This window comes from Lithobates pipiens, unplaced genomic scaffold, assembly GCF_037356315.1.
Source record: "Lithobates pipiens isolate NorthernLeopardFrog02 unplaced genomic scaffold, aLitPip1_a1.2 Scaffold_22, whole genome shotgun sequence".
In the NCBI taxonomy this organism is placed as follows: Eukaryota; Metazoa; Chordata; class Amphibia; order Anura; family Ranidae; genus Lithobates; species Lithobates pipiens.
The window spans coordinates 66,708,621-66,852,799 of record NW_027507784.1 but is presented as its reverse complement, the minus strand read 5'-3'; the positions used below and the strand labels follow the sequence as shown (position 1 = coordinate 66,852,799).

At 43.7% G+C, this 144,179-nt stretch overlaps 1 protein-coding gene across 1 annotated transcript; it reads left to right on the top strand.

Moving 5' to 3' along the window:
- Nucleotides 1-36,880: 36,880 nt before the first annotated feature.
- LYPD6 (LY6/PLAUR domain containing 6) lies at nt 36,881-142,895 on the top strand. The gene is made up of 6 exons (XM_077447728.1): nt 36,881-37,007; nt 88,576-88,671; nt 98,483-98,650; nt 102,454-102,552; nt 128,394-128,524; nt 135,987-142,895. The coding sequence occupies exons 3-6, from the start codon at nt 98,533-98,535 to the stop codon at nt 136,155-136,157; spliced, it is 519 nt and encodes a 172-aa protein (XP_077303854.1). The 5' UTR covers nt 36,881-37,007; nt 88,576-88,671; nt 98,483-98,532; the 3' UTR covers nt 136,158-142,895.
- Nucleotides 142,896-144,179: the final 1,284 nt, after the last annotated feature.

Here is a 144,179-nt window from a genome sequence, read left to right as displayed (position 1 = left end):
CATTATGCTTGTTAAATCAATTTTGGGGGGATTTTGTTTTGTCACTAAGTAAAGCTGGGCATGTGCATGTTTTCTGTAAAAATAAAATAATAATAATAATAATAATAATAATGGGGATAATGAGGAGACATTTTAGTTGAAAGGAGCTTCTATAACTTTTAGGACCTACTTAAAGCCCCTTACACCCTTAAAACCCATCTTAACCACTTTTCCATTGGCTCCAATGCATTTCACCAAAATGGCAAAATTTTGCAGAAATCTCTGTATTTTTTACAAAAATAACAAAAATCTCAGTATTTTTGCCAAAATTTCCAAATAATGGAAAATCACAACATGTATTTGTGACCAACTGCCCATTACATTATATAGTAAGCAATCATGTGTGTCAAATCCATTTTTTTGGGGAGGGGGAGATTTTATTTTATTATTAATTATCTTATTATTTTATTATTAATTATAATAATCTGTGAATAAATTAATAAATACAATAATGAAGATAATGAGGGTAGATTTTTTTCATACCAGAACAGATCCAGGATGGTTGAGAAAAGCTTCCATAACCTGTAGGAACTATTTACCGTAAAGCCCCTTATGCCCTTAAAACTCACAAAAACCATCTTAACCACTTTCTCGGCTCCAAATCATTTCTTTAAAGTGGCGAAATGTTGCTGAAAAGTTCAAATTTTCACCAGAATTTTAGGAAATTAAAATCTCTTAATTTTTACTCATCAATATAATGTTTGTTAAAGGGGTTGAAAAGGCAGAAGGTTTTTTTATCTTAATGCATTCTATGCATTAAGATAAAAAGCCTTCTGTGTGCAGCAGCCCCCCTAATATTTACCTGAGGTCCCTCTCCGTCCAGCGATATCCACAAGTCCCTTGGCCATCCGGGGGTTCTCCCTCCTGATTGGCTGAGACACAGCAGTGGTTCCATTTGTCAATCAAAGTTAGCTAGCCAATCAGAGGAAAGAGGGGGTGGGGCTAGGTTGGGGCTCAATGTCTGAATAGACACAGGGAGCTCAGGTGTCCCCATAGCAAGCTGCTTGCTATGGGGGCACTGAACAGGAGGGAGGGGCCAGAAGCACAGAAGAGGGACCCGAGAAGAGGAGGATCCGTGCTGCTCTGTGCAAATCCACTGCAACAGAGCAGGTAAGTATAACATGTTTGGTATTTTTATGGAAATAAAGAAACAAACGTTTACAATCACTTTATAATGGTTGTAAAGCTTTTTCTTTTTTGATTACATTAAAATAATAAATATGTTATACTTACCTGATCTGTAAAATGGTGTTGCACAGAGCGGTCCCTTACCTCCTCTTCTGAGGTCCCCCACTGGAGATGTCCCCTCTTCCTCTTTTCCGAAAGCCCCTCAATAAGCTGGCTGCCGAGGGGACACTCGTGCGGGTGCACTCCCAAGCCATGCTGTGTCTGTCCAAAGACACACACAGCAAAGCTCAGCCACCCCCCCCCCCACTTCTCACAGTACTTGACTTACAACAACAGAAGCCAATGGCACCTGATACTGACCCTAACGCTAACACTGACACTAACCTAGATCAAGTACTTTTCCACATTTTTTTCATCTTTTATCATTATTTTTTGACAACTTTTTTTTTTTACTGGAGCACCTTCACAAAGATACAATGTATATTTTTCTCCTTAATGATATCTTTGTTGATTGACCACTCCTGGGATAGGTAAACATAGTGCTGAGTTGCATCCATTTGGTGGAGTCCAACTTTTTTTTTGGGGGGGGGGGGCCCTAAGAAATTTGCGTTGGTTAATCCAGAACCCATATTTCTGCTCAATACATGAGGGAAACATTCTGTGCGTTGGAAAAACATACAGGTTACATTTTGAAAGGCACCCCACACTGTTGAATGCCTGCAATGCAAAGCACCACAATGCATGGTAACTCACTACTGTACATTGCTGAATGTTGCATTCCCCAAAAAAGTTAGGTGCAGTTTCCTGTGTGCTGGGTTGAGTGTTTTAATGCACCACATGGTTATGATGCCATCCCAACAGTCATCTTATTGACTGAAAACTTGACTTTATTTTCTGTCCAACTGAATTTACAGCGGGTAAAATAAGTATTGAACATTTTTCTAGGTAAATGTATTTCTAAAGGTGCTATTGTCATGCAATTTTCACCACATGTTGGTAACAGCCCATGCAAACCATACATACAAAGAAACCAAAACAAATAAGTTCAGAAATGAAATTATGTGTAATAATATGGAATGACACAGGGGAAAAAAATATTGAACACATAAAGAAAGGGCGGTGCAAAAAGTAATGGAAAGCCAGGACACCAGCTGAAATCTATCAGTAATTAGAAAGCAATCCTGCCCCTTGTCAATGCAAATTAATATCAGCTGTTTTACCCAATGTATATCCCTATGCTAATTTCTCGATTAAATACTTTTTGACTCTTTTGTTTAATTGGGTTATCCAATGAGAAGAGCTCACAGCTGTAAATGAATCAATTATGGAGACATGATAATTAAGGATCCTGATTCACAGATATGTCATCACTTTTAAATGTCACATTTCCCTCCATAATTAGGGCTATTGTCATTGACTAGAAAGTGACAATAGCTGCACAGGCATAAAGGAGACAGGTGCGGCCACGGGTCACCGTCCCCAAGTGTGCACACCTGCGCGATGTGCAAGTTCGGACTCTCAACAAAGAACATTCATGATAAACATAGGTAATGATGCAGGACCAAAATGTTTCACTTTTAACGCTTTGTATTTCATACCAAAATACTCTATAACACTGTTACTTAAAATGGTAAGTCAATCGGATCCTGTCTAAATTGGCCCTAGTATGTATGAATTTGTTAGGGACCTTAGGTTGTAAGCTCCTTGAAGGTAGGGATTGATGTGAATGTTCAATGTATATTTAAAGCGCTGCGTAAATTGATGGCGCTATATAAGTACCTAAAATAAATACATAAATAAATATATACAACTTTAAGAAGGCAAATTTCCATGGAGTAGGTAAAGTATCTTATGTGAAGCCCCGCCCCTGGAAGTAGGAGCATTTAGTACTGGCACCCCAAATTATAAATATTTTTTTATGCATCCTGTTATGTCTTTAAATAAATGAAACTCTTACTAATATCTCCTTTAGGCTGGGTTCACGCTTAAAACGGATGCAACTGACAGCAAGGGTCCGGTGCATCCCTGCTCTCCGTTTCAGGGATGAATCAGGCCCAAATTTTTGCCTGAATTTAGACCTAAAACTGAGCCAAAGATGCACAGGACCCTTGTGAAATTTGCTCCGCAGACACCCCCCGAGATGTGTGAACCAGCTCCATTGAGAGATGGTCACAATCTCCTGTCATGCAAATTGGATTTGGTGAAAGCCACATCCAATTCGTAGTAGTGTGAACCCAGCGTCACATCTTTACCATTTGCTACAACTGATTTCCTAAACCCAGACCAGTTATGATACATTTCTTATTGAGTCAGAAGTACCCCCAGAGCCCCCGGGGGGCATAAGCCCCACTAGTCTAGAACAGCTTTTCTCAACCTTTATAATGTAGAGGAACCCTGAAAATAGCTTTCCAGGTTCAGGAAACCCCTGCTATTAAATCGATATCTTAAGCTCACAGTACATTTTAATGTGATGGTTACTGGGATAAATTCTCCTTACATTTGTTATCATTGGGAGGAATACACCCGGCACAGATAGATAAAAAAACAATTGGTGTCAATGGTTATTTATCTTAGAAGCAGAAGCTGCTCATTGCTCAAGAAACCTCTAGCAACCTCTGGAGGAACCCTGGTTGAGAAAGGCTGGTCTAGAATGTTTCACAAGGATCTACAGGAAATTCCTACCATACATGAATTGACCATGGCATTTCTCTATTCTATTCTTTATTCTATATGACATCCAAACTTTTTTCGACTGTGTTATGTAAATTTACTTCCAAACTTCCTTTATTTAAAATTCCGATCATCTACTGAAATTTAGAAGTAGTTATAACGCAGACCTTAGATTTTAAGTGCTTGAGGGCAGGGACTGATGTGAATGTACAATATATATATACTGTATATACGTTGTGTAAATTGACAACTCTATATACAATGCATCCAGAAAATATTCACAGTGTTTCCCTTTTTCCACATTTTGTTATGTTACAGTCTTATTCCAAAATGTATTAAATTCATTATTTTCCTCAAAATTCTAACAAACAATACCTCATACTGACAACGTGAAAGAAGTCTGTTTGAAATGTTTGCAGATTTATTAAAAATTTAAAAAATTATAAATTCACATGTAGATTCACAGCCTTTGCCATGACAATCCAAATTGAGCTCAGGTGCATCCTGTTTCCATTGATCATCCTTGAGATGTTTCTACAACTTGATTGAAGTCCACATGTGGTAAATTGAGTTGATTAGACATGATTTGGAAAGGCACACACCTGTCTATATAATGTCCCACAGGTACCAATTCATGTCAGAACACAAACCAAGCCATGAAGTCCAAAGAATTGTCTGTAGACCTCCGAGACAGGATTGTATAGAGGCACAGATCTGGGGAAGGGTACAGAAATATTCCTGCATCATTGAAGCTCCCAATGAGCACAGTGGACTCTATGATCCGTAAACAGAAGAAGTTTGGAACCACCTGGACTCTTCCTAGAGTGGGCCTCCCACCCTGGGAGGTGACCAAGAACCCGATAGTCACTCTGACAGAGCTCCAGTGTTTCTTTGTGGACAGAGGAGAACCTTCCAGTGAACGATTATCTCTGCAGCACTCCACCAATATGGACTGTATGGTAGAGTGGCCGGACCAAAGCCACCCCTCAGTAAAAGGCACATGACAGCCCACCTGGAGTTTGCCAAAAGGCATGTGAAGGACTCTCAGACCCTGAGAAACAAAATTCTCTGATCTGATGAAACAAAGATTGAACACTTTGGCCTGAATGGCAAGGGTCATGTTTAGAGGAAACCAGGCACTGCTCATCACGTGGCCAATACCATCCCTACAGTGAAGCATGGTGGTGGCAGCATCATGCTGTGGGGATGTTTTTCAGTGGCAGGAGCTGGGAGACTAGTCAGGATTGAGGGAAAGATGAATGCAGTAATTTACAGAGACATTCTTGATGAAAACCTGCTCCAGAGCGCTCTGGATCTCAGATTTGGGGCGAAGGTTCATCTTCCAACAGGACAACAACCCTAAGCACACAGCCAAGATAAGAAAGCAGTGGCTACGGGACAACTCTGTGAATGTCCTTGAGTGGCCAAGCTAGAGCCCAGACTTGAACCCAATTGAACATCTCTGGAGAGATCTAAAAGAGACTGTGCACCGATGCTCCCTATCCAACCTGTTGGAGCTTGAGAGGTCCTGCAAAGAAGAATGGTAGAAACTGCCCAAAAATAGGTGTGCCAAGCTTGTAGCATCATACCCAAAAACACTTGAGGCTTTAATTGATGCCAAAGGTGCTGCAACAAAGTATTGAGCAAAGTCTGTGAATACTTATATACATGTGATTTTTTTTTCGTTTTTATTTTCAATACATTTGTAAGGATTTCAAGCAAACTTCTTTCACGTTGTCATTATGGGGAATTATTTGTAGAATTTTGAGGAAAATAATAAAATAAATCCATTTTGGAATAAGACTGTAACATAACAAAATATGGAAACGTGAAGGACTGTGAATACTTTCCGGATGCACTGTAAGTACCTGTAATAAATAAATAAATAATTCTGGACAGTAATAAAATATTCAACATTCCTTCCCCTGTTGAGGAAGAAGATAATGTTCATTTTTCTAGGGGATGATTTAATATAGAGAAATACTTACCTAACATCACAGTCCTACAGAAGTCTCTCCCTCCACTCTCCAGCACCAGAAAATGGGTGGATGCTAGTCCCGCTTTGTACATAATGGTATTAGTAAGAGTGACTGGCCGGTTTTGGGGGATTGTTCATCACAACTAGAACCGGTGGGGCAGAAAACTGCATGCGGGACTCTTAACTTCAGTTGAGCATTCCTCTATATTATTATATTAGATCCTACGAGCAGTATGCTCTATTTCAACTGAGGGTGGGGGGACAATGCTAATTATTTTACTAATGTTTGGAGTTAGCTATCTTCTGTGAACTGCAAAGCATCTCTCCCTGTGTGTAATGGAGATGATGAGAGGAGCAAGGGTTATGTAGTCATATTCTTGGGTGACAACACTATCCTGTCTTGTTTCAGTTGTTCGGATACAGAATGGGGAGTGAGCATTCTTACCACAGAACAGGCTTTCTCAACCAGGGTTCCTTGGAACCCTTTGGATCCTCCAGAGCTTCCTATGGATTTCTTGAGTTGAGGGAGACTCATCTCCTTACTACAATGACAACCAATGTAAGAGGGCACTTACCTACTGACGCCCAATGAAAAAGAACTGTCTTCTACACCGAACAATGTGTAGAGGTTTATCCACTCCCCGTCAATGTAAAGAGGGACTACATTGACCAGTAATGTAAAGAGGCATTTCTTTACTCAACACAAAAGGTACTTATCAATTGACCGCTAGTGTAAGGGGGCACTAAACTTTTCACAGTGTGTGTGTGTTTTATTTTTGGCCACTAATATTATAGCTAACTTTAGGCAAAACTTTATTTTTTTTCATTTTGTGTAGAGCAAGAGAGGGTTATAACCCCTGTCAATTTTTTTTTTCGGCATCTTTGTCCCATTGCGGAGATTTCCCCATTACTTCCTGTCCCATAACCAAACAGGAAGTGAGAGGAAATCCTTGAAAATTAAGGAAATTCCTTGGGGACCCCCAGGTCACCAGAACTAGTGTGCCCATTGGAAGATTTCCCCTCTAATACTTTTAAGGGGACAGCTCAAAATTTGGGATTTTCTTTTATTTTTTACTTTCAATGATAATAGTAAACAGGACAAATAGAGAAGGTAAATTTTCTTTCCCCTCTAATACTTTTATGGGACAACCCAAAATTTGGGCTTTTCCTTTATTTTTTACTTTCAATGATAATAGTAAACAGGACAAATAGAGAGGGTAAATCTTCTTAAAGGTGGCACAGACAGCAATAAAAACGGTTAGATGTTTAATCCCTCGCAACTCTATCCAAAATTCAAAAAAATCAAAAAAAAAAGATTTGCCTTTAGTTATACTTTAAGAATACTGTTGTCCTAGAGAGCAGGGGGTGACGGGACTAGGTGTTACATACTCTAGGTATCTCACATTTATTATTCTTTTATTTAAACTTTTCACAACTTGCTGATCATGCAAATGTGGCATGAGCCATAGAAAAAAAATGATTTCAGCAAGACTTCACTGGGACCCAAAAATAATTTCAAAGGTTCCTCCAGGTCAAAAAGGTTGGAAGAGCCTGGCCTATGACAGGACATGAGTTACTGAAAGGATCAGCATGTGAAAATAAAGGAACAAAAATTTAAAAAAAGGAAAAAGAATGCAGCCATCACATGATTGTGTTTTGAGGATTAGTTATACTTCAAACACAAGATTACAAGATGTGATTTGGAGCTCCTAATTTCTACCAGGACTTACCCGACTGGTCATGTATAAACTCCCACCTGTTTGTCTCAAGGACATTGCCAGGGATTCTAGTTATTGATATTTATCCATCACACAAAGATGTTCAGGGATTATCATTTTTTCCTTCTGGACCCTCTATCACCCAAGCTTCTGACATTCTCTGCAACTCTTTTAAGTATCTAAGAAATCCAACCCCTTTCTGTCAAATTTGTTTTTGCATTGAGATCTAGACAGCTGCCTTCACCCTTTCTGGGAAAGCCCCTCGCGCCCCCAGGGGGAATAGTGTGTTAGTGAGGAACCAAGAATTGCAGCTTTCTTTGTGGCCCTCAATCCCGATTTGCCTGATTATTTAAGTAGTCCTTTGTTTTCATTGATGGCCCATTTACCTAATCAACGAGATTTAATTTAGCTTTTTGTTTAAGCTGTTCAATAAAAAAACCTCACTTGTTAATAAAAAATGCCTTTATCTCCTTGTATAGCAGGGCTGATAAGATAGACATTACTGGCAAAACATCTACTAATTAAGGAAAAGATTAAAATGAGATAGCTTCACCGCTAAACTGCAAAGACATCTCCCAGACTATAGCTGCCCATAGAATTCTTCATGTCTCCTGATTCTGCGTTTATTGGCGATCTAGGGTCCATGAGGATGAGCACAACATCCCCTAATGAGCTTTCTTGGGGAACAAAGCAATCAGTTGAGTCACAAAACTTTGCCCAATTTCTGTTAGTTTTCCCAGGGTCCCCCTTCTTTCTCCATTACCCTAAACAAGCTTTTCCCAACCTTTTCATCTCAGAGGAACCCCTAAAACAATATTCAGGTCACAGGAGCCCTTACTAAAACCAATTAGTTGGGGGTCAATAGGGAAAATGCCCCTTACATTGGTGATCAGTAGTATGATAAATGCAACCAAACAGTGGTGGCCAAAATGCCACCCTTCAATACAGCCTAAAAAGATAATTGTCCACTAAGAATAAATATTATCATTAAAAACCTTGGACATTTATTTGGCACTCTTAGGGCTCTTTCACACGGGATGGATCAGTGATGATCCGACCTGTGGACATCTGCTTGCTCAGCGGGGATCGCACCGTTGATCCCCGCTGAGCAGGAAGATGACAGGTCTGCCTCTGCACACTGCGCAGGGATGGACCTGTCAGAGAGCCGCTTTCCCCTATGGGAGATCGGATGACGTCGGACCGTAGAGTCTGTTGTCACCCGATACGATCCGCAGACGGATGGAAAAGTAGGTTTTTCCTCCGTCACACTTTTTTGGATTGGAGTGGGTCAGATGTCAGCGGACATGTCACCGCTGACATTCGACACTCCATAGAGGTCTATGGAGCATCCGTTTAGGTCCCCCTGAAAAACTGATAGGCGGACCTGAATGGATCGGTCATGTGAAAGAGGCCTTATTGGATTGTATGTATGTGGATTTTGAACTCTGGGTCCTTTCCCTGTTCCTGAGACTCAGTTTTGTAGAGTGCTACCATATCTTACCCAGTGAGCCCAGTGACCATCTCAATAACCCTAAGGCCGCGTACACACGGGCGGACTGTTCGCCCAACTTAGTCCGCTGAACAGTGTTTCAGCGGACAATCCGCTCGTGTGTGGGCTTCAGCGGACTGTTTCAGCGGACAGTCTGACGAACAAAGTCTTACGGAATTTCCGTAAGACAGTCCGTCCAAACTTGGTTTCAGCGGACAGTCCGCTCGTGTGTAGGCTAGTTCGACAGACTAAGTTTGGCGCATGCTCAGAAAGGATTTACACGGCGAAGGTTGCATTGCAGTGTATTGGACGTCGAATTTCTCGTCCCATCGTACGTGCCGTTCACGTCATCGCGCACGCTTTCAGCGGACTGTCTGCTCATCGTGTGTGGTCAAGTCCGTTCATGCAAATTTTGAACGGACTGTTTGTCGGATTGTCTGACGAACTTAGTTGGGCGAACAGTCCGCCCGTGTGTACGCAGCCTTAGAAAATCTGACTGAAGCTTCCCGTTTGTTTTTTTATTTAACCACTTACTGACCGGGCAACAGCAATTTTCTGGTGGCGGCAGCTTGAGCAGGCACCGTGATGTACCCGTACGTCACTCGGCTCATGCGCACCACTTAGTAAAAAAACAGTCATAAATGGAATTGATTAATTACATCATTGTTTACTTTTGTGTCTGATCTGTGATTGGTCACCAGTAATCACATAGTACCCGGGCCAGTCACAGCACCCTGTGCCATGTGATTAGCTGTGGTTAATGACAGCATCACAACAGTAAAAAATGAGAAATGAATAAAAGCCTTCATGACACTTCAAATGATTGCTGTTACAGTGATTAAAAATTTGGCCCTGGACTTCATACAGACCGGTCCACTTTTATTTTGCAAACATGCACAAAAACAAGCAGCCAATAACCCAGATTTCCAGACCAACCCCAGGCCTTGGGACTCCAGGCTAATAATGGTCATTGGTAATATGGAAACCCGGTGCTTTTTGGGGGCCCACTCAGGTGGGGGGGTTTATGAACAGGTGGGGGATATATGACCAGTTGGGGTATATGACCAGATGGGGGGGTATATGACCAGCAGCAGGGGTATATGATCAGGTGAAGGGTATATGACCAGGTGAGGGGGTATTATGACCAGGCGGGGTATATGACCAGGTGAGGCAGTATATGACCAGGTGGGGGGGTATATGTCCAAGTGAGAGGGTATATGACCAGGTGGGGGGGTATATGACCAGGTGAGGGGGGTATATGACCAGGTGAGGGGGGTATATGACCAGGTGAGGGGGTATATGACATGTGAGGGGATATATGACTAGCTGAGGGGGTATATGACCAGGTGGGGGGTATATGACCAGGTTAGGGGGGTATATGACCAGGTGAGGGGGTATATGGCTAGGTGAGGGGGGTATTTGACCAGGTGGGGGGTATATGACCAGTTGGGGGGTATATGACCAGGTGGGATGGTATATGACCAGGTGATGGAGTATATGACCGGGTGAGGGGGGTGTGTAACCAGCTGAGGGGGTATATGACAAGGTGGGGTGTATATGACCAGGTGAGGGGGTATATGACCAGGTGAGGGCGTGGGGGGACTCACTTTCTGAGTTTCTCGACCAGAGAACTCTTTAACCAGCTGCCTCCCAATGCCCTGACCCCCAAACCCCATGTGATGAGCCTGATAGTACCTCTCTCTCAGATCCCTCAGTCAGACAGGGAGGAGAAGTCGGCAGCCGATTTCTGCACACAGAAGATGATCTCAGGACCGGAGGGTAAGACGTATTAGTCTGGCAGAGGCTGAGCTCCTCCAAACATCTCCCGGCCGGGGGAACAACAGAGTCCTGTGGTGACAGTGCCAGGTGCTGATCAGACCATCGGGCTCCTCCGATCTCCCAGATTACATTATAGAGCCCTTCCCTCTGAGGCTAAGCATGCCACGACCGGAGAAGAATGAGGAGGAGGTGGGTGGGGTTTAGCACTGGGCCTCCTCCGCTATGAATGCCAAGGCCTCACTGTGGGTGCGTGATGTCACTGGTTGCTAGACGCCAGGCGGTAGGCGTTCCTAGCAACCAGTTAGTACAATGTAGGTGGTAGGGTGGCTGGCTGTGTTAGTTTCATTCCGGGATAAAGGTGCCCGGGACCTGGGACAGACATTCCAAATGGCACCCTAAAACCAGCCCACGTGCAATTGGCTCTCGGGAAACTCCCAGAAGTCCCCATGGCCAGTGCATGCCTGGTTTGTAGACTCTAAAACTTTCACACAGACTAAATAATATACACTGATTTGAGTTATTTTCAGCCAAGAAATGTAGCAGTAGACATTTTGACCTAAATTTATCAAGAAAGATTATTTGTTTGCAAAATTTTATAACAGAAGTTAAGAAAAAAAAATTTTTTTTTCTAAATTTTTCGTATTTGTTTATATAGCAAAAAATAAGCTCAGTGGTGATTAAAGTGATTGTAAACGATCACCTAGTAAAACAACCCGTTCAGTTTAAAAAAGAAATGAAAGGCTAAACATTTGAGTATAGATTAAAAAAAAAAACATTCTAAATACCCTTTTTTTTTAAAGTGATCACATTCTCTCAGTTCTCAGTTGCATAACAACTGGGGGAGGAGAAGCACAGTTGCAAGAACAGTACACTGATATTCCCATTGATAGACTGTGCAGGGGGGAGGTGGGGGGTCAGGACAAGTCTGATCATTGGAGGAGAGCAGGCTGAGTTCCCAGCACAGCTAGAGAACTGATGACTCTGTGCTATCATGCCTAGTGCGGTCAGTTTTTAATAGGAAAGCAGCAGGACTGGCAGGAACACCAGGGATTTCACACAATGGAAGCAATACAAAGAGAACGGGATACTTTTTCATACAAGTACATGGTACAGCAGGAACATATCAGGAATATGAAAATTAAAATTTATGAAACATTATATAAAGTTCATTGTGGGTACAATGAATAGCAAAAAAATGCCCTGGTCATGAAGGGGATACAACTTTTCAGAGATCAAGTGATTAAAAAGATAATTGTGAAATGCTGATGGTTTAGCCAAGTAGAGTTGGCCCTGGAATTATGCCCGCACCATCACATGGAAGATCAATCAACCACAACTCAAGGAGCCCCTAAGCAACCTCTGGAGGAACCTTGGGGTTCCACAGAAACCTGCTTGAGAATGACTGTCCTAAAAAGTAGTGACTTAAAAACTCACATTATGGGTAGAAACTTGCTTATGAGAAGGTTAAATCCTACATGCAGCCTAATGACGACCTGTATCTGATCAGCAATATTAGAGAACAGTTGCAATTCAAGCATATTACAACCTCAACACAACTTCTATTGGTTCAGCTGCATCCTCAAATAGGACCTCCTGAGTCGCGTCTTCCTGTTTAGAAAGCGGAGAAGAGATGAGTGTGCAGGCAGCCCTGGCATGGACTTATCTTGGAGGAAACAGGAAAAAAGGGTCACTAACTTCTTTACCCCAAAGGGATCAGATCCAGTAAAAAATGGCTGTATTTGCAAACACTGTCATTTCCTATCTATGGGCATCTGCAAACCCTGCTGGCTGAGAGATCTTGAAAAAATACAGAGCAGTTAGAAAATCTTATCCATATTTTACTGTTTTCCTTTGGGATAAACTGGTGCTGAAAGTGTCTGCATGGGCCTGATTCCATATTATCAATCTAAACATGTTTATGTAGCGCTGGCTCCTGACGAGCAGGCGCTATGTTTTTTTCTAAAGTTCATTTGCCTGAAACCACAGTTGGGTTTCAGGACTATTTTCTAAATTTCTGGTTTCAGTACCAGTCCAGCTGGGTTGCACTGGGTTCTCCTTGGCCACAGGTGTCGCTGTCACCGCCGGCAAGAGTAGGAACGCAGTTTAGCTGGGTGTATTGAATGCCACTGTTCTCTCTGAACCAGCCCAGTGGGAGTGTTCTCCTGTTGTGCATTCTGGGGGGGTGGTATTTAAGGTACTGACACCACATGGTTCGGGGTTCCATCTTGGATTTTCTGTCTGTTCGGTTCTGGTGGTCCTCCTGACCCAGCCCATGGCCCTCCTGGCCTGGGGCACAGAACCATGCATTCGGAGTCTCGAGGCCGGCTGGCCCGAGGCAACGCAACTGCAGGGACAGGCCCGAGTGGATTTCGGGGGCCTACTGATCCAAGGGTGGTCCGGTGCTGTCTCATCTGAAGGGTGAGGCTCAGCAACTGAAGAACCCCAGGGGAAAACTCTTCAGGAGAAGGCCGTGTGCAAGGCTGATTTCTCTGAAGGAGCCTGGAGGCTTAGTTGAAGGACATAACCTGGATCTACACTCATACGGTATCGCCGGATCGGCTGAGAGAACCCGGTACCGTATGTTAGCTCTTTAGATTGATCTACGTCCCTCAGTGAATCTCAAGTCTGTGGCAGAGATTTTGTCAACCACCCTAACGCTCAAGTGTACATCACAAGTCTGTGGCAGAGACTTTGTCAAGCACCCTACCGGCTGCTAGGCCTAGTGAGAGGAGGTGTATCCGGGGGTTGTAAAATCCAGCTGTGAAACGGTCTTTATTCTCTTTATTTACTATAAGGACTTCCTTTACTTTTTGCAGTCTAAAGTACCTGAACTTATTCCTAACCCTCTACCCTCTATTTGAAAGACTCTGTTTCTGTTACAAATAAATAACCCAAAAGAAGATTCAGTGTCAGTTTCCACATTCTTTGGGCCATCTACCACGGGAACCCCTAGACCAGTGATGGCGAACCTTGGCACCCCAGATGTTTTGGAACTACATTTCCCATGATGCTCCAACTACACTACAGAGTGCATGAGGATCATGGGAAATGTAGTTCCAAAACATCTGGGGTGCCAAGGTTCGCCATCACTGCCCTAGACGGAGAAGCAAACAAGGAGGTAATGGTAAGCCCAATAAAACCAGCAGCTCCTTCGGGGGTCAGTGCTACATTTATAATCATGCTTAATGCTTGAATTTAAAGATATTTTCATCAAGTTTGAGATCGGCAAATATCCCATTAGGAATAGAGGGCGAGACACTTATCTACACTATATTACCAAAAGTATTGAGACGCCTGCCTTTACACGCACATGGCATCCCAGTCTTAGTCCGTAGGGTTCGATATTGAGTTGGCCCACCCTTTGCAGCGATAACAGCTTCAACTCTTCTGGGAAGGCTGTCCAAAAGGTTTAGGAGTGTAAACAGAGGCAAAAAAAAAGCCCAAAAAAGAGACTGTCATATGACAGTCTCCAGGAAATTCAGGTCCACGCTGTGGCCGTCATTCGGCTATAGCGCGGATGCCAAGTGGTTAAGCAGGGTTTTTTTCTCAGAGAATAGGTACAGGAACTCCCCCCTTCTGGGTCCCTTCTTGCTTCCACCCTCTACCATACCTCCCAACTGTTCCTGATTTGTCCCTCTGTCCCTCTTTGCCCCTCATTTGTCCCTCATTTTGGTCTGATCATATTGATCTGATTATAGTTGTATCTAAAATCCACTTTTTATCTTTCAAAATTGTTTCCCAATGCTAAAAATGTAAAAGCCAATATAAAGGAATAATAGTGGTAAAAAAAAGTCCTTGTGGATTTAATTAACCTTTTTTTGGTATATTCTCCTTTAAGGGTCCTTTCACACGGGGCGGATCAGTTCTGATCCGCCCCGTGGATGTCCGTTTGCTCAGCGGGGATCACTCCGCCGATCCCCGCTGAGCAGGGAGATGACAGGTCTGTCTCCGCACACTGTGCAGGGACGGACCTGTCACAGCGCCGCTCTCCCCTATGGGAGATCGGATGACGACGGACCGCAGTGCCCGTCGTCATCCGATCCGATCCGCAGACGGATGGAAAAATAGCTTTTTCCTCCGTCACACTTTTTCGGATCGGAGCGGGTCGGATGTCAGCGGACATGTCACCGCTGACATCCGACGCTCCATAGAGCTCTATGGAGCACCCGTTCAGGTCCGCCTGAAAAACTGACAGGCGGGCCTGAACGGGACGTTAGTGTGAAAGGGGCCTAAGGGGGTGTGTCGGGGGCATGTACTATGCCTACATACGTTTGCTGTATGCTCTACCCACAGTATCCCTGAGCACCCTCCCTTGGATCCACCTGCTACCTACCTCCCAGTACCACCCCTTTTAGAGATTACAGAACTATCATTAGAGGATACAGAAGTATCATTTTGTGGTGCTAAGTAACTTGTATGAAATTTGTTAATAATGCCAAGAAAGGCAGTAAATTAAAGCGAAAATCCTCTGCAGCCAGCAGCAATAGACCCCTAGCAACAGTGGACCCCCGACCCCCCCCAAAAAAAAAAAACAATAGATTTGCCAGAAGCCAGCCCAGCATCAAAACACTCTCCAGTAGCTAGCAAAAAAGACCCCTTCCTCAACAGTAGATCCCTCCCAGCACAGGCGTGCGCAGGAGGTGTGGCAGGTGTGCTTGGGCACATCCTAATCACTATGTGCGTAATTCCCCCTACTGCCCTGGATTCCCCTTGTGTTGCATCTCCCACCCCCATCCCCCCAGCAGTGTTGCTGGCCTCCCTCTTCTCCTTCCACCCCAGCTTTGTGAATGAACAGGAAGCTGCTCAGCACACAGCACTTGCCAATCATTCACTGTGCAGTGCAGCTGAGGCTGCGGAGAAAGGCGCGTGTGTTTGAGATTCGGGGTGCACACCCTAATGCAATAGGCTGCGCACACCTATACCTCCCAGCAACAATTGATCCCCCTAGCAACATAAACCCAACCCGCAACAATAAATCCCCACCTGCAACAGTAGACCTTCCCAACAACAATAGACTGCCATGCAAAAATAGACATAAGGCACCCCAGCAGCAATAGATAACCCACCAGCAACAATAGAAACTTACCTCAACAGTAGATCCCTTTCAGGACAACTGACCCCCCCAGCAACATAAGGCACCCCAGAAGCAACAGATCCCCCAGCAGTCAGCAGCTAAAGACTATTTCCTCAACAGTAGATTCCTTTCAGCAACAACTGACCCTCCCAACAACATAAGGCAACAGCAACAATAGATCCCCCAGCAGCCAGCAACAATAGAGCCTTTCCTCAACAGTAGACCCCCTTCAGCAACAACTGACCCCCCCCCCACCCCAGCAACATAAGGCACCCCCAGCAGCAATAGATCCCCCACCAGCAACAATAGAGCCTTCCCTCAACAGTAGATCCCTTTCAGCAACAACTGCCCCCCCCCCCCAGAAACATAAGGTACCCCAACAGCAATAGATCCCCCATCAGCAACACTAGACCTCCATGCAAAAATAGATCCCCTCCAGGAACAATAGCTCCTCCAGCAGGCAGAATCAATAGACCCTCCAGCACACCCCAGTACCCCTTACCATTACATATATTGAGTGCCAGAACTGCGTTCCCCCGCATTCCTGCTGAAAGAACGCCCTGGTTTTAGGTGTCACTGCCTGCAAAGGTGTGAACATGGCCTGTATAAAACATGCAGTAATAATCTAGCTATGAATGACCTGATAATCGGAGTGGTGACATGGAAGGTGTATATATAATTAAAGGACGGGTCCTCTTGTCTCGGGAGCCGTATTATGACATCGCTGTCACAATTACCTGGCTGTGTATACGTCAGAGCTGTCTATTTAGTCGATGAGCTCAGACACATCTGCGTGGTAACTCCGGCCTGTAGTAGCAACACTCCGCTCATCACCCCTCACCGACACAATGGTTTTTAGCTGACAGCTCTTCTGTTGCACTTGGCAGAACCTCGCTCTGCCCGGGGGCCATGATTCCACATCTAAACGTCTTCTACGACTCCTACAAGTACGAACGTTCCAAACAACAGAGGACCCGAGGCTGGAGAACATCTCCTCGCTGTATTAACCCCATTCTAGTGTTTTCTGTCATTAAAGAAAATTATAGGGGGGTGGCGACCGCTACCCTCCTGAAAATACCATTTTCCTGGCTGTTATCCTCACCCCCTGGCTTCATTACTCTTTGAGACACTGACCTAGTACTAATATCCAGGAACAGTAGAGAAAAGTCAGATGTCCGTATCTGCTTACTTGTGGTAGGTTAGAGACTATAGGGGTTGATTTACTAAAGGCAAATAGACTGTGCACTTTGCAAAGTACACAGTCTATTTACCTTTAGTAAATCAACCCATTGGTGTCTTGAATCCAAAGGATCAGCAAGACAGGCAGGCAGCTAGCATTTGCAGAATGAGATGGCAGCGTTTGTGTCTTCCTCGGAAGGTTTCATTAACGGCCCATGCGCATTTTTGCAATGCATTAGCACACATGCATTAATGTGCATATGTCATGCATTAAAGTGAATTGCTATAAGGCAGCCCATTGAAATGACTGAGCTGCCAATGCAGCCTGACTTGTAGAAAATCTGATGTGACCTTTTTTGCTTGTAATACAATGCACCAGCATACATTGCCCTAACTTAAAGTGGTGTTCCACACACAAAAAAAAAATGCTTAAAATTCCTATAAAAAAAAAATTTGGAAAAAATAAAATGTAACTCACCTCTAAATGGCTGTTGCTAGGGGGTCCCTCGTAGTCTGCCTCCTTCAGTGCCTGGGCTCCTGACGTCACTTTCCCTCGGTGCAGGAAGGGCTCAGCTCCGCCCCCTCCCTCCTGTCAGTCATCTGGGACACATGACAGGTCCCAGATGACTGCACGGCCAATCACGGTGTAAAGGTTCAGCTTTCTTTTTTTTTTTTTCAAATAACAAACACGTCATTCCTTCACCAACTTGGTAACATTACGGTGAAGGAATTTCCACTTTCTCTTTGGAAGAATCTGAACACAGTAGTCTATCTTTTGGACGTCTTTTTATGGTTCAATTGGGACATTTTTTTATCACTTTGCACGCATATTCAGCCAATACCACATTATTTTATTATTTGTGTATATTCACTTATGGCACGTTGCACTTTTGTATTTACCAATGTATTGTGTGGTATAAATGTATTAAATCATTTTGTTCTAATGTTATATAACACCCTCCATACATCACTATATCAGCCATTTGAGTATCACTACTTGATCAGAGGAGCAGCTGTACGCTATTAATTATTTTTTTCTCTGTTGAATTTAATATTGTTAATTATTTTGGCGCAGAGTGCATTACTTTTTCTAAACAAACATGTCATACTTACCTGATCTGTGTAATGGTTTTGCACAGAGAAGCCCCCATCCTCCTCTTCCCCTGTCCCCTGATGGTGCCCCTGGCCCCTCCCCCCCAGTGCCCCTATAGCGAGCTGCTTGGGGGGCACTCGTGCATGCTCGTTCCTGAGCCACCTCTGCATGTCCATGAGACACACAGGCCCCACCCCTGCTCCCACCACCTTGGCTGTGATTGACAATGGCTCCCGCTGCTGTGTCTCAGCCAATGAAGTGGCAGAGACCCAGAAGAGCTTCTCTTCTCGTGCTCAGGTAAGTATGGGGGGGGGGGATAAGGGGGGGAATCTGCACCCTGAAGGTGACAAACCTTCACCCTTTAGAACCACTTTAATTCATTGGAATGCCATTGAATATGAATGGGCAACCATAGGCATGCACACAGGGTGTGCTGGATGTGCCTGGGCACACCCTAATCACCCTGTTTGCATTAGCATTATTTCCGTGTGTGCTGGTGGGGAGATGGGAAAGATCTCCCACTGAGCAAGTTTGCTTATAAAAGAAGTGTGGAAGCATTTTTCTCTCATTCTAAATCTGCATGCAGGGAGATCATGTGTCTATGGGGTAGAGTGCCTCAAGGCAGACGGTATGTGTGTATATATATACATATCTATATATATATATATAGATACATATCTATATTTATCTATATATAGATATAAAGAACTATATATATATATATATATATATATATATACACACACACACACACACACACACACACACACACACACACACACACACACACACACACACACACAGAAGATGCATGCATGTGTGTTTGAGCAATAGGCCACACACACCTATGTGTGCACCTTAAGGCAGCAGTGCATGTGGCATGTGTTGCAGTAACCCATGCATTACTGCAACTGAGAAGTGTAAATGGGTTCTTAAAGTAGAAGTCCAGCCACAAAAACTTACATTTGAATATATTCCTCATTAGCCACAAAGGTTAGAAATACATTTTGTGAGCGTAGCAAATTCCTTTGCAAACTTTGATATTACCTTGTAAAGAATAGCAGTGACATCATCACTGTGCAATGTGCAGTCTGTGCACCCACAGGGACCCAGCAAGCTCCATCCACTACAGGCTGCTTGTAGAAAATGGCAGGAGGGGGCGGAGACAGGACCAGTCCCCCTGCACAAGGAAAGAGATCAGCAGTGAGCGGTCTTTATTACAGGAGGCTTCTGCACAGAGGTAAAGTTTTGCATGGGAGCACTGCATAGATCTGGAAGAAATACACAAATCACAACAAGATTCAAGGAAAAATATAAATGTTTAATGTATTTACCGTAGATAATATTTGCTAAAAATTCAGCTTAAATAAAAATGAATTGAGATCTCCACATAGGATATAACCACTAAGAAAACGTAATTATCTGCACTGACTTTTTAATTAGTATTTTGGCTTGTATCAAAGCACACCCGTCATCAGTTGTAATTAGCTGAACTGGTGTTATGCATAGATAAGAAATATAGTATATCTTATGCCAAAAGTTTTTTTTTTTTAAAGCGGGAGTCCGCGTGTTTTTTTTTTTTTTAAAAGCCAGCAGCTACAAATACTGCAGCTGCTGACTTTTAAAATAGTGACACTTACCTGTCCAGCGCGCCCGCGATGTCGGCACCCGAAGCCGATCTCTAGATCGTCTCTCGGGTGCTGCCGCCGCCATCTTGGGTATGGGAATCAGGAAATGGAGCCTTTCGGCTTCATTTCCCGGTTCCCTACTGCGCATGCGCGAGTCGCGCTGCGCAATAAGGACGGTCCCCGCTGCCTCTGGGATCTGTGTGTTTCCCAGCAGGCAGCGGGGCACTTGCGGAAAGGGGCATAGATCTACGCCCCTTTCCGCAGAGAGCTATCCCGGAAGTGGGTGCAGATACCTGTACTGTACAGGTATCTGCACCCCCCTCCCCCCTGAAAGGTGCCAATTGTGGCGCCGGAGGGGGGGAGGGTTCCGATGAGCGGAAGGTCCACTTTAGGGTGGACCTCCGCTTTAAGTTTGAAAACAGTAGACAGGGTTGAGACCGTCAGTTTTTTTCTGCTGTCTCTGTCCCATCGTGAAGATTTTACCCCCCTTCATGACCAGTCCATTTTTTGCTAATGGACACTGCGCTACTTTAACTGCCAATTGCACGGTCATGCAACTCAAATTACTGTACTGCACTCAAATTAAATTGATATAATTATTTTCACAGAAATAGAGCTTTCTTTTGCTGATATTTGATCAGCACTGAGTTTTTTTTATTTTTCATGATATAAACAAAAAAAAGACCTAAAATTGTGATTAACCGCTTCAGCCCTGGAAGATTTTACCCCCTTCCTGACCAGAGCACTTTTTGCGATTCAGCACTGCGTCGCTTGAACTGACAATTGCGCGGTCGTGCGACATTGCACCCAAACAAAATTGGTGTCCTTTTTTTCCCACAAATAGAGCTTTCTTTTGGTGGTATTTGATCACCTCTGCGGTTTTAATTTTTTGTGCTATATACAAAAAAAAAAAAAAAACGACAATTTTGAAAAGAATATCTGTGTCATGGGACCTGTCCAGTGAGGGCCATCCCTTCGGCTAGAAGAGTAAGTGGATGTCAAAGGGGATGCTGGTGAGTGTCCTGAAGATAGATAGTTTCACCAAGTCTTCTGCCAGAGCAAGTAAAGGACTTACTCTTCCCATACAAGTGTCCAGCCTGATGTACATAGTTAGTAAGGCTGAATAAAGACACCAGTCCATCCAGTTCAACCTGAGTGAGGTGTCTACAATTATCCCTATGCATTGCATCTCAATAAGATGCTCATCTCTTATATTATTATTTATTTAAGGTTGGGGACCTGGGATTGTTTTGGGATACATTGCACACTCACATCGGCCCCTACCCTCAAAGAGCCCACAATCCCAGGTCCCCAACTCACATTCATATACCAGGGCAGCATGTCTTTGGAGTGTGGGAGGAAACCGGAGTAACTGAAGGAAACCCACGCAGGCATAGGGAGAACATGCAAACTCTAAGCAGGTAGTGTCATGGTTGGGATTTGAACAAGTGATGCTTTTTACTGCTAGGTGAGAGTACTAACCACTACACCACTGTGCCACCCCACTATGCCATGTATTTGGATGTGCACCCTAGAACACAAACACACATGGGTGTATATCAGCAGAGCAGTGGAGGGTATGAGTAGAGCAGAGATTGGTGCCAGTAGGGTAGCGGGCAGCGTCAAAAGATTTTTATTTTATTATTTTTTACAATATTTTTGTGTTATTTTATTTTTATTTTTTTTGTGTCCCTCGGTCTTTCATTCCTCCTCATTTGTCCCTCGTTTTGGTCTGATCTATATAGTTATATATAAAATGCACTTTTTATCTTTCAAAAAGTGTTTCCCAGCGCTAAACCTTCCATCCAATTTCTAAATTGCTACATTTGTACATTTTAAATGCCAATATAAAGGAATAGTAGTGGTAAAAAAAGCACTTCTGGATTTAATTAACCTTTTTTTTAATTAATTCTCCTTTAGGGGGTGTGGCAGGGGGCGTGTCCTAAGCCTATATATGTTTGTTAGTAGGTGTCCCTCATTCCCATCTCAAAATGTTGGGAGGTATGCATCCTGAAACATCCCCACAGCAGCTGGTGGGACAGGTGAGAAGGGATGCTGGCAGCACTGCAGGGAGGAGGCAGGGGGTGCCAGGAAGCCAGGGGAATCAGCACTGAATGGGGTATTAGGGTGTGCCCAGACACACCAGGCACACGCTGTGCGCACGACTATGCAAGTGTCATGTGGTATAGTAGCAGTGGCGGAACTAACGCCATAGCAACCCACGCGGTCGCTATGGGGCCCGCAGTCACTATGGGGCCCGCAGCCTAGTGGGGACCGCTGCCGAATGGGGCCCTCATCCGGGGTCCGCTGCCGAGTAGTCCGACCGGGGCTCGGCATTGGCAAGCTTCTGTCCTGCCTAGAACACCGGCGTCAGCCCCGTCCCAGCGTCGTGACGTCACTCGGCCGGAGGCTCGATGGGCGGAGCTACTGAGCCATGCTAGGCTGAGCTACTGCTGAGCTACTGCAGCCTGCATACAAGAGGAGCCAGGCAGCACCGCTGAGGAGGAACCAGTCAATGCCCTCACTTGATTGCAGAATTTGCAGACTACAATTCCAGAGGTACAGTACAAGCTAAATTAAGCTGATGCAGTGATGGGGCCAGACTGCATTCTGAACTGTCTGTGAGTTTGACTGATTTTTCTAATATGCAGCATGGCGGGGGGGGGGAGGGGGTAAATGTCCTGCACTGGTCACAGTAATTTTTGCATTAATGTCCTGCACTGGTCACTGTCATTGATAAATTAATTTACTGGTCACTGATAAATGAATTTACTGGTCACTGTCATTGATGAATGAATTTACTGGTCATGGTCACTGATGAATGAATTTACTGGTCACTGTCACTGATGAATGAATTTACTGGTCACTGTCATTGATGAATGAATTTCCTGGTCACGGTCACTGATGAATGAATTTACTGGTCACTGTCACTGATGAATGAATTTACTGGTCAGTCACTAATGAATGAATTTACTGGTCACTGTCACTGATGAATGAATTTACTGGTCACGGTCACTGATAAATGAATTTACTGGTCACTGATGAATGAATTTACTGGTCACGGTCATTGATGAATGAATTTACTGGTCACTGTCACTGATGAATGAATTTACTGGTCACTGTCACTAATGAATGAATTTACTGGTCACGGTCACTGATAAATGAATTTACTGGTCACTGTCATTGATGAATAAATTTCCTGGTCCCTGTCATTGATGAATGAATTTACTGGTCACGGTCACTGATGAATGAATTTACTGGTCAGTCACTAATGAATGAATTTACTGGTCACTGTCACTGATGAATGAATTTACTGGTCACGGTCACTGATAAATGAATTTACTGGTCACTGATGAATGAATTTACTGGTCACGGTCATTGATGAATGAATTTACTGGTCACTGTCACTGATGAATGAATTTACTGGTCACTGTCACTAATGAATGAATTTACTGGTCACGGTCACTGATAAATGAATTTACTGGTCACTGTCATTGATGAATAAATTTCCTGGTCCCTGTCATTGATGAATGAATTTACTGGTCACTGTCACTGATGAATGAATTTACTGGTCACTGTCACTGATGAATGAATTTACTGGTCACTGATGAATGAATTTACTGGTCACGGTCACTGATGAATGAATTTACTGGTCATGGTCATTGATGAATGAATTTACTGGTCACTGATGAATGAATTTACTGGTCACTGTCACTGATAAATGAATTTACTGGTCACTGATGAATGAATTTACTGGTCACGGTCACTGATGAATGAATTTACTGGTCACGGTCTAATTAAATTACTGGCCTGGGTACTGTGCCACGTGAGTATGGTAATCTGTTTTTCAATGGAATTTGCTATTTTTTTTTGTGTGTGGGGGGGGGGCTGTTTGCAGGGGGGCCCCATACAACATTTTGCTATGGGGCCCTGTGATTTCTAGTTACGCCCCTGTATAGTAGGGAGTCTGCTACCACATCTAACCTGTGAGGCCGAGTGAGAGTTGTCCTCGTCTGTAATTAGTTCCAGTTGGGGTATCCCGCTATTCCCTTCTCCCATCCCAAGTTCCAATAATAAATACAAAAAAAAACAAAAAACTCCTGGACTGATTTTTGGATAACGATTGGATGAGAGTACGGGCAATTGTGTGAAAATCCTTAGCACCCGGTTGCTAGATAAGAAGGGGAAAAGCCCAGGATAGCCTACACACAGCAATCCCAACGGGGGGCAGTGCTACACGTTTTGTTACATATGAACATAAAAGAAAGAACATCCAGCTATATCAAAAAAGTTACCAACATCCCTTAAATGACCAAAAGAAAAAGGAATACCCCTCAATAGGGTGGGGCTTTAAAGGCAACACAATGCAAAAATTACAAAATGAATACAATTTTTATTGAAACCAATATACGTATATACAAAAATACAAGACTATACAAACTGTCAAAACCAGTTACAAATTGGGTAAAACTTGGAGTTGTATTCCAACATGATCCAGACAGCCCAACGCGTTTCGGGACAAAGTCACAGGCATGCAGCGCAGCAGCCGGGCATCCCCAGCGTCCGCCGGCTGCTGCGCTGCATGCCTGTGATGCCAATCTTCTGTGCACTAGAGACTTCTATGCTCTAGATCCTATGTTGGGCTTTTTTTGGTTCTGCTCTGAGCTTTGTGGCTCCGGTGGTCATATCATTTTGCTCATTCAGACTCTAAGCCACTTTAAGTGAAGCCCTTTATAGCCGCATATATGTTGACTTTCTGCCCCTCGTTGGGAATTTGTGTGAATACCGTTTGGCCCACCTGGCACTGATTTACATCTTCAGCACATGCTTGCATTGGTTTTTATGCCCTCATTCCTGCAGCTTTTTCATATTTTGACTTCTTGATGTGTGATTCCATTTGACTATTGCCCCTGACGAAGGCACGTTTCTGTCCCGAAACACGTTGGGCTGTCTGGATCATGTTGGAATAAAACTCCAAGTTTTATCTAATTTGTAACTGGTTTTGACAGTTGGTATTGTTTTGTATTGTATATATGTATATTGTTTTTAATAAAAATTGTATTCATTTAGTAATTTTTGCATTGTGTTGCCTTTAAAGTCCCACCCTATTGGGGGGTATTCCTTTTTCTTTTGTTACATATGGGTTGATTTACTAGAGGAGAAGAACATGTTCACACTGTCAAAGTATATTTTCCACGTGAAGTTGAGTGAACGTGCTCTTCTCCTTCAGTGAATGGCCCTCATTGTGTCCCTCCTCCTGGGTATAGGTCACAGATGGCCCCTTAGCACACTCGGAAGCAGCAAAAGATGCTCTTGAACCTTTTTAAAACCTTGAATGCTTTTAAACCTTTTTTTTGCTTGCAGCTCATTAATGTGCGGTATATCATCTATGTGTGAATGGAGCCTAATTGGGTAACAAAGAACACGTGTCTCTCTCTAGTCACTGCATAGGAACATAGAAACCTTCCTGATCTCAGCATTGAACAAAGTGGAAACTTCAAGAGCCAGCCCGGGCGACATAGAAAAAAAACAATGCAATTTTGTTTCCTTATATGATCAAAAATATATGAAATTATATAAAGGATATACGTATATAAAGGTTGTACAGATAACCTATAAATAATCCTCCTTCCTCAGCCAGCATCCCCCCTAGGGGCCCCCTTGCAGAATTGCAGTGCGTTACTGCATGCACATCAACATGCATTGCATTACAGTTACATATCCATGTTTGCATGTAAAATGGGACCTGACCCTCCTTTCCCAATGCAGCTTTTCACAATGCACAGTAGTGTCTTAGTGCCGGTTCACACATGGGGCGACCTGTCAGGCGACTTCGCCTCCTGACAAGTCCTGCTCCATGCATTGCAATCAAACCATTCTAATAGGAGCGACTCACATCTTTGAAAATGGTCCCTGTACTACTTTGGGACGACTTCGGAGCAGCTTGCATCAACTCCTATACAGAAGTAATTTTACCAAAAGGCTCGGCCCTAGAGGCAGGTGTAAAAAAAGTGTATATGGTGACGTGTCCATGGTGCCATAAATCAATGTGCCCCTCACTCACAGTGATTGTCTGGCACCCCTGAACTGCCACTTCAGGGGCACATTCACCACAGGCTTTTCGTTAGAACCCTGACCAACAGCCCAGACCAGGAAGGCCTGAAGTTCTGGTAACTTGGGGAGAGCCCTGGATAAAGACTCAACCCTTGCGCTCATCACTCCTACCCAATTACATTCAAGAGATACTGACCCCCCCAAAGGAGGAGCTGGTGTTCTCTCCCAAAAAACTGATCTAGAACTAACCCAATCTAGGCCAGAAGGCCAAGGACCCGACCCTCTGGCCAGATCCAATGCAGCACCCATCCTCAGCATGAGCACCCTTACAGACGGCTCAGACTCAACTATAGGCCGCCCCCAGTATCTGTCAGGCAGCACGGCATAGTCCCTACCGAAACCGCCCTTCCAGGTACAATGACAGCTTGGGGAGAGCCCTAGATAAAGAATCAACCCTTGCCCTCATCACTCCTACCGAATTACATTCAGGAGATACTGACCACTCTTCCCCCCAAAGGAGGAGCCGGTGTTCTCTCCCGAAAAACTGACTGGACCTAGAGCTAACCTAATCTAGGCCAGAAGGCCAGGGACCCGACCCTCTAGTCAGACCCAATGCAGCACCCATCCTCACCAGGAGCACCCTTTCAGATGGCTCAGACTCAACCATAGACCAGCCCCCAGTATATGTCGGGCAGCACAGCGTAGTCCCTACCGAAACTGCCCTTCCAGGTGCAATGGCACCATTGGATTTGCCTGCCAGCTCCCCAATGGGAGCAGCACGTTATAATATGGAGTGCATTACCACAATGAGAAGGTGTGAAGCCAGCCAGAATCCTACTATTACCTCTTCCCACCCATCATAGATCTCCACTGTACAGCTCATAGGGAGACTTTCTATGAACAGCTCCTAGCCAGGCGCTCAGAGATAATCTACACGGACCGGGGGCAGGTAAAGGTGGGATTTGGGGAGATGTTGGAGATGTTATATAGAGGATACTGGAAATTGTTATCTATAATGAGTTGCTGTTCACTAACTGAAGGTGGAAATCAGGCTTACAATGGAGTCATATGCTGTTTAGAATAATGGACGGAAGGGGGGAACTGCATTGTACATAAGGGACCAGCCACAAGCTGGAATGTCAGAGAGTAGAGCTGAGCACTGGATCCTAGGGGAGAGAGGGATATGATAAGTAAAAGTCCTTTGTACTGGTACCCTAGGCATGAACCAGTATCTATCCCTTGCAGTGTGGGGAGAGCCCCATTGCAGTGGTAAACCAGCAATATCAGAACAGATTCAGTCATACAGTTTGAAGTGTACATAAATGTGCAAAGCAATGGGATAAAGGAATATTCCTGAACTTTGTTTTATCTCATGGCTACTGTGAAATTGTGTGAATGCATCAATGCAGTGCATGTTATCTCAACTTGCAGAGCTTGGATTCATTGAATGAGTTTACCAAAAAATTTAAATATTGCAGAATATACAGCCTCATGCTACATAACTACACTCCATTTCATGCTGAATGTGGATGTAAACCCAAAAAATGTTTTTCTTTATGTCATAATGTACAGTATAAGATTTCTTATCATTTGAGCCCAGTCTTGCCACAAAGAGTTTAATCAGCTCTGAGCTCTTTTATTGTTCAGTGAGATAAAACTTGACAAACAGAGAAAAACTTTGTCAAATCCTCCCCCTTGCTGTGAGTGACAGGTGATTTACATATCTCGTGCACTAGCCTAAGAGACATGCGTTATTTCCCTCCCCCTCCTTTCTTCTGCTGCTCTGCAAGGATTGGCTGTTCCACCCCTCAGCATGATTGGGCATGCTGAAGTCATGTGGAGACTTTTCTGGGTTTTAACTGGATGTTAGTGATCATAGCAGAAGTTCAGTGTAAGAAATACACAGGAGAAAATGCATGTTGATAAGGGGAGTGTAGAGGTGGGCGGGGAGTCTACTGACATCACGACTCCACCCACTGAGCCCTGGAAAACAGACCCACCTACAGAATCTGCAGTTTATCGGGTCTCATAGCAGACAGAGGAGACATTTGACAGATAAGTATACATGCAGGAGTCATGTGTATCCTTCTAGATAACCAATAGTACAGTAGTTTAGAAAGGATGAGAGTGGGTTTACATCCACTTTAAATTTACATTTATTTTTGTTTAAAATATCATTGATTTTTATCCAACCTGCAGTCATCGCTGAAGTGCTTGTAGACGAAGAAGTGGCTGCAAAGAGGCTGCATGAGATTAACAGCACTGAGATGCAACAAAGGATAAAAATAGGGGAAAACACACATTCTTTTTAAAAATAGCAATTGTTTATGATACACAGTGCTTTTGCCAACTAGTTGCTATTTAGTAAGGGTTTACATATACAGCAAAACCTTGGATTGCGAGCATAATTCGTTCCAGAAACATGCTTGTATTTCAAAGCACTTGTATATCAAAGCGAATTTCCCCCATAAAAAATTATGGAAACTCAGATGATTCGTTCCACAATCATTTATTCATAGATCCTTCAGTTTATAGTCCATATAAAAATATTATAGCAATGTGATGGGTTGTGCAAACATAAAATGTCCATCCACAAATGGAAGCCTCCACAAGGGGATTAGAAGCAAAATCCAGCAGGAGCTCCAGAGTATAAAAGAGAAGAGAGTCACCTCTAAGGCCGCGTACACACGGGCGGACTGTTCGCCCAACTTTGTCCGCTGAACAGTGTTTGGGCGGACAGTCCGCTCGTGTGTGGGCTTTCAGCGGACAGTTTCAGCGGACAGTTGGACGGACAAGGTTTTTCGGAATTTCCGAAAAACTGTCCGCTGAAACCTTGTTTGAGCGAACAGTCCGCCCGTGTGTAGGCTTGTTCGTCAAACAAAGTTGCGCGCATGCTCAGAAAGGATTTTCACGCCGAAAGCTATAATGCAGTGTATAGGACGTCATATTTTTCGTCCCGTCGTACGTGCCGTTCACGTCATCGCGCACGGTTTCAGCAAACTGTTCGTCCGTCGTGTGTGGCCATGTCCGTCCATGCTAAGTTTGAGCGGACTGTTTGCCGAAACTGTTGGACGGACAAAGTTGGGCGAACAGTCCACGCGTGTGTACGCGGCCTAAGTGCAGCAATATGTTGCTAAATGTTGTACCTTCAATAAATGTAACCATATTGCTACACTAAGGCCGCGTACACACGGGCGGATTGTCTGCCCAACTAAGTTCGTCAGACAATCCGACAGACAGTCCGTCCAAATTTTGAATGAACGGACTTGCCCACACACGATGAACAGACAGTCCGCTGAAAACTTGCGCGATGACGTGTACGGCACGTACGACGGGACTAGAAAAACGACGTCCAATACACTGCAATGCAACCTTCGGCCGTGTAAATCCTTTCTGAGCATGCGCCATACTTAGTCCGTCCAACTTGCCTACACACGAGCGGACTGTCCGCTGAAACCAAGTTTGGACGGACAAAACCAAGTTTGGACGGACAAAATTACGGAAATTCCGAAAGACTAAGTCCGTCAGATTGTCCGCTGAAAAAGTCAGCTGAAGCCCACACACGAGCGGATTGTCCGCTGAAACACGGTTCAGCGGACTAAGTTGGGCAGACAATCCGCCCGTGTGTACGCGGCCTTAGAGGCACCTCTCTTCTCTTTTATACTTAGTTGTGACATGCCGCTACTTGTATATCAAGACATCGCTTGTATATCAAGTCAAGTTTTTTTTTAAAAATATTGCTTGTCTTGCAGAATACTTTCAAGCCAAGGTTTTACTGTAATTTAAATGAGAAGTATGGCCCACTTTTTTTTGCCCATTATTGTGGGCTACATGAGTACATTTACTTTTGTACTCTTGTGACCCTGAGTCAACGGACAGTGGGCCATTACCGGCTATTAGCTGACAGGGCAGAGCTGTACTAGGCTCAGGGAGGATTCTGACAAAATTGTTGGGATCCACCCAGCTGCCTCAGAGAGAGCTGGCTCTGGCTTTCAATGGAAGGCTTAGAGCTGGCTGGAACCAGCTGCCTCCTTCCCAGCCAGCACTCCAGTGAACAGTAGAGGAGCAGAGCAAAGAGTGGTGACTGCTTTTGACTCTGAGGAGACAGAGAGCTGAGCAATAAGCAGTCATTTGATCGCTCAGTTCTCTATCTTAAGCTAACCATAAATGTCATTCAGCTAACAGCCAGATCCCCCTGCTGAGACATTGTATTCTGACAGTGGGATTCGAGGCTGTCAGAGTACACTGATCAGTGGCTACAGTCGCTGATCGAAAACATTTTTCTAACATGTCCCTTCAACAGAAGTCACTCAAACAATTGACTTCTGTTGAGCGGGGGTGGCCGCACACTGATTGAAAGTCAGCTGCTCCCTACTGAACTGGCCAAATTAAAATCTGTCTACAGTACTGGTCTCCACACTGCGGCCCAGAAACCGGATGCTGCCCTTTGCCTGCCTTTATCTGTCACTTGGGGCACCATTCCTCCCACTGACACCAACAATGGACAGACAGCAACAACAAGGCACTATTTTTCATATTGATACCAACGATGGGGCACTATTCCTCCAACCACTACCAATGATGGGGCACTATTCCTCCCACTGACACCAATGATGGGGCACTATTCCTCCTGCTAACACCAATGATTGGGCACTATTCCTCCAACCACTAGCAATGAGGGGGCACTATTCCTCCCACTGACACTAATGATGGGGCACTATTCCTCCCGCTAACACCAATGATGGGGCACTATTCCTCCCACTGACATCAATGATGGGGCACTATTCCTCCCACTGACACCAATGATGGGGCACTATTCCTCCCGCTAACACCAATGATGGGCACTATTCCTCCCACTGACATCAATGATGGGGCACTATTCCTCCCACTGACATCAATGATGGGGCACTAGTCCTCCCATTAATACCAATGATGGGCCACTATTCCTCCCACTAATACCAATGATGAGGCATTATTTCTCCCACTGACACAACAATGGGGCACTATTCCTCCCACTGACAACAATAATGAGGCACTATTTCTCCCACTGACACCACAATGGGGCACTATTCCTCCCACTAATACCAATGATGGGGCACTATTCCTCCCACTGATACCAATGATGGGGCACTATTCCTTTCACAGACACCGATGATGGGGCACAATTCCTCCCACTAATACTAATAAGGGGACACTATTCCTCCCACTGATATCAATGTTGGGGCACAATTCCTCCCACTATCACCAATGATGGGGCACTATTCCTCCCACTGACACCAATAACAGGGCACTATTTCTCCCACTGACACCAATGATGGGGCACTATTTCTCCAACTGACACCAATGATGGGGCACTTTTCCTCCCACTGACACCAATGATGACTATTCCTCCCACTGACACCATATTCCTCCTCCTAATGTTGCTGTTCTGTTGCCAAGACATTTTTTTACTGCCACTGGCCACAGTCTGCCCCCCCCCCCCCCCCCAAGTCTGAAGGAGAGTATCTGGCCCTTTGTTTAGACAGTTTGAAGACCCCTGGTGTATAGCTTTAGAACCAACATGGGACAGCTGCAGTATCACATAGTTGCTGCAGCATGGAGCTACGTATATATATGCGTGTTTTTTTTTTTAAAGCCCATACTTCTCCTTTAAGGAACTTCCCCGCTATGCAGCACACTGAAATAACAGATGCTCTGTTGGAATTTTTCATAGTACTGAGTAATAATAGAAATCTGTTAGTAGTAGCTCATGCTTCGATGGTGTCATTACTTCTAAGCAGACAAATCGGCTGCATATCAGTCCAGCACACACAATGGTGCCCCCCACTGGTCATAATTGACAGGCACACTTTAAAGGAGTTCTATGGCCACAGCATACACTTTCATTTTTATAACATCAGCATTGTAATAACAATACAAGCAAAAGTTATAATTGACAACCCAATATTAGCTTACTATAAAATTCTCCTTTCATGATGTGAGTTCTGTCTGTCTGCTGTCGTCTCTTTCCACAACTTCCTGGATTCCCAGCATGCTTTGCAGCGTCTCAATTTCTAAGGACTACATCTCCCATGGTACCTTGCTGCCTGCAAGTCCTGTACTAACCCCGCCTCCTAAAACTCCTCCTCTGACCACCTCTGTAGGTCAGAAGGAGGGCTCTGTGAAATGTGTGACACAGCAGCGCCTCCTACAGAGCATAGTGATTATGTGTCACAGAATTCAATGGGTGGGATTCTTTACAAAGTCATTTTATTAAACTTCTAGATCATTCGGATTAATAGAAGTAGACTATAAATAATAGAATTCATATATGATTTTACATTTTGATCATAGATATACTTTAAGTCCATGTAGTAAATGTCAGCCATACATGAAGTCATCCTATAAATCAGACGTGTGCAGCTACAGCTAATAATATTGCAGAGCTTTGTAGAGGGACGGGTGTGTCTGTGGTGACAATGACCTGATTATAATGGAGACATGTATAAAGGACTCAATCAGTGATCCATGAACACAGCTGCTGCCATCTGTCTAATGAGAGGCGCTTAGGACGGCGTCACTATGAGAATCTGAATACCAAATTCATCAGCATGGGTCATATGACACATCTTATATGTGATCATTGTAATGGTCAATCTAAACCTGGAAAATGGAATACAGCATACTGCAGTTCAATGGCCCATTGATGTGATGGCTGCATTAGTTTTCTTTTTTCTTTTCAGGCTGAGTAAATTTTCTGCAAGTATAGAAACATAACTGCTACTCCCGCCAGAAATCCAGAGTTGTAATTTCCTGTGTGCTGAACTGACATATAAAAAGATGCTTTTAGTTTTCACAGCTATCTTCTATGAATTACATAAAACTCACCTCCCTATGTAATGGAGATGAGAAGAGGGGGAGGTGTTTATAGTCCTGCAGCCTAGGGTGAGAACGTTCTCTTCCATAGAAACAGAGCAGTGAGTGTTATCACTCTAGAACAGGAAGTGTTAGTGGCAGGATCACCAGGTGAATGGAAAGGAGAAAAACTGAAAAAAAAAAGTAATGCAGCCACCACATCTAAGGACTGGTAAGCTGCAATATGTTATAATTTTGTTCTTGGGTTTATAGTCATAGATCATAGGATTGTCAGGACATTTCAGGATAGTAACACGTGACTTCTCATATAATATTAGTATTAGTAATAGTACAAGGAGGTCATGGTGTGCTTAATCTCATTTTCTGGGTCAGAAAAGAAAGAAAGAAGGAAGGAAGGGAGGGAGGGAAGGAAGGAAGGAAGGAAGGAAGGATGTAAGGAACTAAGGAAGGAAGGAAAAAAAGGAGAAAAGAAGGAGGGAAGAAATAAAATAAAAATAATGAATAGATAGACAAGAAGGAAAGATAATCAGAGGAAAAGAAGAAACATGTAGTTACATAGAGATAAAAAAAAAAGAAGGGAAGAAAGAAGGAAGAGAAGGCAAGGAAGGAAGAAATAAATGAGAAATAAAGGAGGGAAGATAGTAAAGAAGAAAAGATGGAGAGAAGAAAGAAAGAAAGAAATAAAGAAAGAAGGGAAGAAAGAAGGAAGGGAAGGAGGGAAGGTGGGGAGGAAAAAAAATTGAGAAAAGAAGGAGGGAAGAGAGTAAAAAAAGAGAAAAGAAGGGAAGAAAGGAAGAAGGAAATAAAAAAAAGAAAGCAGGTAAGAAAGATAAAACAATGGATTGATAGATAGAGAAGAAGGAAAAATAATCAGAGCAAAAGAGAGAAGAAAAAATTGTAGTTATGTAGATATAAAATAGAGAGAATGGAATAAAGAAGGAAGAGAGGGGAAGGCAAGAAAGAAGGGAAGGAAGGAAGGAAGGAAAATGAAGGAAGAAAAAAAAAGAGAAAAGAAGGGGGAAGAAAGTAAAAAAAAAAGAGAAATGAAGGAGGGGAGAGAGTTAAAAAAAAGAGAAAAGGAAGAAAGAAAGAAAAAATAATAATGGAGAGATAGACAAGAAGGAAAGATGATCAGAGGAAAAGAAAGAAGAAAAATATGTAGTTATGTAGGTGTAAAAAAGAAAGAAGGGAAGAAAGAAGGAAGGGAAGGAAAGGGAATGGAATGAAGGAGAAAAGAAGGGAAGAGAGTTAAAAAAGAAATCTAAAGGAGATTGTAATGTGCGTACAGTTGGATGTCGGTCTGTCTGTCCTGTGTACAGTTGGATGTCGGTGTGTCTGTCCTGTGTACAGTTGGATGTCGGTCTGTCCTGTGTATAGTTGGATGTCAGTCTGTCTGTCCTGTGTACAGTTGTATGTCGGTGTGTCTGTCCTGTGTACAGTTGGATATCGGTGTGTCTGTCCTGTGTACAGTTGGATGTCGGTCTGTTTGTGTACAGTTGGAGGCTGGTCTGTCCTGTGTACAGTTGGATGTCGGTGTGTCTGTCCTGTGTACAGTTGGATGTCGGTCTGTCCTGTGTACAGTTGGATGTTGGTCTGTCCTGTGTACAGTTGGATGTCGGTGTGTCTGTCCTGTGTACAGTTGGATGTCGGTGTGTCTGTCCTGTGTACAGTTGGATGTCAGTCTGTCCTGTGTACAGTTGGATGTCGGTCTGTCCTGTGTACAGTTGGATGTTGGTCTGTCCTGTGTACAGTTGGATGTTGGTCTGTCCTGTGTACATTTGGATGTCAGTCTGTCCTGTGTACAGTTGGATGTCAGTCTGTCCTGTGTACAGTTGGATGTTGGTCTGTCCTGTGTACAGTTGGATGTTGGTCTGTCCTGTGTACATTTGGATGTCAGTCTGTCCTGTGTACAGTTGGATGTCAGTCTGTCCTGTGTACAGTTGGATGTTGGTCTGTCCTGTGTACAGTTGGATGTCGGTCTGTCTGTCCTGTGTACAGTTGGATGTCGGTGTGTCTGTCCTGTGTACAGTTGGATGTCGGTCTGTCCTGTGTATAGTTGGATGTCAGTCTGTCTGTCCTGTGTACAGTTGTATGTCGGTGTGTCTGTCCTGTGTACAGTTGGATATCGGTGTGTCTGTCCTGTGTACAGTTGGATGTCGGTCTGTTTGTGTACAGTTGGAGGCTGGTCTGTCCTGTGTACAGTTGGATGTCGGTGTGTCTGTCCTGTGTACAGTTGGATGTCGGTCTGTCCTGTGTACAGTTGGATGTTGGTCTGTCCTGTGTACAGTTGGATGTCGGTGTGTCTGTCCTGTGTACAGTTGGATGGCGGTGTGTCTGTCCTGTGTACAGTTGGATGTCAGTCTGTCCTGTGTACAGTTGGATGTCGGTCTGTCCTGTGTACAGTTGGATGTTGGTCTGTCCTGTGTACAGTTGGATGTTGGTCTGTCCTGTGTACATTTGGATGTCAGTCTGTCCTGTGTACAGTTGGATGTCAGTCTGTCCTGTGTACAGTTGGATGTCAGTCTGTCCTGTGTACAGTTGGATGTCAGTCTGTCCTGTGTACAGTTGGATGTTGGTCTGTCCTGTGTACAGTTGGATGTTGGTCTGTCCTGTGTACATTTGGATGTCAGTCTGTCCTGTGTACAGTTGGATGTCAGTCTGTCCTGTGTACAGTTGGATGTTGGTCTGTCCTGTGTACAGTTGGATGTCAGTTTGTCCTGTGTACAGTTGGATGTTGATCTGTCCTGTGTACAGTTGGATGTTGATCTGTCCTGTGTACAGTTGGATATCGGTCTGTCCTGTGTACAGTTGGATGTCAGTCTGTCCTGTGTACAGTTGGATGTCAGTCTGTCCTGTGTACAGTTGGATGTTGATCTGTCCTGTGTACAGTTGGATGTCAGTTTGTCCTGTGTACAGTTGGATGTTGGTCTGTCCTGTGTACAGTTGGATGTCGGTCTGTCCTGTGTACAGTTGGATGTCAGTCTGTCCTGTGTACAGTTGGATGTCAGTCTGTCCTGTGTACAGTTGGATGTTGGTCTGTCCTGTGTACAGTTGGATGTCAGTCTGTCCTGTGTACAGTTGGATGTCAGTCTGTCCTGTGTACAGTTGGATGTCAGTCTGTCCTGTGTACAGTTGGATGTTGATCTGTCCTGTGTACAGTTGGATGTCAGTTTGTCCTGTGTACAGTTGGATGTTGGTCTGTCCTGTGTACAGTTGGATGTCGGTCTGTCCTGTGTACAGTTGGATGTCAGTCTGTCCTGTGTACAGTTGGATGTCAGTCTGTCCTGTGTACAGTTGGATGTTGGTCTGTCCTGTGTACAGTTGGATGTCGGTCTGTCCTGTGTACAGTTGGATGTTGGTCTGTCCTGTGTACAGTTGGATATCGGTGTGTCTGTCCTGTGTACAGTTGGATGTCAGTCTGTCCCGTGTACAGTTGGATGTCAGTCTGTCCTGTGTACAGTTGGATGTTGGTCTGTCCTGTGTACAGTTGTATGTCGGTGTGTCTGTCCTGTGTACAGTTGGATGTCAGTCTCTCCTGTGTACAGTTGGATGTCAGTCTGTCCTGTGTACAGTTGGATGTCAGTCTGTCCTGTGTACAGTTGGATATCGGTGTGTCTGTCCTGTGTACAGTTGGATATCGGTGTGTCTGTCCTGTGTACAGTTGGATGTCGGTCTGTCCTGTGTACAGTTGAATGTTGGTCTGTCCTGTGTACAGTTGGATGTCAGTCTGTCCTGTGTACAGTTGGATATCGGTGTGTCTGTCCTGTGTACAGTTGGATGTCGGTCTGTCCTGTGTACAGTTGGATGTCGGTCTGTCCTGTGTACAGTTGGATGTCGGTCTGTCCTGTGTACAGTTGGATGTCAGTCTGTCCTGTGTACAGTTGGATGTCAGTCTGTCCTGTGTACAGTTGGATGTCAGTCTGTCCTGTGTACAGTTGGATGTCAGTCTGTCCTGTGTACAGTTGGATGTCGGTCTGTCCTGTGTACAGTTGGATGTCGGTCTGTCCTGTGTACAGTAAACTTTCCAGGACTTGATGTCCTGCAGTTGAACATGAAATTGATCACCCCTCCCCTCCCCCAGATCACACAGGGTAGGGCACACTGCCATTGTCTATCACCCAATCCCAGTCCACATTTTCTTCTCTAACCACACCCAGTGGGAGGTGATTGGCTGCTCAGAGCTGAAAGATCAGACTCTCTTGTTGTCTCCTTAATGTATTCAGTGTGTCCATCTCCCAGGCAGGGTGCAGAGCTCCCCCCATACACAATACACCAGCTGCTGGATCCTGGAGCCCGAGATCATGGAGATCATGGACTAACAGGGTGAGTGACTCCCTCTCCGGTCATTAGAGCCACATTAGTGCACTTGCAACAACACAGCCCAGTGTGTCACAGATAGTCCTATATTCTCACTAATTGCGCAACTTGTCCCGAAAATGGGACTGTAAATAAGATGTGATCACAGACAGTCCTCTACAGGGTGATAGGGGCTAATGAGCTTGTTATACACTAGATTGTCTCTTGTACACTAGACCGTCTCTTGTTATACACTAGACTGTCTCTTGTTGTACACTAGACTGTCTCTTGTTGTACACTAGATTGTCTCTTGTACACTAGACCGTCTCTTGTTATACACTAGACTGTCTCTTGTTGTACACTAGACTGTCTCTTGTTGTACACTAGACTGTCTCTTGTTGTACACTAGACTGTCTCTTGTTGTACATTAGACTGTCTCTCATTGTACACTAGATTGTCTCTTGTTGTACACTAGATTGTCTCTTGTACACTAGACTGTCTCTTGTTGTACATTAGACTGTCTCTTGTACACTAGACTGTCTCTTGTTGTACATTAGACTGTCTCTCATTGTACACTAGATTGTCTCTTGTTGTACACTAGACTGGCTCTTGTACATTAGACTGTCTCTCATTGTACACTAGATTGTCTCTTGTTGTACACTAGACTGTCTCTTGTACACTAGACTGTCTCTTGTACATTAGACTGTCTCTCATTGTACACTAGATTGTCTCTTGTTGTACACTAGACTGTCTCTTGTACATTAGACTGTCTCTCATTGTACACTAGATTGTCTCTTGTTGTACACTAGACTGTCTCTTGTACATTAGACTGTCTCTCATTGTACACTAGATTGTCTCTTGTTGTACACTAGACTGTCTCTTGTACACTAGACTGGCTCTTTTACACTAGACTGTCTCATGTTGTACACTAGACTGTCTCTGTAAGAACATAACCATCTCCCAATGTAAACTCTCATCCTAAAATAGATCCTCTCTTCAATGTACACACTTGTGCAGTGTGGGAGGGGGAGGGGGTCTCCAAAGTTTCACCCTGCCGGAAAAAGTCTGGATAAAGTTTGGCGGGGGGGGGGGGGGGGGGGGGGGCAGCAGGTGAAGTTCTGGGGGGTTAGGGGTCACCGATCACTGTAGCTGGGGAGGGTGTGACCCCTGTACTGATCATTGATGAAGTGGACTGATCTGTGGGTGACTTAGGTGGATACTCTGATTCTGTGTTATAAGATGTAAATAAGACTACAATGTAACACTTGCTGTCCTACATGAGCACCCAGTAAATGCCAACACTGTTGAAAGGAACCTTTTGTGGGCAAAGGGGGTAGACAAGGTGGTCATGTACTGATCTGTAGTTGATCTAGCTAAGAGCGATTGTAAAGAAGTGATTATTTATCAATTAAAATAGCATTGATGTAAAGCTGGCCATACACTATTCAATCAAAACATACAATCTCTGTACTATCTCATTCAGAGTTACCAAAAAAGAGGAGATGAGGCCTGAACATTCAAACCAGGCAGGTCCTTTCTCTATATAGGTGATGGTAGATCTATAAGAGATTGTACAGTGTATGGTCAGCTTTATCAATTGAAAATATGATTTATCAGAAACAATCGTTTACTTGATCTGTATCATAATCACTTGTCTGTCACACATACAGATGTTCATTCGAGTGATCAGAATGATTGATAACATTCTGCCTCAGCTGATTGACTTTCCGATGTTGAAATTGGTGGAAATATTACTAAATCAATTAAATGTGATTTAAGATTTTTAATCAATCATCATATTAATATGTGTGTGTGTGTGGCCACTTTTAGTCTTGTTTCATAGTCCTATGTACTCTGGATTGCTTTATTTTAGATCAACTGTATTGATCACATGTAAGGAATTCGGTATCTTTATCTTTATTTTTTATCTGTTCTGAATTTTATATCTTTATTGATCATCTTTAATGAATATGATATCTTTATCTTATTTGATTGTCTATTGTGGATTTTATATCTTTATCTTTATTGATCATCTGTACCAAATTTGGTATCTTTATCCTTACTGATCACCTGTTCTGAATTTGATATCTTTTTCTTTATTGATCATCTCTTCTGAATTGTATTTCTTCATCTTATTTGATTGTTTATTCAGAATTGTATATCTTTATCTGATTATCTATTCTGGATTGTATATATTTATCCTTATTGATCATCTGTTCTGAATTGTATATCTTTATCTGATTATCTATTCTGATTGTATATATTTATCTTTACTGATCATCTGTTCTGAATTTTATATCTTTATCTTTTATTGATCATTTGTACCAAAATTGGCATCTTTATCTTTACTAATTATCTGTTGTGAATTTTATATCTTTACCTATATTGATTATCTGTTCTGAATTCTATATTTTTTTTCTTTATTGATTATGTGTTCGGAATATTATATTTTTATCTTTATTGTCTGTCCAGAATTTTATACCAATTTGATTTTCCGTTCTGAATTTTGTATCTTTTTTTTTTTTGTTCACTTTATGTTTTTGTTTGACACTTGGTCCATTTTAAAACCTCTTTCGCACCCTTTTTTTAAAAAAAACGACAGACTAATGATTGCCTGCAGCCATGTCCTTAGACTGGAGAATGTACTTCTGATCATAAACATTGAAAGCAAAATATTTAAAATATTTGTAATTAGAATTTTGTTTTCCATGCACTCATTAATTTGTTCTTGTTTGCAGATTATAACAATAATAATCAATCAATATATATATAAAACACAACAACGTAATAGTCAGTCGGCCTGCAGCAATGTAATGGGACCTAGAAAGTTGTGCCGTGTTTGTTTTCAGTGTGTGTGTTTATCGGCATTGTTTGTTTGTGCGGTTTGAAGACATGTTTTGAATATTTGATATAATGTGTTGTACAGTTGGTTTTGGCACCAGTAAATATTTTCCTTTTTTTTTTGTATCAGAGAACATTGGAATAGATTGTGATTGACAGTTGATCGAAAGTATGCAATCAAAGTATTAGGGCTCATTTACCCCATTGTGTACGCAATAATACGTATGTGTTTCAGGTCCCCTATTATAAAAGTGCATGTTCCCGTCTGTTGGGTTGCACTGCATTTTGAAAAATACAATATATCCATTTATTTGTGCGTTTTAGTGCTTTGGGAGACCAATAGAAGTCATTGATGCTCTAGATTGTAAGCTCCAAAGATCAGGGCCATCTGATCCCTCCTGTAATGAATTGTATTGTAACTGTACTGTCTGCCCTCATATTGTAAAGCGCTGTGCAAACTGTTGGCGCTAAATAAATCCTGAATTATAATAATAATAATTGATGTTTCAGTAATAGGTATCAACAAGCCTTGTTTTAATGGCCGTTAACTCTATCCATTCCAAATCCTAACTTCAAAAATGCTTACGCTGCTCATAGATGGAGGGGTTTTCTTTCCTGCAACCCCAAGTTGCAGGAAAGAAAATTGCTTGATTTCCCCCATCAACACAGTCAGTTTTCAACCGGGAGAACACAGCAATTACTGCTAGTGGCTATAAAAGCTGCTAGTAATAATCGCATGTAAAATCCAACAAGCTGGTTGTACCCAAGTCGATCGATCATTCATTCAGCCTACTCATTCATGGTTTGGATCTTGGCCAGTCCCTGCTGAACTGAGCTGAGATTTGAACAGTTTATGGCTGGCATAAGGAAATATGCATCAATAGCACTCTACAGTGTACAAAGGAGACACACTGGGGGTTATTTACTCAAGGCAAATCTACTTAGCACTACAAGTGCAAAGTGCACTTGGAAGTGCAGTCGCTGTAAATCTGAGGGGTAGATCTGAAATGAGGGGAAGCTCTGCTGATTTTATTATCCAATCATGTGCAGGCTAAAATTCTGTTTTTTATTTTCCTTGCATGTCCCCCTCAGATAATAACCAATAACAATTCACACTGCTACTATCAGATTGGCCAATGTTGGATTCTGATTGGTTGCAATGGGTTCATGCAAAGGTTTACTCAGTTCAAAACCTATATTTACGTTTTTGAAGAGTTAAATCATCTGACATAAGAGATTGTTTACACTAGCACTCTTCAGTAGGATTTTGATAGGTGGTGAGGAGCCCTTATGTCACCCCTAATAGGCAGCACCACCACCATGCTGCATTCATGCAGTTGAATGGGTTACAGTACTGCCTGCCAAACTCGGCAGGGGGGTTAATTCTTGCTGTGGCATGTGTACATCCCTATTCGCTGACTTTGCAGGTTAAAAGCGAGCCGTAAAAATGCACCTCAACCGAGTGTTTTTTACTTTCACCCCCACAACCACAAGTGTAAAGAAGTCCTTGGTCTCTCAGGGATCCTAATGGTAATATCTTTGCACTTGATGCACACCTAGTATGGCCATTATAAGGGGTTCCCACTCTTCCTGTTGTATTTTATAATTTGATTGTGGAAATGAAACATGATGTTCTAGAACACAAAGGTGGATGGGAATTTTATCCGGGAGATCTCCCTGTTGGAGCATTGAAGACATATTAAAACCCTGGTGCTGACTCAGCACATTAGGTTACACCTATAACTTCAATGCCACATTTGGGTGGACTGATGTTCCTTATTTGCTGGCATACTTTGGAGTTACATAACGAGGTATAAACCTTTGAAGAATGCACTCTAATTACTGTAAATTTAGGGTGACTATGAACAGTTTAATGTGAGCGTTACCTGAGATGACTAAATGAGATCTGGGCCATTGTAGGGCTGCCCTGGGAGGCAATAAGCACTGCCGATCATCGGAGAACTTCCTGCTTTTGGGAAAATCTGTAACCAAGTGGGCGCTGACCCTTTTCTGAAGAGAAAAGGGAAGTGATAACAGTGTTCGCACATTTAACAAGTATTGGTTGTGTGTCATGGGAAATCCCAGAGGGTCTGGTGGGGTCTGATGACAGGTAGGTGCTTTGCTGGCCATCCTTCACAATGCCTCTCTACAGATCGTACTGTATGTCTGGTCTTTGGATAGGTCAGCTACACTATTAGTGCAATTTGCTATTTAATTACCGTAATTTGCATAATTTAAGTAAGATTCTTATTATTATAATTATTAACTTTTTTATTTATTCATTTATTTTTTTTACACGTTTTTATTTTATAGTCTATCTTGGATATTTTATGCCGGCATAGTTTTGGTGCAAAGAAAAGTATGCAACATGAAATAAAATCGTACAATATTTTGAGCAGGTAAGAAAGAAAGAAAAAAATAATGGATCGCTAGATAGACAGAAGGAAAGATAATCAGAAGAAAAAAACGTAGTTTTGTAGATATAAAATAGAGAGAAAGGGTGAAAGAAGGGGGAAGGCAAGAAAGAAGGGAAGGAAGGAAGGAAAAAAAAAGAGAAAAGAATGGGGGGAAGAAAGAAGGATGGAAGGGAATGAAGGACGGAAGGAAGAGAAAAGGAGGGAACAAAGTAAAAAAAAAAGAGAAAAGGAGGGGAGAGAGTAAAAAAAGAGAAAAGGAAGAGAGAAAGAAAGCAGGTGACAAATAAAGAAAATATTAAAGGATACATATAGACAAGAATGAAAGATAATCAGAGAAAAAGAAAGAAAACATTGTAGATATGTACCGGTAGCTAGAAAATAGAGAGAAGGGAAGGCAATAAAGAAGGGAAGGAAGGAAGGAAGAAAAAAAAGATAAAATAAGGGGGAAGAATGAAGGAAGGAAGAAAAAAAAGAGAAAGGAAGGAGGGAAGAGAGTAAAAAAAGAGATAAGGAATGAAGAAAGAAAGAAAGATAAAATAAAGGATAGATAGATAGACAAGAAGGAAAGATAATCAGAGGAAAAGAAAGAAGAGTTTTTTTTTTTTTTTGAGTGATAAAAAATAGGGCTCAGTCTGAGCTGTGACTTGTCTTGGCACTGTGTATATCCTCAGGGCTCTGTGCTGTTTTATGGAAAATCCCTGTGTGACCATTGGACATAGGCCCGGCGCCGCAAATTCAGCCAAAAGTGGGAGCGGATCCCTGTAAAAAACAGGTACCGAGTCCCCACCAAAGGTGCCAAATGTGGCAGTGGAGCAGGGGGGGGGGGGGGGGGGGGAGAGAAGGCAGACAAGTTGAGCTTCCCCTTTCAGGTAGAGCTCCGCTTTAATTAGCTACTGCTGAATTTTTTTTAAAGGTGCTTGATCCAGGGCTGTCATTCCAGTAGTTGGAGACTTGTAATTTTGTTTCTTTGAATTTCCCAAATACATATATTTATGAATCTGCAATACCTTCTATATAAGTCACCATACTGACACCCATAATCACTGCTACTCATACAGACTGTCATGTACAGGCCAGAAGGGATTACAAAGGCTGATTTCTGCATGTGAATGTTGAATTCTTGAGTAAAGCTGACCATTTATACTAGTGTTTTTTTTTTGTTTTGTTTTTTGTATAAGACATGCTCCATATAGTCTCTGCTTTATTTTATTCTTTTTTTTACTGTGCCTTGTCAAAGGTGAAGGTAATAATCACAACCTAACAAAATCACAACCCTCCCTGCATAACTTAACCGCTTTGACAAGTTGATTTTTTTTTCTGATAATGTTAATAATGCCCAACTTCCAAAAATGTTTTTTTATATTTTTGTATTATAATATTTATTATTATTTTATGATAATAATTTAATAAATAATATAATTTAATACTTTTTTTTAATTATTATTATTTTTGTATTATATGTACTCTGTCTGGTGTCTTTCTGCCTTTCTATCTGCATTTAATAACTTATTGTAGGGTATCTGCTAACACAGTGAATGTGATCTTTGAGATTCATAAATATGGTTAGTCACTGTAATGCGACTAGAATGCTGGAATTGTGCTGACTGATGCATCTCTGTAATAGTTGCCTTTTTTTTCTACGGATGCATAAAAGAAGAATTCTTCTCCGTAAGACATGACCTCAGTTTGCTGGCATGTATTAGGATAGAATAGGTCGGGGGTAGGCGACTGCAGCTTTCCAGCTATTGTGGGACTACAAGTCTTATGGAGCACTGGAAGACCCTGACAGCCACAGGCATGACTCCCAGAGGCTTGATGGGATTTGTCCTTCCATGAAGATAAAGTCGGAAACCAGGTACCAGGTGAAGATGAATAAAATTTCTCTTTATTTTGTCCAAGAAGTACACATGATCCAAACAGAGCCAACACTAATGGGTTTCAGCCTATGAAGGCCTTACTCATCGTTCATAGGTATAAATAAGGCCTTGATAGGCAGAAACACGTTAGTGTTGGCTCTGTTTGGAACATGTGTACTCCTTGGACAAAATAAAGGGAAATTGTGTTCATCCTCACTTGGCTGCTGACTTTATCTACATGGAAGGACTCTTGTGTTACGGGGGTTGAGACCACAAGTCAGGCATGGTGAGTGGAAACAGAGAGCTCTTGCCGGTGTTCTGTCAAAAAGTGTCTGGCCATCGGATAGTTTCAGCCCCGTACTGCGCAGGCGCATCGTTTGGGCAGTATGGAGGAGAAGGAGACTCCGAAAGTCTCAGAAGAAGAACAGTGCCTGTGCACTGAGTCCAGGTGCAAGCCCCACCATCCAAGTGGACATACGGTAGCACATAGTAACAGGACCCCTCGCGGGCTCTCTTCTCTCGCCACACTTCGGGCACGGCCTCGCTTCACTCGGCTATTTTTTATTCTAACTCTATGTCCACTTGGATGGTGGGGCTTGAACCTAGACTCACTGCGCAGGCGACGTTCATCTTCGGAGACTTTCTGAATCTCCTTGTCCTCCGTACTGCGCAAGCACAGTACAGGGCAGACACTATCCGATGGGGGACAGTAGTCGACACATCACCGGCCCTGATTGAATGATAGGGTTGCACTGCCATTATCTTGCATTTGTATTGATGGGATTTGTAGTTTTGGCAAAGCTGGCTTGCCAAGGTTGCCACCCCCTGGAAGATATGTAACGTTGCTTCCAGTTTCAGGATAAGGTCCTTTAGGACCTAAGTGAGATGCATTGCCAGTCCATTCATTTTGGATGGGCTACCTAATGAAGTTCCAATTAATGTAAGGGACAGTCAGGCTGGGGAAAAAGTGCTAAATGATGCTGGACATCCTCCCCCAGGAAATGACTTCTAATGACTTCTGTTAGAAGCTCAAATGTGCAAGTAAATCAAGTGATTGTAAGCAATTTCAGTAGAGGAGGAACCTGGACAACTGTGCAAAACTGAAGGGCAGGGTGGAGTTCCGTCTAATTCCAATTGTTTTTCTATCTTACTCATTGGGAGACATCCCAGAGACGCATGTATAATGCCCAGATGTGGACTAAAAACCAGAAGAAAAATAAATTCCAGCTGATGGCTTTGCCCCTTTTATGTGGTTTCTGGGGACACCTTCATCTTTATAAAGGTTCTCGGCGGCGGGTTGCGTCACATTCTGACATTTTGGCTAAAGGGCAGAGGGGGGGCGCGTTCCGGGACACCTGGGACATTGCGCTCCTCTGTGGTGGGGCGGCTTTGCTTCTTCAACCACTTTACCTGAGATGATAATTATCGGATTTCTATTTGTTGGAAACTTTAATTAAAAAGATGGCGTGAAGGCTTAATCCATGTAATCCGTTATTTCAAAGATCTGACATGAAAGATTTATTCCAGGACTGTGCAGAGCGACCAATAGGAGCTCATCACTATTGGTCTGACTGTTCTGATTGGTTCCTGTGGATTAGTACCCATTGCACAGGAATTCAGCCACGTTGACCTATAATAGAGAATGCAGGCCTTGTCATTGCTGACCTCCGAACCTGGGAGTGGCCAGGCTGGTGTTTTATCCAGATAACTCACCTGGACTAGAATACAAATGAGGAGTTCTAACAGGAGTTTTTGCATGCTTGTTCCAGGGAACTCAGAAAGTATTGAAATCAGTGATGGCCAGGCAACTAGCATTTTAAGAAGGAGGTTGGTATAAGTATTAGCTATGACTAAGGCTCTCACCAAAACGCATCAGCGTCCTGTTTTATTACCACTCTTATGTGACCATTAAAATTTGCTATACAGAATAAGGGCTTTCCGGCTCCATTTATTCATTAAGTTGGTATAATACTCATATTTCTATCGATATGGCTTTACTGAGCTGAACTCCAGTCCCACCTTCAGTTCTTGCACGGTTGTACAAAATCCTGTCTTGTACGGATATGGCTTACTTTGATTAGACTGCACACTGTGAGCTTCCCACAATGCGCATTAGAAGCTGCATATAGGGCTTACCTCAAAAATGTGTCAAAAGTTTGTCCGCCCCAATGTCACAGTCCCACTAAAAATTGCAGATCGACGCCATTACTAGTAAAAAAAAAAAATGCCGTAAATCTATTCCCTATTTTGTAGATGCTATAACTTTTGTGCAAACAATCAATACGCTTATTGAGATTATATATTTTTTCTTTACCACAAATATGTAGAAGAATATATATCGGCCTAAAGTGATGAAGAAATGTATTTTTTTTTATTTTTTTGGATAATCATTATAGCAAAAAGTATAAAATATTGTTATTTTTTTCAAAATTGTCGGTCTTTTTTGTTTATTGCGCAAAAAATAAGCACCGCAGAGGTGATCAAATACCACCAAAAGAAAGCTCTATTTGTGGGAAAAAAAGGACGTCAATTTTGTTTGGGTACAGCGACCGTGCAATTGTAAGTTAAAGCAGCGCAGTGCCGTATCGCAAAAAATGTCCTGGTCGTTGAGGGGGCAAATCCTTCCGGGGCTGAAGTGGTTAATGCATAGTATGCATTAAGGTGAAAACCCTTAAGGCTTTAGAACCACTTTCAGTTATTTCAATCATTGAGACTGAGGGGGGGATTTACTAAAGGCAAATATACTGGGCACTTTGTAAAGTGGCAGTTGCTCCAGAGCTTAGTAAATGAGCAGAAGCTCTGCTGACTTCCATTGTCCAATCACGTGCAAGCAAAAATGCATTTTTTTTTTTTTAGAATTTCCTTGCATATTATTGGGTATTCTTTGCAAAGTGAAACTTTACCTTCATTTACTAAGCTCTGGAGCAACTGCACGACTGCAAAGTGCACAGTCAATTTGCCTTTAGAAAATCAACCCTCAGCATCACATATCTGCACGCAAATCAATCCTTCCCAGGAATGCCCACTCCCCCATGTCCGACATCTACCTATCAATACATTTTGGGGTTGATTTATTAAAGGCAAACAGACTGTGCACTCTGCAAGTGTTATTGCGCCAGAGCTTAGTACATGAGGTGAGGCTTAATTTTACAAAAAATACCCAATCACATGCAAGGAAAAAAACAAACAAAAAACAGAATTTTTGCTTGCACATGATTGGATGATGGAAGTCAGCAGAGCTTTCCCTTATTTACTAAGCTTTGGAGCAATTGCAATTGCAAAAGTGCACAGTCTATTTGTCTTTAGTAACTCAACCCCTTTGATAGTTTTTGCATAACTCCTCGCAAAAGCCGGCATACTGATGTGTGCATTAGGAATGAGGAGGCACCCTGCTGACCCCTCCCACTAGCCACAATTTACCTGCATTGAATAGAAAAGCACAGAGAACCAGGGATGACATCACTGGGTCTAAAATAAGGTATGTAAAAGTGGAAAGGTTTCATTTTAGGATTGATTTACTAAAGGCAAATAGACTGTGCACTTTACAAAGTGCAGTTGCTCCAGGGCTCAGTAAATGAGCAGAAGCTCTGCTGACTTCCATCATCCAATCATGTGTGAATAAAAATGCTTTTTTTTTTTCCTTGCACGTGATTGGGTATTCTTTGCAAAGTGAAGCTTTACCTCATTTACTAAGCTCTGGAGAAACTGCACTTTGCAAAGTAAACTTTGGTAAATCAACCCCTGAGTCTCTATTGAAGAACATGTGACAGGGTGACAACGCAGGAGCATAACTGAGAGGCAGGGATAGTGTTGTCACCTTATAGCAGGAAGTCCCCAAACAAGGACCCTCCAAGCAGGATGAACATGTACAGTATTACTTTAATGAAAGCTGCAGATTCAAAAAACTGAAAATAATTTTTACATGAAAGGGTAAAGCTTCCTACTGCAGATTTCTTTTATTCACTGGTTGCTGTAGATGTGATTTACACTTTCTCTTATCAATGCTCCTAAATCTGCTTTACGGCCTTAAAATAAAGCAAGATAAAAATGAATGAATAGATATTTTTGTGACAATAGCGTGTCTGAAAAAAATTCAGATTTCCCTTAAAGCAAGAGTAAAGCCGTTGACTTTTTTTTTTTTTACACCTGTAAGGGAAAAGGCATAATGAGCTAGTATGCACCACATACTAGCTCATTATGAAATACTTACCTTAGAACGAGGCGCCGGCATCTCACTCAATCCACGCCGAGGGAGCTGACATGTTCTCTCTGTGTGTTTTCCGGGTATCCCCACTCCGGCACTATGAGTGGCCGGAGCCGCGATGTCGTCACTCAGAGTTTTCTTCCCGGCAGGGTCTGTCTTCTGCCAGACTTTCAGCCGGGAATGCCCGTGCGCGAATGCGCCGCTGAACTCAGCGGTTCATTAGGAGGGGAATATCTCCTAAACCATACAGGCTTAGGAGATATTCTTTTTACCTACAGGTAAGCCTTACTATAGGCTTACCTGTAGGCTTACCTGTAGGTCAAAGTGAAAAAATTAACTATACAACCGCTTTAAAAGGATTCAAACAATAAAGTGTGTGATAATATGAAGAGGCTGAGACATTCTGGGATACCCGGAAGAGCTCCCTTGAGAAGGGACACTGGGGGTTATTTACTAAACCCGGAGAGTGCAAAATCTGGTGCAGCGCTGCATAGAAACCAATCAGCTTCCAGGTTTTATTGTCAAAGCTTCATTGAATATGCTGAAGTTAGAAGCTGATTGGCTACCGTGCCCAGCTGCACCCGATTCTGAGGGCACCCGTTTTAGTAAATCCCCCCCCCCCCACTGTGATCTACAATTTCTGATCATGAAATCGGATGTTTTCTGCCATAGAACTATTTCTTATGTTCAATGTGATTTGTATGTTTTATTCCGTCTGAAAATGCTGACTGGAAGGACAGAAATTCTTTTGGTTGGACAGACATGGCTGTTGGTTTTAGAACACCATAAAGATACGTTCACACGGGTGCGTAACTGCGGATAGATTGATGTGATCAGAGGCACTTAAACACCGCCCTGGACACAGCATTACACAGAGGTTGATTTACTAAAGGCAAATACACAGTGTAGCCTGTAGTGTCATATTTTGCTCCCCATCATAGAATGCTCTGGAAGTAACATTGCGGCCAGAAATTTTGCACTGCGCATGCGCGATGAGTTCCAAATGCTTGCACCATGCGTTCCAGAGGGTTTCCGACAATGTAGTTCAGTGAAACCGTCAGATAATGTCACGGGAGTGAGGGGAGGTAATCCTGACATTAACTTTAGACAGAGCAGAGAGCGGCGGAGAGAGAGCCGGTAACTGTGGCTCAGGGAGGGGATTACCTCCCCTCACTTCTCTGACATTATCTGATGGTTTCACTGGTCTGCATTGTCGCAAATCATTTGAGACGCATGGCGCAAGTGTTTGGAACGCATCGCGTATGCGCAGTGCTAAATTTCTGGCCGCAACGTCACTTCCGGAGCATTCTATGATGGGCAGCAAAATATGACACTACACAGTCCACAAAGCGCAGTTTCACTCTGCAATAACCTGATTGGGTATTTGCAGAGTGAAGCTTTACCTCCTGTACTGAGCTCTGGAACAACTGCACTTGCAGAGTGCCACTGCCCTTTGCAAAGTGCACAGTCTATTTGCCTTTAGTAAATCAACCCCAGTGACTGCATCCTATCAGATTACATACTATTATTGACTATCATCCTATCATAGTAGCCAGCAGTACAGATTCCCCTATCCACACTGTTATCCCGCGGCATGATTGGAGAAAATGTATAGTGGCCTTAAAGTGACACTAAGGGGTTGTTTTAATAAAGGCAAATAGACTGTGCACTTTGCAAAGTGCAGTTTCTCCACAGCTTAGTAAACCAGGTAAGGCTTCACTTTGCAAAGAATACCCAATCATGTGCAAGGAAAAAAAAAACAGCATTTTTGCTTTCACGTGACTGGATGATGGAAGTCAGCAGAGTTTCTGCTCATTTACTAAGATCTGGAGCAACAGCACTTTTCAACGTGCACAGTCTTTTTCTCCTAAGTAAATCAATCCCTCTGTGCTATAGCTGCATACAACTTGGACCATTAGCTGCAGCCTAATTGTGTGCAGCCAGAACTCAGGATTGCAGACCCTGGATGCATGTTGACTGTCGGTCAGAGGCTCTATTTGCATGTAACCGCTCCAGAGAGATTGTGGAGACCAGAACATACTACATAAGATGCTCTGCAACTGTAGTTATGTAGCATGTTTACAGTCTCTGACCATCTTATGTAGTATGTTTACAGTCTCTATGCATCTTATGTAGTATGGTTTTTAGCCTCTAACCATCTTATGTAGTATATTTATGGTCTCTGACCATCTTATGTACTATGTTTTTGGTCTTTAACCATCTTATGTACTATGTTTACAGTCTCTGACCATCTTATGTAGCATGTTTACAGTCTATGACCATATTAGCAATATGTTTACAGTCTCTGACCATCGTATATAGTATGTTTTTAGTGCCTGAGCATCTTGCGTAGTATGGTTTTTAGTTTCTAACCATCTTATGTAGTATCTTTACAGTCTCTGACCATCTTATGTAGCATGTTTACAGTCTCTATCCATCTTATGTAGTATGTTTACAGTCTCTATCCATCTTTGTAGTATGTTTACAGTCTCTGACCATTTTATGTAGCATGTTTATAGTCTCTAACCATCTTATGTAACACCCTCCATTACTTCGGAGTGCACCCCCACCCTTACCTTGTGTTGCTGATAGAGCTGCATGAATAATCATTAAAGAATTTTGATCATGATTCTACCCCCCTCCCAATCTTAAAAAAGCATTTCCTCGATTCAGTGCAGCGAGTTCTCTGCTGACAGCTATCAAAAAGCAAGCAAAAAACAGGCAGCCTGCCAAGTTTCCAAGAACATTGCTTAGGTGGAGATAAAGAGAAACATTGTAACATTTTGTTCTTTTAGAAAAATGGGATGAACTTTGGTCTGTAAATGAGGTCAGTTTAACCACTTAAAGACTAAACCTTTTCCTGACACTTGTTGCTTAAAAGTTAAAATCAGTATTTTTTTTGCTAGAAAATTACTTAGAACCCTGAAACATTATATGTGTGTATATATATATATATATATATATATAGAGTAGAATACAATGGTGGTTGTTGCAATATTTTATGTCATACTGTATTTGCGCAGTGGTCTTTCAAACGCAATAAAAAAAATATACACTTTAATGAATAAAAAAATAAATAAACAGTAAGGTTAGCCCAATTTTTTTGGTATAATGTGAAAAAGATGATGTTACGCTGTGAGAATCGTGATCTTTATTCTAAGCAAAAAAAATTGTTAGTCTCATTTTAGCCAGAATCGCCAGCTCTAGTTGCTGACCATCTTATGGAGCATCTTTACAGTCTCTGAACATCTTATATAGCATAGTTACAGTCTCTGACTATCTTGTGTAATATGTTTTCGGTCACTGGCCATCTTATATAGCAGGAGTGTCAAACTCAATTTTATCGTGGGCCACGTTAGCTTTATGGTTGCCCTCAAAGCACTGGTTGTATCTGTAAGACTAGATGTCCAAAACGCCCCACCCTACATCAGATGTCAAGAGCATGCCCCCCCAACCCCCACCATCAGAAGCCAAGAGTCCCTCATCCTTCCTTACATCACAGTGCATCCCCCTCATCCTTACCTTGTGTTGCTGCCGAGAAGAAGCTGGTGGAAGAGCAGGGAAGCAGAAAGTGCAGGGTCTGGAGGAGGTCCAGAGGAGGGCTGGAGTCAGCTGCTGGAGTCTGCTGAATGCTGAGATTAGGGGAAGCAGAGACAAGGGGTTGCTGCAGCTGCACAGAGAGGATCTGTAGGAGGAGTTCTGTTCTCCTCCCTGCTGCCGGCTGCTGGGACAGGTGGGGCAGGGACGAGGCTCTCCACGGCTGCACATAGAAGTGCAGGATCTGGCAGAGGAGTTCTGTCCTCTTCTCTGCTGCCGGCTGCTGGGACAGGTGGGGCAGGGACGAGGCTCTCCATGGCTGCACATAGAAGTGCAGAATCTGGCAGAGGAGTTCTGTCCTCTTCTCTGCTGCCGGCTACTGGGACGGGGGGGGGGCAGGGACGAGGCTCTTCATGGCTGCACATAGAATTGAAGCATCTGTCAGAGGAGTTCTGTCCTCTCTGCTGCCGACTGCTGAGACAAGGTGGGGGCATAGACAACGGGGTGCCCCAGCTGCAGGAGAGGTGTGAGGGCCACTGGCCTGTTGGGCGACATTAGACCCGCAGGCCTTGTGTTTAACACATGTGTTATTTAACATGTTTACAGTCACTGACCATCTTATGTAGTATGTTTGCAAACTCTGACAGCTTCCTCTATCGATAACTATACTGAATATTATCTGGCAAAGTCATTGGCATATACTGTACAGGCCCTTGCGATACAAGACATCTTGCAAATCATTGAAACGTTTATGCAGAAACTTTGTTTTGGGTCCAGTTAGATAACTTTCATTCCATTTTCTAAGCCCTGATGATGGAGGATAGCTGGCCCCCAAAATGTGTTGGATGATTTTTGATTCCCTATTATTAGTCATGCTGTAAAAGATGGACTCTTGAGACGACAGTTTGGCAATCTTCTGACTTATTTACATTTTGATTCCAAAAAGTTGCATTAACGAAAACACACATTAGCGCACGACATAACAAGTGTTATCACACCACGAGAATGTAAATTGGCCCCAAGGACAACTTGTATTAAAGGTATGATTGTCCTTTAAAGACCTCCATAGACATCTGTGGCGGTATCTCCTGAGAAGGCATGTTCATGTAGATAAGGAGAAGTATAAGACTGGAAAAATCCATACTGACTAATCAAGTTTGAATTGACTGAGGGTGTTGCAGGGCACACATATTACTGATTATATTGTGTTTGTAGGAACCTTTTAAATGAATTGACAGGAAAGAATTATTGCTGTGCTATGTGTGTGTCTACTGCTCTGGTCTCTTGTTATCTCTGCCAGTGTACAACCCAAGATAACCACACAGGTGTATGTGGGTCTTATCAACACTATGCGTTGACCTCTCATTACACAATAAAATAATGGAATTTCTGCTTACTCTATGGGCAGGATCTACGGTTCTCACAATCAGTAAATTCACATTTGTTAGAATGAAACAAAATGATCCAACACTGCCCATCTCAATCTTTTTACCCCAATGGAACTTTTGCAGTAGTTTTTAGGTCTCAAGGAACCCATATTAAGACTAGTCCATTGGTGGTCATTGGGTAAATTGGTGGTGGTCCAAAAAAAGAATGCTCCCCTTACATGGTGGTCAGAATATGATCTATACAGTCATGCCTATGGCTTTGCCAAGTGGAGTTGGACCTGGATTTATGAAGGCACCATCACACCGTCAGTTAGCTCAAGCCCACAGCTCAAGAAACCCCTGGCCACCTCTGGAGGAATCCTGGGGTTCTCAATGGTAGCCTGGTTAAGAATGGTTGATCCAACATTTCTAATTTGGGAAGGAAATCTAAGAACTAGGACTAAGGCCTCGTGGCATGGGACCACATCAAACAGAGGGGACGACTTGAGATGGCACAGGGGACCCTTTAATTAATTGTTTGTGTTTTTACCAATCTGCATAGCAACTTCTCATTGGTTATAAATGGCTCAACCTATAATCTGTGAGCTGATATCATCCTCAAGTCTCTGCGTACTTACCTGTAATTCATGTATTGCGAACTACTGACTGGGTCGGCTGTGGCGGCGGGCGTCGTGATTGAAGATGAATCTACACCAGGGGACATTCGTCTTTTCTTTTTTCTTTAAAAAAAGGAATTGTCAAAAACTGGCTGTGTTTTTTTTTTTTACACAATACCCCATACTCATTCATTCACATGGGGAGGGGGCTTGTTAAAGGGGGGCTTTAAGATTCTGATAAGCCCCTTGCCTGCAGACCCCCACAACCACCGCCTATGGTTGTGGGGAAGAGGCCCTTGTCCCCATCAACATAGGGACAAGGTGCTTTGGGGGGGCCCCACTCTAAAACACCCCCCATGGTGAGGACATGTTCAGAAGTGGGGGGCGCTCACTCATCCCCCCTTTTCCTGGCCTGCCAGGCTGCCTGCTCGGATAAGGCTCTGGTATGAATTTTGAAGGGTAATGTTTTTTTTTACATTCAGTGGTCAGTGGGGAACCCTGCTGACAGCTGATGAGCTATCTGTTGTTAGGGACATGGTGGACAGCTTACCAGCCCACTCCTTAACAACCCCCTAATGTTAAAGACGCTGGTTGCCAAATTCATATCTGAACTCCATCTAAAATCGCAACTGAACTGCTAAACAGCTGCTTAAGAAATTCTCCGTGAAAATGGAGGGATAATTTTGCACCAGAAATGTGTGAACCTAGCCTCAATGTTTTCCGGTGCTAGGGGAGCAACAAGATGGCATACATCTGGCAATAGAAATGAATGGCTGTATACCCAGGAGCTTGTGTAAACATTGATGCTTCTCTGCAATGGTGTTTTACCTGCACACATGCATATGACGTTTTTTTCCAAACATGGAAGTGTCATGTTTCAGAAATTTGGTTTTATATTCATGTGTATTTTCAAGCATTTTCCAGTCTATGTGGACCAGAAATGTGTTTTTAAAGAAGCTCCTGTACCTTTTTCGTTCATGGGTTACATGATACAAGCAACACATTGTAATGAAAGGGGTCTATTGACATGAATATGATTCTACCTGTTGAGCGTTTGGCATAAGCGTGACAAGACGCTCAGGTGTGAACGGGGCCTAAAGCAGCAGAGTTATGCTCTATATGGCTGATTGGGCCTTTAGCTGTATTTAGCATTATGTGAAAATTCTTGCACTTCCAGGATGACCGGTAGAGGAAGATGGATGAAGAAAGTTTGAACTTCACATGTGATGGGGGCAGGTAGATGTTGATAGGGGTTGCAGAGTGCTGTAATAGCTCCTGGTATGAAGCTCTGGGACCTCTAGGTCCTTCTGGATGTCAGTCATCTGTTGTGTGAAGGGTTGTGCTGGCATTTGAATTTGCTGGTTTTCCCACTTTGAATGTGTCCAGGTAGGACAGCTTGTGTGGTCCTCACACCTTGTCTCTGAAGCCATCTCTGTCCGTGACACGCACGGGGTGTGTACTCACAAGAACAGGCCTCTGCTTCTAGTCTTCTTCGGTGACCTACATGCTGACCCATATGCCCCAAAACATCTCAGTAAATGAAATTCAGTGACATGTGTGGATGTTATGGTGGAGGATCGGGAACAACCATTAATCAGTGTCAACGCTCTGAGGCGTTCTGTGATGGCTGCCGACATTTATACATAATACTTCATTGTGAAGGAAATGTTTTTGTTATGCTTTTTCAATCCCAATAATAAATGGAAGACTACTGAAAAAAGACCTGGCACTAAGAGAAAAATGGTTCTGTTGCCTGTGGCAACCAGAGAAGGATTATTTTTTCAATATCTAACTTGATGTTTGAAATATTAGGCCTTGTTTATGAAAGCTTTAGATAAAAGTATGTTCTTGTTGCCTTGGGCAACCAACCACAATCTCCCTTTTTTTTTTTTTTGCCTAATATATCCACTGTTATACAGCATGAGACTCATGTGGGTCTTTGACTGTACTTTCATACTGAAATAAGTAAGGCATCATGCACATGGATGGCGAGAGGCTGAAAATATGCTACGTGTAAAGTTCCAGGCGTTTTCCTGTGGGGAAAAAAAGGTTTGGGCTATACAAGAACTTTACCCTTTTACTGCCCCCAACATAAGGCTTATGCCGCTGCAGTGGGGGGTTTTACATGCACTCTCCACATGATGCCCCTGCCATGCTTCCCAGACTCCACTGTCCCACCTGCAGGAATCATAGGTATAGGCGTTTTCAAGCTGCAAAAATAACTCAGGGTCAGTGCGTTCTGACAGCGTTACAGCTGTAAAAACGTCTGATGCTGCTAAATGCTAGATACAGCATTAACCTGCGTCAAGCGTTTATTTAAAAAAAAAAAAATTGACAATGGTTCCCTATAACAGCCATCTTAACTGATCCGACTTTCAGCCCATTGATTTGAATGGAAGTTGCATCCAAGTCAGATCATCGTGATCCGACTTGTGGTGCCACTTGTGCTCTGAGGATCTTAAAGGGGAACCCCACACCAAAAAAAAAAAAAAATGATGTGCCCCCCCCCTCCCACCCCAAAATCCGTACCATACCTTTGAGTCTGGTATAGATTTTTAAAGGGAACCCCACGCCAAAGGGAAAAAAAAAACAGCGTAAGGTCCCCCCCCCAGGACCATGCCGGAGTCAACCAGAAAATTGTCCCTCAATTTAAAGAAGAATTCCAGGCATTGGCTTGTTATACATGGTTACGTTGGTCCACCTTGGACCAATGTGACTATGTACAGTATATATACCATACCTGGCTGATCCCCCTGAAAGCTGTATAGTAGACTGTAGGCATTGACGTTACTACTCCAGTAGACATTGCATCTCCAGTGATCTTCAATCGCACAGCCACCATTCAGGGAATGCTTTGCACTTTCCAAAGAGTTTTCTGACTGGACAAATCGGAGAACAAAAAGAGAACATTTTGCATTCATTCAGAAAATGCAAAACATTTTCTGAATCTTTAAAATTTCAAAAAAAGGAAGGAGTTGGGCTTGACAGAAGACACATTTTTAGACATTTTTTCTAATATATGGCCAGATATAAAGTCTGCATTGGCACACCCATGTTGCTGTACCACCACTTCTGTTGCCCCCTTTAATATTGTATTTATTATCCACGTCAAACGTTTCTATTTATCCAGTATGGTCCTTATTGAGGAGTTGTCAGGGCAGCACATCTGCGGCAGTCATTACGATGGATTCTCCGAAGGCAAAGTACAAAGTCACAATGAATTGAGGAGGAGTGGAAGGTTTGCTAACTTGTCATAGTTAATTCAGCTTCTAGATAACTAGTCTTTCTTATGATAATGAAAAATAATGAGTATGCTTTGTCACATCTACACTTCAGTAGAAGATTACATCCTTTGTTTAGAGTGAGATGGTTGAGATGTTGGACAATAGACACTCAGGTGATGATTACCTGACTTCATCTAATGACATGTTTAGCCCTATCTAGAAAACCATTTAAATATGTGTAGGGTCAATAGCTGTGTCCGTTCATCAAGCCAAATGATTTTCATTGTCAGGTTACGAGAAGGGCAGAAGATAACATTCCTGTGTTGCTTGTCATTCAAATAAGGATTCAGGAATGTCCAGGTCTGAACATCTAAAGTATATTACTCAAGTAGAATTTAGGCTGGTCATATATGACGGAGACAATTTTGGCTAGTTCCTGAGGAACCAACTGAAATGCCAGTCCCGGGTGGCCCTGTTGGCACCATCTTGCCTGATATTCTTTGATCTGAAACTCTGAGGAACCGGGCAGGAAACTGTTGGCAGGACAGCAGCTGCTTCCAATCAGATGTAGCCACTGTTTGGGTATTCTGACCACCACAGGTGACAACTATCAGAATACAATAGCCAGTTGGGGAGATTCCTCCATCCATGCTGTTCAGTGTGGAAGGAGGAATCAAATTACTTCTGAAGCCGCGTACACACGGGCGGACTGTATGGCCTACTTAGTCCGTTATACAATCCGACGGACAGTCCGTCATACTTTCGAATGAACGGACTTGACCACACACGGATGCACAAACAGTCCGTCGAAAGCTTGCGCGATGACGTGTACAGCACGTACGACGGGACTAGAAATAGGAAGTCCAATACACAGCAATGCAACCTTCCGCCGTGTAAATCCTTTCTGAGCATGCGCCATTCTTAGTCCGTCGAACTAGCCTACTGACGAGCGGATTGTCCGCTGAAACCAAAGTATGACGGACAGAATTTCGAAAAATCCGAAAATCCTTAGTACGCCAGACTGCACACTGAAAAAGTCCCCTGAAGCCCACACACGAGCGGACTGTCCGCTGAAATGTGTTTCGACGGACTAAAGCCCCGTACACACGAGAGGACTTATGTCCGACAGACTTCCGAAGGAGTTCCGTCGGAGTTCTGACAGACTTTTCGGCGGAGCGGACTTGGCCACACACGATCACACTAAACTCCGACGGATTCGAACGTGATGACGTACGACTGGATTCGAATAAGGAAGTTCATAGCCAGTAGCCAATAGCTGCCCTAGCGTCGGTTTTAGTCCGTCGGAGTAGCATACACACGAACGAATTTTTCAAAGGGACCGGGTCCGGCGGAGTTCCTTCGGAAAAATTTGAAGCATGTTCCATATTCTAAAGTCCTTCGGACTTTGGCGAGTCAAAAGTCCGTTGCAGCCCACACACGATCGAATAGTCTGACGGACTCAGTCCGTCGGACTTTGGATGTTGAAAAGTCCGCTCGTGTGTACGCGGCATAAGTAGGCCATACAGTCCGCCCGTGTGTACGCGGCATCAGGTTGAATGAGAGAAATCTTAACCTGCCCAGACATGTTTCAGTGTTTTTCATTCAGCCAACTGAAAAAAACCTCAGCCGAATCCCCCAACCACGCATTTGAGGTGGATGCTGGAATCCTCCTCGATGTGTCATTGTATTCTGATTGCGAGACTCACCGCATCGCCCAAACACACTGATCAACAATAAAACTGATTCACTGCATGCAAAGATTGAGCAAAATTTTACCAACAAGCCGGTTCATGAGAAGTAGATTGATATATCGACTTTTTAATAGATGGTCATACATGGATCGAAATTCAGCTGGTTCCTGCTGAACCCTAGCTTAAAGACCTGTACACACGATTTGATATGTCGGGCAGCATCGGCTGGTGTACTGCAGCCTGCTTCTGTTGAAGGGGCATGACCGCAAAAAGGTCTGCTGTTCTAGCGGGCGGGGGCATCCCTCTGTCAGAACACAACAGAACAGGAGGGAAGAATGCTGTACTAACTTCGGGTTGTTAGTACAGCGGCTCAGACCTGAGCTGACGGGATTTTTTTTTTGTTCAGCTCGCTGGGTTGAACGAAAGAAAACTTGCAGTGTGCACTAAGCTTTAGGCTTTGGAGGTGAGAATATAACTCTTGCACATGTACACTGCGAAGAAGAAACCAAAACACTGCGCTGCCAAACTATCAAGTAGCAGTAACACAAAAAATAGATACATTTTGTTCAAAATGGAAGAATTACATAAAGTGTAGCGCTAAAACAATCAAATTAGTGACCTAACTAAATTTGTGTCAAAAAAGCAACATGTGTAAAAAATAAATAAATATATAGTAGACTCCACTGCCGTCATTTAGTGGACTCCACTGCCGCCATTTTTGATTTGCAAAGCGCTTGAAACTACTTTTAAAATGTAAGTGTGATACCACTTTTTTAATAAATAGTATTGGTTATACTGAATTACGCTATATGGTTCTATCTCTTTATCCTATTTTTTTCATTGATTGGAATCTGACATTATTTACACTTATCTGGAGAGAGACCTTCCAAAAATTTGGGGACGCAACGCCAGAAGTTATAGTTGTCTGCTGATATTACAAAGCATGTGTGACTCACAGAACGTATGTTCTTGTGGGTCGGAACTATCTGGCAAGCCTACATCTGTAGAGGTGGTGGCATTGTCACGTTGGTGGTTGCACGTTGCATCCTTGGATCTGGTGGTCTATTCATCATTCAGCATTTGATTCAACACATGTACACTGCAGTTGCTGATTGTGTAATCTGTAGTGTGTATGTGATAAAGGCAGTGTACACACAAAAAAATCATGATAAACTGCCATGTTTTTGAGCTTTGGAATGGCCACCTATAGTCCCTACTGGAAGTGCTTGTGAGAAGGTGACAACACCAAAGAGCAACTGGGAGAGGGTTGTCTCCCCATAACAGGAAGTCCTTGAACAGAGATCTTTTGTGGCAACTTAATTAAAGCTTCAGCTTTAGAAATATTGATTATGAGATTTGAAATTATATTAATAATGAAAAAAATTGGCTTGTGGCTGGATGTACCCGGGCTTGTCCCGGCAGATCTTGTTATGGACAGGTTACTAGGCATGAATGCCGGTTGACATTGATTTCAGCGATAATGGAACGGGAAGCATCGGTAATGGGGAATACTATGGATTTGGGACGGGGTGACTCGGTTATGGGGAATGATCACCTTTTGACACATATTGGGGATATGGCAATGTTCATTTTGATGTGTGTTTTTGGATACTATGCTGTTTAATTGGCTAAATGCAATGCCTTTGGGCTGTATGTATGTGTTTACATTGATAAACTTTTTATTCTTTGGATAAAAAAAAAAACAACAAAGAAAAGATTATATATGTTTTTAGCGATTTGGGTTTTACGTGTTACGTGAACTAGAATGGTAGAATTTTCATTGTGTACACATGTTATACAGTAGTCATCAATGCAACATTTACTGAAAATCATTTTGTGTCAAATTTTACTTATTTTCTTAGATTCTCCTTCTGTATGTTGAACAAATGCAGACAGCACAACTGCTGAGATATAACCAATTGTAGGACAAGTCACTTGCAGGCTGTGCTGTTTTCAGTCAGCATGAGTAGCATTTTATTAAAGTCCAACTCCATTTTTTCTGCTAAAATATTTCTGGCAGGTATGTTTTGCACATAGGGAACAGATATAACAAAATACTTTCAGTGGTGTACCGAACAGACCTAAATGAAGCAAATAAGAGAAGTTAATTTTTCCCGGTTGTACATAGACATAAATGTCTTGAGGCTCCTGTCTGAACTGTTCTATAACGAGATATTACCACCGCTCAATTACTTTGGTATACCTCCTCCCAGCTATGCTCTGGCTGACAGCAGCCAACTCCTGATGGTTAATAATAGCTTTGATATTCTGATAAGGTTGGACCAACACCCGCCATTGTTCAGCAGAATGTGCCTCTCCTCCCAGAAATTGGCATGATTAGCATCAGAAAGACCTAAACTCACCTGTCACGATTGAAGGGAAGGGACCGGTAGATTTTTTTGCTTTTGTATTTTTTTTGTACAATATTCATAAGTCCCAAATTCCTGACATGGGAACAGGAGACACACCTGCCAGGCCCCCTCCTATACACAGACCATGAAGAATTCATAGATAAAACATCGTTGGCTATTTTTTTTTTTTTTTGCAACAATTCTTTCCTTTGTACCGAATGTTTTTTATTTTATTTTTTTTTTTTCCACTTCAGCAAAATTCCCAGAGAGACTTATTTCAACTTTCTCAGTTCAAATTTTGGTCTCTTCTCATTTTCACATCATTGTGGATTCTTTTCTTTTTTCTTTTCCTTTATAACTTTTTATTAATCTTTCTTTTTCCTTTCCCTTCTTATTCTATTACAATATTTTCAGTTTTTCGTATAAAACAAGTGGAATTTCTCTTTTAATTTATCTACTACCCCAATTTACCCTTGCCCCCCACCCCTATTCCTTGTGCTCTCCTCTGTTCTTCTTCCTACCACCACTTTCTTTTATAGGTAATAATGCCTGTATGAGTCCTATCAGATTCAGCTAAGGTTGCCACCTTTTGTTCAAGTCAAACCCGAACACTTTAGCTGAGCACGCCAATTTTTTTTTTTTTTTTTTTTTTTTTTTTAGTATAAACTATACATATATTTTGCTATTAAATGACATTTCTAATCATATGAAGTTAATAACAAGAGTCCCCCTTTACATCAGAGCCCACGGAGTTCCCCTTTTTACATCTGAACTCGCTGAGTTCCCTTTCACTGTAAGGGAGGACTCTGCAGACTCTGATGTAAGGGAGAACTCTGGGGACTCTAACATAAGGGATGCTCTGGGAACCCTGATGTAAGGGGGAACACTGATGTATGGAGAGGACTCTAATGTAAGGGGGAACACTGTGGCCTCTGGTTTAAAGGGGAAATCTGATGTAAGGGGTGCTCTGAGAACCCTGATTTACCTTAGTGTACTCACTCAGAGGCAGGGGAGAGAGAAGGGGGGAGACTTCAGTCACAGACAGGGGTGGATGGTGAGCTCACTCACCCCTTGGCAATCAGCATCTCTCATCCAGATGTATCTGAGGCTGCTGAATTCAAATTTTTCCGGTCCCAACTTTCCTTTTCTGAGGCACAGTACCGGGGATTGGAGTGTGGGCAGACACAGAGGGGTAGGGGTGGGGGGAAGAGGTGCTGATCGAGCCCTCTCTCCTCTCCCATCTGTGTGTGTGTGTTTCGGGGGGGGGGGGGGTTAGTGCTGGCTTTGAGCAGTGTGAAAGAGTGTAACAGACACTTTCAGCTTAGACAACTGCAGCCAGCAACCCTGCTGGGAAGCCATAGTCCAGTTTAAATAATGTGTCCGGGTTTCAGGCAGTCTGAAACCCGGATGCATGATTCCAAACCCGAACTGTCCGGGTGAATCCTGGACAGGTGGCAACCCTAGTTTCAGCTGATAAGACTGCAGTACTGCTGTCCCATTCCCTGCTTTACACTGTATGTGAGGTCACATGGTCACATGGTGTGTAGAAGGAAGCTCTGAGTGATTAGCAGCCTGCTGGGAGTTCAGTGCTGTGCCGTAGGAAGTCCTGATAACAGATAGATAAGACATAGAGAGTGTGCTGTAAATCAGGGGAGATCTGGGCATTCTCAGTGACGTCATTCTAAAGATCAAAAAGGATTACAACAATACTAAGCAAGTAAGGAGATATCTACAAGCAGTGTTTAGTAGGGTTTTTTTATGCTGATTTACATGGGACAACGTTGTAGGGGAGAGTTTACAACCACTTTGAGGATAACGGAACCCAAATGCACACAGAACATTGTGCTGCAATTACCATGTGATTTACGATTGCGGGCAGAAGCTCAGCGGTTCTGCCCGCTATCACAAATCACGACATATGATGCAAATGTATGTGTAAATTGTAGGATATTACCTTCTGTCCCATGTTGAAATTCTATACTTTCTTTCTAAATCAAAACCCATTACAGCTTATAGTATATAATACAGTATAATTTAATATACTGTACTTTTATAATATAATATATACATTGTAGACTTCACACACACAAATATCACCTTCCGTTACAAATTTGACATGGTGATAGAACACATTAATGTGTAACTTTTTTGCATTGGCTTTTGGCTTAGGTTGTGATCTGGGTCATAAAACAGCCCATAAAATAGTTTAACAAGCAGCAATCGTCTTTGATATTATATGATGGGCCGTTCCCTAGGTTTACAGCGTCTGCATTCTACACCATCTTACCCATCGCCATCCCGAAGTTATAGAAAATTGTCTCATCCGGCAGTAGACAAGCATGCACAGGCAGACTACAACGATCCATCATTAAGAAACCACAAAGACTTTGAGCTTTGATGATCCCTTGTTTAACCTGCTTACATAAGACGTTTGTCTTTTTTCACCTGTTCGGTAATGGCCGACTGTGACACACCGTCATTTCTATCATCTACTGTCAGTTTAACTCTTGAGAGCCCCTGCTGCATTGGTGACCTCTGAATCTCCCTCTTTAGAAAGGTGCACAAAGTATTGAACAGGACTGCAACAACAAATGCAAGTGGACCTGTCATCTACAGTATCTCACAAAAGTGAGTACACCCCTCACATTTTTGTATATATAATATCATGTCTTTTCATGTGACAACACTGAAAAAATGAAACTTTGCTACAATGTAAAGTAGTGAGTGTACAGCTTGTATAACAGTGTAAATTTGCTGTCCCCTCAAAATAACTCAACAAACAGCCATTAATGTCTAAACCGCTGGCAACAAAAGTGAGTACACCCCTAAGTGAAAATGGCCAAATTGGGCCCAATTAGCCATTTTCCCTCCCTTGTGTCATGTGACTCGTTAGTGTTACAAGGTTTCAGTTGTGAATGGGGAGCAGGTGTGTTAAATTTGGTGTTATCGCTCTCACTCTCTCATACTGGTTACTTGAAGTTCAACATAGCACCTCATGGCAAAGAACTCTCTGAGGATCTGAAAAAAAGAATTGTTGCTCTACATAAAGATGGCCTAGGTCAGTGATTCTCAACCAGGGTTCCTCCAGAGGTTGCTAGGGGTTCCTTCAGCAATGGGCAATTTGTGCCTCTGAGATAAGTTCCCACTGACACCATTGATCGTTTTAGCTATCTGTAAGGAGGTAATTCTTCCCAATGACTACAAGTGTAAGGACCATTCTTCTCACTGACCATCCCACCAATGTATCATGAGTTGTAGATTTCTAATTTTTAGCAGGGGTTCCTCAAGACCGGAGAACTATTTCAAGGGTTCCTCTATGAAGACAAGCAGACTAATGACATGGATTACTGGAACCATGTCCTGTGGTCTAATGAGACCAAGATAAACTTATTTGGTTCAGATGGTGTCAGGCATGTGTTGCGGAAACCAGGCGGGAAATACAAAGACAAGTGTGTCTTGCCTACAGTCAAGCATGGTGGTGGGAGTGCATTGGTCTGGGGCTGCATGAGTGCTGCCAGCACTGGGGAGCTACAGTTCATCAGGAGAACCACGAATGCCAACATGTACTGTGACACACTGAAGCAGAGCATGATCCCCTCCCTTCGGTGACTGGGCCGCAGGGCAGTATTCCAACATGAAAACGACCCCAAACACACCTCCAAGATAACCACTGCCTTGCTAAAGAAGCTGAGGGTAAAGTTGATGGACTGGCCAAGCATGTCTCCAGACTTAAACCCTATTGAGCATCTGTGGGGCATCCTCAAATGGAAGGTGGAGGAGCACAAGGTCTCTAACATCCACCAGCTCAGTGATGTCATCATGAAGGAGTGGAAGAGAACTCCAGTGGCAACCTGTGAAGCTCTGGGGAACTCCATGCCCAAGAGGGTTAAGGCAGACCTGGAAAATAATGGTGGCCACACAAAATATTGACACTTTGGGCCCAATTTGGACATTTTCACTAAGGGGTGTACTCACTTTTGTTGCAAGCGGTTTAGACATTAGCGGCTGTGTGTTAAGTTATTTTGAGGGGACAACAAATTTACACTGTTATACAAACTGTCCACTCACTACTTTAAATTGTAGAAAAGTGTAATTTCTTCAGTGTTGTCACATGAAAAGATAAAATATTTACAAAAATGTGAGGGGTGTACTCACTTATTTGATATACTGTACTAACAACTCAGGCTCTTGTTTTGTGGCCTCATTGCCAACACCGTAAGATGAATGTTCAGGGCCACCAATGCTGTCTTGCAAGAACAGAAATTTCTACATAACAACTTATAACATGCTTAGACAACACAGTAAATGTTCGGGATTTGAAATGCTAATTATGGTCGATATTAAATTTAACCTAAGCTCTGGGAATTAGACAAAAATCTATGCTCGCAGTGAGGCTCCCCCTTTACTTGTTTAGTGGAGGTGCAGGGACAAGGTGTATTACTAAAGCGGGCTAAAAAATTTAACGGGTTTCTCCATCCACATAATCAAGGTGAATGGAGGAATCCTCTTTGCTTCTACATTGTGTACTGATGGCGGGATTCCTTACTGTCAGAGCACCTTGATCAGTAGCTGCATATAAATATTCACATTCTCATTCAACAGAAATCATCTAGCCACAAATGGATGAAAAACTATCTGGTTCTTCCTGTACAAGCTGAATTTCGATCCACCTTTGGCAGCTAGACATGTGCAATTAGTTTCGGTTTGAATGTAAATTCTGATAATTTTTGGTTATTCAGAGATTCGGATGTTACTATAAAATAGTAACTAATTTAGTAGGATTTGTTTTCTAATTGTCTTTTTTCATTTTTTATATTTTTTTGGCGAATGGGTAGGGGTACTGTGTATCCCATACTCATTCACATAGGGTGGGGGGACACTTATTAAAGGGGGCTTCCAGATTCCAAAAAGCCCCCCCACCAGCAGACCCCCACAACCACCGCCCAGGGTTGTGGGGAAGAGGCCCTTGTCCCCATTAACACGGAAACAAGATGCTTTTGGGGCAGGGTGGGCAGAGCCTGGTCTATCCTGACTTGCCAGATTGCATGCTCAGATAAGGGTCTGGTATGGATTTTTTGGGGGGGGGGGGTTTATTTTTTTTTATGTGTGGAGTTCCTCTTAAAATCCATTTCAGACCCGAAGAGCGTGGTATGGATTGGGGGGTGGGGGGACCCCACACTGTTCTCCTGAATTTTTCATTGCTGGCATACTTTTGTTTAAATGCTCTCAGCTTATAGCTGATGAGTCCCAGCCTGCTCCTTAACAGCCATCTAGTCTACACACAGAATTCAAAAAATGATATCAATCCAAATTTGAATCGTTCTGAAAATTTGGATTTTGGTAGAAAATTTTATAAACAAATCAAAATTATACCAAAGGAAACTAAACTAAACATATTCCGAAATGAATCAACTAAACAAAATTAGTAACATAATGAATCTATATAAAACAAAACAAAACAATTTTTCCCATTCTGCACATGTCTAATGGCAGCCTTTCTCGGCCAGGGTTCCGTGAAACCCTAGGGTTCCTCCAGAGATTGCTAGGGGTTCCTTGAGCAATTTCTGCCTCCAAAGTAAGTAACTACGAGCAACAATGATCTTTTTAGCTATCTATAAATGGGAGAAACATCTCAGTGACCACAAATATAAGGAGCATTCTTCCCAGTGACTGTCACACTAATGTACCATGAGCTGTAGATATAGTAAATATTAGCAGGGGTTCCCTGAGACCAGATAATAATTTAAAGAGTTCCTCCATGTTAAAAAAAGGTTAAGAAAGGCTGATCCATAGCCAGCTGTGTTGCAGGCCCCAGCAATGTTCTCTTCTACCTGAAGGCCAGGGCTGCGGGTAGTCTCCTAACGTCATCACGTAAAATGCAAGGCTTATGAGGAGGCGAACATACAACCATGGCTGAGAGCTCTTTAGAGAGGTGGCAGCGCTGGGCCAGTCATATGGATTGTTAGGCCTGCCGGAGACAGAAATAAAGTAAGTATTGGGTAAGTATTGCCCCTTATCCCTGCAACTCTAGACTACATGAGCACTGTAAAGCCCCGTACACACGAGCGGACTTTTCAACATCCAAAGTCCGACGGGCTGATTCCGTCAGACTATTCGATCGTGTGTGGGCTGCAACTGACTTTTGACTCGCCAAAGTCTGAAGGACTTTAGAATATGGAACATGCTTAAAATTTTTCCGAAGGAACTCCGCAGGACCCGGTCCCTTCGAAAAATTTGCTCGTGTGTATGCTATTCCGACGGACTAAAACCGACGCTAGGGCAGCTATTGGCTACTGGCTATGAACTTCCTTATTCGAATCCAGTCGTACGTCATCACGTTCGAATCCGTTGGAGTTTAGTGTGATTGTGTGTGGCCAAGTCCGCTCAGCCGAAAAGTCCGTCAGAACTCTGTCGGAACTCCGGCAGAACTCCGGCAGAACTCCTTCGGAAGTCTGTCGGACATAAGTCCTCTCGTGTGTACGGGGCTTAAGGGTAGATTTTTAAAAAATTGGATACAATATATGTATTTGTATTTGATTTATATAGTCTGTTGTTGTTGTTTTTAGTAGAGATTATGTTCCAAGTTTGTTTTTGCATCTTGTAACCCCATTAATAGGCATCATGTAATTATTGAAGATTTTTGGCAGCAGTCACTTGCTATTCAACAATGCTGGAACAAGATTGATAGGACAAGTGGGTGCAAATTTCTCATTGAAAGGATGCAAGGAAAATGTCTAATTTCTTCAAATGTCCACCTGACTCCCCCCCCGTTCCCCGACAGTTCTGGATTCTGAGGGTATAGCACACTATGCCTTACACAAGACTCATGCTTGAGAGGAAGGGCCCCTCTGGTCCCACAGCAGAGGTTAGCAGTGGGACCTTTCCTCTCAATCTCAGCCCAGGCATTGACTGGTCCCAATGCACCGATAGCATCAACAGGAAGAAGAGGGTCATTGTAGTGGGCCCCCTAACCTGGTGAACCCCAGTAACCGTTCCATTTTTATTATGGCAGCTATGGACCCAGCCAGAATGAGGACTGAATTGTGGCTGCAGCTCCGACCATTACAGAAGGTCTATGACACCTTTTCAGCTGAGCCATGATCATTATGATGGTTGTATGTACAATATTAACAGGCTTACAGGAGGCAGGCACTCCATTATATTCTAGGCCCGAGGGCCATCACATGTGCCTTATTCCAGAAATACTAGTTAGTGAGATTGAGAAACACAATGAGATAGAGAAGCTATAAGTGGTCAAAGCAGTTACCTGGGGGGTTTCAAGTTGTACCACTACTTTGTAACAGACAGCAAGATATGGAAAGTTAAGCCCTGAGAATCGACTTAAACTTACCTGAACTTCCAGTTTAAATCATCTATAGCAGCCTTTCTCAACCTTTTCAACATGGAGGAACCCTTGAAATAGTTCCCCAGTCTCTGGGATCCCCTGCTAAAAATTTGAAAACTACAACTCATGATACATTAGTGTGATGGTCAGTGGGAAGAATGGTGCTTACATCTGTGGTCATTGGGAAGAATTACCTCCTTACAGATAACTAAAAAGATCAATGGTGTTGGTGGGAACTTATCCGAGAGGCAGAAATGGCCCAATGCTGAAGGAACCCCTAGCAGCCTCTGGGGGAACCCTAGGATCCCACGGAACCCTGGTTGAGAATCACTGATCTAGATACATTTCAGGTGCATCAAAACAGAAGCTTTGCACACATGAGCAGAATTTCCGACAGAAAAAGTCTGACGGGAGGTTTTCATCGTATTTTCCGATCGTGTGTATGCCCCATCGCACTTTTTACGTAGAAAATTCTGACGGACCTAGAAAGAGACCATGTTCCAAATTTTTCAGACGGAACAAATTCCTACCTATTATTTGTGTGTGACGGCAGTGGGGTCTTTCTACTGAGGTTCTACACACCTGTCGACCAAGTTCATCATAGGCAACAGGAGAGAGTACACACTATGTATATGTGGCCCAAGAGAACAGAAAGGTGTTACCTCCCACAGCACTAGGGAGCTCTGGCTGGTTGGTAGGTTTAGCACACCATGCCCCCAATTTAAACAAATGGGACAGGATAGTGTGCCTTTGGTAAGACTTTAGCATGAATAAATAGTTTTGCCACCCCCAGCAGTGCATCATTAGTAACATTTCAATGGACAGGCTGCAAAAGAGTTTTGCAAGGTTTGGGAAAAAAAAAGAGGAAGATTAAGCTACTGCTGCTAACACCTGATAGAGTATTCACATGACTCTGGCATACCTCTAGCAACCTTTATGATGGCCGCTAGGTAGGTGAACATACTTTACTGTTAAGGGACTCTGTCACTGTACAACACCACTGTTTGGCGACACAGTGGTGTAGTGGGTGGCACTCTCACCTAGCAGTAAAACGGGTCACTGGTTCAAATCCCCACCACACCACAACACTACCTGCCTGGAGTTTGCATGTTCTCCCTGTGCCTGTGTGAGTTTCCTCCAGGTACTCTGGTTTCCTCCCACACTCCAAAGACATGCAGGTAGGCTGATTGGTTTCTGTCCATAATTGGCCCTAGTATATGAATGGGGACGTTGGATTGTGGGCTCCTTGAGGGTAGGGACTGATGTGAGTGTGCAATGTACAGGGATAGGGACAATTGTAGACACTCACTCAGGATGGACTGGTGTCTTTATTCAACCTTACTAACTATGTAGCCACACTAAAGCCTCATACACACAATTGGATTGTTGGGCAACAGAGCGTCAGACTTTTGTCCGAAGTGCGTGTGCCGGGAACTTGTCTTGCATACAAACGGTACACAATTGCCGGCCAACAAACACGAACGTAGTGATGTACTACGTGGAATTTCAGCTCTTGAGTGCCACCCTTTGGGCACCTTTTGCTAATGTTGTGTTTGGTGAGCATTGATTCCGAACTTGTGTGTTTGTAATTTGGACTTTTGTGTGACGGACTTGTGTACACGCGATACTAAAATCTGACAACAGACCGTTTTCTGCTGAATATTTACTAGCCTGCTATCCAACATTTGTTGGCTGAAACTTGGACAACAATTGTCTGATGGAGCATACTAACGGTTGGATTTTAGGCAAACAGTCTGTCATCACACAATTCCCTGCCGAAAATCCGATCGTGTGTACGAGGCTTTAGGTTCTACCACCACCACTGATACTCTCCTGCTGCTCCGTTGGTCTCTCGTATTTTTGGTAAATACCTGAAAAATGGAATAAGGGAAGAAGATCTTAAAGTGGAATGTCAGTAATTTTTAACTTTGCATCTATTAAAGCCTCTTCCCTTGTTGTTTTAACTTTGGATAGTAAAACATTTTTTTCTGCCAGTAAATAACTTATACAGCCAACTTCCTGTTTCTTGTCTGATAAAAAGCCTAGGCTTATGACATCATGCACAGCTCTCTCGCTCTTGTGAGAGTTTGCCAGGAAAGGAGGAGGGATGAGTCATAAGAGATCCAATGAAAGTTTCAGAGCTGGAGGTGTGCCTCTGTGTGTCTGTGTAAATCCAGGAAGTGAACAGGCAGCAGCTTCAGCTGCCCACAGTTAAAATGGTTGCAGCCAGACTTGGTGGAGGGAGAATTCTGCAAGTACAATTGGCCAGTACAGAATCAAAGTATATAGAAAATAATATGCTAGGTAGTTGGAGGGAAGCTTCAGAATGGCAAAGATGTTTTTATTACAAATTATGTGAGCAGACTGCAGTTCCTCTTTAAGTATTGTATAACTTCCAACACGGACTAACAGGATATAAACTCAGGGCTCCAACAGATGAATAGAATGTCAGGGAAGCATGGCAGAGGTAAGTATCAGTGAAGTCGTTCGTGTAGAGTGTGAATTTGTTATTTGTTATTTGTCTCTGAACGGGCAAATTGACTGATTTACTTTAGTTTTGCCATCCTAATGGGTTACAGAGGGCCATGTGCTAGGTCCTCTTTAACTGCTGATAATTTAGTCCCTTTGTCTTGGTCAGGACAGAACATTCCGCCTCCGCAGCTTGTTGTCTGGGTCCTGCCCGTGACTCACCGTCATTTGATTGTGGTTGTCTTTGTAGGTTTATTTAACAAATGTCATGTTTTGAAAGTGCTATCACCCAGCCACCTACACTGTGCCAGACAACCCGACTTCACATATTTCCTACAAAAAACAACGATATCTTTAGTAGAACACAGCGGACATGATGACCTACATACATTTCTGTGAGGTTCAGTACTTCAGCACTAAAACAGCCTTTGGAGATGGCTTCCCTTTTAACAAAATGAAGAGTATATGTTAAAGTTAAGCATTAGGTTTAGGCTAAAGTGACACTAAACTTTGGTAAAAATTAAATCTATTTAAGTATATATTCTTAAAGCGGAGTTCCACCCAAAAATAGAACTTCCGCTTTAAGACCCCCTGACATGCCACATTTGGTTGCGGTTTTTAGAGGGTCTCAGCTCCCACTTCCTCCCGGCGCACCACGGCACCAGAAGGGAGATCACCTCTCCCCCCTCCCTCTCGGCACGTCACAGGTCCCAGATGATTGCCCGGCCAGTCACGGCATGCGGCGCGGCTCACGCATGCACAGTGGGTGCCCGGCTGTGAAGCCACAAGCGGAGCGCCCACAGTTACAATGCCAGCGCCGTGGGGAGGAGGGGGAGATGAGGCCTTCGTTCCCTTGCATCGCTGGACCCTGGGACAGGTAAGTGTCCGATTATTAAAAGCCAGGAGCTGTAGTATTTGTAGCCAGGGCTGCTGATAGGGGGGGACCACCAGTCCTCCTGTAGGGGGCCCCGGCACACAGAGGGGCCCGAACAGCAAGAGGAATCAGTGTTGTCGATACGAGGAGCAATTACAGAAAGATGCCCTGTGCAGCTCTCTGCAGCAGATAAAAGCTGGTTCCTCTCCCTCCCACCAGCTTTTAGCTGCTGCAGGGAGAGACACAGGGCATTGTTCCTCTAATTGCTTCCTCCTCCCTGTTCTATTATAAAAGGGCTCATTTACGCAGGTTCTCTGTTATGTTTGTGTCCGCTAATAATAATTTTAGTGTAGGCTGTATGGGGCCCCGTGATTTCTAACAGCAGCCCTGTTTGTAGCTGTTGACTTTTAATAGTTTTAAGCAGAACTCCGCTTTAACTCAGAAAAGTCCCTTCTGTATATGAAATTGTATGGGAAAAGAAGAGGTTTGGGAGCTCATGGAGGACACTTTCAAGGAGATAGAAAACCACATTCAGAAACAATTTAATGAAAAACAGATTAGAGGGCCATTGTGTATTTGTAATGGGCAGTTCGTGTTAGTTGCGGTCATCTGCACACTACAAATCCCACAGTCCATCCTGGGAGTGCGTAAGAGAGGGTGGTTACATTCCTACCTACACTGGGACCATGGAGAATGAACCTCCAGACCACCGTCTTTGAATCTGAGATTAATGTCACTTTAGCAGCAATCTGCAGTTATTTAATTGCAAAAATTGACGTTGATTTGTTGCAAAAAAAATTGCCGCTCCTACGAGCTAAACTTCTTGAGAAATCCTGAAGGTAAAAATAAAAAAGCGCCACCTTGAAGCTGTAAGCCAGGGGCCTTAATCATGGCACCATGGCACCAGCTTAAACTGTAACTTGGCAAGGATTAAGGCCCCATTCACATTTCGTGTTCCTGCTCAAGATTTTGTGTGGGTGATTTTTCACACGATTCTGCGTGTCACGTATAGGGCAACCCATTCACTTCAGTGGGCTGCCCTTTGTGCATTTGTAGCCCTAAAGAAGCTCCTGCTCCTTTTTGGGCAACAAGCGTCATGCAGATTTTTAAAGCCTAGTTTTGCCGTGCTTGCAGTACAATTCGGTTGCGCGACAATCTCAGCAAAATTGCACAGCATTTGTTGTGCCATTTTGAATAATTGGCACCCAAATACGCATTTTGCACTGATTGGCACGCAATTTGGAATTTGGTGATTCCGTCCAAATCACCAAGTGTGAATCCTGGGGGGGCCCAAAAGATTAAGGAGCCGCATACAAAGTGATGAAAGCGGTTGCTGAAAGTAGGGTGACTGCCTCCCCTTGGGACCTGGGAAACCGCCGACCATGCTCACTATCTATTTGACCACACTGGACACTGGAGACCCACCTGGCAGGCCACCATATATGGGGGGCCTTTGTCCAATTACTAGTTCTTCCCTGTTTTCTCTTCATGTTTATTTGTGTATGCATACATTGTATATATGGGCCTTTTTTTTTTCTTTTCTTAATTCTCATGTTTTTTTTTTTTTTTTGTGCATCATGAAAACTTTAAATAAAGAATAAAAAAAAAAAAACCCTGAGGGTTTTCATATACCTACTGTACTACTGTAAAATAGAATCTTCTAGCCAATGGTAGAGCCATTTAAAGTATAATTTCTGTATTTTACCAAAAAAAGAAAAATTAAAAATATACTAAATATGTAATTAGATTACACATTTTCGGTAATACGCTATATCTAGCAGACTTTCTTTACCCACCATATTATATGAACCCAGCAATGAGTGGAGAATTAAGACAGTACGCGGTGTTCATACAGTATATGGATTTCAGCTGTGTGTTCTGCAGCCATGTTTAAACATTTATTTTAATTGATTCGATTCTTGAATAAGTGTTCCTTTTGTTTATGCGTTTAGCATTTCATGCGTTTCATGCTAGTAATGCGTTCATCTGAGGATTTAGGCTTTTCCTGTAGAACAGAAGGGAAAATTGACTTTCAATGGTCGTCTTCCTGGCAAAATGCTGTTCTCAGCTAAATAAAGGAGATTAATATTGTCCTGCCCAAGGCCAGCGTTGGGTTCATTTGCCTCGTTGGTCATTAGAAATGTGCAGTGTGAAGGTCGGGTTCATGTGTCATAAAGGAAGTAGAAGTGTTCTGGAAGCAAAACTTGTATGTGCAGCAGTTATGTGGATGAAGAATTAAGAAGCAATGTCTGCTTAATATATCCTGGTCCCCTCCCATATACTAAAGAGCAGCATGCATGTAAAAAAAACTGCAAAGAAAACGTATTACCTGCAGTAAAACCTTGATTTGAGAGTAAATTGATTTGAGAGCGTTTTGTAAGACAGTCAACATTTTTAAATAAATTTTGACTTGATATACAAGCGATGTCTTGATATACAAGTAGCGTCATGTGTATAAAAGAGAAGAGAGGCGCCTCTAAGTGTAGCAATATGGTTACAATTAATGAAGGTACAACATTTAGCAACATATTGCTAAACTTAGAGGTGCCTCTCTTCTCTTTTATGCTCAGTAGCTTGGTGCGGAATTTTAAGTATAGTTATAGTTTAGGTTTTTCCTTTACCTTAAAGCAAGGTTGACACCTTTTGCATGTCGGGGAAAAAAAAATTGCAAAAAAAAATTGCAAAAAAAGTCAGCAAAACCATGCACATTCCTAACTTGCTGCCCTTTAGTAGATGTGTGGTGGTGCTATTAATTGTTAATGGTACCCCCGCTCATCTGCTAATGTGTGAGGTTTCACCATGGATCAATGTGTTTTTTTTTTGTTTGTTTTTTAAAAGGGTCACAAACTTCTTTTCCGCATTTCTCGCACACAGGGCAGCCAGTAGGAATGAATAAAAGAGAAGCAAACATCCAAAAATGACATTTTAAATCCTGCAAGGCTATTTAAAACACCTGAACATGTTCAAAAATATGGGGATTTAGTTACACCATATGGCCATATAGTGGTAAGCCCACTACTGCGTTAAAGTACCCCATGATGAGTGGGCTTAGCACTATATGGCCATATGGTGTAACTAAATCCCCATATTTTTGAATATGTTGAGGTGTTTTAAATAGCCTTGCAGGATTTAACCACTTGCCGACCGCTGCACGCCGATGTACGTCGGCACAATGGCAGAAATGGGCAAATAGGCATACCTGTATGTCTACCTTAATTGGCGGGGTTAGTGGGTACACCTGCCATGTACAGCGTGACAGTGCCAGCGGGACCCGCAGACTCGTTATCCGCCGGTCTCCGCAGAACAGGGAAGTGCCTATGTAAACAAGGCATTTCCCCGTTCTGTCTAGTGATATGACAGAGATCACTGCTCCCTGCCCTCATCGGGAGCAGTGATCGCTGTCATGTGAGTTGTGTCATGTGAGTTGTAGCCCACCCCCACAGTTAGAATCACTCCCTAAGGCTGGCCATACATTATACAATTTTCTTCTATAGATTTCCGTTAGATTTACCAAAACCATATACGGTAATATGAGGTCAAATCTAAACACTTTCAGTTTGTGTGCAATCAGGCAGGCCCTTGTACTACACAGTTTAAGGTAAATCTAAAGGAAATTGAATAAGAAAATTGTATGGTGTATGGCCAGCTTAAGACACACTTAACCCCTTCATTGCCCCCTAGTGTTTAACCCCTTCCCTGCCATTGTCATTTACACAGTAATCAGTGCATTTTTATAGCACTGATCGCTGTATAAATGACACTGGTCCCAAAATATGTGATCCGCCATAATGTTGCAGTCATGATAAAAATCGCAGATCGCCACCATTACTAATAAAAAAAAAGTAATAATTAAAATGCCATAAAACTATCCCCTATTTTGTAGACGCTATAACTTTTGTGCAAACCAATCAATATACGCTTATTGCGATTTTTATTTTTTTTAACCCAATATATGTAGAAGAATACGTATCGGCCTAAACTGAGGAAAAAAAAATTTTTAATATATTTTTGGGGGATATGTATTATAGCAAAAAGTAAAAAATATTGCATTTTTTTCAAAATTGTTGCTCTTTTTTTTCTGTTTATAGCGCAAAAAATGAAAATCGCAGAGGTGATCAAATACCACCAAAATAAAGTTCTATTTGTGAGGAAAAAAATGATGTCAATTTTGTTTCGGTCTAATGTTGCACGTCTGCGCAATTGTCAGTTAAAACGACACAGTACCGAATCGCAAAAGTGCTCTGGTCAGGAAGGGGGTAAAATCTTCTGGGGGGTGAAGCTGTTAAATTTCATTTTTTGTATGTGTGCGCTGTTTGCGGTCTTATAGGTGGTCTTATAGCAGCACCACCTTGAATGTAAATGCATTTTTAGGGTGTGCCCCCCCCCCCCCAAGTCTGTTGTTTAGTAAGAATGAATAGGCTGCCCCACACTGGACACGTTGGGGAAAACGCGCGTTCCTGAGCGCTTGGTCATGAGCCTAGCCAGAGGAAAATCAAACTTTTTACAGTTGTCATCTGGCAGAATTCTAGAGGAAAATTCCCAATGGGGACAACTGTGAAGGGTGGGACTTCCTATTATTTTATGGAACACAAAAAGCCAGGCAGAGGCTCCAACTCTTTACGGCTCTACCCAAACCTAGAGTTCTGATTTAATTCTATTGACAATACAAAACTGCCAGGGTGTGGATCATTGTGCACAGGCATTTGTACTGTACTTTTAATGTAGCCCAGGCTATGGACATTCATATATATACGAAAAGCTCTCCCGCATTTGCCATTCTTCCTGCACTCCTTGCAGATGACGGGTCTCTTGAACTTTACTAATCTTCAATGAAATTTCCAACTTCATTCTAGTAAAAGCCAAAAATGTACTTTGGCCTTTCGCCTCCCCTGGGGTGCTGCTGGGCTCGTTATCTTCCTGTCATTTTAGGCCCCTTCTTCAAGCAGCTGCTCTTCTTAAATTATTAAAATTTCTTTTTCATGAGATTTGAAACCGGAGAAGTTTCGGAGTGACCGGCCTCACGTGGATATAGAGCTTCACCCCTGGCACTCATTGACGATGCCACATTTTGGGTTGGGCGGATACGTTTACGGCGAACTCGTCAGATTATTTTAGTTCGGCTGCTTGGAGTGTGACGAGCCAGAGAGGAGCTTTTACGGCATCAGACATTTGCCGGGGGGAGGGATTAGCTGCGGTAATCCAATTCTTATGATCGGATTCCACCAACGCTGACGGGCAGGACTAATTTGTTTTCTGTTCAAAGTTGTATTGGTATCTCTATTGTTAAAAGAAAAATAAATAAAAAGAAGGGAAAAAAAAGATTTGGGCTGGTTTTGTCCCAAAAAAAAGACAATTATGTCATTTTACATTCCAGGGTAATGAGTAGCACCATGACTATAGCCCCATACACACGATCGGCAATTCTACCAGCAAAAGTGCGATGTGAACCTTTGGTGGGAATTTCTGACCGTGTGTATGCTCCATCGGACTTTTGGTGGCGGAATTGAGAGATTGAAAGACTGAGAGCAGGTTTTCTATTTTTCCGACGGAAAAAGTTCCAATCGGAAATTCCAATCGTCTGTAGCAATTCCGATGCGCAAAATTCCTACACATGCTCGGAAACAATTTGACGCATGCTCGGAATCATTGAACTTAATTTTCTCGGCTCGTCGTTGTGTTGTACTAAACCGTGTTCTCGATGGTCGAAAGTTCAGAGAACTTTTGTGTGACTGGGTGTATACAAGCCAAGCTTGAGCGGAATTCTGTCAGAAAAACCATCCAAGATTTTTCCGGCGGAAACTCAATTAAGGCAGTTCTGAAGGAAAAAGGGGCTCCAACCCGGTACTAGCAAAGTGTACCTAATGAAGTGGCCGGTGAGTATAAATGAAAATGTAACTTTCAGAAGCCGACACTTTCTTGAATAGCCAATCACCAATGCAATATGATGTGATTGTTTGCTGATAATATTAATTCAGAATGAGTAGAACAGAAGATTTCTTTATATTCATTGTAATATTTATTCCTATACAGGAAAATAATAAGATCTTTATATCCTCGTGGTATTTCAGTTGTGTATTTAGCTGTTTGCTTGGAATTTTGTTTTAATTTTTCGAACTGGGAACTTTATGTATAATTCTAGTTCCTCTGGGGAATTCCTGCTAATTCCTTCCTGAATATAAATCCACCAATCACAAAGTAAACAGTAGCAGACGATTTCAGTTTCTTCTTTGTGGCAGACTGTCAAATATGTTAAATTGTAGAGTAAGCAAATAAAACGAGTGATAATTGTACCATGAGATCGATCTGTCATTAAAAGCCGGTTGTCACATTTCCACAGTCAGGAGATTAATTTGTACGCTGATGGCGTTCGTCTCCTAATTATGCGCCTTTAATTGAGGCAGGGTTGTTACACTTCAATCTCTGACTACCGAAGGTCCAAAGGACAGAGAGGAGCGAGGGGAAGACAAGATGGACCAGCTGTCAGGAGATTGACTATCAACACCTTTCCCACGATCCCTCCGCAGCCTGGAATCATATCTATCAAAATTATAGACGGATTATTTATTTGTCAGTGAGCAAACGTACAAAATCAGCAGGGGGACAAGTACTTTCTTCCTTCACTGTACCTATACTGTGCATGTTGGAGCACTATCTCTCTCTCTCTCTCTCTCCCTCTCTCTCTCTCTCTATATATATATATATATATATATATATACACTTTGTTTGTTGGGCCTGTATACCTGTAATGTGTGTACTGGGTTCCTCAACCTATACTGTGTGTGAATTGGGTCACTATATCTACAGTGTACTGCATGGGCGTCCGCAGAACTTTTTCCAAGGGGGGGCATCATTTCAAGGCCACTCATGCTCCGCCCCTTTTTGGCAATCTCATGAAAATCTTTCCACTGGTAATACATATGTGTTATATAACAGATAATTCATCTTCACTTTGTATTGGAAGTTACTCTGGTGGCTGCGTACCATGCCCATATAGCCTAGAGAATGTACATCTTTTTACATTGCAATACATCTGTTGTGGTCATATTTTCATCTCATACTGTCACTGTATAGGCCGTTTTCATCAAGATAAAAATATGGCAACAACAGATGTATTGCAATGTAAAAAGATGTACATTCTCTAGGCTATATGGGCATGGTACGCAGCCACCTGAGTAACTTTGCGGATGCCCATGCTTTCAAATACCAGCCCTGGAAAAAATTTCATACCAGCCTCACAGCATTATTATACCAGCCCAACAGCATAACGTCATTATTTTCTTGTTCATGAAAGGGAAACCATACATTTTAAAGCACATTTGATGAAGAGAGTATTAGATATAGATATGAAATCACATAGGGCTTTATATATATATATATATTCAAATTCCAGTTAATAGTGGTAAGTGATCAATCATCAAGGGGGACCCCAGAAACTCAGAACGTGGGGGGGCACCGTCTGGCCTGGCAGTGCTTTCACTGACCTCCTCTCAAGTGCACTGTGCAAGGCTCAGTCAGTCGCCTCCAGCTTGGAGGTTTTATCCTATAGTCTCCTGTCTACAGTCCACACAAGTCTGACTTCTCCCATGACCCCCATCCTGGCGGTGCTCCCACTCTTGACTCCTCTCCAGACTCCCTCAGAGACTGCAGACATGCTACAGGAGATGGACAGAGACTGCAGACTTGATGCAAGAGCTCAATGCAGCCTCACCAGTGCCCATCAAATTCAGCCTCACTGTGCCCACCAAATGCAGCCTCACTGTTCCCACCAAATGCAGCCTCACTGTGCCCATCAAATGCAGCCTCACTGTGTCCATCAAATGCAGCTTTATTGTGCCGTGAATGCAGTCTCACTGTGCCCATCATTGCAGCCCCTCCTGTGCCCCATATCCCAGTCTGCAGTCCCTGTCTGTGGGAAGGTGTGTTGATGCTCAGTACAGTACCTTGCATGCCAGCAGGATATCCATGACGGCCAGCAGCAGGCAGGGTCTGTTCTCGTTTTGGATGGGAGCGGTGCTCCTTCCAGAGGATCTGTCTGCTGTAAGATGGAGTGGTCCCTGGCCACCTGCTCCTTCAGCCGTCCTCATTTTCCAGCCCCAGTCAGCCTGCCCTCTGGTCCTGGGGAAGTGGAGAGCACTGAGTGGGAGTTGGAGAGAAGGGAGAGCAAAGAGTACTGGCGGGGTTGGAGAACACATGGGTGGGGGCAAAGAGCGATAGGGAGTGGAGATCACAGGGGTGGGGAGCGGAGAGCGGGGAACTTGAGAGTACTGGGGGGGCCAACAAGAACAGGGGTAGAGACCACGGTAGGCTGAGAGCACTGGGGGCGCTAAGAGTGTGGGGTAGTGGAGAGCACTGGGGGGGCTAAGAGTGTGGGGGGGGGGGGGTGAAGAGCACTGGGGGGAAGAAAAACAGGGGTGGAGAGCACGGGGGCTGGAGAGTACTGGGGGGGGTACAAAGAGCAGGGGGGAGTGGATAGCAATGGGGGGAGCTTGAGAGCACCAGTGGGGGCCAGAAAGAACAGGGGTGGAAAGCACGGGGGACTGGAGAGCACTATGGGGGACTGGAGAGCACTATGGAGGACTGGAGAGCACATGGGTGGGGGCAAAATGCAGGGGGAGTGAAGAGCACCAGGGGGGCAGAAAGAACAGGGGTGGGGAGAATGGGGGGCTGGAGAGCACTGGGGTGGGGGCTGGAGAGTGATGGGGAGAGCTGAAGAGCACGGGGGGGGGGAAGAACAGGGGGGAGAGCACTGGGGGGAGTGGAGAGCACTGAGGGGAGAGCACTGGGGGGGAAAGAACAGGGGGAGAGAGGAGAGCACTGGGGGGGAAAGAACAGAGGGGAGAGCACTGGGGGAGGGCACTGGGGGGAGTGGAGAGCACTGGGGGGGAAGAACAGGGGGAGAGAGGAGAGCACTGGGGGGGAAAGAACAGGGGGGAGAGCACTAGGGAGGAGAACGGGGGGAGAGCACGGAGGGGAGAGGACTGGGGCGAGTGGAGAGCACTGTGGGGGGGAGAACAGGGGGGGAGCACTGGGCGGAGTGGAGAGCACTGGGGGGAACAGGGGGGGAGAGCACTGGGGGGGAGAGCACTGGGATGGTGGCTAGAGAAGGATGGGGAGAGCTGGAGAGCAGCAAGAACAGGGGAGGAGAAAACTGGGTGGGGCAGGAGAGTGTGGTGGTGGAGGAGAGCACTGTGGGGGGGGGGGGGGCAGGAGAGTGTGGTGGAGGAGAGCACTGGAGGGGGGTGGCAGGAGAGTGTGGTGGTGGAGGAGACCACTGGGGGGGGGGGCAGGAGAGTGCGGCGGTGGAGGAGAGCACTGGGTGGGGCAGGAGAGTGTGGTGGTGGAGGAGAGCACTGGAGGGGGTGGCAGGAGAGTGTGGTGGTGGAGGAGACCACTGGGGGGTGGCAGGAGAGTGCGGTGGTGGAGGAGAGCGCGGTGGTGGAGGAGAGCACTGGGGGGAGGAGAGTGCGGTGGTGGAGGAGAGCACTGGGGGGGGGCAGGAGAGTGCGGTGGTGGAAGAGAGCACTGGGGTGGGGCAGGAGAGTGTGGTGATGGTGGAGGAGAGCACTGGAGGGGGTGGCAGGAGAGTGTGGTGGTGGAGGAGACCACTGGGGGGGTGGCAGGAGAGTGCGGTGATGGAGGAGAGCGTGGTGGTGGAGGAAAGCACGGGGGGAGGAGGGAGGAGAGTGCGGTGGTGGAGGAGAGCACTGGGGGGGGCAGGAGAGTGCGGTAGTGGAGGAGAGCACTGGGGGGGGGGCAGGAGAGTGTGGTGGTGGAAGAGAGCACTGGGGTGGGGCAGGAGAGTGTGGTGGTGGAGGAGAGCACTGGGGGGGGGGGGCAGGACAGTGTGGTGGTGGAGGAGAGCACTGCGGGGGGCAGGAGAGTGCGGTGGTGGAAGAGAGCACTGAGGGGGCAGGAGAGTGCGGTGGTGGAGGAGAGCACGGGGGGGGCAGGAGAGTGCGGTGGTGGAAGAGAGCACTGGGGGGGCAGGAGAGTGCAGTGGTGGAGGAGAGCACTGCAGCCCCCCCTCCCCCCCTCGATCCTCCTATCCAGGCACTGTGGCACGGATGGGCATCTATCCAGCGCTGTGATCCAGAGGAGAGAGCGGAGGATGCAGCCGCCAGCGGACTCAGAAAAAAAAAGCAGCATGGCGGCGGCGGCAACACCTTGGGGATTCCAGGGGGGGCACTTGACCCCCCTTGCCCCCTGCTGCGGACGCCCATGGTGTACTGTGCTTGTTGGCTCACTACACTTGCTTCATGTGGGGTAGGTCACCCTATGCATATTGTGGGGGGAGATTTACTAAAACTGAAGCACTCAGAATCTGTTGCAGGCAGCTGTACATGGTAGCCAATCAGCTTCTAACTTCAGCTTGTTCAATTAAATTTTGACAATAAAACCTTGAAGCTGATTTCTGTTTCTATGCAAAGCTGCACCAGATTTTGCACTCTTCGGTTTTAGTAAACCCCCCCATTGTGTGCACATTGGGTCACTATACCTACACTGTGTGTGCACTGGGTCCATATACCTATCCATATACCAATACTGTATGTCCATTAAGTCGCTATACCTATACTAAGGTGTGTGCATTGGGACACTATACCTATATGGTATGTGCATTGGGACACTATACCTACACTACGGTGTGTGTGCATTGGGCCACTATACTTATACTACGGTGTGTGTGCATTGGGCCACTATACCTATATTACGCTGTGTGCATTGGGCCACTATATCTATACCACGGTGTGTGCATTGGGCCACTATATCTATACCACGGTGTGTGCATTGGGCCACTATACCTTTACTACGGTGTGTGCAATGGGCCACTATACCTATATGGTATGTGCATTGGGCCACTATATCTATACTACGGTGTTTTCATTGGGCCACTATATCTATACTACGTGTGTGCATTGGGCCACTATATCTATACTACGTGTGTGCATTGGGCCACTATATCTATACTACGTGTGTGCATTGGGCCACTATGCCTATATGGTATGTGCATTAGGCCGCTATACCTATACTACTGGGTGTGCATTGGGACACTATACCTATATGGTATGTGCATTGGATCACTATACTTATACTGTTTGTGCATTGGGCCACTATACCTATACTGTGTTTGTTGGGCTAATATACACATGTATTTGTTTTCACCTTCACTAATGAAAGCTATAGTGATGGGTACCATGTGCATTTTCTGTTGGACTTTTAGAAAGGGAAATGCAGCTGGCATGCGTCCCCAAAGCTGATCAGTGAACTGTCTCCCAACCAGCCCCTATGAATATATGCCAGTATGAAAGAATACAGCTGTGTAGTTGTCTTTATTCCTTACAGTGTGCATTTATTTGTTATTGTTCGGCTCAATTCACACTGGATGCCGATGCGGCACACATCAGGGGTCTGGTGCTTCCCCGTTCACCGTTTCAGGTCTGATTCCTGCCCGAATTTTGGGCTGAATTCAGACCTGAAATGGACCAAAAGACGCACAGGGCTCCTGTGCAAATTCGCCCTGGAGCCGCATGGGAGGTATGTGAACCGGCTCCATAAAGAGCCGGTCACAATCTCCTGCTATTGTGAATTGGATGTGGGGATCCCAAATTGAACTCACAATAGTGTGAACCCGGTCTCATGCTCTCTCAGGAGCTGGAATGCCGTGTTTGTGGTTAGGCCATTGACATGACCCCAGTCAACTCCAAACTCAAGCTGAAATGTCAGGCTCAGGCAAAGTTAATCTAAGTAGAGAGGGGGAATATATGTATGTAACGTATAACATGCACAGGCATATAAGACACACATTCATTTTAAGAAGAAAGTTTCAGGAAAAAACTTCAATTTTAAATCAGGAACTTTGAAGCAAAATAAGGGTCAGTGTCCATCTGCAGCCTCACCATTGCCATCAATGCAGCCTGATCAATGGCCATCTGCAGCCTCACCATTGCCATCAAGGCCACAGCCTCACCATTGCCATCAATGCCGCAGCCTCACCATTGCCATCAATGCAGCAGCCTCACCATTGCCTTCAATGCAGCAGCCTCACCATTGCCATCAATGCAGCAGCCTCACCATTGCCATCAATGCAGCAGCCTCACCATTGCCATCAATGCAGCAGCCTCACCATTGCCATAAATGCAGCAGCCTCACCATTGCTATCAATGCAGCAGCCTCACCATTGCCATCAATGCAGCAGCCTCACCATTGCCATCAATGCAGCAGCCTCACCATTGCCATCAATGCAGCAGCCTCACCATTGCCATCAATGCAGCAGCCTCACCATTGCCTTCAATGCAGCAGCCTCACCATTGCCTTCAATGCAGCAGCCTCACCATTGCTATCAATGCAGCAGCCTCGCCATTGCTATCAATGCAGCAGCCTCGCCATTGCTATCAATGCAGCAGCCTCACCATTGCCTTCAATGCAGCAGCCTAACCATTGCCTTCAATGCAGCAGCCTCACCATTGCTATCAATGCAGCAGCCTCGCCATTGCTATCAATGCAGCAGCATCGCCATTGCCTTCAATGCAGCCTGATCAATGCCCATCTGCAGCCTAGCGTGGACAGGGAGGGGGCAGGATGAGCGCCGATGGATTGCATACAGTCAGAATCTCCTATGATAGACAGAACAGTGGTCCAATGGCGGCCCAGGAGACGGGACTTCCTATTACAGAGGCTGCCAAGTAAACAGGAGATTCTCACTGTATGTAATCTGACGGCGCTCGTCCCGCCCCTCTCCATGTCCCCTCCGGGGCAGCTAAAATTGAAGTATTGGTGTATAACACGCACACGCTATTTTCACCCGATTTTCAGTTTTTTTGTGTTATACGCCAATAAATACAGTGATTTATAATTTTTTTTAATTTATGTATTCCTGCATACTTACTATAATTTGGGGTTGTATATGTAGATTGCATTATAAGTCATCATGGCTGGTTCTCTTTAACATAAACTTTAGATAAGTTCACAGAACATGTCTTTATATACATAGATCTATACAGCATATCTAAAAAATAGATAACTCTTGAGAAAAAAAAGGAACAAAGGCATTTGGATCCAAAATCGTAATAGTTCCTCCAAGCTGTGAACTTTGGCCTAGTCCTACAGAAGACATCTTCGGGACGGGCGCAGGTTATGAAAGCGCTCCCAGTCTATTGTAGACATCAGATTGCCTTGAGACTCATCAGCATTTTTCCGGAGAAGAGATGCATTCCCGCTGACTGCGCTCTTGGCAACAGTGACTGACGTCTGACCAGAGGACTTTGTGCTACACATTGTTATTATGGAGCTTTTCTCGGGTGGTTAATCCCATAACTAACAAAGTGATGTTTGTTTTACAACCAAACCCGCAGAGTCAGCTTGTAGTTTGATATTAGGAACACAATACGTTTTAATTAACTTGACTTTGATGTTGTAGAACAGCCATTAGTATTAGGACAACCGACCTGTCATCCACCTGAGGGGCTTCCGCTCTTCATTCTGTAGCTGAGGTGGCTCATGGATCAAAGTGGTAGTCATTACCCTCTTTTGGAATCCAAGGAATATTGTGGCCCGTATGAGTACTGACCTCTGGAGCAACTGTATCCTTGCTAGTTAGGAGGTGCAGCAGTGCATTTGTAGCTGGCAGAGATTTTTGCCAAGGGTTTATGGACACAGGTGTATGATTTTACATAGGATCTTGCTGGCCTCTTGCTCGCGCTTTCATGTGTACAGTGTATAGTCCAGATTGGCCCTATTGGTGGCTAGGATGCCACTAAGTGTCCTTTGTTGTTAGGACACAGGCAGCTCTGGAAGAGCCACTTAGCGCCCTTTGTTGCTAGGAAGCAGGCAACTTCTCAAGGAAGCAGTTGCTAGGACGCAGTTGACTCTTGTACTCCAATGGAATACATTTTGTGCTACATGGTTAACTTCACTCAATAGTATATCCTTGATAATATATTTTTTGATTATATGGTTTGATAGCAAGTTGTACTCAAAACTCAGTAATTAAATGTTTGCCTATTTGGTGCAAGAAGCCTTAAAGTGTTACTAAACCCACAATGGCAAGACCCCTTTCAAACTGAAGGCGATTTCCAGACGTTTTATCGCTAAAAATTAGCACCTGAAAAGCGCCTCTCAAGCCTCCCCAGTGTGAAAGCGCTTTCACACTGGGGCGGTGCGCTTGCAGGACCGGAAAAAAAATTCCTACAAACAGCATCTTTGGGGTGGTGCATGCGCGGTGTATACAGCACTCATAAACCGCCCCTGCCTTTGAAATCAATGGACAGCGCTCCTGAAGCGCCTGCAAAGCGATTTGTCAATGGCACTTTGCAGATGCTTTTAATCCCTTCCTAACCCTTTCTTTGGGCTTAAAAGCGCCCGCACAGTGCCAGTAAAGCGCCACTAAAAAGCGCCTCTTTACCCTTAACACGGCCCGTGCCCCAGTGTAAAAGTGCTCTTAAAGTGGTAGTAAAGTCTTTTTTAGAAGTTTAACCTGTGGTGCATACTAGTTCGTTACGACTTTTCCCTTGCAGGTCAGAAAAAAAAAAAAACGGCAGCGGGTTTACGCCCGCTTTAAATCAGTCTTTATATGCAGTAAAGCATGCTTGTTATACTCACTGTGGAACCTGAGGGGTTAATCCTCTGCATTGTGTAAAAAGGTCATTTGATCCTGTCTTCTCTGATCCTCTCCTTCTTCCACAGTCCCCAATCCATCTCCTGATAGTACAGAGCCTTGGGTGAAAGCTGTACACGCTCAGTATGTGTGTATTATTTCTAGAGTTTTTTTCTTTCTTGGAGGGTGCATGTGATCAGCACAGGGCCAATCAAAGCTGTCTAGACAGAGGGTCAGGACAATCAGAGGAGAATGAAAACTCCTCCTACAAGCTTTAACCAGACACTGATAGAAGTCACAAGACTGCTTTATACTGCTGATAAGAAAAGGTATTAAGCAGTTAATATTTACTAAAATTATTGCATTTCCGTGTTCTGTGTACTGTGGGAGACCGGATATAATGAATGCCGAGTCCTGGGTTTAGTAACACTTTAATGTAATTCTAAAATGCCTTTTCAGTCTATTTAAATATTTCATTACAATAATACTTGGTGATTTTGCCATAAAGGTCCTTGTTCAGAAAATGCCATACAGCCGTTGCCGTGGTGCACATAAAAAGGAAGTGGCTGCAAATAGACTGCAAGTGACCAGCAGCACTCAACAAAGAATTAAAAAAATGTGAAAACAGTATTTTATAATTGAAATTGTTTATGGTATAGTGTCTTTAGCAAACCAAATCTCATTCAGTTAGCCCTGATTCACACTTATGCATTTTTTGTGGTTTTTGCATTTTGCAGATTTGCACTACAGAACGTTTTCCATAGGAATCCATGTTAAATGGACTGTAGTGCAAATCTGCAAAATGCAAAAGCACTAAAACGGCATAGGTGTGAATCCAGCCTTAGGGTCTACATTTACATTAACCACTTGCCGCCCGCCCTATTACAAAAAGACGGCGGCAAAGTGGTTTGATAATCCTGACCGGACGTCATATGACGTCCTCAGGATTATGAGCCGCTGCGCGCCCCCGGGGGCGCGCATCGCGGCGATCGTTGTTGCGGGGTGTCAGTCTGACACCCGGCAACTACGATCTCGGTAAAGAGTCTCCGATGGAGACTCTTTACCACGTGATCAGCCGTGTCCAATCACGGCTGATCACAGTGTAAATGGGAAGAGCCGGTGATCGGCTTTTCCTCACTCGCGTCTGTCAGACGCGAGTAGAGGAGAGCCGATCGGCTGCTCCTCTGACAGGGGGGGTCTGTGCTGATCGATTATCAGCACAGCCCCCCCGAGGATGCCCACACTGGACCACCAGGGACGCCACCAGACCACCAGGGAAAAGGTAATCCTCCCTAGACCACCAGGGATGCCAATGGTCAGCACAATGGATGCCAATCAGTGCCCATAATGGATGCCAATCAGTGCCCACAATGGGCATCACTGATTGGCATGCATTATTGTTTGGCACTGATTGGCATCCATTAGTAGAGTATAACACCAATGCCGCCTATGAGTGCCCACCTGTGCTGCCTATGAGTGCCCACCTGTTATGAGTGCCCACCTGTGCCGCCTATGAGTGCCCACCTGTTATGAGTGCCCACCTGTGCCGCCTATCAGTGCCCACCCATGCCCATCTGTGCCGCCTATCCATGCCCATCTGTGCCGCCTATCCATGCCCATCTCTGCCGCCTATCCATGCCCATCTCTGCCGCCCATCCATGCCAATCCGTGCCAGCTATCAGTGCCAATTTGTGCCACCTATCAGTGTCCATCCATGTCGCCCATCCGTGTCGCCCATCCGTGCCGCCCATCCGTGCCGCCTATCAGTGTCCATCAATGCCACCTCATCAGTGCCACTTCATTGGTGCCCAACAGTGCCGCCTTATCAGTGCCCATCAGTGTAGCCCCATCAGTGCCCATCAGTGAAGGAGAAAACGTACTTATTTACAAAGTTTTGAAACTGAAACAAAAAAAAAACATTTTTTTTTTCAAAATTTTCGGTATTTTTTTATTTGTAGCGCAAAAAATAAAAACCGTAGAGGTGATCAAATACCACCACAAGAAAGCTCTATTTGTGGGAAAAAAATGATAAAAATTTCATTTGGGTACAGTGTAGCATGACTGCGCAATTGTCATTCAAAGTGCGACAGCGCTGAAAGCTCAAAATTGGTCTGGGCAGGAAGGTGTTTAAGTGCCCGGTATTGAAGTGGTTAAGCTACTTCATCGATGGATAAAAAAGATGAAAAAGTTAAAAAACCTGTTTGTATTTCAGGCTATGGATGGACATGCAGCGCTGGGGTATAACATTGACGGATTAAGGCCCAAATACTTCTTTCCATATGGTGGGGGAATATTCCGTTCACTAACTGTAAGTCATGCTCAGTTCTGTTCTTGTACTTTGTTATCTGTAATTCAGTTTTTATCGGTTCCTTCCTAATCCCAGGACTTTTACCAAAGATATGTACAAGAATACACATTGACCTAAACTGATGAAAAAAAATGTTTTTTTAACATTTTATTTTTGATATGTGCAAAAAGTAAAAAAAAAAAATTTATATTTTTTTTCTAAATCATCGCTATTTTTTTGTTTATAGAGCAAACTATAAAAACCGCAGAGGTGATCAAATACCACCAAAATAAAGCTCTATTTGTGGGAAGAAAAAGACTTCAATATTGTTTGTGTACAGTGTCGCTCGACTGTGCAATTGCCAGTTAAAGTGACACAGCGCCATATCGCAAAAAAAAAAATGGCCTAGTCATTTAGGGGACAAGTCCTTCAGGTCCTTAAGTGGTTAAAAAAATGCTGTGCAGCAGCTGTCGCTGCGCTACGCTCAGGTGTGAATGGAGCCTAAGGAATCAGTAAGAATCTGAATATCCACTCCTAGGCTGTTACAATAATGTCCTGTACACACGGGCGGAAATTCCGACGGAAAAGGTCCGATCAGATTATATTGTCAGAAAATCCGATCGTGTGTGGGCTCTCACGGACTTAAATTTGAGGATCTAAAATTTTCCAACAAAAAAATCCGATCGGACTTTTTCCGATCATTTGTAGAGAATTCCGACGGACAAAGTGCCACGCATGCTCAGATCAAATTACCAGACCATAACTTTTGGCTTCTAGCCTCTACATAGTCCTGTTGTACGCAATGAACGTCACCGCGTTCCGAACGATCGGATTTTCTGACAACTTTGTCCGACCGTGTGTATGCAACACCAGTTTCGGACAAAATCCGCCGGAAAAAATCCGATGGATTTTGTGGTCGGGATGTCCGTCCGTCTGTACAGGGCATAAGTCTTACCTTGTTGGGATTGGTGTGTGTGCTGTTATGTAGTTGTATTCTCTCCATGTCATAGCAGAAATGTTAGTTGAGTGGTAGGCTGTGGACATTGACCGATCTCTTACCTGAGTTCCAAACTGTTGGACAAGAATAAAACTGTCATTTAACCACATCAGTTTTTTCTTTTTCCCCCATGTCTGTCATTACTCCTATAAAGATTTGTTAAGTGTTGCCAGCACTGAGTTCCGACAGGAGGTAGGACACTTCTGCTCTGACAGGGAGAGAACACAAGTAAATAATAAATAATAAATAATTGCCAACAGACTGCATTATTACAGCAGTTCAGTAGTGGACATTCAGATCATTACAAATGGCCGTTGTCAATGGGTTATTTTCAGTTACTGAATGCTCCTTAAGGTATATTCTGTCTTCAATATAAAAAACATACAATACAACAGTTTGGCAACTTGGTGACTTGGCAGAATCCACAGGCAGTGTCAACTCACCAAGAAAACACAGAAATTAAATCAAATGTAATTTTTCCAACAGGGATATATTTTTGGGGTATTACATATAGGTGAAAAAACATTTTGCTCAAAAGCCTCCTAACTCTAAAAACCCCACCTTTTTTTTTTTTAGCAGGGATAAAACCAAAGCTAATAGGAGGACATGGGGTAACTGGGAGTGTCTAACTAGGAATAAAACTAAAACAAACCAAGGGGAGGGGGTACAGTGGAACATACCAAATACAATACAGGAATAAAATAAATAGACTGCACTGGGTGAGCCTCGTCAATATGTACAGATCATACATTTCACAACCAACATGTCTTATTTGCATTTTCATCAGGATCTGGATGAATGATCACGTGCTTATTTAAAAAACGTATAAATCAGTTTTCCATGTAGCAATAAAAAAAAAACGAATTATAATATAATTAGAAGAAATAAACTAAAAAGAGAAAGGATATTGGCAGCCAATCAAGTTTTTCCAATCTTTTTTTTTTTATTTTTATTTTTTTTTAGGCTTCATGTATACAACCTCTCCTGAACGATTTAACTTGACAGATAGTAACCAACGTTTAAAAAAGTCAGTTTTGCCACGTTTACATCCCACATTTGCAATTAGAAGCGTTTAACCTCTTGACGTCCGTGCTGTAGCCATCATTCAGCTATAGTGCAGAGATGAATTTCCAGGAGGCCGTCATATGACGTCCTCCCCTGAGGGGCGTGCAATGTGATCACCGAGTCACCGAGACTTGGGTGATCACAGATCTGAGTCCCGGCCCCTTACCACGTGATCAGTTGTCAGCCAATGACTGCTGATCACGTGTGTCAACAAAAGCTCAGTAATCGCCGATCGCCGGCTTATGTGCAAGGGACATCAGTCCCGAAGAGGATGTCAGTCAGTACCCTCTTCTGTGCCAATCATCTGTGCCAATCAGTGCCCCCTGCTATTGCCAACTGCCAGTGCCCACCAGTGCCAACTAACAATGCCCATGAGTGCCACCTATCAATGCCCACCAGTGGTGCCAATCAGTGCCACCTAGCAGTGCTGCCTATCAGTGTAACCTACCAGTGCTGATCAGTGCCCATTATTGCCACCCATCAGTGCCCATCGCTGCTACCTATCAGTGCCTATCACTGCCAGATATCAGTGCCACCTATTAGTGCCACTTCTCAGTGCCCACTCGTGCCACCTATCAGTGCTCTTCAGTGTCACCCATCAGTGCCATTTCTCAGTGTCACCTGTCAGTGCGCACCAGTGCCCACCAGTGCTGCCCATCAGTGCAGCCCATCGGTGCCCATCAGTGCAGCCTATCAGTGCCCATCAGCGAAGCCTCATCAGCGTACATCAATGAAGGAGAGAAATGACCCGTTTGCAAAATTTTATAACAAAATATAAAAAAAAAATACATATTTTTTTTTTATTTTAAATTCTGCCTTTTTAAATTTTTTTAACAAAAAATAAAAACCGCAGAGGTGATCAAATATCACCAAAGCTCTATTTGTGGGAAAAAAATTATAAAAATGTAATTTGGGTACAGTGTTGTATGACCGCGCAATTGTCATTGAAAGTGCATCAACGCTGAAAGCTGAAAATTGGTCTGGGCAGGAGGGGAGTTTACGTGCCCAGTAAGCAAGTGGTTAAAAAAAAAAAGTTTATTTTTATTTTTTCAAATAGTCAAAAATGAAAAACGCCCGTAAACGAACCGCTGCTAAATGCGAGTTACTGCGTTTACAAGCTGTTACAGGGATTTGGCATTTGAAATGCCTCTAAACATCCGTCCCGAACAAATTTTTTTTTTTTGCGTTCCAAAAAATGCTTTCTAAACGCAACTGCCTAGAAACGACTATAATCGACCCTGTGTACAAGATAACATAGAGGAGAGTTCAGGGGCAGCTGAAAAAAACAAATGCTCAATTGTTCCTAAGGCCCCTTTCACACATGCTGATGGTATGTCCGTATTTCATCCATCCGTTTGCGGATGAAATACGGACATCCATTCATCCCTATGGGATAGCGGGTGTCTGCGGATGAGCATCCGCAGACACCCGATTTAGTCCGCCTCCGCAACAGTCCGATACTGCAGACGGAGGAAAATCCTATTTTTCTATCCGTCTGCAGAGCGGATCGGACGAACACGGACACACGGTCCGTGCTCATCCGATCCCCATAGAGGAGAGCGGAGAGCTGACAGGGCGGTCCCCGCACAGTGTGCGGAGACCGCCCTGTCCGCAGCCGGCTCAGCGGGGACAACGGAGCGATCCCCGCTGAGCGAGCGGATCATCACGGGGCGGATCATTACTGATCCGCCCCGTGTGAAAGAGGCCTAAATGTCCGTTTACCAGCAGCAGTGTACTGAATGAATGATCACGTGCATATTTAAAAAAACATATAAATCAGTTTTCCATGTAGCAATAAAAAACTAATTTATATTATAATTACAAGAAATTAACTAAAAAGGGAAAGGAAAGTGTCAGCCAATCAAGTTCTTCCAATCCTTCCTTTTTTTTTTTCTTTACAGTGTAGCTCAAAATTAGAATTCAAATTTTGCTCCCCTGTAGAAAATGGAATTACCTTTTTAAACGTGACTTCTCCATGGTCACAAGTGTGTATTTGTTTTACCTTGAAAGAATAAAAGGCTACATCCGGTGTTTTGTTCATCAGTAATTTCCCCGTGCATTGTCTCCAATGGGATTAATAACTTTGGTGTCATTGGTCATGACACCGAAGGATTATTGTTATTAAAGCGGTTCCTTTTAAATAAATAAACAAAACCAGTTGATGGGATTTTGTGTTTTTTCAGGACTTTTTAGGTGGATTTAATTTGGAACAACATCCTGTAAATCGGTGCCAAGTATAACACGCGGTGCCGGCTGTTGCTCAGAGATTAAATGTTGTTTCATTAGTGTTGTACATCAATAATGTGCTTGTTCTGTCAATGTTCCTTTTTAAGTGTTTTGTGTAAATCATTAAACCGTAAAAAAATAAATCTATTCTGGTAAGCCCCACCAGCTTTTGAAACATGGGTTTATTTAACCCTATTGTGACCAGAGGCCATCAATGCCCAAACCAGATTCAGCAGCATCAGTTAACGTGATGATAATTTTATGACCAATGCTACTATCAAAATCATTTTTACATTTTTATTAAGGACATATAAAGCTTTTTTTTTATTTTTTATTTATATATTTTTTTCTTATACGGATAGGAATGTGTCAGCAAAGGTCAATGGTATAGACCATGAGAATCAAGAAAATGTGGCGCTTGCAAATAATAATAAAATGATGGATAAATAGCTAATCAAAGTGATACAACTAGTGCAAATACCACAATGTGCAAAAAAATTCAAATAATTCAATGTGCAAAATAACAAATAGCATATGTACAATTAGCAATAACCAATGTGAAAATAACACATTAAGTGAATTGAATGTGCAAAATATTATTCCAGCGATGTATGCAATTCAACAGACTAATATAAAAAATCGAAATAAAAAGATAGTCCAATTATTTTAGTGAATCCACAGCGTGCAAATACAGTTCATCCCAAGTAAAGTGTAAAGTGCCAATATCCAAAAAAAGTCCACCATCCACTGTGCACAACAATGTAAAAAAAATATATATATTCAATATTGAGTTGGCCCACCCTTTGCAGCTATAACAGCTTCAACTCCTCTGGGAAGGCTGTCCGCAAGGTTTAGGAGTGTGTCTATGAGAATGTTTGATCATTCTTCCAGAAGCGCATTTGCTAGTTCAGGCCGAGAAGGCCTGGCTCACAGTCTTTGCTCTAATTCATCCCAAAGGTGTTCTATTGGGTTGAGGTGCAGGCGAGTCAAGTTCTTCCACCTCAAACTCACTCATCCATGTCTTTATGGACCTTGCTTTGTGCACTGGTCCAAATCATTTGGTGGAGGGGAGATTTTGGTGTGGTTGTTTTTCAGGGGTTGGGCTTGGCCCCTTAGTTCCAGTGAAAGGAACTCTTAAAGAGGAAGTAAAGATACTTAAAAAAAAATGCAACCTGCAAAGCAAAGGTATAATGAGCTAGTATGCATAGTATACTAGCTCATTATGAATAACTTACCTGAGAACGAAGCCCCCGAAGCGGTCCTCCGTCTTCATGTTCGCGCTGCCATGGATCCCGGAGTGACTTCCGGGTCTCGCTGCTCCGGCGCTGTGATTTGCGCATGCGCACGGGAGCCAACGCGAGCGGCATATCGCCGCGATCTGCGGCCTGCCCAGTGCGCCTGCGCGCCGCTCTCTACGGTCTACGGTGGCTGTCTTTTTGTAAATATCTCCTAAACCGTATAGGTTTAGGAGATATTTCTTGGACCTACAGGTAAGCCTTAATCTAAGGGTTTACAACCACTTTAAGGCGCCAGCATACCAAGACATTTTTGACAATTTCATAATCCCAAATTTGTGGGAACAGTTTGGGGATGGCCCCTTCCTGTTCCAACATGAATGCCCACCAGTGCACAAAGCAATATCCATAAAGACATGGATGAGGGAGTTTGTGGTGGAGGAACTTGACTGGCCTGCTCCTAACCTCAACCTGATAGAACACCTTTAGGATGAATTAAAGCGGAGACTGCAATTCGTCCAACATCAGTGCCTGACCTCACAAATGTGCTTCTGGAAGAATGGTCAAACATTCTCTTAGACACTTTCCTAAACCTTGTGGACAGCCTTCCCAGAAGAGTTGAAACTGTTATAGCTGCAAAGGGTGGGCCAACTCAATATTGAACCCAACGGACTAAAATTAAAATGGAAGTAAACCCTTCCAAACAACTTTGACCTACAGGTAAGCCTAGATTAAGGCTTACCTGTAGGTCCAAGTAATATCTCCTAAACCTATATGGTTTAGGAGATATTTGCCCGAAAATGGGCACCGCTGTCTACGGCGCATGCGCCGTAGACAGCGGCGCGCAGGCGCACTAAATGCGGCAAGTCCAAGAATGGATTTGCCAAATTTGTCTACTCCCGTGCGCATGCGCGGGAGTGACGTCATCGCGGCTCCGGCGAATGGCAGCGTCGGAGCTCCGAGACGCGACTCCCGTGCGCATGCGCGGGAGTGACGTCATCGCGGCTTCTCCGCTGTCATTCGTCGGAGCTGCGAGAGACGCCACAACCAAGATGGATGCGGCGGACTACAGGTGACAGCGGCGACTTCGCTGGCTCCTGTGTCAGGTAAGTGACACATAATGAGCTACTATGCGATGCATAGTAGTCCATTATGCTTTACCTTTGCAGGGAAAAAAAGAGGAAGTAAACCCATCAGGGTTTACTTCCTCTTTAAGAAGACATTAAAATTCACATGCATGTAAAGATGCCACAGTGGTGTAGTTGGTAGCACTATTGCCTAGCAGTAAATAGGGTCGCTGGTTCAAATCCCAACCACTACCCTGCCTGGAGTTTGCATGTTCTCCCTGTGCCTGCGTGGGTTTCCTCTGCGTACTCCACACTCCAAAGACATACTAATAGATTAATTAGATCCTGTCTAAATTGGCCCTAGTATGTGTATGTATGAATGTGAATTAGGGACCTCAGAATGTAAGCTTCCTGAGGGTAGGGACTGATGTGAATGTACAATGTATATTTAAAGTGCTACATAAATTGAGGGTGCTAGATAAGTACCTGACATAAATAAAACAATATAACTAAAGGCAGGTTTTCCCAATACTTTTGGTAATATCGTGTATATCACAGGACCCACAAACATCCTAATAATGATCTACTATCATTAATGGAATGGTATATATTTTCAAAAGAAGGACCATGCATCCCATCTGAAGTTTTCATTAACCACATTACAGAACACAAAAGTAGCCCAAAGTAGGGGGCCGCCAAATAACAAAAAAAAAGTAATCGGAAAAAGAAAAGGCAAGAAAGAAGAAAAGGGTAGATGAAAAAAAAGGGGGGTAGGGGGGTGGGTGGATGGTTAACAGACTTACTCCTCCACTGTAATGACTGAGCCATATTCCCATGAACAAGTGAAAAGGAACCATATACAGTTTTTATATTAAAACCTGCTTAAATATTTACTTTGCTTTGTTTTGTTTTGTTTTTTTATTTTAATACAGGTTGACAAATGAACAAAATTGTGAAGAAAAAGTTTATATTTTATTATTATTATTATTATTATTATTATTATATACAGTGCCTTGCAAAAGTATTCACCCTCTTGGCATTTTTTGTGTTGCCTCACAACCTGGAATTAACAAGAATTGTTTGATGATTTGCATCATTTAATTTATACATGCCCACAACAAAATTTTATTGTGAAGCAAACAACAAATATGATAAAATAACAGAAAAAGTCAATGTGCATAACTATTCACCCCCCTAAAGTAAATACTTTGTAGAGACACTTTTTGCGGCTATCACAGCTCCAAGTCACTTTGGATAAGTCTCTATGAGCTTGCCACATCTTACCACTGGGATTTTTGCCCATTCCTCCTTGCAAAACTGCTCCAACTCCTTGAAGTTGGATGGTTTGTGCTTGTGAACAGCAATCTTTAAGTCTGACCACAGATTTTCTCTTGGATTGAGGTCTGGGCTTTGACTAGGCCGTTCCAACACATTTACATGTTTCCCCTTAAACCACTCAAGTGTTGCTTTAGCAGTGTGTTTGGGGTCATTGTCCTGCTGGAAGGTGAACCTCCGTCCTAGCCTCAAATCACACACAGAGTGGTACAGGTTTTGCTGAAGAATATCCCTGTATTTAGCACCACCCATCTTTCTCTCAACTCTGACCAGTTTCCCAGTCCCAACTGCTGAAAAACATCCCTACAGCATGATGCTGCCACCACCATGTTTCACTGTGGGGATGGTGTTCTTTGTGTGATGTGATGTGTTGGGTTTGCACCAGACATAGCATTTTCTTTGATGGCCACAAAGTTCAATTTTAGTCTCATCAGACCAGAGCACCTTCCTTCATACATTTTGGGCATCTCCCACATGCCTTTTTACAAACTCAAAATGTGCCATTTAGTTTTTTGCTGAAAGTAATGACTTTCTTCTGGCCACTCTGCCATAAAGCCCAACTCTATGGAGCTTACGGCTTATTGTCATCCTATGTACAGATACTCCAGTCTCTGCTGTGGAACTCTGCAGCCCCTCCAGAGTTACCTTAGGTCCCTGTGCTGCCTCTCTGATTAATGCCCTCCTTGCCCGATCCGTGAGTTTTGGTGTGCGGCCGTCTCTTGGCAGGTTTGCTGTTGTGCCATGTTCTTTCCATTTGGTTATGATTTGATGGTTCTCCTAGGGATCATTAAAGATTTGGATATTTTTTTATAGTCTAACCCTGACTTGTACTTCTCAAATACATTGTCCCTTACTTGTTTGGAGAGTTCCTTGGTCTTCATGGCAGTGTTTGGTTAGTGGTGCCTCTTGCTTAGGTGTTGCAGCCTCTGGGGCCTTTTCGAAATGGTGTGTATATGTAATGACAGATCATGTGACACTAAGATTGCACACAGGTGGACATAATTTCCCTAATTATGTGACTTCTGAAGGTAATTGGTAGCACCAGAGCTTTTTATGAGCTTCATAACAAAGGGATTGAATACGCACACAATACGCACATGCCAATTATCAGTTTTTTATTTCTGAAAAATTGTTTTATGTATATATTTTTCTAATTTTACTTCACCAACTTAGACTATTGTGTTCTGATCCATCACATGTACTTCATATTAAAAAAAAAAAATGAACTAAAGGCTGTAATGTAACAAAATAGATAAAAAGCCAAGGGGGTGAATACTTTTTCAAGGCACTGTATAGTTTATTTTATATTGTAATTGTATCAGATGATTACTGTATGAAACAGATACGTAAACAGATATACACTGCCATCTTCAGGCGGGTCTGCACATTGCAAGCAACAGCTTGTATATGATCACTATGTTAAAGCTGTCATAGTGAGCACATGATTGTGAAATATGCTGATTGTTGGTAGAGACTGGATCTGGCAGACAAAATTGGGTCTGACTGATAGCAATGGCATGCTAGCTGTCAAATGTGGACCATATATTACTATTCCTATAACATTGGGCATTGTGCTGTGGAACATTGATCTAAAAACTGGAGTCAGAAAGCACCGAAAGTAAATGAAACATGTACTTAGAAAAATACCTGAGCTCCATTTGAAATGCTAGTTGCCTGGCTGTCAGGGGCTTCCATACTTTTTTAGTCACTCATTTTATCAGTAGTGTGAGAGTGAAGCCAGAACTTCTGATCTGCATACTTGTTGTGGGTCAAGTACTGAAGCCACTATATCAGCCTGACAAGGGGATAGTATTTACCAAGAGTTAGTATTTTCCGAAGAAGATGCTTTAGTTGTGGCACCGTAGTGTATGCTAATTCTAATAATGTTCTTTATTTCCACCCTCCAGGCATTAGGATGGGCTCACTGATGGCTGCATGAATTGGACCCTGTTCTGCGATGGAAAGGTGGCCAGTTCTGGCCTGGTTCCTGTTATTTACCCACATAGCTGATTGGCTAAGTACAGTCCAATCCCGAGAGTTCACAGTGCAGGATATTATCTATCTCTACCCATCAAGTAAGACATTAAATTATAATCAAGTGCATTTCTTTTTATTATGAAGGTTTTAGGATATTTTGAATGGCACATTTATTTTTGGCAAAAAAAGAAAAAGTGTAATATGACAATTAGAGGTGTACACGATGGAAAATGTGTTTCATTAAGTTAATGATTCTGTTTCTTCATATTCGTTATGTTAGAATGATTCTTTTTTGGAATTCGTTTCATATATTTGTTGTGCTGAATCAATTTGTATTTTGGAAGACTGGCTATATTTATTTTAACTTGTTAATTTGTTATTTTGGGTTTGGATTGCTTATGCACTCTGTTTGGGTTGGATGGAGGTGGAGTCAGGAGAATCTCAGAATATAACATAATGAATGGAAAGAAATCAATTTCGGATTCATTTATGTTGCCAAGCAGAGATTCTGATGGCCCCACCTCCATCCAACCCAAACACAATAAAGTGGAACTTCCCGCTTATTTGCTTCCCCCCCCACCCTCTGGTGCCACATTTGGCACCTTTCAGGGGGGAAACGGGGACCTGTTTTTGACAAATCAATGTCCCCACTTCTGGGAGTCAGCGCTGTGGCAGGAGTCTCCTCAGAAGGAGTCTCCTCCTTCTTTCACCGCTGGGCCAATTAGAAAGCACAGTGCGCTTCGCGCATTCGCAGCAGAGAACCTTTCGGCTTCATGGCCGGTTTCCCTTAGTGGAGATGGAGATGGTGGCAGCAGCACCAGACAGCCGATCCGAAGATCAGCTAGGTTGCGGACATCGTGGGCTCCCTGGACAGGTAAGCGTCCATATGGCTTTTACTATATTATTATTTATTATTATTATTATTATTTCAGATACTTTATATAGCGCCGTCAATTTACGCAGCGCTTTACATGTATATTATACATTTACATCAATCCCCACCCTCAAGGAGCTTATCCAAAGACATGTTGGTAGGTTAATTGGCTCCTGTCTAAATTGGCCCTATGTATGAATGTGAGTTAGGGACCTTAGCCCTTGTACACACGGTCGGAGATCCCGACGGAATGTGTCCTATCGGACTGTTTTGTCGGATAATCCGACTGTGTGTGGTCTCCATCGGACTGTTTCCGCCGGAGTATCCAACGGACCAAGTTTTCCAACTTGTCCGTAAAATTTTCCGACAAAATGCTCCGATCGGACATACTACGATCGCGTGTAGCTTACTCCAACGGACAAAGTTATTGGCTACTAGCCTGAACGTAGTCCCGTCGTAACGAAATAACGTCATCACGTTATGTACAATCGGATTTTCCGACAACTTTGTCCGACCGTGTGTATGCAACAGTTTCGGACAAAATCCGTCGGACAAAATCCAACGGATTTGGTTGTCAGAATGTCCGACCGTGTGTACAAGGGCTTCGATTGTAAGCTCCTTGAGGGTAGGGACTGATGTAAATGTATAAAATATATGTCAAGCTCTGCGTAAATTGATGATGCTATATAAATACCTGAAATAATAATAATAAATAATAATATAGTAAAAGTAATAATATAGTAAAAGTCAGCAGTATTTGTAGGTGTTAGAATTTCTTTATGTAATGAAATGAATCACACGTGTCTAATGACTATTGGAAGCATCAGTCATGAAATATATCTGTATCTTTTATAGAGTGTTTTTGTGTTGCTTTCAATCAAGTTCCCTGACAGATAAATGGGAGCGTTCCCATTTGTGATTGATTTGCACACATTTCCACATGTCACGCATAAGGCAGTTCATTCACTTCAGTGGGCTGCCCTATGCACGTCTGTCGCCCAGAAAGAAGCTCCTGCTCCTTTTTGAGTGCCGAGCTTAGTGTAACGTTTCAATGCAAGTTTTGTCGTGCAATTCTAACATCCAACAATCGCAGCAGAATCACACTGCATTCATGGTGCCAATATGAAAAATGGCACCCAAATGCACATCTCATGTTTTGCTGCATTTTGGAACTGCGGGCAGGTTCCCACAATTCCAAATGGCCTAATGTCAGGTGTGGGTCTTAGGGTTTACAAACACATTCAACTCTATAGCTCTTTCTCAATTTTTATATGTTTGCTTTCAGGTTTTGGATAAGTTTGTTGTCACCGTGATGTTCCAGGTCCACCGTTGTCTCCACCAAGCTATTCACCTGTAATATAGGTTTTAATGCCCATTTATACCTTTGTGTTGCTGGTTTTCTTGTTGCAGTGCCATTCATTTTGAATAGCACCCCAACACACTCCAAACTGCGGCTCGGGGGTCAGGTGTGGACCTTTGCTTGCCTTTATTAGGCCCTTGGGACACACTTCCTACAATTGATAAAACTAAACCAACAATGGGGCATAATTCCTGTCACTGACCCCAACAATAGGGCACTATTCCTCCCACTGACACCAATGATGGGGCACAATTCCACCCACTTACAGCAATGATGGGGCACTATTCTTCCTACTGATATCAATGGTGGGACACTATTTCTCCCACCAACACTAACAATAGAGCATAATTCCTTCCAATGACCCCAGTGATGGGCACTATTCTTCATACTGATACCAATGATGGGGCACTATTCCTCCCACTGACACCAATGATGGGGCACTATTCTTCCTACTGATACCAATGATGGGACACAATTACTCCCACTGACACCAATAATGAGTCACTATTCCTCCCACTGACACCAATGATGGGGCATTATTCCTTCCAATTACACAAATCATAGGGCATTCTTGATGCCAGGGCATTTTTCTACTCCCACTGGCGACAGTCTGGCCCCCTCAAAGTCTGAAGGACAGTAAACAGTCCCTTTGTTCAGAAAGTTTGGAGACCCGCAATACACATGTGTTGCAGCGCAGCATGGCCCACACTTGTTGCTCTGGACATGCCACAAATTTGTGTGTTGGATTACAGATTTTGTAGAACATCTGATTTTTTTTTTTTTGGTGTGTTGGAAGCCCATTGATTTTAAATGGTTGCCCTAACACGCTTGTGTTAACGTAATGCAAGAATATAAATGGCCTTTATAAGTAGACTTGAAGCTCTTTCGTTAGACCTCTTCTGATTAATTTGGCAACCATTGACTTTGTAATAGAAAGTGATGGTAAATCCTAAATGTAACAGTTGGCTCAATAACAGACTCTTGAGCCAGCCATAGACGGATCGAAATTTGGCTGGATCAATAGGAGTCGGACAAATGCGATCCATATATGGCCAGGCTGGTTGTACTGAAGTTGATCCATTGAGTGACTTCAGTACAACCAGCCTGTTGGATTTTTCTTAATGTGATCACTGCCTGTGGCTATAGCCGCAACCAGTGATCATTGTATTCTGACAGCAAGTAAACCTCCCCCTGTCATAATTCAATATCTCCGTGGGAGGGATTCCCCCATGAACACTGACTGTGTTGATGTGGGAATCAAGCAATATTATTTCCTTCAACCCGTGGAAAGAGGAAAGGAAATTGGTTAATGTATGGCCTACCTTGTTCAGGTGACAACATGCTAAGAGGGGATTTTCCTCCACTGTGGAGAAATTTCCTTTCACTTCCTGTTGTGTCTCTAGGACAGGTTGTAGAGGGAAATCTCCCCAATGGGACACAGACAGCAATAAAAACCAGACAGGGCGTTTCATATTTCATTGCTCTATCCAAAAGAAAAAAAAAAGTTTTGGCCAAACGTTCTCTTATTTTAACAGCATATTTAGTTTTTGAGATTTTCTAACAAAGTCGTTTTTTTGGCATTTTCTCTGTGTGCAATAAGAAGAAAAAAAAATTTCACTTTAGTGACACATCCGGGTTTTCTAACTGTTGTGGTGTTATTTTTGTAGCAACGCCGTACCCCGGGGGATTTAAATGCTTCACCTGCGAAAAGGCAAAAGACAATTATGAGTGCAATCGCTGGGCCCCAGATGTCTACTGCCCAAGAGGTAAGTGCTCTCATGCATGAAATCCTCCTCTATAATCCTTTAATGACTGACACACAATGAATATTTTTGCCCTAGTGATAAAAGCCCATTTGTTACACCCGTGAAGTGGAGGACTTTAGAACACTGACTGTTTGTAACTTTGAATTTGTCACGCCCAGCCCCTCCGCCCCTGACTTTCTAATCACTTTAGAAAATTAAAGCTAACCTTTTCCCAACTTATTATTGAGTAGACTTGTCATGGTAGGCGGACAGCTCAGTCACTGTGATGACTACAGAAGTCTGAGAGCATGCTGGGAATTTCTGCAATGTGAACACAGCATTTGTAATGGCACCTCCTTCTACTATAGCATCGCATACTACACCCTCTTTAACTTGGAGGGAACTTATTCCATCATGTCATCATATCTATTATTAAATACCCAAGACAAAAGCAGATTCAGTAAAATTATAATTATTTTAGGAATCTAATTTATTTATCATTTTATATACCATATATGTAAAGCACTGCCCCTTTAAGTACAAAAAAAAAAGAAAAAATTTAATACCACCTATTCATTTATCAATCACATGATGTGGCATTTCTATTATAATTCTTTAAAGGCGAAATCTAGGCAGATATAAAAGACACAGAGTAATGCAGCTTTTTATTCATTAATAGATTATTTTGAATGCAGGCAGTGTAAGTAGTTGACTATGGCTTGGTATCAGCCTTTGTTCACTGTACAGCTGAGCACAAACTGGGAGAGGAATAAGCAGCACTAGGAGCCAATCATGTGTGCTGTGCAAGGAGCATGCTGATAGAAGAAGAGATAGGACTGACAAAGAAAAATGGGTTTATTCAATCAGCTCCTTCTCCTTTCACTCAACAGTCTATTTTTTACTGCCCCCAAACTGCAAGGCCTCAAGGACTTTTTAATAGGTTTTATTTTTTTTACTGTTGTTACTGGAAGATTGGCTGTTGATGAGTAGGCATTTAGGGAGTTGCTGGAAGGTTGGTTCTTGATGAGTAGGCATTTAGGGAGTTACCGGAAGGTTGGTTGTTGATGAGTAGGCATTTAGGGAGTTGCTGGAAGGTTGGTTCTTGATGAGTAGGCATTTAGGGAGTTACCGGAAGGTTGGTTGTTGATGAGTAGGCATTTAGGGAGTTACCGGGAGGTTGGTTGTTGATGAGTAGGCATTTAGGGAGTTACCGGGAGGTTGGTTGTTGATGAGTAGGCATTTAGGGAGTTACTGCAAGGTTGGTTGTTGAGGAGTTGGCATTTAGGGAGTTACTGGAAGGCTGGATGTTGATGAGTAGGTATTTAGGGAGTTACTGGAAGGCTGGTTGTTGATGAGTAGGCATTTAGGGAGTTACCGGAAGGTTGGTTGTTGATGAGTAGGCATTTAGGGAGTTACCGGAAGGTTGGTTGTTGATGAGTAGGCATTTAGGGAGTTACCGGAAGGTTGGTTGTTGATGAGTAGGCATTTAGGGAGTTACCGGGAGGTTGGTTGTTGATGGGTAGGCATTTAGGGAGTTACTGCAAGGTTGGTTGTTGAGGAGTGGGCATTTAGGGAGTTACTGGAAGGCTGGATGTTGATGAGTAGGTATTTAGGGAGTTACTGGAAGGCTGGTTGTTGATGAGTAGGCATTTAGGGAGTTACTGGAAAGTTTATTGTCAATGAGTAGGCATTTAGGGAGTTACTAGAAGGTTGGTTGTTGATGAGTAGGCATTTAGGAAGTTACTAGAAGGTTGGTTGTTGATGAGTAGGCATTTAGGGAGTTACTGGAATGTTGGTTGTTTATGAGTAAGCATTTAGTGAGTTGACAAGGTAGCCACAATTGTAGTCATGCTTGTGGTAGGAGTATGATAAGGGGTAAATCCTTATGAGGGTTTACAGGAGACTGAGCGGTCAGAATTAGTGTCATTAATGTGGTGATGATCACTGTTAGAACAGGAAGGAGTTACATACTTTGATCAACTATAAATTTATGACCATTGACCAGTAAAGTGATTATCTCATTGCAATGGCATCTGAAAGTGGGTGGGATATATTAAATAAAAAAAAAAATGGGTATCACAGTTAGTTGTGTATGGGGCTGCATAGCCACAGACCAGTCAGGGTGCTCATGCTGACTCATGTCCACAGCCAAAAGCACCTACAATGGGCACATGAGCATCAGAACTAGACCTCTGAGCAATGGACGAAGGTGGCCTGGTCTGAAGAATCATGTTTTATTTTACATGATGTTGATAGCTGGGTGCAAGTGTGTCACTTACCTGAGGAAGGAAGGGCACCGGGATGCAGTATGGGAAGAAGGCAAGCCAATGGAGGCAGTGTGATGCTTTGGGCAATATTCTGTTGTAAAGCCTTGGATCCTGCCATTCATGTAAATGTTACTTGACACGCACCACCTACCTAAACATTGTTGGTGACCAAGTACACCCCTTCATGGAACAGTATTCCCTGACGACAGTGGCCTCTTATCAAGATAATGCACCCTGCCATACTACAAAAATGGTTCAAGAATAATTTGAGAAACATAACAAGTGTGAGGTGTTGACTCGGCCACCAATATTCTCCAGATCTCAGTATAATCGTGCATCTGTGGCATAGGCTGGAAAAACAAGTCTGATCCATGGAGGCCCCACCTCACAACTTACAGGACTGTAAAGATCTGCTACTGACGACTTGGTGCCAGATACCATAGTACACCTTCAGATGTCAAGTGGAGTCCATGCTGAGACGGGTCATGGCTGTTTTGTGGCAAAAAGAGGACATGCTTAGTATTAGATATGTGGTCATAAAGATATGGTTGATTGTGTAGTCTACAGATTTGTAGGATCTGAAAGATATTCTTATGTAACTTAGGCTGCCAACGCATCAGGGATGAGCGATCACAAGAGAGCAAGCCCATTATTTTACCTTTTTGTCAGGTAAACAGATCCCATGTATGTCCTTCCACCGTGTGTTGAATATGTTTGGCTGGAGTTGCCCTTTAATTAAAGCCAGTTCACTCCAGTGACTGCACAGGAGACAAAACTGTCTGAAGATCTGTACTAGCGATAGAAGATGTGAAGGAGGTTGGCAGAATCTAATCAGCCATTAATCTGCGCAACATAATATTCTAATATCCACTTAGCGTCTCCGATCAGATAAAACCTGATTCCATTACTCGAGATTTTCTCCAGGGGCCCAGCAGATGAACTTTAATAGGGCCAGATACTGTTTTACAGTATCAGTTCCCTAAATATCCTCTTCTTACACATTTCCATCCCACGCTAGTTCGATCGTTGGAGTGGCACACAGACGTCGTCTACATGATTTTATTTGTCATGGAAAGAAATTGTAAAAAAAATCAATAATAGTTAACATTGAAATCCATATTGGATTCTTGCCTTTTTGCTTATGTATGTTCAAGTCTTCTAAAGGGACATTTCAAATATTTCATTATTGATTGACGCTGGGGAATGAGAGGATTTTTAAACCCTCAAGGTTTTTCAACTTAATGCATTTATGCATTAAGGTGAAAACCCTCCTGTAGTGCAGCAGCCTCCCAGAGCCTACCTTTTACTTACCTGAACCCGTTTTTTCCAGTGACACGAACGAGCCCAGCAGCTCCAGCTGCTGTCTTGGGTCCTCATTGGATAGATTGATAACAACAGCAGCAGCAGCCATTGGCTCCCGCTGCTGTCAATCAAATCCAGTGACATGGGGAGCTGAGGGATGAGGCCGAGTCCTGCTGTCTATGTTAATGGACACAGCATCAAGACCCGGAAGTGTGCCCGCACGGGTGCCCTCATGGAATGCGGGTCTCTGAGGGTGCACTCAATGCGGGAAGGAGCCAGGAGCGCCGCTGGGGAACCCCAGAAGAGGAGGATTGGAGCCACTCTGTGCAAAACCCTTGCACATAAGAGGTAACGTTTGTTATTTAAAAAAAAAATAAAAAAAAACTTTACAACCCCTTTAGATCATATTATAGTTTCTTAAATCTCCCATGGACTGCAGAGGTAAAATCTATTTTTGAGTTCTCTTGTCTATACACCTGCAATGATATGAAGGTACAACTCCAGATAATTGAATAATCCAACCTAAAATCCAAATATCCAACTCATATTTATGGACACCCTTAAGCTGGCCATACATGGATCAAAATTCGGGTGGTTCAGCAGGGGCCGGCCCAATTTCAATCCATCTTTGGGCAGGAAGGTTGGGACAAGAGATGTGCAGGAGGGGCGAATGCCTTGGCCAGTGTGATATCATGTGAGGTGGGGGCCACCGCAAGCAGATTGAGGTTGGAGGGAATTGTGTTGGGAGGAGGAATTTGGGAGGAAAGCAAGGGGGTAGGAATTGTTCTAGGAGGGGAAATTTGGCGGTGTGTGCTAGGACAGATTTGGGGGATTTTTTTTTGGGGGGGGGGGGATTTGTGCTAGTAGATATGATTGGAGAGATGCTTGTGCTAGGAGGGGGAATGGGAGGATATTTGTGCTAGGAAGGGGATTTGGATTGGGGGGGGGGTGGAGAATGTACTCCAGAGGGGAAATTTGTGGGGTGGAGGATTTATGCTAGGGGTGGTGATTTTGTTTATGGGGGGCATTTGTACTGGGGGGGGATTTGGAGGATGGAGGGGGCATAGATTTGTGTTTGGAGGGGGGGATTTCAGCAGGGGTGCAGATGTATACTGAGAGGAGGGAAAATTAGTGTTAAGGGGGTAATCATGCAGATTAATGCCCAATTTTTTTTGTTTTGTTTTTTACTTGGGTACAATCAGCCTGTTGTCTCTTTTACATATATATCTACTAGCAGTAACCACTGCCTTTTGCAAGTCTGGAAGGCTCCTAGTGCCCTCCTACCCCCAGCAGAATACAATAGTGCTGCAGGAGGCATTCCTCCCATCAACACTGATTGTGCTGATGGGGTAATCGAGCGATTTTCTTTCCTTCCACCCATGGTGGAAGGTAAGGACATCAATTAATCTATGGCCTGCCATAGAAGTGATCTGCTTCTGGATCAGATTAGAAAAGACAGTAAAATAATTTTCTATTTCTAACAGGACTTTCTCTCTGAGAATCGAAGATGGATCTGCGGGTCCTGGTAGATCAGACTCGGCAATAACATGCAATGCCAAGCTGCAGCAAGCATGGCCAGCCGACTATTAGCATGCATTAACCACTTACCTCCTGGGCACATTTACCCCCTTCCTGTGCGGGCCAGTTTTCAGCTTTCAGAGCAGTCACACTCTGAATGACAATTACTCGGTCATGCAACACTGTAGCAAAACAACATTTTTATAATTTTTTCACACAAATATAGTTTTCTTTTGGTGGTATTTAATCACCATTGTTTTTTTTTGTTTTTTTGCTAAATAAACCAAAAATTTCTTAGAAAATTTTGCAAACAAGTAATTTTTCTGCTTCACTGATGTGCACTGATGGGGTGCTGATGAGGCTGCACTGATGGGGCGCTGATGAGGCTGCACTGATGGGCGCTGATAGGCTGCACTGATGGGCACCAATGAGATGGCACTGGTGAGCACTGATTAGGAGGCACTGATAGGTGGCACAGGTAGATGTCCCTTTTATAGAAGCCCTTATCGGCTGTCTTCTCCTCTCCTTCCAGCATGAGGAAAGGAGTGCCGATAACTGGAATCTGTTTACCACGTGATGAGCTGTGATTGGACACAGCTGATCACATGGTAAAGAGCCGCTGATTGTCTCTTTACCTCAATCTTTGATAAGCAGTGTCCAGAGGACACTATGATCACAGAGTGTGCTGTGCGCCCCCCAGGGGACACGATCACAGGAAGCCATCATATGATGGTGTCTCAGAAGTAGACGACTGCGCTGTAGGCGTCATTCGGCTGTAGCGCGGTTGGCAACTGGTTAAAGATTGAATTTTCTGAAGAGATAAAACTATAATTATAATGCCCCATACACACAGTCGGAAATTCCGATGGAAAAAGTTCGATCGGATTATGTTGTCGGAAAATCCGATCGTGTGTGGGCTCTATCTGACTTTTTCTGTCGGAATTTTCCGAAAGTTTCAGAGCTGGATCTAACATTTTCCGACAACAAAATCCAATCTGACTTTTTCCGATTGTGTGTAGTGAATTCCGATGCACAAAGTGCCACACATGCTCAGAAAAAATTTGGAGACGAAAGCTATTGGCTACTGGCCTCTACATAGTCCCGTCGTACGTGTATAACATTACCTTGTTCCGAACGATCGGATTTTCCAACAACTTTGTGCGACCGTGTGTATGCAAGACAAATTTCGTCCAAAATCCGTCTGAAAAAAATCTGATGGATTTTGTGGTCAGAATGTCCGACCGTGTGTATGGGGCATAACACTTTACAAAACTCTGGTCTGGTCACATCTTCAGTATGCCGTCCAGTTCTGGTCACCGGTCCTCAGGAAGGATGTGCTGGAACTGGAGAGAGAAGGGCAACAAAGCTTATAAGTGGGCTGGAGGACCTCCCTTATGAGGAGCGACTACAGACATGAAACATATTCTCCCTGGAGAAAAGACACTTAAGGGGGGATATGATTGCAATATACAAACCTTTAAATGGTGACTGTAGCATTCAGAGGAAACTATTTAACCTAAGGTCTGTAAAGAAGACATATGGCAACACAATGAAGTTAGACAAGAAGGGGTTCAGTGTTAAACTGCATAAGGGGTTCTTTACTGTTGAAGCAGTTAGGATGTGGAACTCCCTTCCACAGTTGGTGGTGTCATCGGGCAGTGTAGATAAAATCAAAAAACATTTTTTAGATGTGTTTCTTAATGAACTCAATGCACAGGGATATGGAAAATGGTAGCGAGATACACACTCAAGTTGGACTGGATAGACTGGTGTCTTTGTTCAACCTTACCAATCATGTAACTATGGTATGGTTGTTGAATGTTGCTTCTGGAGGAGATCAACGTGACTCTGTATTGTAGGAGTCTTTGCTTGCACATGTTTACAGCTATGTGATAGATAAGAGGATATACGTTTAAAGGCTCAGACAGATTTTAGTAATAGCTGAGGCATATTTCTCTCCATTCCCTGCGGGATAGTGAACTTTCACGGCCTAATATCCAACTTTCACTGTAAATCTTCTATAAGTGATGTTGGGAAAGTACATGGAGTGTAAACTATGTGTCCTGTCACAGCGTGGAAAAATAAATAGCTTTTTGTTTTGGTTTAGTCTGTTTTATGCTAAGACTAAAATATGGCCTGCAGGTAATAATGGGGATTTAAATAGTTCTGTGTTGTTCCAATCCCCAATGATCTTATCACAACTTTGGTGATTTACGCTCTTCTCTGGTAGCCAGGAATCCTCTGACCCGACCTCCACTTAATGAACTTGTCTACAATGATGGGATAATAATTCATATCTCGCTGCTGCCTTCGCCTCCCTAATTGGGAGAGATTTAGGTTTATGTTTGTCTTCAGCTTAAAACTTCAATTTTGTGATTGATGTATAGAATTTGCTACGCAAGGCGGTTTGTAAATTAAAGTAGAGAGATAGATTAGAACACCTGTCAGGTCTTTGGAAATGGAAGCTCCATGCCACTCATAAGAGGTCCTGATATGACTTTCTTTACAATAAAAGTCAAGGAGAACAATCCAAAGTGGAGCCAATGCATTTCAAGGGTCCAAAAACACCCCCTAAATGTAATTTGACTAGAATTGAACTGAACCTTTAAAGGTATTTCTTCCATATGGTCTTGGCAGCATCTGGTTTGGCAGCAACCAAGGTTTTTTGTTATGCCATTTGTGCCCCGTCTGTGCCCTGGTTAGGCGGATTCACCCTCTTACAAAATTGTAAGTGAAAGAAAATCCAAAATTTTGAGTTGTTACCAGCAACTACACCAACAGGAATAGAAGAGAAATCTTCCTCTATTGCACCAACAGTAGTGCAGGAACCTTTTTCTCAGTCTAAGAGACTCAAGTTGCTTCTATTAGAATGGTTCTATTGCACTTAATGGGACTTGTCATGCGACTTATACTCTCAAAGTTGGAGCACTAGTGTGAACCGGGCCTTCTGGTCACAATAAGTCCCTTTTCCCGCTCAGGCAATTTTCAGGCATTTTAGCGCTAGAAATAGCCCCTGTAAAGTGCCTGAAACCTGCCTCCCATTCATTGCAAAGGGTGCTTTCCCACCTGGGGGGTGCGCTTGCGGGACGTTACAAAAAGTCCTGCAAGCAGCACCTTTGGGGTGGCTTGGGAGCGCTGTACCGCTACCGGTGAACGAGCAGTGCTTTACCGATAACGGCCGGTGCAGCAGCCCAAGAGATTTATTATTTATTTATTAATTTGTTACCGGTACTTGTATAACGCCGTCAATTTACTCAGCACTTTACATATATATTGTACGTTCATATTAGTCCCTGCCCTCAAGGAGCTTACAATCTAAGATTCCATCACTTTGGAAGAATCTCCTCACAGGAAATGAAGGGAAATCTCTCCAATGGGGCACAGGTGTAATCTATCCAAAATAGAAAAGAAATATGAAAAAGGGAACTAACAATCCTACAAGATTCCCAGCCCCCAAGCCCCCCCCCCCCCCCCCCCCCAGTTGACATCCCCTATTCTTTCTGCAAAACTTCCAGGATGGATCAGAGTGATTCTGATTGATCAGCACTGGCAAAGAGCATCACTTTTATCTGTCCCCAGAACTCCTGCAGAAAGAAGGTGAGAAGAGTAGGGTTTCTAATCCCCGGACACCACATCACCCATGGAGGTAAGTACTGTGGGGACCAGGGAGGTGGGGTGGCTGGTGAAAGGTGAACAAACCCTTTTAGGCTTTGTGAATAAATAAAACTTTATTAAAACTGGAATCTGGGCACAAATGTTTAGTTAAATATTATTTCTCATCAGCCATAAAGGTTATAAGTCAATTTTGCATGAACCAAATGCCTTTACATCTTTAATGCCTTTACAAACGATTATTACCTAAAATGTTGGATTTTCCATTGCTTTCTGTCTGAGTCAAAACGTTAAGAATAGAGGGGTAAATCTTCCCAGCGGAGACACTGACAGCAATAAAATCCTACAGGGGATATTTGGATACAAGCTTAGGGCATCGCCAAAAAATACATTCCTAATCGAAAGTACAAAAATCTTTATTTGAAGAGCTATTATTGTAGACAGAAGACCAACTTCATATAAAAACTATTACAGTGGTTATAAAGTCTAATCATTTTTACCTTAATACATTCTTTGCATTAAGGTAAAAAAGGTGACACTACCTGTTCCTTTCCCCCTCCCTAAATACTTACCTGAGCCCTCTTTTGATCCAGGGTTACGCATGTCTGCAGTTGTACTGGTCTCTGTTGCTCTTCCAACAAGACAGATTTAGAGCTGCGGGAGCCATTGGCTGCTGCTGCTGTCAATAAAATTCTATGAGATTAGGGGGGGGGGGGTGGACCAGTCACGCTTTGTGTGTCTATGGATGGACAAAGCCTGGCTCACGAGCGTGCAAATGCATTGGCCACTAAAGCAAGATGCTTGCTATGATAGCACAGTCAGAAGAGGCAGAAGGAAGAGTGCCAACAGGAGAGACTCCAGAAGAGTAGGTAAGTATAAACCTCTTTTTTATTTTAGGAAAAAAAAAATCAAGTCTTTACAATAACGTTAAGCAGTCATGCTTCCAATAACTCCTTGTGTCAATAGAAGCAATTTATCTTAATCCATCTCCATAGATCACACCTGAAGATGCCTCTAAAGTTCATGTAACCAGCTAAATATATTGTCAAAGTTAGTTTATGTATGCCTTAAAGGAATTGCAGTTCCTTTAAGGCGTACATAAACTAACGTTGACAATTTATTTAGCTGGTTTACTTGTCCTTTGGAGACATCTTTATGTGTGACTCGTGGAAATTCCTTTTGGCATTTTCTATATATGGACTAAGATAAATTGCTTCTAATGACACAAGGAGTTATTACATTATATAGTATATTATTCTATTTCTTTATTTTTTTTGTATTTTTATTATTGTAAAGGTTTTATTTTATATCATGGTGGTTATTTAGCTGCAATTATAGCACTTAAAGATTATTTTGTACTTTCAATTTTTTACTTTTTCTTTTGGAGATGCCTGAAGCTTGTATCTAAATATCCCCATTAGAATTATACTGAAAAGTCTGAGTATTTCCTGTTGTGGTTTGATATGTATGTTCTATATAAAGAGTCGTATGTAGGGGGTAGAAACCTTTACCTTCCATTTTGACAGGAATAAAATCCTGGGGTTTTAAGCCTTCTTTACTTTATCTGAAACAAAATGTGTTGATTTTATATATACTGCAATGTTATTAAACTTTAAAGTATATGTAAGTTCTGTTTTAAATGCCACTTTTATGCACTGACCTCCATAAATCCAGTCTGTCCGGTTAGTATGGTTACCTGTTGGCTTGGCACCATCCACAGGTAGCTTAAAGTGGAACCTATCTAATCTTAAACCTGCTCCCACCCCCATTCTAAGTCCTATACTAAACTACCCTCTTCTAGAGGAAAGATGTCTATACTTACCTATTCTCAGGGTGCTCTGGTCCGGCACATGATCAGCTCCCAGCACTGGCATCAGTAGAGAGGAGAGAGCAACAACCACAACTGCAATGCCCTGGCGGTGACATCATCCATAGGCTTATTATGGAGCATTCGTTGCCGGCTGTCCCTCCTCTACCCCTGAAGCCAGCGCTGGGAGCCAATCACATGAATGAATGAACGAATGAGATATTTGTATAGCGCACAACGCGAACTGAATTTGCCTCAAGGTGCTGTGAAGAGCTTTGATCATCAGCTAGAAGAGAAAGGTCTTGAGTTTTTTCCTAAAGGCCAGGTGGTTTTCTTCCAGGCGGATGTTGGTTGGTAGAGCATTCCATAGATCCCTTAGATTTGTAACGGGATTTTGGCATGAGGAGGAGGTTTTTGTTGGCTGATCGAAAACTGCGGTTTGGTGTGTAATGATTTATTTTCTCAGCTAGGTATTGAGGAGCGTCTCTATGTACGCATTTGTGGGTCGTGATCGGAGTGCCCTGTGAATAGGTTAGTGTAGACATCTTTCCTCTAAAGGCTAGTTAGTATATGATTTATAATGGGGGTGGGAGCAGTTTTAGGATTAGATTTGGCCCGGACTTCCACTTTAAGGCAAGCCATAGATGATGCAATTTTCTTTCCTGCAACTACGGGTTGCAGTAAAGAAAATCGCTCGATTCCCCATCAACACCTTCGGTGTTGATGGGAGAATCCCTCCTTCAATGTGGTGAGCGTGCAGTATAATCCAACAGCATTGTTGTACCAAAGTTGATCGATGGATCGACTTCAGTACAACCAGCCTGCCCATAGATGGATTGAGGTGTTCAGTAGGGTTGAGGTCAGGGCTGTGTGTCGGCATCTTGAGTTCCTCCACACCAAACGCAACAAACCTTGCCTTCATGGAGCTTGCTTTGTGCAAATGGCATAGTCATGGCAGTACAGAAAAGGAACTTATCCAAACTGGAGTGCCTATTCAGGCAAAAGATCATCTATGAGGTCAGGTACTAGTGTTAGATGAGAAGGCCAGGCTCAGGATCGGCATTCTAATTCATCCCAGAATGTTGAACTGGGTTGAGGTCATGGCTCGATATAGGCTACTTGAGTTCCTCCACACCGAACTCATGAAACAGTGTCTTTATTGAGATGGCTTTGTGTTCAGGGGATCAGTTGGTAGAACGCTGGGACGGAAAGTGCCTTCCACAAACTGTTACCACAAGGTTGGAAACGTCCTTCAATGGAAAAACCTAAACTCAATCATTTGGAGATGTATCAACACACTTTTAGGTAGGTATGATGGTCAGGTGTCCTCCAAACCACTGTAATTTAGTGTAGATGCTGTTGAGCTACACATCATAAGGGTAAAGGGTAAAGGTGCATCGATAACAGTTTTTTAAGACCAAGTACGAGTATCGATACTTTTTCTCAAGTATTCGCTGATACCAATTACGGATACCTATGCTTTGTGCCTGGTCCACACTGATGCGATCTGTCATGCAATTTGACAGTTCAAAATCATATGACAAGTCGCACTCCATTGTTGGCAATCGAACTGTTCAAATTGTTGCGACTTAAGGCGAAAAAAGGTGCCTGCACTACTTTTTTGTGATTTCATTGCGACTTGCATTGACATCTATTTACTAAAGTCACAAGCCACAGTGAATTTGGAAGTCCAAATCACACTGAGCGGGATTTCAATGCCACACTGGTGTGAACAGGGGCTAAAGGCAGCGGTAACAGTCTGCAGACTTGAAGGTATCGGTTTTAGTATCGGAGCATTTGCATGAGTACAAGTACTCATGCAAATGCTTAGTATCGGCACCAATACCAGTATCTGTATAGGTGCAACACTAGTAACCGGATTTACTTTTTTTGACAGAATAGTCATAAATATGTAGTAACCATGACAATATTTAAATATATTATATAATGTAGAATCAAAAAAAAAAACTTAGAATTACATAATTTTTTTTAAACATTACAACAATATGTACTAATTTCCTGATCTTTTTCTTTTTTCCTGCAAATAATATTTAGCAAGGCACAGCAACTGATTTACTAAAGGAAATTCCACTTTGCACTGCAAGTGCACTTGGAAGTAAAGTCACTGTAAATCCGAGGGGGACATGCAAGGAAAAAGAAAAAACAGCATTTTAGCTTGCACATGATTGGATGATAAAATCAGCAGAGCTTCCACTCATTTCAGATCTACCCCTTAGATTTAGAGCGACTGCACTTCAAAGTGCACTTGCAGTGCAAAGTGGCTTTGCCTTTCGTAAATAACCCCCAGAGTCTCCTTCACTAGATACATTTTATAATGTGGGATTGACTTACTAAAGGCGAATAGACAGCAGTGCACTGCAAGAGAAGTTACTCCAGAGATTACCAAAGGAGCAGAAGCTCTGCTGACTTCCATCATCCAGTCATGTGCAAGCAAAAATGCATTTTTTTTTAATTCCTTGCATGTGATTGGGTATTCTTTGCAAAGTAAAGGTTTACCTTTTTTTCGAAGCTCTGGAGCAACCATTTGCCTTTAGTAAATCAACCCCAATGTTTCTTGACAGTGCAAATTTCTTTCCTACAACCACGTCTATGGCCAGTCTTTAGTTGAATTACTGAGTTCCACTTATTAACATTACTACATCCTGGATAGCAGTTAGGTTGCAGAAGTAGATACTTTACTCTTGATAATTGGAATTTAAAGACTTTTTCTTCAGTGAAATGCCGTTAGAGGTAATCTCCTCTCCTCCCGGATGGCTGACATCGCCTGTGATTTATGCATTACCTGCTGCACATCAGTCGTCACCTCACCTGGCATCTGCAGCTAGCGAGAAAGAGACGTTTCAGCGTGCCCTCACCGTTTTCTTTACTCCCAGGTGGAAAGAGGCCCTTTCTATTGTCAGAATGTATTTACCAAACATCAGTGTCCACTGTCCATGATATAGTATGTCTGGAAACCACACTCTGCAATTAATCAGCATACAATAGCTGTCCCTTCACAGGGATTAGTTGTAGCTTATGATGTTGCTCAGATGTTTTCATGTGGATAAGTTTGACAGGACATTAGAAAACCAGGAAGAAGCCAGTAGGAAAAGTAGGACGGGGAGGATGAAACCATTCAAGGAGTAACCCAGTTTTACAGACTGAAAACTTTGCATATCCATTTATTCTGGGGACACAGTATAACTGCTGATTGGTTGTGTTTTTTTATCATGATGTCCATCATGGTTTTCTATCTGACTTGTTGTTTCTTATGTCACGTACACACGAGCGTAATGTTCAACAGAAAAAGTCAGACGGAAGATTTTCATTGTATATTCCGATCGTGTGTATGCCTCATCTGACTTTTTTTTTTTTTTTTTTCGAAAATTCTGATGGACCTAGAAATAGAACATGTTCTAAATATTTCCGACGGAACCAATTCCTATCGGGAAAACCTCTCGTCTCTATGCTGTTCCGAAGGACTAAAAACGACGCATGCTCTGAAGCAAGTACGAGACGGAAGCTATTAACTACTGGCTATTGAACTTCCTTTTTCTAGTCCCGTTGTACGTCCTGTACGTCACCGCATTCTTGACGATCAGACTTTGGTGTGATCGTGTGTACGCAAGACAGTTTCAGTGGAATTCTGTCAGAACTCCATCGGAAAAACCTTCAGAGTTTATTCCGACGGAAAAAACGGTCGTGTGTACGCGGCATAAGACTTATGATCTGACTTTACGACAACAAAACCCTGGATTTTTGTTAGAAGGATGTTGGCTTCAACTTGTCTTGCATACACATGGTCACACAAATGTTGGTCAACAGTTACGAACGTAGTGACGTACAAGACGTACATGATATCTCCATCACGAACGCTAGTTATATCTCCAGCTCGTACTTGATTCCGACCATGCGTGGACTTTTGTCCGACGGACTTGTGTACACACGATCGGAAAGTCCGACAACAAACATTTGTTGGCGGAAAATTTGAGAACCTGATAGCCAACATCTGTTGGCGGAGTCAGCCAACAAATGTTCGATGGAGTGTACACACGGTTGGACTTTCTGCCAACAATATCACATCCAACATTTGTTGTCGGAAAATCTGATCGTGTATTGTTCCTAAAAAATAACGGTACTTCCTGGCATGTAAGTGTGCCTATAGTCCCATAGCTGTATATCTTCAGTATTACATTTTAGGCACTGTTGGCTCTGACTGCTAGTCTCAGGGATTTAGTGATACAACTTCTCTGCTGCTCACTGTTCCGGTTTCCTCCACACCAAACTCACCAAACCATGTCTGCATGGAGCTGGCTTTCTACACAGTCCTGCTGGAACAGAAAAGAGACTTCCCCAAACTGTTGCCACAAGGTTGGAAGAGCACAATTGTAGTCAGAGTCTTCAAGCGGGAAAAGCGATACTCCTAAGAACCAAGGCCTGAGGTGTGCCTTGGCCTAGCTGGTCAGTATGCCTGAGAAGAGGGCATACCCTGAATGTAAGAATAAGAACAAAATACTATGAGAATGTATGAAACTGGGGAACGGGTGGGTGGGAACTCAGAAACCCTAACGACACTGGCCCTGACAGAGGAGGAGGCTTAAATAGCCCTCTCAGGCTCCTCCTACAAATACAGGCTGGCCTGCGGCCAGCCTTCAACTTGTAGTCAGAGTCTTCAAGCGGGAAAAGCGATACTCCTAAGAACCAAGGCCTGAGGTGTGCCTTGGCCTAGCTGGTCAGTATGCCTGAGAAGAGGGCAAAAAGACACAAAATTTAGGTGAAGAAGGGAAGGTAATGAACCATCAAGGATAAAGGTGTGCTCCCGGATGGCAGCAGTACGTATCCAGCAAGTAACAGGAAAGGGTTCGCAATGGCAAAAGAACACACCGTCTCCTGCCTTGGCGATGAGAAGGAACCCCCTAACGAACCTGTGACACTACCCTAAACCCAACTGAACATCCCCTGAAAGATTGAAGTGAGCCGGATGCCCGTGACACCCAGACCCGAGAATGAACTGCTTGTGAAATGAGAGGATACGCGAGGGGAAAGGAACAAGGCCTGGCCCAAGGAAACCCCTGCAAAAGATGATGAACTACCCCAATGAAATAGCCCAGAGACATATCCCCCCAAGAGGGTGAGTGGCAAAAAGACCACTAGCAGGAGTGCGAAAAGCTGGAAACCTGATGGATGTGATGGAGTATGCGGATAAGGCCCATGCACCATGGCAATAATACTGTCAACCTGGGGAAATCAAACCGGCTGCAGGACCCAGGTCCCAACGGATACGATCGGGTCATGCTACAGCCTGAACCCAACAGCTGGGACAGAAACCTGAACCAAGCAGGGCCAAACTCCCTCCTGGGGAAATGATCCCCATGGCATAATAGACATACCCACGCCCCCCCTACTTGGAACAAGCCGGGGATCGGAAAAGACGACTGGACTGATGTCCCTAAATGGAACTCCAGGCAATAAGGTCAAACAAGATCAGAGCCAAGAGTGGCATCCAAACCATTGTGACATCTGCCCAACCTAGCCCCCAAGGACCGCCACGGAGACATGGCTTAACAAACGCCCTGAGAGAGATTATACATCCCTGGGCAGTAACCAGGGCCTCAACAAAACAGGACATCAACTGAAGGAAAAAATTATTGACTGCTTCTGACCCAAGGGTGAGCCCAGTGGTGAAAAGACATCAGCACCAATCCACTAGCCCCTAACAACGGCCGGGCTGAAGGAAGTGATAGTAAGCATGGATGATATCGGTATGGATGTCAAGACGGCCCCAACCTGACACACAAACTAGAGAAATGACAGACCAGACATGAGAACAACAATACCCACTGCCTAACTAAAAATTAAACATGAGCAGAAAAGTCAAGACCACTGCCCTTAAAAGAACCTGACGGACGGACCCCCCCCCCCACCCAACATGTAAGTGGTAAGTGAGCCCGAGTGACCTGCAGTGCAGAGACAGGCAATTACCTGAAAAATTCAGGGCTAGTGTACCCACAGGCCGTGGTGGGTAGTCGTATAGATGTGGTGAATGAACATGCAACGTATGACGTATGGTATACGGGCGAGAAGATTGAGGACAACAATCAATTAATAAACGAAAACCTCAGCCCGTATGGATCTATAGACGTGACAGATCCTGACGTGTGAGCCCTAGCTACCTGACCCAGATACAAACATGACACCGACACGATGGGACATGACAATCAACAAGGACGAACGACTACCAGAGTATGCCATGAGTGAACAATGCCACTCTGAGACTGAATACCAAGTCTGAAATACCATGACAGGCATGCTGGCAGCAACACAAAGACAGAAAACGTTGAGACAGAAAACGTTGAGACAGAAAACGCTGAGACAGAAAACGCTGAGACAGAAAACGCTGAGACAGAAAACGCTGAGACAGAAAACGCTGAGACAGAAACACAACATGCCATGATGAAAAAACACCATGACAGAAAACGCTGAAACTAACCGCTGAAGCAGAAACAAAGTGACAGAAACAGAGGCAAAACGCAATGACAGCAACAACCAAAACTGAAACACTGAGGCATAAATGAAATTCCAGAAATCCTGGGCCAGAAATGCTATAACAGAAAAACTGCGACAGTGACGCAACAGCAGAATCCTGGCCAGAAATGCAAAGCCCGAAAACACGCTGAGACTGAATGCACAGACAGAAATCCTGGTTTAGAACGCTATGACGGAAATCCTGGTTTAGAACGCCATGACCGAAATCCTGGTTTAGAACGCCATGACAGAAATCCTGGTTCACAGCAGTCCAGGGTCAGAATACTACAACAGCAGTCCAGGGGCAGAACGCTATGACAGACATGCCGGGGCAGAACGCTACGACAGGCATCCAGGGGCAGAAACGCTATGCCAGACATGCTGGACAGAAACGCTATGACAGTAATGCTGCACCGCACGCCGTGAGGGAAATGCAGCACAGAACGTAGTGCCGGAAATGCTGCACAGAACGCTGTGACGGAAAAGCCGCACAGAACGCTGTGACGGAAAAGCCGCACAGAACGCTGTGACGGAAAAGCCGCACAGAAACGCTGTGACGGAAAAGCCGCACAGAAACGCTTGAGAAAGAAACGCTGAGACAGAACGCTGAGACAGAAATGCTGGACAGAAACGCCGAGACAGAAATGCTAGACTGAGCGCTGTGACAGAAATGTCACGTGGAGCTCAGGTGGGGGGGGGACCCGCCACGTGGAGCTCAGGCGGGTGGGGAGACCCGTCACGTGGAGCTCAGGCGGGTGGGGAGACCCGCCACGTGGAGCTCAGGCGGGTGGGGAGACCCGCCACGTGGAGCTCAGGCGGGTGGGGAGAGGAAACCCACCATATGGAGCATAGGGGGGTGCCCACCACGTGGAGCTCAGGAGGCCCACCAGGTGGAGCTCAGGAGGGGGGGGCCAACCATGTGGAGCTCGGGATGCCCACCACGTGGAGCTCGGGATGCCCACCATGTGGAGCTCAGGTGGGTAGGGAGGAGGAAACCCACCACGTGGCGCACAGGCGGGGGGGGGAGGACGCCCCACCACGTGGAGCTCAGGAGGCCCACCACGTGGAGCTCAGAGGGGGGGGACCCAACACGTGGCGCTCAGGAGGCCCACCACGTGGAGCTTGGGGGGGAGACCCAACACGTGGAGCTCAGGAGGCCCACCACGTGGAGCTCGGGGGGGGGGGGGGGGCCAACGCGTGGAGCTCAGGAGGCCCACCACGTGGAGCTCAGGGGGGGGGGGAGACACCCAACGCGTGGAGCTCAGGAGGCCCACCACGTGGAGCTCAGGGGGGGGGGAGACACCCAACGCGTGGAGCTCAGGAGGCCCACCACGTGGAGCTCAGGGGGGGGGGGGGGAGACACCCAACGCGTGGAGCTCAGGAGGCCCACCACGTGGAGCTCAGGGGTATTGTTAGATGTGTGAAATTGGTCCAGGTGCCCTTTGATTGTATTTAGTTTTTTTTTTTTTTTTTTACATTCCTTAGTTCCTATTTTGCAGAATCCACAGAGAAAAGGACAATTTCTCCTTTACAATGAAGTACAACAGGTCAGTGGGACATTCCTCAGATCACATTCCTTGTACCAACCTTGCAAGCACTTATCTATGTACAGTATAGCTTTAATCTCAGTTGTGCTCCAAAACTTTACTGCATGAAAAATGCAGGGGGGGGGGGGGGAGAGCGCAGCCGAATACCCTCCCCCCCCCCGCCAGGATAACAGGCAGGTACACTGCATATGTGAGGGGGGGGAGGGGGAGCCGGCGCGGCCGATTACCTCCCCCTCCCCCCACCAGGAGAATCGGCGGAACACAGCACATGCGAGGGGGGGGGGAGCCGGCGCGGCCGATTATCTCCCCCCCCCCCCACGAGGAGAAACGGCGGGTGCTCCGTACCTGCGAGGGAAGAGGGGGAGGCTGACTATCTCCACCTCCCCTCACCAGGAGACACATGTCCGAGACCCACCAGGAGTGCGTTTTTTTTTTTTTTTTTCGTCCTTATCAGTCTGAGCGCAGGTCCAGCCGAGCAGGCAGCCAGAGCGCACGGGGAGAGAGGAACCGCCGGGCGGCCGAACACCCCCGCCCCCCCTCACAACCCGCCGACACTCCGCACAAGCGAGGGGGAGGGGGAGCCGCGGCGGCCGACCACCTCCCCCCTCCCCCGCCAGGTGAATCGGCGGCGCCGAGCACATGGGACCAAGGGGAGCCGGCGGGCGGCCAACCAACAGATAGGCTCTTTAGCAATGGAGAGCAGAGCCAGCGGCAGCCGATCACCCCCTCCCCCGCCACCACATGAACAAGGGGAGAGAGGATAAAGCGGCCGCGGAACACCAGGCGGGCTCTTAGCAGCCCCTGGTGACTGCCGTGTATGGCAGTGTAACCAGCGGCGGCCGATCGCCCCCTCCCCCCCACGCAGGGAGAATCAGCCGGCCGCCACGCGGGTTTGGCGGCCGGCTTCCTGGGGAGCTAGGAGCATGAGGAGTGGGCGGGCAGGGACAGCTGCATCCCCGCTCCCCCCTGGCATGAACGCGGGCGGGCGGCATGCCATTCAGAGGGAGCGGAGGGTGGTGAAGGATGGCTGGACTGTCGCCCCCCCCCCCCACCACCACCACCAACCACGCTGCAGGAATAAGGGCTGCAAATACCCCCACAGACGGCAGAGCGACCTCCACCCAGGTGAACGCGGTGAAACCCGGGGGGGGGCGTCGCTCCAACCCAGAACCGTCAATCCCCCAGACAGGCTCTTCTTCTGCTGCGGCCCACTCAGAAACCCTAACGACACTGGCCCTGACAGAGGAGGAGGCTTAAATAGCCCTCTCAGGCTCCTCCTACAAATACAGGCTGGCCTGCGGCCAGCCTTCAACTTGTCTGAAATATCTTTGTTGTGATATTAAGAGTACCCTTCACTGTACAGGACACCATCTGTCCTGGCCAAACTTTTTCTGAAACAGAGCATAATGTTGGCTTTGTGATACACACGTTGGTACCCTTTTCCATACACTTTGGGAATTCCCAGCCTTACAGCCTTTCTTGCACTTTGTTCTAGCCAAGATACAGCATATCGCAAGCTGTGACGTAGCTGCCAACCCCGCAGCAGTCCTCCTCCATCTGACCCAAATGTCTTGTAAGAGGTATAAGAAATCCTTGTTCCTCCAGTTGTTGAATGCCTAAAAGTTGTGTTGCCTGGAAAAGCCAACTTTGAGACAGTTTGCCGGGGTGAATGATATACAGGAAATGAAAGAACTAACTGCAGCCCTCAGGGATAATGTCTCTCTGATAACATAAAAAATTGTATTACTGGAACAAATTTAAATATTCATCTAGATACAATCAACTACTTTGAACTGTCCGGCCTATATCCTGTAACCTAGGGCTTTCCAGTAGTCTGGAATCTGTTCAAACTTGGCCAGGGAACTTGGCTATAACATTGGACTCTAGTTTGCCTATTCATCTAAAAGGCCTCCTTTCTTTCCCTGACTTTTTCCCCTTTGTACATCTCCCTTTCCAACATTACCTCCCCCCATCCCTTCCCATTTTTTTTCTCCCCCAGGTTGAATGTTTTACTCAATACACCTCCAAAAACTACATCAGATTTAAAATTCATTTGGATCTGGAATGTTTTCCTGGATATTGTTTAAATCTTCTTCTTTTTCTTTCTGAAATAATGAAAATTCTGTGCAATTGTAGTTATGTCTTCATGACTATAGTACGGTATATACTGTATAGTCCGTCAGAAACTTAAAACATTTATCTGTGTTATTTGATTTCCTTGCAATAATTACTATTTGCATGTAGAAAATTGTCCATGTTCGTTTGTGTTAGCCCTTGTACACACGGTCGGAGATTCCGACAATCAAATCCGTCGGATTTTGTCCGAAACTGTTGCATACACACGGTCGGACAAAGTTGTCGGAAAATCCGACGTGATTACGTTATTTCGTTATGACGGGACTACGTTCATGCTAGTAGCCAATAGCTTTGGTGTAGGAATTTGATCTGAGCATGCGCGGCACTTTGTCCGATCGGAATTCTCTACACATGGTCAAGTTGGAAAAGTTGGTCCATCAGATATTCCGACGGAAACAGTCCGAAGTAGACCACACACAGTCGGGAATATCCGTCAAAATGGTCCGATCAGAAACATTCCGTCGGAATCTCTGACCGTGTGTACAAGGGCTAAGACACTCCCTGCGTGGGAGTTTTTGTGCAATTGATGGTTGGGAGGTGACAATTCTATAATAAAGAATGTAAAAAAAAAACAAAAAAAAAGGTACCCTTCACTGGAAACACCTGAATTCACATTCGTTTGGCCAAATAGTGGTGAGTGTGCCAAACATTTTGCTATGTGGTGTCATCTGTATGTTGCAGCACAAGGAGAGGAAGAAATTCACAATAAGCCATCAATAACTCACTTCACTGACTTCTCTGCTATTGCGGACAATAATTTTTGGGTTTGATGCCCACCAGTGCCATTTACTGATAGATAATCATTGCCTTCGCTGCGGTGCACTGGCTCATTGCGCTGAAAGTTCCTGAGCAAAGGTTCAGATTTCCTCTTCTCAGTGCTTTGGGAATTTTTCCTGCAGTTATTCAGATCTGCTGGTCTAAATAGGTCTCAGTTTGACCTCCTTTTTCTGCAGTTTGGTATGACTTGCCTTTCGTCAAATATTTGCTTCTCTTTGATTGGTACTGGTCCCAACTCCTTTTGTATTCTGGTTATTGTCCCCTATCTGCCATATGTCTTAATCTTCTTTATGTTTCTTGGACCATGCTTGTATGTTTCATACTGTATGTCTGACTATAATGCCGCATACACACAATCGGAATTCTCGTCAAAAAAAGCTCTCACGGTTTTCCCTTTGGAATTCTGACGGAATTTCGCTCAAACTGTCTTGCCTATACACAGTCACACCAAATTCTGACAGTCGATAACACCGCGACATACAACACGTTCGACGGCACTATAAAAGGGAAGTTTAATGCTTCCGAGTATGCGTCGAATTGTTTCCAAGCATGCATCGGAATTTTGCGTGTCGGAATTTCATACACACGATCGAAAAATCCGATAGAAAGGTTTTCCTTCCGAAAAATTAATAACAGGCTGTCAATCTAAAGACAGTCGGAAATGCCAACAGAAAAGGACCGGTGGGCATACACACGGTCGGAATATCCGATGAAAAGCTCCCATCGGACTGTTTACATCGGTAATTCTGGCCGGGTGTACGCGGCATTAGTCTGCTTTCCAATTCAGCACCTAAGGGCCATGCAGTCAAGCTTCGGGCTTTTTTGTAAGGGTGAAGGCCATGTGCTTCTTAAACTGTGCATCATAGTGACAGCCTATATTGGCCACCGGTGACATACAGTAGAGTATCCACCCTTATCTGTGATAAAATTGTTCATCAGTATTTGGAACTTGTGCTTGGCTCAGTTTTTACTCTTCAGCATTTGAATACATATTACTCAATTACATGGTCCTGAAGGTGGGCCCAATGACTAGTTCTCCATTCATATTCCCATCGCACACGTTCCTGGTAAAGGCTCCAAGATACTGGGTGCTGCAGCAACCACCAGCTGGAGATTGGATCTTACATGACACAGTGTAGATATTTGCCAGCACACAACGGATGTTCAAGTTGAGTCCAAACGGCTTTTTATTGAAGCATGATCACATAACAAGCAAGAGAGTGCAATGTTTTAGAGTCACGCATGTGATGATAATCACATGAATGACGAAAGGAGTCCTGCATGTCTCCAAAACGTTGTACTCTCTTGTTTGTGATGTGATCATACTTCAATTAAGCTGTTTCGACTCAACTTGAAGATCCGTGGTGTGCTGGCAAAAATCTACACTGCAACAACCAGCTGTTGTGAGGTCATTCACTGTAAACGCACTTTGTTCAGTGAGTTACATCATACGTTTTCAGAGAAAATATTCATCTTTGTCTAGCTAATCACTTAACGAGTTTGTGGACTGCCAGAATTCTGACAATCTTGTTGTTATTTCCTTACTCAATAACTGTTTCTTTATGAGCGCTGCCTTTGTGTAGATGGATCGGAGATGAGAGATGGGTCAGACAGCTTGTAATAACTGAACCTATGCCGGCGGTATGTTAGTTTGTAGAACGCTCCTGTTGTTTTGATTCAGGGTGTGCTGTGATCACTGAATGATACTGAAATGGAGATTTGTTTGTGGGCTTAGGCCTTAACTCCCCTGACACCGGTTTCCTGGCTATGATGATAACCTTTGCAGAAAAACTCCAGACTGAAAGAAATGGCAAAAAACAAAAACAAATGTAGAACTGAATTATGAAGGGGTGTATGCATAACTTTTTTCACACAACTTTCACCCAGAATTTCTTTTTAATCAATTGGATCCAAGAAAGTCCAGCAAGCACCAGGACCGTCTCCTACAGTTGATTCAACTGCAGGATCGGGGCACCACCAGTGCAGAGCTTGCTCAGGAATGGCAGCAGGCAGGTGTGAGGCATCTGCATGCACAGTGAGGCAAAGACTTTTGGAGGATGGTCTGGTGTCAAGAAGGGCAGCAAAGAAGCCACTTCTCTCCAGGAAAAACATCAGAGACAGACTGATATTCTGCAAAAGGTACATGGATTGGACTGCTGAGGACTGGGGTAAAGTCATTTTCTCTGATGAATCCCCTTTCCGATTGTTTTTTGCATCTGGAAAAAACCTTGCCTGGAGAAGAAAAGGTTAGCGCTACCATCAGTCCTGTGCCAGGCCAACAGTAAAGCAGCCTGAGACCATTCATGTATGGGGTTGCTTCTCAGCCAAGGGAGTGGGTTCACAGCCAAGAATAAAGAATGATACAAAAACATCCTCCAAGAGTAACTTCTCCCAACCATCGAAGAACAGTTTGGTGACGACCAATGCCTTTTTCAGCATGGTGGAGCACCTTGCCATGAGGCAAAAGGCATAACTATGTGGCTTGGGGAACAAAACACCTACATTTTGGGTCCATGGCCAGGAATCTCCCCAGAACTTAATCCCATTGAGAACTTGTGGTCAATCCTCAAGAGACGGGTGGACAAAAAAAACCCACAAATTCTGACAAACTCAAAGCATTGATTATGCAAGAATGGGATGGCATCAGTCAGGATGTGGCCCAGAAGTCTGACAGCATGCCAGGGGGAATTGCAGAGGTCTTGAAAAAGAAGAGGTCAACACTGCAAATATTGACTCTTTGAAATGCTTATAATTATACTTCTGTATACCCTGTGGCAACTCTAGGAACAATATATAGGGGGGGGCACATACGATACCACAGTCAAAATTGGAGGTGGGCACTAATAATTTTCATTACTAAAGCATGGCACTGAAAAAACGAAATAAGTATTAATTAATAAGATTACAAAATACGATGCGGTATGCAATGATACCTTTCTATTGTACTAACCTAACACTTAAAAAGACGTTTGGTGTCAGCGGAAGCACTATTAACCCCCAGCACTGATGTCAGCCGACGCACTTTTAACCCCCAGTATTGTTGTCAGTGGACACACAATTAACCCCCAGCACAGGTGTCAGCGGACACACTATTAACCCCCAGTATTGTTGTCAGCGGACGCACTATTAAACCCCAGCATTGGTGTCAGTGGACGCACTATTAACCCTCAGGATTGGTGTCAGCGGACACACTATTAGCTATTGGTGTCAGCAGATGCACTATTAACCCCCAGCATTGGGGTCAGTGGACGCACTATTAACCCCCAGCACTAGTATCAGCGGACACATATTAACCCCCAGCATTGGTGTCAGTGGACGCACTATTAACCCCCAGGAGTGGTGTCAGCGGACGCACTATTAACCCGCCAACATTGGTGTCAGCGGACGCACAATTAACCCCCAGCATTGGTGTCAGCGGACGCACTATTAACCCCCAGCATTAGCCCCCACACTCCACAAATTTCCACCCCAGTCATCCCACTAAGGACTTTGCTCAGCCTCAGTGTGATGGCTCACTCACCTCTCCTCCTGGTAGTCAGCTGGTGGCCCGTCTGATCTTCTGCCTCCCGAGCCCTCTCCTCCTGGCTGTCCAGTCCCTCAACCCAAGCCTAGGGCATCCCGAGAACACCACAATCTCCTGCCCTGAGTGGAGGCCAGATCGGTGGCAACAGGACCCTGGATCCGGTGGCCGGGCACAGCCTCCGAGGGAGCTGGTCAATCAGTGCCTAGGTGGGTGGGGCAATGGGCGGATGCCCTCTCCGCTCTGTTCTCTCTGCTCTACTGTGTCTGTTTGCTTTGTTGTGCGTGTCAGACAGTAGAAAAAAAATTTCCACTATGTGAGAGCCACTGCGCACTGCCGCATGTGACTCCCAGTGGGGGGGGGGCACAAGTGTTAGCAAGAAATAACCAAGGGGGGCCATTGCCCCCTCTTGCCCCCCCCCTAGCGACACCACTGAGTATACCATAGTAACATCTGACAAAAGGATCTAAAAACAGCAGACTTTACTTTTAACAAAATTTATATTTGTGTAATTCTCAAACTTTTGGCCATGGCTGTATTTGTTATTTATGTACTCCACACGGCCTAATTTCTTTATTATTTAATAGGGATTTTGGAGTGTTTGTGTGCCCCGAAAACAACATTAGACTCTTTCTATGCCTATGCATTTTACTTACATTGTATTAAAAAAAATCCTGCAGTGCAATAAACACCTAAAGTGTACCACACAGATGTGAACCAGGGCTTGGTGTCAGTTTTGATCAGCAGCAATTTTTATGGGATAAATATTTAAGTATATGCATCTTTAATTATTGTACAACTTCACTGCAGACCTTAATATTTATATTTTTCATGTTTCGTCTCTTCACCAGATACACAATACTGTCACTCTTACCATATCATGGATGCTCTGGGGGAAAGTTTGTCGGTGACAAAACGATGCGTGCCACTGGAGCATTGCTTGAACACGGGATGCAGGGACAGTGGGAAGCACGGCCACAAGGTATGACTTTAACGCAATATATTAATTTTCAATTGACTGTGAGCATAGAAAAACAGAGAAGAAAAGAGTCCCAATAGTCACTCACCATAGTGGTCGTGGACTAAGCTTCGTAGGTGGGGCGAAACACGTTGGTGGAGGGCATGGCTTAGACAGGGCCATACAAATGAATTAAGAGTGCAGCTTCAGGCTATTGTAAGTCCTTATACGCTGACAATCGCTGGGAGTGCAGGCAGGGAAAGAGCTCACCTCGGCTCCATAGAGGCCAGTGAGGAAGGAAAAGAAGTCCAAGGAGCCGCACATCATATAAAACCTTCATGTAAAGAGTGGAAGCGGCCTCAGCCTAGACTCCATCCAGGCCACACCTTGACATGTTTCACCCTGCCAAATGGGAATTTCCATGACTAAGCCCCGTGGGCGGGGGGAAACATGTCAGGGGTGTGGCCTTGACAGAGTCTAGGCTGAGGCTGCTTCCACTCTTTACATGAGGGTTGTGTGTGATGTGCGGCTCCTGGGCCTTCTTTCCCTTCCTCATTGGACAGAGCTAGGCTGAGGCTGCTAATACTTGCATGGTGGTTGGGTTTGTTTGGTGTGCAGCAATCAGCACCCTTTTCTTCTCTGTTGAATACATAGAGCCAAGATGGGCTCTTCATACCGATCCTGTACCTACAGTGGAGTCCACAGTTTTTCTATTCTTTTATTGCATTGCAATACAACTCACAGATGGTTTGCAAGTGCAGTTTGTTGCACTGCCTAGGCATGTTAAGGCACCATTCAAAATGAGTGGGGTTGCATTATGTTGTAATCCCTTGTACAGCAGCACTCAGACTGAGAGGAAGGGGTGTTCTGTATTTACATGAGAAGGAATGTGTTCACAGGTGGAGTAATTAGAGAGCTGACCTCATCAGTGCTCCTACAAGGTCCAGCCTTGGGGATGGGGAGGTGGCTTGGCAGCATGAATCTGACTTAGTCAGAAAAAAAATGCAGGTCACCAGGCTGACTGTACTCTGTAAAGGGGCTGTGTGTATCCCAGGACTGGATGGATGGAAATACAAATCCTTTAGCAGGAAATACGCAATTGGTACATGCATTTCATCAGTGTATTTTGTTTCTTGGAGTTCAGCTTTAAAGCGGTTGTAAACCTCAGACATAAAATATGAATAAAGCATATCCCTCTATAGTGTTTAGTCTCATTTAAGAGCACTAATGCCCCATACGCAGAAAGATCAGAAATTCAGTCGGAAAAACCTTTTATGGTTTTTCAGACGGAATTCCGCTCAAGCTTGGCTTGCATACACACGGTCACACAAAAGTTCTCTGAACTTTCGACCGTCAAGAACGCGGTGACGTACAACACTACGACAAGCTGAGAAAATGAAGTTCAATGCTTCCGAGCATGCGCCGATTTTTTTCCGAGCATGCGTGATTTTCTGCGCGTCCGAATTGCATACAGACTAACACATTTTCGGATAGGAACTTTTTCCGACTGAAAAATAGAGAACCCGCTCTCAATCTTTTGCTGGCTGGAATTCCGCCAGCAAAAGTCCGATGGAGAATACACATGGTCAGAATTTCTGACCAAAAGCTCACATCCGACTTTTACTGGCAGAATTTCTGACTGTGTGTATGGGGCATAAGTGTCATTTCTGTCTGCTACCTCACTTCTCTATCTGCATGAGTCACTTTTGACAAGTTTTCATGACACCAAGAGAAAAAAGTGACAGGGGAGGGACAGCCTCCGCTCTGTTTCTTGGAGGTGCGTGAAGGGGGTGTGTCCTTTCCCTCCAATCAGCTCTCAGAGCTCTCCTCACTGAGCTCTTCAGAGTGTAACTTCAGCTCTCGGCCACGTTTTCTAAAAGCTCAGACAAGCTTTATAAATTCTGCACTTTAACCACTTTCAGACCGGACCATTTTGCTGGTAAATGACCAGAGGTCTTTTTACACTTTGGCACTGCGCTGCTTTAACTGGTAATTGCGCGGTCATGCAATGTTGTACCCAAACAAAATTTGCGTCCTTTTCTTCCCACAAATAGAGCTTTCTTTTGATGGTATTTGATTGCCTCTGCGATTTTTATTTTTTGCGATATAAACGTAAAAAGACCGCAAATTTTGAAAAAAAATGATATTTTCTACTTTTTGTTATTAGAAAAATCCAATAAACTCAATTTTAGTCATACATTTAGGCCAAAATGTATTCAGCCACATGTCTTTGGTAAAAAAAAAGTCAATAATTGTATATTTATTGGTTTGCGCAAAAGTTGTCACATCTACAAACTAAGGTACGTTTTCTGGAATTTACGCAGCTTTTAGTTTACGACTGCCTATCTCATTTCTTGAGGTGCTAAAATGGCAGGGCAGTACAAAACCCCCCCAAATGACCCCATTTTGGAAAGTAGACCCCCTAAGGAAATTGATAAGAGGCATGTTGAGCCCATTGAATATTTTATTTTTTTGCCTCAAGCGATTGAATAATGACAAAAAAAAAAATATTTTTTTTTTTTTACACAAAGTTGTCACTAAATGATATATTGTAAAAAGGAAATGCTAGTGCGCTCCACCTGAGTTATCCTACAGAAAAGAAATAATGTATCTAGGAAGCAGCCAGCATAAAAAAGTGTTCTCTGCACCAGAATTAAATATATGAATTAGTAAAAATGCGGCGCTACCAAAAAATTGCTAAATAAAATCAGTGTGTAATAATCTCAAAATAAATGTGAATAAAATAATATCCACTAAATATAAATACAATAGGTAATGGATTAATTTCAAAAATTCAACAAATATACATGAATGCAATAAATGTGCAAAAATAGTGAATAGAAATCCGTGGAAAAATATTCAGACACCTAAACAATCCACATAGACAATCCAGATGCAAACAAACATAATAGAATATCCATATGAAAATTATAAAAAACAATAGTGAAATAACGTGAAAAAATAAATATTTAGTCCATGATTAAAGTGCATTAGTGACTAATGCCATTGCAAAATAAATGGATAAAGTTCATGCAAAAAAATGTGATCAGACGATTCCCACAAGTGACAAATCACTGCAAACTTCAGTGCTTAATGGGTGCACCAACTATTTCCCCCAGCCTCTCACCTCCAATAACTGGTATACAGGCACTGTATAAAAGGGTAACTGCTGGCTTCTATTTCGTTCACACTGCTTCACCGCTGATTAAGTTTTCACTGTGAGGATATATATTACTTGTCCTCCCAATAGCTCCAGGATATCCAGACCATAAAGAGTAAAAGAACACAGAGGGCTCTCATGTGCAGTAACTTCGCTATTTTATTGAAAACAACAGTAAAATCCACACTTACATTTAAGATAACAGCAGAGTGTGCAGCAGACGCGGACTTCCGGTTTCGGCCGAAAACCGGAAGTGATGGGTCCGACACCAAATTCCTTCCCTGACGCGTTGCGTTACAGAACGTAACTTTTTCAAAGGGCCTTTGAAAAAGTTACGTTCTGTAACGCAACGCGTCAGGGAAGGAATTTGGTGTCGGACCCATCACTTCCGGTTTTCGGCCGAAACCGGAAGTCCGCGTCTGCTGCACACTCTGCTGTTATCTTAAATGTAAGTGTGGATTTTACTGTTGTTTTCAATAAAATAGCGAAGTTACTGCACATGAGAGCCCTCTGTGTTCTTTTACTCTTTATGGTCTGGATATCCTGGAGCTATTGGGAGGACAAGTAATATATATCCTCACAGTGAAAACTTAATCAGCGGTGAAGCAGTGTGAACGAAATAGAAGCCAGCAGTTACCCTTTTATACAGTGCCTGTATACCAGTTATTGGAGGTGAGAGGCTGGGGGAAATAGTTGGTGCACCCATTAAGCATTGAAGTTTGCAGTGATTTGTCACTTGTGGGAATCGTCTGATCACATTTTTTTGCATGAACTTTATCCATTTATTTTGCAATGGCATTAGTCACTAATGCACTTTAATCATGGACTAAATATTTATTTTTTCACGTTATTTCACTATTGTTTTTTATAATTTTCATATGGATATTCTATTATGTTTGTTTGCATCTGGATTGTCTATGTGGATTGTTTAGGTGTCTGAATATTTTTCCACGGATTTCTATTCACTATTTTTGCACATTTATTGCATTCACGTATATTTGTTGAATTTTTGAAATTAATCCATTACCTATTGTATTTATATTTAGTGGATATTATTTTATTCACATTTATTTTGAGATTATTACACACTGATTTTATTTAGCAATTTTTTGGTAGCGCCGCATTTTTACTAAATGATATATTGCTCACACATGCTATGGGCGTATGTGAAATGACACCCCAAAATAAATTCTGCTGCTTCTCCTGAGTACGGGGATACCACATATGTGGGACTTTTTGGGAGCCTAGCCGCGTACGGGGCCCCGAAAACCAAGCACCGCCTTCAGGCTTTCTAAGGGCGTAAATTTTTGAGTTCACTTCTCACTACCTATTACAGTTTTGAAGGCCATAAAATGCCAAGATGGCACAAAACCCCCACAAATGACCCCATTTTAGAAAGTAGACACCCCAAGCTATTTGCTGAGAGGCATGTTGAGTTCATGGAATATTTTATATTTTGCCACAAGTTGCGGGAAAATTACAAACTTTTTTTTTTTTTTTTTTCACAAAGTTGTCACTAAATGATATATTGCTCATGCATGCTATGGGCATATGTGAAATGACACCCCAAAATAAATTCTGCTGCTTCTCCTGAGTACGGGGATACCACATATGTGGGACTTTTTGGGAGCCTAGCCGCGTACGGGGCCCCGAAAACCAAGCACCGCCTTCAGGCTTTCTAAGGGCGTTACAGTTTTGAAGGCCATAAAATGCCAAGATGGCACAAACCCCCCCCCAAATGACCCCATTTTGGAAAGTAGACACCCCTAAATTTAGGGGTACACTAGTGAGACTAGGTAATAAATGGCGGGTGCCCTGAAACTATAAAAAAATAACTAACCAACCAGCGTCACCTGTAACAGTTATATGGTGATCACTGGTGAAAGGGTTAACTAGGGGGCAATCAGGGGGCTTTATGCGGTAGTATATGGGGGTCCCTGGCGCTATAAAAAGCTGCGGCGAACCTAAATACCTACCTGCCTAACTAGCGTCACCTGTGACACTAATACAGCGATCAGAAAAACGATCACTTATTAGGCTGGGTTCACACTGGAGCGATGCGGGAACGCCACGAATGTGCGGCGGGTTCCCGCATCGCATGCCTCCCGGCGGCAGTTCACACTGCCCTATGCGAACTGCTGGGAGTGTCAGTGAAATGTTACTGACACCCCCAGATCAGTTCGCATATCGCAGTGCGATCTGCAAACTCGGATCGCATGGTGTGAACACCCATGCGATCCGATTCTGCTGCGGGCCAAAAAAAGGGTCCCGTGCGAATTTGCGGCGGGTGTGGCGGGTGCGGCGAATGGCTGAACTCGAATCGCACAGAGATCGGATGTGATTTGCACTGCAGTGCGTTGCGAATCACATCCGTTCTCATAAACCGCTGCAATGTGAACCCAGCCTTAGTGACACTGGCGACGGGGGGTGATCACGGGGTTAAACCTTTATTGGGGGGGTTAGGGGGGTACCTTAGAACTAAAGGGGGCTAACCCTAACTGCCCTAACAGTTATTAGTCACAAATGACACCCGCCGGGTGATCAGGGGGTTAAACCTTTATTAGGTAATAAATGGCGGGTGCCCTGAAACTATAAAAAAATAACTAACCAACCAGCGTCACCTGTAACAGTTATATGGTGATCACTGGTGAAAGGGTTAACTAGGGGGCAATCAGGGGGCTTTATGCGGTAGTATATGGGGGTCCCTGGCACTATAAAAAGCTGCGGCGAACCTAAATACCTACCTGCCTAACTAGCGTCACCTGTGACACTAATACGGCGATCAGAAAAATGATCGCTTATTAGGCTGGGTTCACACTGGAGCGATGCGGAAACGCCGCGAATCCGCGGCGGGTTCCCGCATCGCATGCCTCCCGGCGGCAGTTCACACTGCCCTATGCGAACTGCTGGGAGTGTCAGTGAAATGTTACTGACACCCCCAGATCAGTTCGCATATCGCAGTGCGATCTGCAAACTCGGATCGCATGGTGTGAACACCCATGCGATCCGATTCTGCTGCGGGCCAAAAAAAGGGTCCCGTGCGAATTTGCGGCGGGTGCGGCGGGTGTGGCGGGTGCGGCGGGTGCGGCGAATGGCTGAACTCGAATCGCACAGAGATCGGATGTGATTTGCACTGCAGTGCGGTGCGAATCACATTCGTTCTCATAAACCACTGCAATGTGAACTCAGCCTTAGTGACACTGGCGACGGGGGGTGATCACGGGGTTAAACCTTTATTGGGGGGGTTAGGGGGGTACATTAGAACTAAAGGGGGCTAACTCTAACTGCCCTAACAGTTATTACAGTCACAAATGACACCAATGCAAAAAAAAATAAAAAATGACATTGGTGTCACTGTGACTGGGGGGCAGGGGTAATTGGGGGGGTGATCGGGGGGTAAAGGGGGGGTGTGAGTGTGCCTGGCATGTTCTACTGTGTGTGTAGAGTGTTGGTGCAACTCACCGATCCGCTCTCCTCCGTGTCGGAACGAAAAATACCGACACGGAGGAGAGAATACATCACTTCCTCTCCTGTGTTTACATTACAGGAGAGGAAGTGATGTCACGGGGGATTTCTATTCGTCGGGAGCGATCGCGAGGGGGTGGCCATGAATGAATGGCCGCCCCCTCATCCCGGATCGCTCTCGAAGGAATGCCGACCGCCGCAGGCACCGGGGGGGGCCCGATCGGGCCCCCCACCCGCGGGCAGGCAGGGACTTATATATACGCCCATATGCCTGCCCGTGCCATTCTGCCGACGTATATCGTCGTGCGGCGGTCGGCAAGTGGTTAAACAGCTGTAGAGAAGAGAAGACTGCAGATAAACAGGTACAACGTATGTAGGAGGATTTTTTTTCATCTCTGTGTTTCAACTGAGGCCAGTCACTTCACTGGGTATATGTGAGGGTTTATAACCACGTTAATGTTGGAAGAACCATCAGGCTTGGGCCTACCTGCCTGCCTCTAAGCTGCCTTTGCCTGACTGAAACCTCTGCCTGAGCCATCCAGTAAGGAACAAATCTCTGTCAAGAGTCATTCTTGTGTTTGTAATTGTCAGCGTGAGCTACTGGGCTCTGTAAATAACAGGCAATTTACAACAAAGGAGCAACATAGACAGTAGAAAACATTCAAAAGGAGCCTAGAGCTCCACCCTCTGGCTGAATAAAAGATGATCATATCATTTTCATATACAGTATTTCATATTTACACATTTTAAAAGAATAAATATTTTTAAAATGTATATTTTTTTTTAGTCCTGATTATATTGTACAAAAACTTGAGGGGGGAAAAAAATAATATAAATAAAACCTTCTCTTTGTTCCTGCAGGTATGCACATCATGCTGTGAAGGGAATATCTGTAACATGGCTCTGCCCAGGAACGAGACAGACGCCATCTTCTCCACCACATCCCCGCTCAATGGCTCCCAGAGACATTCCACACCAGGCCTCGGCCTCCTCCTGTGCCTTCTATACTCTTCCTGGTTATTCCTGACATAGAACTGTCAAGGACGGCAGCAAGAATGATCTCATACGTGTACTGTGTACATGGGATTTATTTATATTTGGAATGGACGCTGTATATTTTGTATATTGTTATTTTTATATATTCAGTGGATTCTTTAGTCAGAATTATTTTTTTATAAATAGTATAATTATTATATGTGGGGTCTTGTGAGAGCAGAACCTTTACTAACACATAAGACAAAGTAAATAGGTCCTTGCTATTGGCTAATGTGAAGATCCATGTCCAATCAAAAACCTTTAAGGAGCAAAAGAGAGAATGGCATAAAATTGCTGCTTATCCATGGCTGGATGTTTTTTTTTTTTTTTTTTGGAGTTCAAGAGAGCCTAAATCCTTGTGCACTGGTATCTAGTCTCTATTTGCATTATGTTTACAATTGGTCTCTTAATAGATTGCTATTCCCGGCTGTACATGCATGTCCCATACATGCTATTGCATTTAAATAGCTTTTAGGCTCCATTCTATGCATTTTTTTTTTTTTAGCAAATTTTATTTTCATTTTTTGTTTTTTTTTACTGCAATTTTGCCCCAATTTATTTTTATTTTTTTTAGACAAATTAGTTGTGTTGTTGTTAAAAACGCAAATCGTGGTAAGGCTGCATTCAAACCTATACAGTTTTATTGCTTTTGCATTTTGCAGATTTGCACTACAGAACGTGTTCCATAGCAAACCATGTTAAATGGCCTGGTGTGCAAATCTGCAAAATGCAAAAAGCACTAAAAATGCATAGGTGTGAATCCAGCCTAAAAATGCACTACATGCATCTTCTCCATTGAAGTCTATTGAACCAAAAAAAGCAAAAAAAAAAAAAAAAGCAGCGTTTTGCATTAAGGTTAGATTCACATCTATGAATCTAACTTGCTTTTGAGCGTTTCTGCAGCGCTTTTTGCGGTGCTTGCCGCATTTTTGGACATGTGCATTTGTGCCGTGTTTTGTGTTTTTTCTTTTTTTTTACAGTGTGGTTGCTTAGCAACCAGCTATATACAGTGTAAAAGAAAAGGAAAAAAAAAAACCCAGCAAATCTCGGCAAAATCGCTGTAAAAACGCAGTAAAAACACGACAAAAACACGATACTTGCATTTTGGATGCGGGTCCATTGACTTCTATTACATGCAAAATGCTGCATTTTGCTTGAAAAAAAGTCCCCGACCCTTTCCAAAAACGCAGAGGCACAAAAATGCATTGATGTGAACATGTTCCATAGGAACCCAAGTTAAAAAATGTCCTTGCATTTCTGCAAAATGCATCAAAAAACGTATTTGTGTGAATCAAGCCTAAGGCTGGATTCACACCTATGCATTTTAAGTGCTTTTTGCATTTTGCAGAATTGCACTACAGTCCATTTACCATGGTTTCCTATGGAACACGTTCTGTAGTGCAAATCTGCAAAATGCAAAAAGCACTAAAAAAGCATAGGTGTGAATCCAGCCTTAGGCTTGATTCACACAAATACGTTTTTTGATGCATTTTGCATCGGACGTGTGTACGTGGTATTCGGCAGGCCATACATGGGTGGATTTTCTAAAGAATTTTCTTTTGAAAATCTTATCTAAGAATTTTCGTTCGTATTTTGCACCATTAGTGGGCTGCAGCAACAGCCGATTTTCGTGCGGCCATCGAATTTGAGTAATCGGACATGTTGGAAATTTTTGGAAAAACAAATGATTTTCTAATCAATGATGGGAGAATCATGTGAGAAATGTAAATCAAAAAAGAAATGCGCATGTGCAAGAAAAAATTCCTGGAAAGAAAAGAAGATTCCCAGCCACCAAAATTATTTTCTGTAGCAACATGAGGTGATATTGAAGGCTCGGTTGATCAAATTTGTTTAAATCAATGATGGCACCATCAGATCACAAAATGCATGAAATTTCTGATTTTCCAAAGAAAATTCTTTTGAAATTTTGACCATGTATGGCCAACCTTAATCACATGTATCCTCACACACAGAATGGGGGTTATTTACGAAAGGCAAATCCACTTTGCACTACAAGTGCAAACTACAAGTGCAAAGCGCACTTGGAAGTCACTGCAGTCGCTGTAAATCTGAGGGGTAGATCTGAAATGAGGGGAAGCTCTGCTGATTTTATCATCAAATCATGTGCAACCTAAAATGCTGTTTTTTTTTATTTTCCTTGCATGTCCCCCTCGGATCTACAGCGACTTTACTTCCAGTGCAATTTCAAGTGCACTTTGCACTTGTAGTTTGCAATTGTAGCGCAAAGTGGATTTGCCTTTCGTAAATAACCCCCATAGTGCTCTTGCAGATAGGGGGCTTGCATGACCAGAGGAAAGAGAGGGGCGTGTCTGACCGGGAGAAAGAGCAGGGGGGCGTGTCTGACCAGGAGAAAGGGAGGGAGCGTGTCTAATAAGGAGAAAGGGAGGGGGCGTGTCTACAAAGGAGAAAGGGAGGGGGTGTGTCTAATAAGGAGAAAGGGAGGGGCGTGTCTAACAAGGAGAAAGGGAGGGGACGTGTCCCCTGTTTCCATCAGTGTCCTACCTTAGTGGCTCAGCGGCATGGGTGGGTGGCATAGCAGGTCTAGACGGAGGCACACTTCCATCCAGGGGTGGAGGGGGCCCTGCCTGTCACCTGCCCTGGATTAGTTATATGCGGTGCTATGATGTGGGCGGCCCAGGTGCCAGCACCATAGCAACGAATGATGCAGTATGTCCTGCCCCCAGAGCTTCATTGGTTGTTAGGGTGCTGGCGGTCGCCCCATCTGCACCACATGATCCTGATTCAGGGCAAACTGCATTCTGTGTTTACGGCACGCTGGGGAACCAAGGAGCCTTCCTGCTCCGGTAGAAAGATAATAATTGGACTAGTACTCTGGTAGAATAACGCTGGCTTTATTGAACCAATGATAAAAACACCCAAACACCGATCCTGTGTCCTGAGTCATAGCCACCCACGCTCACCTCCCATACAAGTTCCACATTGATTGAGCTGTTTGACATTTTCTATGTTTTATACAGATTCCTCTGACACACAGGGTGAAGCCATCAATTAACTCTTCATTTATGAAGGTCTGCAGGTTTAGAATGAACCATCTTTCCCATTATAGCCAATTATTGTGTGCTGTGTGCTCAGCTGTCCAACAGCTTTCTTCTTTTTTTTCTTACTTTTCCATTAAAGTTTATTTCCACCTTTGCAGTCAAACTAAGATAACACCTCTTTAAGTTTTTTTTTTTTTTTTTTTTTACATGTTCCCATTCACATAGCATAACTTTAAACAAATATAAAAAAAATGTATTTCAGTGCTAAAAAACTATTCCCTAAAAAAAAATCAAAGCAGGACCAGTAAATGCCGGAGCCGGGAGGAAGGATCCTAGATGGTGCTCTGTGTCCGATGCAGGGGGCCCTCTGGATCCCTCTTTCAAGCCCTGGCGAAGTGAAGACTGCAGGGACCCCTGTGGCACCATCATGGGGTCCTCCTGGAGGAAGGCAAGCCAAAAAAAGAATGGCAGAGAATGCAGCTACAGAGGGAGGGGGGGGGGGTCACAACCCATTTACACTTATGTGTTGTGGAAATGCACATTAATGCCCGGTACACACTTTTGGACATTCAGACCACAAAATGATTTTTTTCCAGAGGGATTTTGGGCCAAACTTGTCTTGCATACACACGGTCGCACAAAGTTGTTGGAAAATCAGATCGTTCAGAACGAGGTGACGTAAACCAAGCACGTCGGGGACTATAAACGGGCCAGTAGCCAATAGCTTTCGTCTCGTAACTTATTCTGAGCATGTGTGGCACTTTGTCCGTCAGAATTGTCTACACATCGGAATTTAGACGATTGGATTTTGTTGTCGGAAAATTTTAGATCCAGCTCTCATACTTTGTGTGTCAGAAATTCCGAAGGAAAAAGTCAGATGGAGCGCCCACACGATCGTATTTTCCGACAACACGATCCTATCCGTTTTCCGTCGGAAAGTCCGACCGTGTGTACTGGGCATAAAATGCACATATTAACACGCATTACCACAAGGCATGGCAATGCACCGCACATAGAACATTGGGATTGGTACAGTAGAGCACAATGCACTGCGCACCGCATGTATGTGTATTATGGTGTGCTGCAATTTTTATTTTTTTTTAAAGGGTCATGTATACTTTTTCATTTTTAAATGGTGTTTAAGAAGCCGATTCCTAATGAATGGATTTTGCTCTAACATAGCGATTGCCAAAACGCATTGCATTACACACCATAAAAAGTGTGATTGGGCTTAAAGGTCTTCTGGAATGATTCCTACACCATACACGCTGACAATCAAACAACCATCGAATCCTCTGCTCCTCATATAAACTCTGTGGGTATTTTTATTCTTTGATGGCTGATTGTAGCATTTATGCACTTAATAGTTTTCACTCATTAACGAGATTAATGAACCTTCCTAGTTACACGGCTCAGTGATGCCCAACCAGTCCGTCTGCAATATCTTTAATTCTCTGCAGGCATCTGCAAACGTCACTTAATGGATCCTGGCGCTGGTTAAAGGGGGAATAAACATAATTTGTTACTTATCTAATGTGTTAGCTTTGGGTGGGCACTGGGACATCAAGTTAAAGAATATGTAAACCCAACATTTCCTATTCCTGATCTGTGCCCGCTGTACCATGTCCTTGTAAGAGAATGTCTCCTGATCTCTTTGTATTGCTTCCTTTGTTTGAAAACCCTAGTGTTTCTGCCAGTCCCTCTGTTTTCCTATTAAAAACTGACCACACTAAGCAGGAGTACACACTGTGGTCGGATCTCTAGTTGTGACGGGAACACAGCCTGTTCTCCTCCAATGTCCTGACACACCCCCCGCTCTGCACAGCCATGCATTGAGAAGATCAGTGTGCTGTTGTTCTATTCCCCCCAGCTTTTGTGGCTGAGAATAGAGGGTATGTAATCACTAATGAAAAATATTTTTTTTTATATATCTGTTCACAAATGTTTTGCCTTTCATTTCTATTAAAAATGTAATGGGTCGTTTTAGAAGGTGATCGTTTACAATCACTTTAAAGTGAACCTTCAGTCATTTTTTCAACTTTCTATCTATTAAATCTTCTGCCCTTGTTGTTTTAATTTTGGATAATAAAACATATTTGTTTTCTGCCAGTAAATACCTTATACAGCCCACTTCCTGTTTCTTGTCTGGTCATTAGCCTAGGCTTATGAAATCATGCACAGCTCTCTCACTCATGCTTGTGAGAGTTTGTCAGGAAGGGAGGAGGGATGAGTCATAAGAGGGCCAATGAGAGCTGCAGAGCTGGGGGTGTGCCTGTTAAATCCAGGAAGTGAACAGGCAGCAGCTTCAGCTGCCCACAGTTGAAATGGATGCAACCAGACTTAGCCCTTGTACACACGGTCGGACATTCCGACAACAAAATCTGTCGGATTTTGTCTGACGGATTTTGTCCGAAACTTGCGTTGCATACACACGGTCGGACAAAGTTGTCTGACAATCCGATCGTTCGTAACATGATGACGTTATTTCGTTACGACGGGACTACGTTCAGGCTAGTAGCCAATAGCTTTGGTCTAGGAATTTGATCTGAGCATGCGTGGCACTTTTTGTCCGATCGGAATTCTCTACAAATCTGATCGGATCATGTTGTCGGAAAATTTTATAGCCCAGCTCTAAAACTTTGTCAGTCGGATATTCCGATGGAAACAGTCCGATGGAGCCCACACACGGTCGGATTATCCGACAACACGGTCCGATCGGACATTTTCCATCGGAATGTCCGACCGTGTGTACAAGGGCTTAGAAGAGGGAGATTTCTGCAGCATATTTGGCAAGTACAGAATCACAGTATATATATAATAACATGCAAAGTGGTTGGAGGGAAGCTTCAGAATGGCAAAGATGTTTTTATTACAAATGATGTGAGCAGACTGCAGTTCTTCTTTAACTGCTGGATTTCTACATCACTCAGAGACTCCATTTGTTAGGCCTCCCTGCAGAAATTTGTGTCTCTGCTCCCAAGTTAAAGCAAAAGGACAGATCAGATTTTATGGCAGAAGAGACTCCGCATGTTTTTGCCTAAAAAAAACTTTTCCCTGGCTGTTAAAAACTTTAAAATAAAAAATTGTACACTGACTGCTGCGCATGCGTGGCAAGAAATAAAAAAAAAAACAGATATGCACATTTTTTTTGCAGCATGTGACACAACATGATATTCAATTCCATCGGCCCTCACAATACATAGCTGTTGGTGAATCCTAAGAAGTTTGTACAATTCGATTGGAGTGTGTGTGGTCTGTATAAGCTGGCAGCTGATATGTACACCGTCAACTGGGCATTCACCAAAATGAGGAGTAAAACTACAATGTTTTTGATGGTAAAAAAAAATATATATATATATTATATATATATATATATTTTTTTTTAAATGTGCTACAACAAGAAGATGGGTGAATTCATATTGGCTTCTATAATTCAGCAAAAGACGTCTAAATTCTGTGGTTGATTATTGTTGTTTTTTTGTATCTAATTTCACCAAGATGTGAAATGTAAATGGACCGTGCCAGGAATACAATGTAGATATATCAACTGTAATGTAATATTATTCACTTGATGTACAAACATATTTATTTGTTCAAACTGTATATATTGTAAAGCTTTGTATTTTTGTTACATATCCCATATATAAACTAGCTGCTGCAATGTAAAGTGTAGAATAAACAGCCTTCTGATTTTAAAATAAAAGTATAAAATCTTTTTAAAGTGATTTATTTTTTTTATTGATATGTGAATGTGATCAGAAATAATGACCTTCCCAGGTGCCTCCAATCATATCTTTATATGTTATCTATCACAGGCCTCATACACATGGTTTGTTTGTTGGACGATCGAGCGTCTGATTTTTGTCAATAGGGCACGTTCAGGATTTTGTCTAATATACTAACTATCCGCAAATTGTCCTTTGACAAACACGAACGTAGTGACGTACTATGAGAGTATAAAGAGGAAGTCCATTTCTCAGGCGCCACCCTTTGGGCCCCTTCTGCCAATTTCGTGTTAGTAGAAGTTTGGTGAGCGTTGATTGGCGATTTTCAGATCGTACAATACAAATGCCTTTTAACCACTTGCCGACGGCTACATGCCATTATACGTTGGCACAATGGCAGTGGTGAGCAAATGGGTGTACCTGTACATCCCCTTTAATTGGCTGGGCTAGCGGGCTCACACGTGGCCACCGCGCACAGCGTGCCCACGGACTCAATGTCCACCGGTGTCCAGCGATTGTGTCGGGGAGATGCCTATGTAAAAAAGGCATTTCCCCGTTCTGCCTAGTGACATGCAGGGATCTACTGCTCCCTGTCATCGGGAGCGGTAATCGCTGTCATGTCAGTGGTAGCCCATCCTCCCTACAGTTAGAATCACTCCCTAGGACACACTTAACCCCAGTCCCATCCCCCACAGTTAGAAACACACGCGAGGGAACACATTTAACCCCATGATCGCCCCCTTGTTTTTATGGCTGGGTTCACACTGCTGCGGCTAGGAGAACCGGATGTGATTCGCACCGCACTGCAGTGCAAATCACATCTCTGTGCGATGCGAGTTCAGCCATACAGATAGTATGGCTGAATTCGCATCGCACCCACCACAAACTCACACAAGACCCTTTTTTTGGTCCGCAGCAGAATCGGATCGCATGGGTGTTCACACCATGCGATCCGATTCCTGTCCGAGTTTGCAGATCGCACGGCGATATGCGAACTGATCTGGGGGTGTCATTAAGGTTTCACTGACACTCCCAGCAGTCCGCATAGGGCAGTGTGAACTGCCGGCGGGAGGCATGCGATGCGGGAACCCGCCGTGGATTTGCGGCGTTCCCGCATCGCTTCAGTGTGAACCCAGCCTAATCCCTTCACTGCCAGTGTCATTTATACAGTAATCAGCGCATTTTTATAACACTGATCGCTGTATATATAGCTAGCTATATTGCTCTTCTGTAATAGAGCTTTCAGTCAGCTGTAGGAGATTGTGCGTGTTGTC

Bases quoted from the DNA above. Each gene is read 5' to 3' on its own strand.
- LYPD6 (XM_077447728.1), top strand. From the start codon at position 98,533: ATGGAAAGGTGGCCAGTTCTGGCCTGGTTCCTGTTATTTACCCACATA. The intron at 102,553-128,393 runs GTAAGTGCTCTC...TCTCTTCACCAG, and splicing joins AGATGTCTACTGCCCAAGAG to ATACACAATACTGTCACTCT. The intron at 128,525-135,986 runs GTATGACTTTAA...TTGTTCCTGCAG, and splicing joins GTGGGAAGCACGGCCACAAG to GTATGCACATCATGCTGTGA.